Here is a 144,179-nt window from a genome sequence, read left to right as displayed (position 1 = left end):
ACACTCACAGCAGGCAGCGAGGCAGACACACACACAAACTCTCCGCGCACATAATCATATAGTCGGCGCCTCATAAATAGATCGATCTCCGCAACGAAGCGCGCGTCCGAGTGACAGTGCGGTGTGCGCGAGCCACAAGAGAAAACACTGTATCCGCGCCACTGATCGCAGCGGCAACGAGCACTTTGATCACTTGATTTAAAAAACGCATTTCAGCGCTAGATCGCCTCTTATTTAACAAACGAACTAAATGAATGCTCTGCTGGTTTACTGGCGATGTTTTATTATTGGATCATTCGTGCCGCGAGATGTTTTATAGGGGGCGGTAAAAAACGTCAGGCACCGAAATCAGGCACCGAAAGTTTCGTTCTTATTCGGTCTGGTTACTACCGTTTACGTCGGAACCGGTTCCCTATTGGAACCGGGTCTCGGTACCCAACCCTACCCTCAGGCCAGACTGCAAATATTCAAACCCCCATTCTTCTCTACTGGAATGGACTGTTTTGGACCATTTACAGTTAAAATAGGTAGACGATGTGAGAAACGTTGGGGCATCTTGTTTAAATGCCTGACTACCCGTGCTGTCCACATCGACCTTTTAAGCAGCCTTGATACTGACTCATTCCTGATGGCTCTAAGACGCTTTACATCACGCCGAGGAAAACCTTCAGAATTGCTATCAGATCAAGGCACAAACTTTAAAGGTGGTGAAAGAGAGCTCCAAGAGTCATTCAAATCATTGGGTCCTACCCTGCAGACAGAGTTGGCCAAACAGCAAATACAATTCAGATTTAATCCTCCCAGTAGTCCCCATTTTGGAGGAGTTTGGGAACGTGAGATAAGATCAATTAAGTCTGCACTGTATGCCACTTTACAAGGGCAAAGTACGACTGAGGAGGTCCTGAACACGGTTGTCACTGAAATAGAAGGAATTCTGAATTCTAAACCTCTGGGTTACATTTCCACAGATATTGCTGACCCCAACCCGGTGACTCCAAACCTTCTTCTCATGGGGCGGCTGGATCCATCACTCCCACAGACCGTTTATCATGAAACAGAACTCTTAAGCCGCCGTAGATGGAGACACTCTCAAGTACTTGCCGATCAGTTCTGGACACACTTCACTAAGTACTACCTGCCCAACCTACAAACCCGTGCTAAATGGCAGAGGGACAAAGATCAGTTGCAGTTGGACATGATTGTTATGATTGTGGATCCACAGTTACCCAGAGCACTCTGGCCTGTAGGAAGAATCACTAATGTTTTCCCCGGGACTGATGGACGAATCAGAACAGCTGAGGTGAAAATTAAAGACAGAACATATATCAGACCTGTAGCGCGCCTCATCAAACTACCGGCACTCCCAGACACAGATGTAGTTTCAAGCCCTTCTAAATAAGCAAATTTGACCATGCAAATTTGGGGGCGGCTGTTACAAAGGGTTTGTATTTAGCGCTTCAGGTAATAGATTTATATTAGTAGGGTTTTCATATTGAGAGTTGACAGATTCAATGACTATGGACTGTGAACGCCCCCTTGTGGAATAACGGAGTAATTGTAATATGCTGGAAAGGAAGTGCGTTAGTTGTTGTTATGAATCCGTAGAGTGTAGACTGCCGAGCTCACGAGAGATTGCCTCATATCAGAAAGTTGTGTTATTAATCGTGTGCGTGCATCTAAAAGTAAGTTTCTATGTTTATAGATCGTATTTCATTTGTGGTTTATAAGTTATCAACATAGTTCTGTTTGTTAGGTTAAATAGGCCTAATTAAAGTAGTTTGTACGGCCGATCGATCTGCATATTATTGCATGTTAATAATTGTTTATACAGTACGTTCTTGTTGTTTATATCAAGCATTATTGTAATAGCCTTTCATTTGGGTATATTTATATTATTTGTTAATATTGCCGAATATGCTAGGAAAAGTGCTTCGTCATTCTGTTTTGCACGCGCTGTCGATGTGACGTCATTAACGCAACGGCCAGGGGTTCGATCCCCAGTCTGACCAAAGTCAGATAAGATAACAAAAGTGAATAATATGACTTCTGGATATGTTCGAATGCTTTCTAACGATTGAAATGTCTTTGTTATTGATTAACAATTATTTATGAATGTTAAGTATTGATATATTGGTTTCTATTTGTCTTATAGAACCACACACATACAAGTACACCCAATAAATCCTCAACGAAACCTAAGTGCATCTTCATTGCGTCCTGACCAGACGTACCACAGTGATTCATTTAACCCGAGCCACATCGGTTACATCATAACAAAAGGAAAGAGTCAGTTGCCTGCTTCTGAAGTTGATTCATCCAGACAGCTGTCTTGTGTGAGAATACATGTAGAGAGAGTTATAAGAAGACGGAAGAGTTTCAAAATTTTGCATTCTGTTATTCCAATTTCCCAAGTTAGCCTCTTGGATGACATGGATTGTGTGTGGTACTCTTATTTATGTTAATCTGTGGTGCCCAGAAAAGAAAGAGTATGTCATGTATGAAATAAAGTCTATGTAAAACAATGAAATGACAATTTATATGACAATTTATATTTCATATATTTTTCACTCTGCTCACTTTGAGAATTTAATGTTTTTTTCTAAACTATTTTGATTAATTGTGAATCATCTGTGATTGTAAATACATTGTTGTAATTGGTTGTGACAAGAACCTGGTAAGAAAGAAAAAAATCAAAGACAAAATTTTAAGAAAAAATCATCATTTACAGAAGTCAGGTGTATTTATCTACATAAACTACCGTGCCAATTCTGTAGCCTCCTCTTAACTTATTACTTAACAACTACTATGAAAGAAGTATTTTCACACTATACACTCAATCATTTTTCCAAACTTTGGCTTTTCACATGTGTTGCAAAGTACTGGTAGTTGAAGAGTAGGATCGTGGCTGCGGGTTATAAGATACAAAACATTGCTTTGCTTTAGGTAATTCCTTCTGCAAGAACTCTTTGTCTCTTGGGATACCATTTACAACCAGCTCCTGAGTTGTCCACGCCACAAAATCACAGTACTGGACATTGCAGACAAACACGTGGAGATAAACCTGTGTCTTCTTTAGTTGGAATGTTTGGTCAAGGCAGAAATCCTCAGTGACTGTGACACCTTGTAGGCCTTTTCTGTATTTATATGGGCATTTGATTTCAAGGACTCCTTCCCCGCTGTCCCTCTGTTGACAGTTTTGTGGACTTTCTCGAGAATAATTTGCAACAGAAGCAGTAAACCGCATCATTTTTCTTTGAATAAATTAGCCAGCTTCACTTAATATTTTCCCCATTAACTAATTGTCTCTATGTATAGTGGTAGTGAAAGCTTCGTCCATCTGATTTCTTGGGGAAGGTGAAGGCGTCACTTATTGGCACTGGCCCTCTTCTTTCCAGATCAGTCCTTTCTAAGTCTGACAGGAATGCTGACCATTCAACTGGGTCAATTAGGGGAGCTGTTGATCTATCTTGATAGCTGGAGCTTGAGGGAGTGGATGGGAAATCTATAGCAGTGGGTGCAGATGTAGAAGGACCTGTAGGGACATTAGATAAAAAAAATAGAATTATAACATAACACAGGATATTTTACAGTAAAGGCAACACAAAACAAAAACTGTTAGATTAACTGACCTGTCATGCCGGCTGAGGTTGAAACCGATGAACCTGCAATTATAAAACAAACAAACAAACAAATAAATAAATAAAAAGCTATGTTAAACGTGTCATGTCATATTAACAGGCTATGTAACCATTTGCCATCAAGAAAAACCTCACCTGCTGTATCATCTGCTTTGGAGGCTCTGACACTCGATGAAAGATCAGGGACAGGTAGAGTTGGTTGTGCTCCAAAGTACTTCAACAGAGTTCCTGAAAAAAAAGCATTGCATAAGTGCATAGTTGATCGAGCAGAATGAGTTTTTTTTGCCATACTTACACAACAAGCAATTCCACACCACACCTAACAATTCCTATTCTATTGGCAAATGAGGCATAATTGCAGTATGGTGAAAACTTAACATGGTGATCTACTGCAGCCTATAAATATGAGGATAGCACCGCTACATCACTCGCCACCATATTAATACAATTTAAGTCTATTTTCATCACAGAAGTCTCCCCACCCAACATGGTATTGGTATATTTTCTCATAAAGACCAATACCATCTCTCACCAAAGATCTTTGAGCAGAGAGCGCACGTGCTCCATCTTTGCCTATGAAGCTGGAACGTTACCGACGCTGGAACGTTCACTTCAACATGTACAGCAATGCTAGGCTGGCATCCCTTTCACCTAGAAGGTTAAGTTCCCCTTCGGCTGTTTTCTCCAACTTAAACCGATATCTATCGATACGTAAAATACACCTAGATAAATGTACAGTATATTAATAATGGGAGACATTTCTCTGATGATGGAGGGGATTTAGCTCTAGTGATGGCTTATATAAGATCATGAGTCATGACTAGCTGCTACCTCAAGTGACATGAGCACAATTTGTGCTGCTGCTGAACAAAACACTGTAAATCATGCAAACATACCTTTATCTTGCTCTTTTTTCTCCTCCTCTGTCCTTTTCTTCTTTCTTTTTTCGGCACCAGAGGGATACATCCTTTTTTGTGACATGGCTTATCATTTATTACCATGACTCGCACTTGCGCGCCCGCGTGAATTGTCAATGCACGCGAGGTGTCTATTATGCGCATGACTCAAATGCTAGCAGACACAGCAGCAGTTGTAGGCAAATCAGAATTTTCCTGTCTTGAATTATTCATTCTCTCATTCATTCAGATTCATTCATTCATTCATTCATTCATTTATATCACTTGTTTAAGTTATTAATGAAAAAAAAAAAAAAAAAAACGATTGGGGGCCCCTGGTGGCCCCAAGCAGCCGCTTAGTTTGCTTATGCCTCGGGCCGGCCCTGGCGGTAATACTTCTCACTTTTTAGTGCATATCGTGTTTTTTTTTGTTTTGTTTCTGAAACATGTCAAGTATTGTAGGCTGACATGTGGATGTTGCCCCCTGCTCAGATTCAGGTTTGTTTGTTTGTGCAGATTTATACAAGTCATTGTGATGAATCCTAAGATGGGACCACGGGTTTGAAGTATTGGCACTTTTTCCCATTGTACCACCCATACTGCCAACTTCTTTACATGTATTGAACACTGCTTGCCCTGGTGATGGTTGAGTGTAGTACTCCCACACTGCACTTCTAAATTTTGTCTTCCTCCGTGTATCAATCTACAGTGAGGGTAAGATAAAGAGAGAGTTAAAAGTGGGGCCACTGTATGTTTCATGATTAAGCCTATGGATACTGTACTACAGCTAAATAGCTTGGGGAAAGGGAAGTATTGGCTTCAATAATTTACATATTAGAAATGTAGGCTATGTGTAATAGCTTAACCTCTCATAATTATTTTCTGATAACAAAACATAGCCTAAAATAATAGAGGTGCCTTCAATTAATCATCTAATGCACATCAATGAATAATAATAATAATAATAATAATAAGTTTTATTTATATAGCGCCTTTCCAGGGCTCAAGGACGCTTTACAATAAACAAACAACAATAAAGGCAATTGACAAAGACAGCACACAAAACAACAGTAGGTACTGTAGGTGAGAATGGTGAGAATGTAAGTATAGTAAATGAAAAATGGGTAGATGGGGCGGCAACCAGCAGAATACAAACAGATATAACTTACAGAGTTATAGAGATGGGGGGAGTCAAGCCGTGCAGAGACTTAAAAGTGAGAAGGAGAATTTTTTATTTGATACGGTAAGCCACAGGAAGCCAGTGAAGATCATGCAGAATTGGGGTAATATGTGCAGAGCGCTTGGTGTGGGTGAGTATTCTGGCAGCAGAGTTTTGAATGTATTGTAATTTGGAAATGGAGCTAGCAGAAAGGCCAATGAAAAGTGCATTGCAGTAATCAAGACGTGATGTGACAAATGCATGGATGACAGTTTCAGCGTCTGAGATACTGATAAAGGGACGGAGCTGAGCGATACAACGTAGATGAAAGAATGCTGATTTAGTGATAGAATTAATGTGAGAGTGGAAAGATAGAGAGGAGTCAAAAATTACACCAAGATTTTTAACAGTACTAGATGGTTTGATATGAGAGCCAGCGATCTCACAGGTGAAGTTGGTAGGAATTTTATTAGTGAGTGACGGAGGTCCAGTGAAAATAATCTCAGTTTTGTCCATGTTAAGTTTTAGAAAATTTGAATGAAGCCAATCTTTTATTTCATGTACACAAGCAGAGATTTTGTCAGTTGTGATAGATAAAATCGATGTACTGGTAGTATATAATTGAATGTCGTCAGCGTAGAAATAATAATTAAAAAAAAAACATGACGGCGGAGGATCTGACCAAGAGGTATTATATAGATTATAAATAATAATGGCCCAAGAACGGATCCCTGAGGGACACCTTGCTTCAGGGGGACAGTAGGTGAGTGAAAATCCTGAAGTGAAATGTAGAACAGTCTGTCAGAGAGATAGGAAGAAAACCAGGAAAGAGCGGCACCAGAAATACCCACATCCGAAAGGCGAGAAATGAGTAGTTGATGGGAGACCGTATCGAAGGCAGAGCTGAGGTTGAGCAGCAGGAGCATAGACAGAGAACCAGAGTCACCAGAGAGAAGCAGATAATTCAGTACCTTAACTAGTGCAGTTTCAGTACTATGTGTGGCGAAGAGCAGTAGGTTTGATGACAGAAAGAACTTAGAAAAGATGGAGACAAAGCAAGAAAGAGAGAAAGAGCAAAGAAGGAAAAGAGTCGACTACGCCACCCTGGTCACTAAGCCAGGGAAGTATCCCAATGAGGACACACAGGTTCGGTTTTTCCCTTACACAGAGACTCTGAGGCGTGGATATGAAAAAGTACAAAAATATTCTTTATTGGACAAAGATAAAATACTGAAGGGCAAGGCAGTAGTCAATCATAGTCACCACACAATGATAATAAAGGATTACCAGGACTCGTGATGGCCAGAAGCAGGACGAGCTAGTGCCAGACTTCACCAACGTCAGCGATGGTCAAGGAGCACCCACATGTGCACTACACGGCACACACACACTCACGTCAACCAAGATCAATCACTATGGGTTGTAGACCACACACACTGTGCATCATCAGGACCCACCACCAAATAGAGCAACTAGCCCTCCTGCTCCGGACTCACAGTGAATAGACCAGTGTCACCAACCGGTCCAAACTTTACAGGCCGGTTACCACTCACAACCCTTCTTTCTTTTGACAGGTCGAGTGTCACTCGCAGTGCCAATTAGTACAAAAGAAAATATTATTCACAACACAAAATAAATACAAGGACAGCACCCAAAAAAATAAAGAAATCAAAAACAAGCAAAATACAGGAAAATAAAGAATTAAATAATCACACAATAATAAAGCAAAATAACTCAAACAAATAAGCAAACAAATACAAATTTTGAAGCGTGCTCACATGTGAGCAACTGCACTCCAGCATGTGGATGAAACAAAACAATAGAAAACAAAAACAATTTAGAATAATAGGAACAAAACAGCAGCGAAGTCCCAATCTGAGCAGCAGTCTTCAAGTGCCCTTTACAGGCAAATTAATTTACCTGCAAAAAAAATACATAGCATTAACTCAAATCTTTGTTATACACTAAAATCGCACATACCAAACATGCGGAGATCGCGTCATTCGTCCGGCAGCAACAGATGAACAAAGTTCACAAAGGCGAGCTAGAATACACGCATAAACCCCATCACTATACATTACTTAAATACGGCTACAAAAGATGAAAAGAGACCTACCAGGAAGCCAAGCAGCAATACACCAGCGACGCTTAGTGCAACATATAACATGCGTTGGTATCCGACAAATGGCGCATATTGCCACTGGCTGCAAACACTCAGCACAACACGTGCTTATCCACACACAGCCCAGCACCTGAGAAGAGTAACACTTAACCATTTAAAGCCCGGTAGGTTTGAGCAACAATCACAGACGGCCGTCACACTCACCTCCAGCCAGAACACCAGACCGACAGCAAAATAATGACACGCTAGAGGGGCGGTCGCGCATTGACGCCATGTCTGGTGGCAAAACAGCCACCTTAATATACTCGTGGGAATGAGACGCTGATTACCTGCGGGCCTCTAGGGTGGAGTCAACACACGCAGAGAAGACGCAACCCAAACAGCGGCACTTCACTACATATGTAAAGAGCGAAAACCAGATTGAAAAGGATCAAAAAGATTATTTTCGACTAGAAAAGACTGAAGCTGGGAGGCAACAGTACTTTCTAGTAATTTAGCTATGAAGGGTAGATTTGAAATAGGACGATAATTAGATAAAACTGAGGGATCAGGGTTTGGTTTCTTGAGAACAGGGGTAACAGTAGCAGTTTTGAGTGACAGAGGGAATGAAGCAGAGGTAAGAGATGCATTGATGAAGTGAGAGATAGGTGCAGAAATAACTGAATGGCAAAGTTTCAGAAGAGTAGTAGGAGCAGGGTCAAGATGACAAGATGAAGAGTTGGATTTCAAGATCAACTCAGAGACAGAAGAAGGAGTAGTCAGAGAAAAGAGAGGCAGGAATTGACCAGGTTGATTCGGCAGATATCTAATATTAGTAGCATCATTAAAGAGGCACTGGTTTACGGCATCTGTCTTTTCTAGCAAGTAAGTCAAGAGTGAAGTGCAAAGTTCATCAGAAGCTAGAGCGACATGAGATGGAGGTTTGGTAAGTTTATTTATTGTGTTAAATAATGCTTTTGGCCTGTTACTTGATTTATTAATTGTAGCAGATACAAAACTGGAACGAGACAGGTTTAGGGCCGATTTGTACTTTTTGACATGTTCAGTAAAAGCCAAATGGTGAACAGTCAGGCCAGTTTTCCTATAGTAACGCTCAAGCCGTCTACCAGTGGCCTTTAAGATACGGAGCTCAGGAGTGTACCAAGGAGACGAATTTGTGGAAGGGACAATTCTAGTCTTAACAGGAGCATGCTTATCTATGATATCTGAGATTATGGAGTGATAGTTAGATAATATCAGGAAGAGAGAAGAGATATCAAAGACATCAGAGAGATTAGAAGAGGAAATGGAGGTACAAAATAATGCAGTATCAACAGCTTTGAGATTGCGGTAAGATATAACAGTTGTTGAACATTTCTTACGCATAGGCAGGCTGAAACTAAAATCAAGAAATTTATGATCAGAAATACCAGTGTCGGTAGAAGTGATGGAAGAGATATTGGCCCTCGATGTACAGATCAAATCAAAGGTATGACCACGTGTATGAGTAGGAAAATTAACATGCTGAGTCAGATTAAAACATTCAAAGATAGAAAGTAACTGGATGGTGTTAGAGCAAACAGCATCAACATGATTTTTAAAGTCACCGAGCAGTAGAATGGGAAATGACAATGAGCAGGCAAGGGTCAACAGTTCACTGAGTTCAGAAAAGTAGTTGGACAGGACCTTAGGAGGTTGATAGAGCAAAATAATTATGAGAGAGTCAGCCTTCAAAACCATGTACTCAAATGTATTGGTGTCATGAAAGTCAAGTTGCTTGATTCGGAGGTTATCACGATAGATGATGGCGAGACCACCCCCTTTACCATGTTTACCGGTTTAGACAGATACTTATATCCATCAGGTGTAAGTAGATTTAACTGTAGAAAATCTTCAGGAATTTGCCAAGTTTCAGTGAGAAGAAAAATGTCAAGTTTATTGTCAGTGATCATTTCGTTGAGATAAGGGGCTTTGTCCGAAATTGATCGACAGTTCAGAAGTGCAAAGTGATGATGCAAGAGATTCAAATTAGATGTATGTTGCTGATCACTATCAGTGAGATAGATCAGAGAGCGCTGAATGGTGGGACCGGTAGGCAGTTGTCTAGGCATGGACGATAGTCCATTGTTGGTCCAGATGCATGGAGGAGCATCAGGCTTTGAACAAAAGAAACTCATGAGTGTGCGCCGCAAGCGCTGACGGCCTCGTCGAGAAGCACGGATAAGGAAATGTTTGCGTGTGAATAAGACCTCCTTCGAGCCGGAGTTCAACCAGCGACCTAAGGATTGCCAACTTGCCACCTACAGTCCTCCGCTCTACCAGCTGAGCTATCGAAGGCACGCTGGTCAGGGACAAAACCTCAACCCATCAGGTTGCTGAAGCTCCGCAGCTGGCTAAAAGTGCTACTGGCACAGACAGACGTGCTGGCTGTCTCGATAAGTGAAGCAAAGACAACCCTAAGCAGGTTTTAGCAATGCCTCCAGAAGGTTACAACTTAAAGCAGGTGCGTGCTGTCAAACATAGTCGGCAGGATTCGAACCTGCGCGGGGAGACCCCAATGGATTTCTAGCCCATCGCCTTAACCACTCGGCCACGACTACAAGCTGGCCTAAGTGGGCCTGTTTTGCTTGGTGCCTTGCGAAAACTCGACAGCAAAACGTAGCGCTCCACAAAAAAAGAGGCTTGATCGCCCGAACAGGGACTTGAAACCTGGACCCTCAGATTAAAAGTCTGATGCTCTACCGACTGAGCTATCCGGGCTCTTACTCGCGATGCGTGCGTGTTGCATGGGGACGTGCAGCAAAATGAATCGTATCGGCTGAAAAAAACAGACGTTTCTCCCATGCATCGCGTTCCCTTCTTCGACGATTAAGAACCGCCGTCCAAACGTCTGCTATGTCAAAATATATTTGTGAATTAGTGGGAATGCAGCCTATTAGACAGATAATAATAATCAACAGACAATAATGCTAGGAAAAAGAACAAAAACTCAAAGCTTCTTGTCTGGAAAGCATCTTTACACGCTTTAATGCTGTGGACTTGCCGCGCTCTTATCGTTATTGTAAACTTGCTTCAAAGGCGCAGTTGTTTGGACAAAATAGCAAGTCCACTGCACTCTAGGTAACAGCCAGCGAGTGTACTGACACCTAGCGATTAGAAAATATACCAGCACCATATTCTCTCTGAAGCAAGATTCTTCCAAACTAAACGGGAGCGTTGTGTTTTAGTCTTTTCTGAAAGGGTTCAAACTTGAGAGCTCGTGCTCTCAAAGAAGGTCCCAGTGGCAATTCACTCAAACATCAAGAGCACATCAAGGGTGCACCGTGCAAAAAAAGAAAAAGAAAAAGAAAAAGAAAGTGGTCTGAAGGACGGGGTAAGGAGAGGTGGTAACATGGAGTCAACAGACCTTCCCTGGTGGTCTAGTGGTTAGGATTCGGCGCTCTCACCGCCGTGGCCCGGGTTTGATTCCCGGTCAGGAAATGAGCTTTTGCCCTCCAGCGGCGGTCGTGACTGCAAAATGCCGCACTACAAACTCAAGCGCTGACGGCCTCGTCGAGAAGCACGGCCAAGGAAATGTTTGCGTGTGAAAAAGACCTCCTTCGAGCCGGAGTTGAACCAGCGACCTAAGGATTGCCAACTTGCCACTCACAGTTCTCCGCTCTACCAGCTGAGCTATCGAAGGCACGCTGGTCGGGGACAGAACCTCAACCCATCAGGTTGCTGAAGCTCCGCAGCTGGCTAAAAGTGCTACTGGCACAGACAGACGTGCTGGCTGTCTCGATAAGTGAAGCAAAGACAACCCTAAGCAGGTTTTAGCAAGGCCTCCAGAAGGTTACAACTTAAAGCAGGCGCATGCTGTCAAACGTAGTCGGCAGGATTTGAACCTGGGGATTAACTAAAAGCAATATATATATATATATATATGATGACACATGATGATTGTAGTCATACAATGACTAAAGACTAATAATGATGTTGAAATGTTATATTTAGCATTTTCAATCGCTACACCTGCTTAGCATGTATTTTGTGAACATTATTCATATGAATATACCCCAAATTCCATGAAAATCACACACAAACCATTTTGTAATTGTATGTTTATTCTCTTTATTTTTGATGTGTAGAAACATTTGTTTTACTGTTTATCACGGAGATAAAAACTAGGAAGTGTACAGGACAGCGTCATCCAGAAACGTGCCATGTGAGATGATTGACAGCCATTCATCGAATGAGAGAGCGTGGAGATCATAACTGACGCAAATCAGGAGTAGGGGAGACAGAGCTCGCGCTAAACGCTCTTTCAGCTCTTCAGATTGCATAATTCAATGAGAAATTAATATAAATGGTTTTCTGTATGACAAAATATTTTGAAATCATGTAAAAAATAAAACAAAATTTCTCCAAACATGCGCAATTTTTGACTAAGAGCCCTAACGGACGCTGTTCAGTGAAGCTATGTGAACACAAAAACCGCAGCAGACGTGAGTGAATTCATTCGTGTTGATAATCTATTCACAATATAACGTTAAGATGGCCGAATGGTAAGAAGCTAAAATAGGTTTTAGTTCCCTATCGTCCGGTCACTACGACGTACGTCGTCTGGTGAAGGACAAATAGGAATCTCGCTAGAGAGGCCAATCTAGTTTGAGTGAAACTAAAACAAGCCAATACACATTGGCGTGCAATCATTTGCATCAGCTGTGCAGCCTCACAGCGCGGGTATTTAACAAGCAGCTGGTGCAATTGCACTTCAGCTTTTTACTTCGGAGCCAAGCACTTCGATGCTTCTCTACAGAGAGTGTGACTTACAAAACGAGCTTTTCTGGACCTCTCCTTCCTGGTGTGGGTGTTACAGCACAGCAGCGCATCTTTTTTTCTCTCTTCTCTTTTCTCAGTCTCTTTTGTTTTGGGTTTTGAGCAAACAAAAAACCTGTTATAACAGCTGGTAAGGTGCGCCATCAGATTGTTCAAAAGCTGGTCTTACAGCTGGTAAGACCTGCCAGTGAGCGAGAGAGACAGTGCACAGACAGGTGCACATTCCTGTCTGTGTTCGCAGTGACTGTTCCCCTGTGTGTTTCAGCAACAGTGAGAGCAGTCCCTAAAAGAGCTTACACAGATAGAACACGTATTTTTAAAGATGACTTTCTATCTGTGTGTTTCTGGATGCGGTCGTTACCTGGGCTCACAGGATGGTCACGATCGCTGCCTCATGTGTCTGTGCATTAAACACGCTGAGGCAGCTTTTGTGGATGAGTCATGTACCCATTGTGGGAAGATGACCATCGCAGAGCTGCGGTCGAGACTCTTGTTCCTGCAAAGGGGTGGAGTCCCCGTGTCTCTGCCTCGATCCAATCCTCCTCAGAGGGTTGCTTCGGGCAGTGACATGGGAGACTTGAGGATTACGGTGAGCGCGTCTCCTTCAGGGAACCAACCCCCTAGGAGCCCACACCCCTCTCACGATCCGCAGCCAGTTGAGCCACCATTGGAAAAAGCTGGACCATCCTCGCGGTGTGTACCAGTTGTCTCCTTTGGGGCTCCCGTGAAGATCAGATGTTGATCGCTGCATCGGAGGGTGGGTCAGACTTCTCCGCGGATGACGACTCGGCACCGCTACCTCCTTCGGGTGTGTCAGCGGTGCCTGAGACGGACCCGGAGATGATGGCCATGCTTTCCAGGGCCGCCAACGTGGTCGGGCCCGTGTGTAATCCTCCACCGTGTCCCGAACCCTCGAGGTTGGACGATTGGTATCTCGGGGTGGCGCGCACTGGTTCTCAGCCACCCACCCCAGTGCCTTTCTTCCCGGAAGTGCATGAGGAGCTTACGGGGATGTGGACGGCACCTTTAACTGCCAGAAAACGTTCCGGTGGCTCCTCCTCCCTCACCACCCATGATCCCCAAGTTCTCCAGGAATTTCGCATCGCGTCGGACCTCGCGCTTCATGCGACGAAGGTGACCGCGCGGTCGGTGGGTCATGTGATGTCCACCTTGGTGGTCCAGGAACGCCATCTCTGGCTGTGTCTGGCCGACATGAGGGAGACCGACAAGCTCCGGTTCCTTAACTCCCCCGAGAATGGCGACTCCACTCCCAGGCGGTTCAGCTGATCTGGAGAGAGTTCGGGGAGGCTCAGGTAGACCTCTTTGCCTCCTCAGAGACCTCCCACTGAATCTTCTGACTATGGCACCCGCGTCCGGGCCTCTGAAAACTCCATGTCTGGTCCCTGGACGGGACGTGGAGGTTCTAGGTGACTTACCCCCAGATGTACTTAACACCATCACTTCTGCGCGAGCACCGTCTACGAGACGTGCGTACGCCTTGAAGTGGAACCTGTTCATCGAGTGGTGTTCCTCTCGCAAAGAGGACCCCCGAAGATGTTCGATAGATTCAGTGCTTTCCTTCTTGCAGCAAGGGTTGGAGTGAAGGCTGTCTCCCTCCACCCTCAAAGTACATGCTGCTGCTATTTCAGCATATCATGATCACATAGATGACAAAACAGTAGGAAAGCACAACCTAGTTGTCAGGTTCTTTAGGGGGGCGAGATGATTAAATCCTCCTCGCCCCCCCCTCCATACCCTCTTGGGACCTTTCCCTGGTGAGCCTTTGCAGTCAGCAGACTTAAAGCTTCTCTCCTTGAAGACTTTGCTGCTGATTGCACTGGCCTCGATCAAGAGGGTAGGGGACCTGCAAGCATTTTTGGTCGACGAATCGTGCCTAGAGTTCGGGCCGGGTGACAACCATGTTGTACTGAGAGCCTGGCCTGGCTATGTGCCCAAGGTTCCTACCACTCCCTTTAGAGTTCAGGTAGTGAACCTGCAAGCGCTGCCACTGGAGGAGGCAGACCCAGCCCTGGCTTTGCTCTGTCCTGTTCGCGCTCTGCGTATGTACGCGGACAGAACTCAAGGCGTTAGGTCCTCAAACCAGCTCTTTGTCTGTTACGGAGACCAGCAGAAGGGAAAGGCTGTCTCCAAGCAGAGTTAGGATAGTGGATGCCATCGCCTTGGCTTACCAAGCTCAAGGTGTGTCCTGCCCGCTCAGGTTGCATGCACACTCCACGAGAGGCGTTGCATCCTCCTGCGCGCTGGCACATGGCTCCTCGCTAACAGATATCTGTAGAGCTGCGGGCTGGGCGACACCTAACACGTTCGCTAGATACTATAGCCTATGTGTAGAGCCTGTGTCCTCCCGTGTTCTCACCCTAAACGGGTAGAAGCACTAAGAGTACCGGCTCTGTCAGCTTCCTGCACCCTACTGTGCATCCTTATTGCTCCAGAGTCAAACCTGTTGAGTCCTCTAACACCCTCGGCCCAGACATGGCGGAGTGTCCGGTGCTAGGCCTTTATCCGCTGAATCCTTGAGAACCGGGTCTAAGCTGGGTCCCACATGGTTGATATCCCATGCGTGTATATTTTCCACGGCTGCTCCTAACGGAAGCCTGTGTCTTTCCCTTGGGCTAAGTCACCCACTATTCATATGCAGTACAACCCTTGTCCATATGTCTATTCCCACATAACTCTCCTTAAGAATGTGGCTCCCGCAGCGTTCCCCTCCCTCAGATCGGGCACGCTTTCCCAGTGTTATCCAATGATCTCACTGTACGGGTTATCACGGAACAACAGTGATGGATACTCTCGGTGTAAGCCCTCTCCTATCGTCCGTCCAGGCAAGAAGGTGTGGAGGCTTACACAGGGCGCTGGATGGGGTGCAGCAGCTGTGGCCCTTTGGTAGGGATTCCTATTAGGGATTCACACCAGCTGCTCGTTAAATACCTGCGCTGCGAGGCTGCACAGCTGATGCAAATGATTGCACGCCAATGTGTATTGGCTTGTTTTAGTTTCACTTGAAGTAGATTGGCCTCTCTAGCGAGATTCCTATTAGTCCGTTACCAGACGACGTACGTCTCCATTCCCTCCCTCAGGGAACGAGGGTTACCATATGTAACCGAGACGTTACACTAGCTATGCACATAACAAATGTGAGGCTCTGTTAACCCCCTGAGGTCGGCTGTCGCGCCGGCGCGATAGGCTCGTTTTTTTCCGTATGAGTGCAAAAAATAAATAAAAAAATAATAATAATTTTTATCTTATATGCTTGTGTTATACATCAATCGATCCTGTTTAGTGTGTATTTTTTTTGTGTATGCTCATAATAAAAACAAAGTGTTGTGCTTTTTGCCAAATAAAGAAAAATAAACATGATGCGAGTTCTGCCTACTCTCCGTCAGTGAAGTCAATTCTGAAACGCGTCCGAAAATGAACTGTAACTCAGCGAATACTCAGTCAAACAGGCATACAGTCACACAGGCATGAAGCTTGAATTTTCTTCTTTTAAATGAAGTAATTTTTATGAAAAACAAATATTCACAGTTTATGTAATATGTATGCAAAGAGAGAGATGTCAGTCGTTCTCATCTCAGCTAATTAAGTTTTAATGTGCTCCGCCCACGGAGAGCGCGCGCTATTCAAACGCAAATGTGAGGCGATCCAAACAAACCTGTGAAACGCCCACATCAGCTGGATAACACACGAGTGTTACCACCGCGAGTTCACTTTCAGACTTATGTACTTTACGATGCTGTGAGGAATAATACTATCTTGATAATAATCCTGCAAAAATTTAGCTCAGAAGTTCTGGAAGTATCATTTCGAGGAGCAGACGGATCCCGCTGAGGAATTAGGTCAGTTCTGTTTGCTTTGTTCTAATCTGAATGAATGAACGCACAGATGCGTGCTGTTGTGGAGCTACAGCTGGCAAAAATACTGTTTAAATATGAATTGCGTTTCTGTGTATGAATGAATGAACGAACATACGCACAGATGCGTGCTGTTGTGGAGCTACTACAGCTGGCAAAAATACTGTTTAAATAATATGAATCGCGTTTGAATGAATGAACGCACAGATGCGCGCTGTTGTGGAGTTACTACAGTTGGCAAAAATACTGTTTAAATAATATGAATCGCGTTTGAATGAATGAACGCAGAGATGCGTGCTGTTGTGGAGCTACTACAGCTGGCAAAAATACTGTTTAAATATGAATTGCGTTTCTGTGTATGAATGAATGAACGAACGAATGCACAGATGCGCGCTGTTGTGGAGCTACTACAGCTGGCAAAAATACTGTTTTAATATGAATCGCGAATACAAAGAAAGATTACACTGGAAATATTGTTACAATTTTAAATGTTGTTGTAATTGTATAACCTTAATTGTATATAAAAAAAAAAATATATATATATATATATAAGGATAGATGTAAACAAAATCTTAAAAGGTCATTATAAGCCTTCTCTTTAAATAATTTTATTATGCTTTATTAGTGACACATTTGGGAAGAGAATATATTCCAAATCTGAAAATACAGTATGAGAACAATTAACTGCACAATTACTAGAAATGTTTACCTTGGATATTGTACAATTTGCAAGCAAAATTTGTGGAAAAAAACAACAAACCAGTTATATATTGTCCTTGCAATTTTGTGGCTCATTCACACACCTGAATGAAAGGCTCATTACGTATGCAGCCTCATTATGCGGGCCCCATTGACTCCACAGGTGTGAATCACGCCCACCCGCATATGGCCTTTCCAAACAAAAAGTGTTTTACAAGATTTAAATCAATGTATTGTGTTATGTGAATGATTAGGCAGGATGATTTTCACATAATTTTGAAGAAAAAATTCTAGGCAACGTCATCCATTTGTCAAAAGTCTTATTTACATATATTTAGAATGTGTTTTATGGCCTTATTTCAGAAACTTTAGTTTTTTGTTTTTGAAAAAACCATGCATAAACATTATTCTATCAAAAATACAAACATGTACATGCAAGTTGTTCATATATTATGGTAGCCCTGTTTGTGCTAAATAGAGTGAATTTACACCTTTGCCATTAATATGTTTATAAGCAACTGAAAAAAGCACAAATGTCAGGGCATGTCAGAACATCTCAAGGACCCCAAAAACCCCTCAGACCCCAGAGGGTTAAAGCCTATCACTGCAATGACGGACATTGACCAGGAATTCCCAGTACAGGCCTAACTGGGAATGGGGGTGCTTGTCATCATAAATAGATTATATTGAGGTGTTTTGCAACTTCAGTGAAGTGATTTAATGCAACTTTAGGAACGTCTACTGCTGCCTTACATTTGAGAGACAACTGATGCGTGATGATCACTGAAGCAGCTCCTGTAAGCAAGTGCTTTCGGTGTGAGAGCGCAACATTGGCCGGACTCGTGACTCCCAACAAATGGGCGATGGTCAGGCATTAGTCTAGGCCACAGAGCGGTGCGCTCTGACAGAGGGGGCTGGATCAGAGCCAGATCACGCATTTCAAAATTAAATTATTTTATCGGCAAATTGGTTTTGAAAATGGCCGATACCGATAACCATAAAAATGCTTAATCGGCGCCAATAATCGGCCACGCCAATAATCGGTCGACCCCTAGTCCTGATAAAGGTTCTGCATAATGCTGCACTCCCTCACAGTTTAAATGTATGTGTGCATATTATATCATTATGTTATAATATATTTTATTGCTTTCTTTGTTGTTCCATATCTGGTCATTTTGTTGTTTGTAAAATGTGTTGAGACTCAACTAATGCACTTTGAATTTTTACTAGACACTTGACTTAAGAGTGAACCAACACCTAGCAGCATAACTCTGATCTGGTCTCGAAGTAATTACATCTTAATTCTTAACTCTATCTTAAATCACTTTGTTTCTCTTGACAAAACAACAAAGCCTGGTCTATTCTGGTACATGCCTCTAGCACTGCTACTGAACCTCCATATTTTGGCTGGAACTGCTTCTGTCAACTGTCTTTTAGGCCTCTGGAAGTTGATCTCCCTAACTCTAGCTGGTTTGACCCCCCTTCGTCTGTTTCCAGAAGCATTCTCCTGATATGCTTGCTGGCTGCTCAGTCCTCCCCATCCTAACATACAGCTCCACCTTAAATAGTACTGAAGTTGCCTGGCTACAACAATACCCTAGACTGTGATGACAGATGGAAAATCAAACTTGTGATAACTTGTTGCTCATCTTATAACACAGCTAACACAACAACATAGCTAACATAACAACTGTTAACAAAATAAGTGTTATATTAAATAAGTCGTGTTTGAAATATGCTGTTTGGAAGTAAAGCATGCAAAGAAAAGACATTCCAAATTCCTCTGATTCCTTTCTTGGATAATGAGTACTGTGTGACTGAGATTAAAATAGTCTATTTCACTTGAGTGTTTCTGTTGTATTTTTTTTCAACCTATGGCTGAAAAAAAGTTGGTCAGGTATACAGCTTCCTGTGTACCCAGAGCAAAGTATAAGACTGATGTGTAAGTAAGTTAATAAATAAAACTAAATTAAATGTAAACATAAATAAAAGTATAAAGAATTGTTATGCACAGACCAAAGGTATAATCACTATTGTCTGGTTCATCTCTCAGTCCTGCAATAACATATACAACAGAAACACTTAAATGAAATAGACTGTTTTAATTCTCAGTCACACAGTACTCATTATCCCAGAAAGGAATCAGAGGAATTTGGAATGTCTTTTCTTTGACCAACATTTGTAACCTTAAGCATGCAAAGTCCAGGCTGCTTACAATATTACAACAATGCAACCATTGTACATATATTACTGCCTCATACTTAAATGTTAATTTACAGAATTACAGTATAAACCACTGGCCAAAATTTAATTATTAAGTTCAGCCAGAGTTAAATTTTGTTGTTTTGAGTGTACCAAGATGAAATACAATTGGTCTAATGCTTTTAAGTTGTTACTAAATTCTAGAGTTGAGATTTTATTACTCTTACAGTAGATTGTGTTTTGTCTGTCACAAATGAAAGCTAAATGGTGTAATTTTGCTTGCAGGGAAGAGCGGATTTAAAAAGTGATTTTTTTTTCTTTTTTTCCCCCAGTGCTTTTCACAATACACATTGTTTCAAAGCAGATTTACAGAAATTCATGGTGTTAATATTAGTAATAGCTTAATGCCTAATTACCCACAATGTGCCACAGTTCATTGATGCACAGAAATAATGGGGTTTAAGATTATGGTTTTATCGCTGTTACTGTATTTAGTGAACAGATTCAGAAGTTGATCAATTGAAAGTCCCTCACCAGTTGCTTGGCACAGGTTGCAATTTGTAGATATGAGCCGGACTGGACAGACTCTACAACGTTCAGGATAAGAGGGTAGGAAGGAATGCAAAAAGATTGAGGGATTTTAAGTAGGTGTGTGCTTCACTTAAAAAAACAAACAAATCTGAGTCCTGAGCAACGCTGGGAAGACTATTCAATGGTTTAGGAGCCAAACAGGAAAAATATCTGTATCCTTTTTGTATTTTCTAGGAATTACCAACAGGTTAACATTTTGAGACCATAGTGAATGTGATTGATAATAGCACAATATAAGGTCACGCAAGTGAGGGGCTAGACAATTTATTATGTCCTTAGTAAGAAGGAATGAAAGGCTTCTCAAATAAGAACTTATTTAATGAACAATAGGAATAGCAAATAGAACAGCATAGATAGCAGCTGATGCAACACTTCAGACTCTCTTATTCTTCTGTTCTCAATATCACATATTACAAACCTCTACCGCCACCTACTGGCCAATATGCACAGAAGAACACAACATATTCCCCCATCACTTAAAGCAAACTGTCTACCCAGATTTTTAAGAACAAAAGGAACACAATAACAAAGTTACAAAATTACCAAAGCATTCACTTGGTTATGTAACATAACTACTTATCTCAATCAGACTAAAGAACAAAATAAGTTTCACGATAATCACAAGAATGTAGTATTCATATAAAAATAAACAACAAGGTTACTTAATGAATTACTCATCCTTTATATTCTCGCAATGCAAGTGACTAATTAACACAGTCTTCCAGCCAACGAGGAGGTCGTCTCACACGGGTAGAACCCCTTTGAAGAGCTTCAGCAGCTTGAGGCGCCGGAGGAGGAGGAGGACAAAACTGAAATGACAAGTCCACAGCATCCATATCAGTAGTCTCCGAAACAGGTGCAACAGAACGAGCCAGGTGAGAAGCATGCCAGTTCTTCCCGTCTGATAACAGGTAAGTACACGCACCCAGTTTACGCACAATTTGACGTGGGTTGGTAAATCTTGGATGCGCTTTCGGAACGTGAGTTGGAATGCGCACACGCACCCAATCTCCCACTTTGAAATCAGGAGTGCGAGCCACACGTCTGGAGTCAGCGTATGCTTTCATTTTCTGTTGTTTCAAAGAAACTCGCTGAAGAAGCGCAGGAGCATCCTGACGTGTGGTGAGAAGAGGAAGAACATTAAGACGCGTTCGCATCCTTCTGCCATGAAGCAACTCAAACGGGGATAGTCCTGTGGCAGAATGCGGTGTAGCACGATAGACTTGGAGAAATTCCGTGACTGTAGATTTCCTTGGCTTCGTTCCCAGAACAGCAGACTGAATGCAGCCTTTCAGCACGCGATGAAAGCGTTCCACAGCTCCATTCGCGGAAGGGTGGTAAACAGAAGTACGTATGTGTTGAATGTTTCTCTCTTTTAGGAATGTAGCAAATTCCACTGACGTGAATTTGGTTCCATTATCAGACACGATAGAACATGGATTGCCGTATCTACTAAACAGATGACAAGAAGGCGATAACATTTTGAGTAGTGATGGAAGCGGTGAAAGCGACTTCAGGCCACTTACTGTGATAATCAACTAATGTCAGCGCATAACGACAGTCCCACACAGCGGTTTCAAATGGACCCACCACATCTACAGCTACCTTGTCCCACGGTACAGACGGAAAAGGCACTGGCTGCAGCGGCGCAGCAGAGGTGTTGGCAGTTTTGTCAGAGGACAGACACATTTGACAGGTCTGTATGTGCTCTTTAACCAGACAATCTATGCCTGGCCACCAGTACAGTTCACGAAGGCGTTGTTTTGTGCGCACAATTCCCTGGTGGCTTTCATGAGCTAACTTCACCATCGTGTGCCTTAGCGCAACAGGCACAACCAGACATGATCCTCTGAACACATAATCGTGCTGCACACTCAATTCGTCACGTAGTTTGAAGCATGGACGTAGAATATTATCCACAGAAGTTGAAGAGGAAGGCCAACCGCGAGCTATTTGTGTGCGTAATGCACTCAGTTCAGAGCACGTCGCGGAGGCAGAAGCAAACTCTGCAGGTGACAGAGCTGACATTGCAGGAGACATAAACGCCACAAACTCAGGTTCAGCGTCCATGCAGTCTTCATCCGAAGCAGGCAAAGGCAGACGAGAAAGACAGTCGGCAGTGCAATTTTGAGGCCCAGGCCGGTAAATCGCATAATAGTTAAAGCACAGTAACCGTGCTGCCCAGCGCGCAATGCGCATTCCGGCGCGATCAGTACCTTTGGATGAGAGGAGCACAGTTAATGCCTGGTGGTCCGTCCGCAGGAGGAATTTACGACCCCACAAGTAGGTTCGCCACTTTTCAACTGCCCAGACACACGCAAGTGCTTCCTTTTCAATGGTTGAGTACTTGCGTTCAGCAGGTGACAATGTCGGGATGCAAAAGCGACGACGCGCTCAGTCTTATTCTCATGAACTTGAGCGAGAACAGCGCCCAGACCGTAGTCAGAGGCATCTGTAGATACCACCGTAGGCAAATCGGGGTCGAACAATGAAAGTGCAGGACTGTCAATGAGCAACTTTTTTACAGCATCAAAGCATTGCTGAGCTTCCTCCGACGAGACGAAATCTGAGCCCTGCCTGATGCACGCACGCAGAGGTTCAACTACCGTGGCAAAGTTGGGAATAAACTTATTGTACCACGATAGTAGCCCGATGAAAGAGCGGAGTTGAGGTGCATCTTTTGGAGCGGGTGCATGAAGAATGGCAGAAAGGTGATCCTCATCAGGTTGAATTCCTTGCGCATTCACCAGATGGCCCAGGAAGCGCAGACTGGTTTTGTTGAACTGACATTTCGATTGATTCAGCTTCAGTCCAGCATCCTGTAAGCACTGAACAACGGCTTTGAGCGTGTGATCATGTTCAGTTTGCGTACGTCCCCAGAGAATGATATCATCAAGGTAATTGGCAACATTCGGAAGTCCCTGCAAAACTGTTACCAACATTCTCTGAAAAGCAGAAGGTGCTGAAGCAAGTCCGTACGGTACGCGGCAAAATCTGAAAAGTCCTTTGTGAGTAATGAAGGCGGTCAGATCGCGGCTCTCCTCATGTAAGGGCAACTGAAAATAAGCACTCTCCAAATCGATAGTGGAAAATACAGTCGCTCCCCTTAACAAAGACAAAAGTTCCTCAATATGTGGTAGTGGGTAGTTATCCGTAACTACAGCCTTGTTGGGTTCTCGCAGATCCACGCACATTCGAATGGCACCCGACTTTTTCTGTACTACTACTATTGGGGAGACCCACGGCGAAGCGTCCACTCTCTATAATGTCAGACTCGAGAAGGCGATGAATTTCCTCACTGACTGCAGCTCTAACAGACAACGGTAAGCGGCGGAGTTTCTGGCGCACAGGAGCAACTGCTGGAGTTGTCTTTACTCTGTGCACAAAGCCTTTTGCACATCCCAAAGCAGCTGAAGGCATCAACGCAGACAATCGCAGCACAGGTGTTGATGACTGCGCTGGCAAAATTGAATTGCCTTCAAAACGAAGATGTAAGCCATTAATAAGATCCATCCCAAGCAGAGCTGTGCCAGATTCCACCACAAAGAATGACGTGGAGCAGGTGATGTCATCCATAGAGACAGTGGCAGGTAAGCAGCCAAGTACAGGAATCGGAGCACGAGAATACGTCACCAGTTTCAATGAAGGAGGCAGCAGAGCATCTTTCTGGAAGTGTGTATCATACACAATTTTAGGCAATATAGAAACAGATGACCCAGAATCCACGGTAAGCTTGATAGGCACAGACGTAGTTGCGGTCGCAATGAGAGCAGTGCACCGAATTTTATCAGTAAGTGAGTCATGCATATAAAGGATCTGAACTTCAGGCAAGTCAATTTCACGCACTGAACAAGCTTGCCCTGAACGACACACCCGTGAATAATGTCCCATCTTTTGACAGTTATTACACTGTGCCGATGCAGCAGGACAACTACGATCATTCGCGAGGTGTTTCTTAGATCCACAACAATAGCATTCACGAGAGGACGAAGCAGGTGCAGTAGTTGACGAAGGCTTTGAAGAACGCATTTTAAAGGTGGTCTACGACGGAAACGTCCAGCTGCAGGTGGAGGCTTTGCATGTATCACTTGCACAGGAACTGAACGAGTATTCGATAATAATTTGGCTTGTTCACCAGCAGCTTCTGTTTGGGTGGCTATAGTAATGGCTTTTTCCAGAGTCAATTCAGATTCCAAAAGCAGTCTCTCACGAATCCGATGACTGGACACATTCTCCACGAGCTGATCACGCAACATGTCGTCCAAAGTAGCTGCAAAGTCACAAGTAACTGCTAAATCCCGTAGAGCAGCTACGTACTGAATTATAGTTTCTCCTGGTGCCTAAATACGTTTCCTGAAAGCATGGCGCTCAGCCACTATGTTCCGTCAAGGGGTAAAATGCGCTTTCAAGGCCGCAATCGCATCTTCCATCGTATCACCTTGATTCGGCAAGGAATAGAATAATCTTTGTCCTTCAGTCCCCAGACAATGTAGCAGTAGTGCTCGTTTGCGCTCAACTGGCCATGCATCTCCAGAAGCACCATCAACAAGCAAATAATTCTGGAACATCCGTAGCCACGTGTCGAAAGGAATAGTTGGTTCACCAGGACATGGCAAAAATGGTGTGGAAAAAGTAGAAACAGCTGCCATCTCCAAAAAAAAGTACCTCGTCGCCAATTTATTATGTCCTTAGTAAGAAGGAATGAAAGGCTTCTCAAATAAGAACTTATTTAAAGGTCCCGTTATATGCCCCTTTTCACAAGATGTAAAATAAGTCTCTGATGTCCCCAGAGTGGGTATGTGAAGTTTGAGCTCAAAATACCCAACAGATCATTTTTTACAGCATGTTTAAATTGACATTTTTTGGGGCTCAGAAAAACAAGCTGTTTCAGTATGTGCCCTTTAAATGCAAATAAGCTGCTGCTGGACGACACAGGGGGCGGAGCTTCATGAGCTCGCGCTCAGTCTCTCAGGACAGTTTCATCTCACGGAATGATGATAATATCAGAAACTCTCAGTAACGGTGTTCATTTCGAGTCGGACAATAATGCCTACAGAGTCAGAGTGCTGTATAGAGATGAAACAGGTATGGTTTAGCAGTTTAATTACGGTTATTATAACGTATTTGTCATCTGCTTGTATGTATCCATTATTTATTAACAGCCTACAAGTCTGCTGTTTCGGACCAGGTCCGAATGATGATCAAACATGTACTGATGATACAGAAAATCACGTAAGAGCTGAGTAAACACAGTAGCCTAAGTTATAAGAAGTGCGCAAGTAGCCAGTAGAGTTGAGGGAGCATTCCTGTGGGCGGAGGTTAGTCTAAACACGGTTCTGGTGATGTCACTAATGAAGGAAGTAGAGGGGTGTAGTCCAATCGAGCCGTTTTATGTAGTCAACTTCTGTTAAATAAAATATCTCGCTTGGCATTGAACTTTGAGCTTTATAATTTTACAGATATTATTTATACTCTAACAACAACATTACACACTAACTAAAGTTTGAAACATGGGATCACGTAGAACGGGACCTTTAATGAACAATAGGAATAGCAAATAGAACAGCATAGATAGCAGCTGATGCAACACTTCAGACTCTCTTATTCTTCTGTTCTCAATATCACATATTACAAACCTCTACCGCCACCTACTGGCCAATATGCACAGAAGAACACAACACAATTCAAAGCATTGAAATGGCTTAAAGTGAGGAAAATGCCTGTTGATGTGAATGGACATCCATTAACTGGCTCATCTTAACATGTTGTGGCAAATTCAAAGTCCTCAAATCGTTTCTCAAAGAAATCTCTCAAGAGTCGAAGTTCCAGGTCTCAGAAGAATTAACTTTATTGACAAGTGTTGGAAACTTTTATTCCTTCATCGAAGCAAGACCAGGAGACTTGAGATGGATCTTATAAGCAGAAGAGATTTATTCTTCTGAGTCTGTAGTTCATCAAGTCTAATCTAAATACAGTATTCATGGTAGTTATACACATTCAAAGAGGGGAGGGATTACATAGAGGCGGAGACTCTGAATAAAGCATGTTTAGAAAATACACCCTAGACTGAGGGTGTGGCCAATCGGCTCCAGTTCCAAGAGCCATCCAAGACAAAAGGGTGAGAGTCTCACCTACCGAGAGGTGGAGACACTCTAAACAAAGCGTGTAAATTAGGTATGCAAGTTTAGACTGCCTGCTCCAGACTGAGAGAATCAACATAACAGTCATTGCTAATCCAATCAGCCTAACCATACAACGTCTGGGTCAGGGGCTCCGAGAGCCATTAAAGACTTACAATAGAGAAAAACAGGACTGGCAGAAACTGTTGATACCATTATCCTACCCTAACCTTAAAATGCTAACTTCAATGTACTCAACTTTTACTGTTGCAACCTAAATTAAACATTTAATAAATTTGTAATACAACACAAGCAACAAAGTGAGATGCCAGCTGGCCATCTGTCTTGCAATAGTCGAACTTAAGGTCTTATACCTTTTCTTATCACTAGGTAGCCAATCAGCTATCTTTTTCTTTTTTGCTCCGCCTTGATCTCGTTACCGTTAGAATCACCTTTCCCGGAGACATCTTTTTATTGGTGGAAAAATCTTTGGCCACACACACCCATTTTTTTTTTAAATATCTCAGTTAACATGACTCTGCAGTGTCCAGTGCCATCCATCATCCTAATTTACATGTTTTTAGTACCATCTTGTATCAACCACCTATACACATCTTCTCTCTGAGCTTGTACTTATCCATCCTCACAGACCCTTTGACCTGATTTAACCTGGTTTTTGTCTGAGACACAGCAATACAGACTTTTACATGAGGCAAAGGAAAATCTCCAACACATCCACCCTTTGGGACTTATTCTAGTCCCACCTTCATGTTTGTCCCAGAATGTATCTTCATGCGCAAGCCTCCTTCTGTTATCTATGAATCATGGCCAAAAATAGACCATCCATCTTTCTTATCAATAGGCTTTTGTCACAAAGGTACACTCTGGAGGAATAGTGAGACCAAGCATCTCCACCCCCCTTGACTGGAATGGAGTAAAATATCTCACCTTCCATTTCTATTATCATTCTTAAGGGAGAGATAAACATCTGTTATCCAGTTTTAATCAACATTTCTCAATGTACAGACTTGAGGGTAGAGTTGTCCCACGGTGCCAGAGGAACTGCACAGGCGCTTCCGGTGGCCTGGAGTGCTATCTGGGTTGCTCCATCGTTGCCAGAGGTGCCCTGGTCCTGCCTAGGGCGCTATCTGGTGTTGGAGCAGACAGCGGGTTTTTTAACCACCAGTTGAGTCTGCCCTTGCTGGTCCAGCAATCGGTGACCGGGCTTGCAATTCATTTCTCTTTTGCCCCGTGAAAATATTTTCCAGTAGTCTACTGCATGTACTTAACATTTATTTCATAGAAAACTTTCCAATATTAAAAATAACTCTTTTATAGCGAGTAAAGTGATTAAAAAGTGACAAAGAGTAATAAAAACATTCTTATCTTTTCCCTTTATACTTGGTTGCATTACCTCGTACCAAGGGCAATGACCTGCTTCAAACCTTGTATCGTCCCCTCTCATTCACATAATCATATTTTGTGAACAGTTAGTGTGATTATATAAAATATACTCAGTAGGATTATATGTAAGAATATATGTAAGAATATACTCTGGAAGGAGCCCTTGTAAAAATCAAAAAATCAAAATAACCCCTCTAACTACTCCCTACTATCTAATTTTACCCCAAAAATAAAAAACACAGTGTGACTATCTCCCTTTCTATTCAAAAACAGTGTCAAAATTGTTAATTGTTAAAAATAAAAATAACAAGACATTACTCCTTCACCAGGACTTCTTACAGGAAGTCATCCAACTCGCCCAGACCTGGCCCAATAGGGTACACTCCTGAGTTTGTGCACCCCATGTCAACTCCCGAACGTTTGACTGACACATTAATCATCTGTTTGGCGGCCGCAGTGGCTAGCATAGATCTGAGAAAAGGCACAAAACAACAGAACAGCAACAGAAAAATAACAACTACTGTGGTTGTTATTATTCCCATTTTAGTAAGTCATTTACGCTATGATCCAAATATATAACTAGTCCCCAATATGCTTATCTCCTATTTTCAGTGACTTCAGTGACCCTTATTATTCAATGCCTCGGTGAATGATTAATCAGGAGCTGTATTATTTGGAACATAAGTAAAACAGTCAGCTTTAAATATTATACAACACATTCTTTCTCGGTGAATAACCTATATAATGTTGGTCTGTTTTGCCATGTCATGTCACTTATGAGTTCCAAACTGTTCTCCCAAGGCTCTCAATGTGCCTTCAGTGTGTTAATGAACTTCTGTTGATTGCAATACATGTAATTCATCCATTCTTCATTTTATCAAGTTATGCATAAAATATACTCAAAGGCTGATTTACTTCATGCTTAAAGCTATGCTTAAACTCAATTGGTATTCCCCATGGTTGATCAATCAAATCTATACACACCTTTTCTGACATTATTTTGAACACAAATATTGCATTTGGCTATCTATCAATCTTCTATCAAAATTATCTATCATCAAATTTGTGCAATGGTCAAAACCACACACATCTGAATTAAAATAGTAAAAAGGGTTGCTAGTGTAATTATTTGTCCTTTAATACCTCATTTGTCCAATAGTCTGAAGTTGAGGGTTTTGCTTATGCTTTCTTGACTTATCGGTATAGACTTCATTTTATATTCAATTATCTATCCTAAATTTACAGCCAATTGTAAATTGGTAACACAACTCTGATGACAAAAGCTACTGAATGTAGGCAATGTGGCATTCCCCATGTGACAGTGTCTAAATGTTTTGAATAACACAGCTGCCCAATATCAGTTGCCATTTGATTGTGTTAAACACCTCTGTCATAAACCCCAATTTTTTTCAATATCTAATAGATCAAATTATCTGGTAGGTCTGGACTAGGGCTGTCACTTTTGTGAAAAAATCCTGTTCGATTTTTTAAACATAAGTGTTCATTGAATCGATTGTAAAATCGATTTTCCATGTCTAAAGACGTTTCCATTTTAAACGCCAAATATGGGCAAATCAACGGACAACTAACGGGCATTAGGACGAACGTAAAGACGGCGCTTGAGACGCGCACAAGTCAGCAATATTCCTGATGATTTATTGGCGTGAAGTTTCGTGCACAATGACAAACAGGAGTGCAACATTCTCGAAAAACAATAAGTAGAGTGGACTGCCATAACATCAATGAAAAACATTACTGCAGTCTTCAACATGCCTGTGTTTACGGTTAGAAATGTCAAACAAATTTCGCCTATGTAAGCGATTGTAGACCGTAGCCCGAATCTGTATCTGCATGCATGAGACTGTCTGAATACTGGCAGAATTCAGTTTTGTTGTAAAAAGAGACACATTATGAAGAAGAAGGATTTGCTGTTTTGTGTGTTTGTCAGAGCCTGCAGTTGCTGTGAGAGGCGCCGTTCGCTGCGCGCGTATCGTCACGAGCTGGACGCGCTCTGAGAAAAAAGACCGTTGTAATCGATTCTCTGTTTTCGTTTTCGAAACTTGCGTTGGTTGGTCTGATCGATTGTGCAATCGATTTTCGAACGAAAAGTGACAGCCCTAGTCTGGACATGCTGTCATTTAAAAGAACCATTATCAATTTCTCTAATCTGATTTGTCATTCATCTGTTAATTTATCATCATAATCTTTTTTTCTGTTGCCTATGAGCTGCGTTTTTAAATGACTGGAGATCTCATCATAATCTTGAATTCATGACCAACAATATTAACATCGTGTAATCCCTGCTAATGACAGCATTTGTGACATCACGTGTTTGTAGTTTGTGTAGTTACTATTTTATTTCTAAACCTAAAAAAAAAAAAAAAAAAACTATTGACCAAGATGGAGTGACCAGCACCACAGCTTTATCATCTACATTTTTGTTGTTGAAAACATTATGTCCTTTTTTTTTTCTTAATAGAGAGCTCAGTATCACTCAAGTTTATATCAGCTCTGTCTTGAAAGCAGAGCCCAAAAGCTCTCTGTTCAGTGGACAACATCATCAATTATCTAATTATGCATTTACCCCTAGATGGTTAATGCAATAGTCCCTCACTCTGCTGAGTCCAGCCTCAGTTTTAGTTAATTATTGAGTCATGCAAACTCTCAACTTGCTCAACTTCCCTCCTCTTTTCTTTCTTTTTTTAATATATATTTTTTTAAATGCTTACAACTGGACTGATGTCTATTGAAAGAAAGCAAATAGCGTGTTAGCTTAACAGAATAGAGAACTGCTGCTGGACCAGTGAATAAGCAAAATAAAATTAATATGGCCAATCAATGAAATTTGAAGCGGTCTCTTGTAGTGATCATTGAAAACGTATCACCTGTGCCCACTCAGTAAAGGATGCAGTCCTTCTGCTTGGACCAGCGATCAGTTGTTCAGTGTTTCCCTCCTCATCTGATGCATTTAATCTGTCAGTCTTTGTTGGCACTCAAGGGTCTGGTGTCATGTTGGGACATCGTGGTTTGACTCTGGATGCTGTTGTCTCTCTGCCTCCCCTTAGTCTGGCTTTTGGCCAAGCCACGGAGGAGGCAATTTTGCATGATGGCAGGATGTTTTTCTTAGTTGTGTCTGCATCAACACAGTCTTTGTACATACCAGCCCTCTCCGAAGTTTCAGCTTCCTCTTCCAGGGGGGATGAAGGCCCACCAACTGAACGCCTCTTCTTTTCTCTGCAGCCGTGTCCTTATGTTTCTTGCTCTCACTTGTTGCACAGTCCAGTTGCTGTTGTTTATGTCGAGGCAGCCGTCCCAAAAGCTGTCTGGTGTCATCTGGAAATTGAACACTCAGAGATCCGCATGAATCAACTTCATCCTTTATAAATTCTGCAACCATCTCTTTCAATTGTCCCTTAATTTCAGAAGTCTCATCTGATTGATAACAGCAGTTTCTCCATGCAATTTTAATAAAGCAAGTTCTTCTTTGCAGAAAAGAGCAAGCATCTTTCTTCTTTGCAGAATGCAGAAAATAGCAGCCTTTCAGTCTGTCTGAGTTGTCACATATTAGGGCTTGCATATACTAGTCGAGTAGTCGATCGATCGACTACTTCAACCACTAGTCGACGCTGTCGGAAACAATCGAGTACTCGAGCGTCCATTAACCATAAATGAATTAAAAATGGCGAACGTCACCAACAGACACCACACGTCAGATGTGTGGAAGTATTTCATCAAGGATGACAAAAATATTGTAATTGGCCAACTCTGCAAGAGGCCGTTCACATATTGCGTCTAAAAACGTGTGGAAAGCGCGCGCGGCCGTGCCGCTGTCTCCTACAAGCGCTCGCGCTCCCGTGGCGTCTGTCGTTGCTATGCAAACAAACTGCGCTCTCCATGATGACAACGAAGAAGTATCATTCAGCAAAGGATTAATTTATTTCTAGCCCTTGCATTAGCTTTACTACTAGATATATTTCTGGAGATGAGAAGGAAAAACCCGCATGGAAAAACTAGCGCACCATGTTGCTTTCATTATGAGCGCGCTCGCCTACATTTGAAATAACGACCTTGAGCGCGGAAAAGACGCGATATGTGAACGGCCCCTAGAAGCTAGACGTCTGAAATGAAAGGCAAGAACGGCCATTTATTTGGCTTTTGACTGTTACATGAAAATTTAAAAATGAAATGTCATAATTATAATGTTTTGAGAGTTTACTTATGTAATTGTTGCATTAGGCTATGAATAAATAAATGTTTATTGATAAGATCTAGCTATTTCATGTCTTTTCATTTACAGTAGCATGAACGACGAGTAGTCGAGTAACTCGAGTATTGTTTTGATAAGAAATCGACTAGCAGAAATCAGTAGTCGTGCAACCCCTATCACATATACAGTATTTTTATCACTCGTTATATCGATCCCTACTCTCTCAAGCATTTCAGGATTAAATCAATGAGTCTCATTACTGTAAAATGTGTATAATACAGTATGGTTGTTAAAAATGTCTGTTAAGCTTGGTCACCCAATCCTGCTCATTCAACACAATGCACAAGTTATTTTAAGTTAGACAATCCAAAAATCTCAAAATTTCTGCAATGGATAAAATTTCAAACTGTCTCAGGGAAAACAAGATGCAAACATCATAGGCTACGTCTTTATATAACAGATCAGTCATACCCACATCTAGCATGTCTCTCTCTATATACATATTTTTATCTCTAAATGTCAGATATTTCTATAATCCTTTTTGTCAATTATTTTAATTTCCTCTGGGAACTGCACAAACCACTTATACTAAGGAGAAAACTGATGGCCACCAGTTAGCACAATCCTCCATATCAGTCCCTGTTAGGCTTGCTTATTAATTTAATTCCCCTATAGACCGGTCAACTAACATTTAAGCAATTTTATTATTTTCTTTCAGATTATTTTCTTATCAATTATTTTTTATTGGCGTTTTCTTGGTATTTGTGAAATTAGCCTACTTTTAATTCTGACTGGATTAGCAGATTTCACCGATCTTACTTGATCTCTTAGTAAACCGGTTATGAATACCTTTTTAAAAAAAAATTTTTTTTACGAATGATTCTGTGTCTCTACACATAGCCACATCTAATGTTCCCTCAGCTGGTCATTTTGTTTTTAGGCTTCTTTCCCCATTTTTGGAGGGTTGTCCTATAGTATCTCTGCAAAATGAATATTTTGATCTTGGTATCTCTACAGGTGTTGATGCCATTATAATCTTAATTATTATCAGTGTGTTTCACACCTTTTTAGTATACCTTACTAACCCCAGCTTGCATCTATTCTTAACTAGTTTTCAGACATTGGTGGTCAGACATTTATTAAGATATTTGATTAGTCTTTCTCAGGTATTTTAATATGCAGTTCCTCTATTACAGGTCCACTGGTGGGGATGACAGTTACAAATCAAATCTCTCAAAGTGTATGTTGGAAATGGTTACTCACTTTCTGGTTTATAAGCTGGTCAGAACTAGAAAAGGTGAACTCTTTCTCTCTGTCTCCTTTCTTTCCTTTCACACACACACACTCGTGCGCACACACACACGCGCGCCATCTCACTTTCTTCTTGCAGCCCCCCCTTTCTGCCTCTCTTTCTCATATCACAGTCACGGTTTACTTTTGCTATATGAGAGAGAGAAACAAGTGTTCTTTCATAATTCTAGTTTCTCCTTATAAATGAATATCGTTCTTTTTCAAACAGTCCTAATCTGTGCATTTGACACGCACACACACTCTCTCTCTCTCACACACACACACACACACACACACACACACACACACACACACACACACATACACACACACACACACACACACACACACACACACACACACACACACACACACACATACTTTTACTTGTTATTTTTTCTTGTATCAATGAATCAGATGAATGAGAGACAAAGCTGATTTATTGTTCAGGATAGGCTGTTTTTCTCCGGCCGGATCACAGCTCTTGCAATCAGAAGAATGGCCAAATAGATGATAAAGCCAATTTTTTGGAATATTCCTCTTTTTTTTATGCATATAATTTTCCATTTTCTTTTCATACATTTTTTTTTCACTGTCCATTGAATTTCTCGTCTTTCCATTTTTACAGGTCTCGCAGAATATTCTCAAACACTTTCCCTGTCTCAGCTTCTCTCAATCAGTCTTATCTCAAGAATTCACTCCCAATTAAGGCAGTTCAAAGCAGTGCGGTTAGTGATCAGGCAAAATACACAGCTCAACCAGAAGAAACTTTATCTCTGCATCCTAACCTTTTATAAATTTTTCTTTAATACAACTGTATGCTCTATTTCGGGAATAAATCAAGCACTTCTTGCTTATTTTTCATCTAACTGACGCACTTCTTGGTTTTAAGCACTTCTTGCTTTATTTTAGTTACGCATGCGCTCCTTCTTGAGACCTGGAAATTACCCTCTTTTTGATTCCTTATCAATTTTAGGTTCTTTTTGGTGGGGTCTTTTATTTAAGGCTTACTTTTTGGTTAGCTTACCAGGAGCCACACAAAACAAATATAAGCAATAAGCTGCTTACATTATTTTATGGCACGCCTTTGTTTTGTGAGGCCTCTGCCAGCGAGCCGTCCCCGGTCACTCCTCGACACCTTGTCCATCCCTGGCTTCGCTCGCCAATTATGTTGTAGCAAATTCAAAGTCCTCAAATCGGGTCTCAAAGAAATCTCTCAGGAGTCGAAGTTCCAGGTCTCAGAAGAATTAACTTTATTGACAAGCAACAAAGTGTGATGCCAGCTGGCCATCTGACTTGCAATAGTCGAACTTCAGGTCTTATACCTTTTCTTATCACTAGGTAGCCAATCAGCTATCTTTTCTTTTTTGCTCCGCCTCGAGATCTCGTTACCGTTAGAATCATCTTTTTTTGGAAAAATCTTTGGCCACACCCATTTTAAAAAAATATCTCAGGCAACATGACTCTGCAGTGTCCGGTGCCATCCATCGTCTTAATTAACATGTTTTAGTACCATCTTGTTTCAACCACCTATACACATCTTCTCTCTGAGCTTGTACTTATCCATCCTCACAGACCCTTTGACCTGATTTAACCTGGTTTCTGTCTGAGACACAGCAATACAGACTTTTACATGAGGCAAAGGAAAATCTCCAACAAACACTATGTGCTTTATGACAGATTTCATGAAAACAAAATTAAGGAATTTTGCGATAAACTTCGCAAAATACAGCTTGTTCCTGAGTTGGCTGGAAGAGTTCATTCTCAATGTGCTGAGCAGTTGTTTTTTCAAACGAGAAAAAACAACTACTTTGTAAATGCTATGAAGCCAACAAACATGCGTTTTTCGCAGTATGAACTCCATGCAAAACCTGCTGCACCACTACAATGTTGCAATAAACAGTAGGTTTTCTGAACAACTTACCAAGCATGTTGGTTGCACTCAGGTTGTCCTGGACAAGCATGGCCAAAAGCACTTTCAGGTAAACATGTTTTGGCATAATGTTTGCATTTTGCACAATTTAATGTCATTAGCACATTTATCGACTTTTCCCAAAACTGTATTTGACACTGGTATGGGATGCTGACATGCTTTAATGCTAGGAATTGCATGAGAAAGCGCAATTAAAAATGACGATGAGCCAAGTACACAAAAGGTGGCTGTGAAAACTCTGAAACTTATAAGCTGTGAAGAATGAATAGTCACTATGCAGAAACATAGTTAGGACTACACTACCACTACTATGTGGTTGATATTGCTGCTTGTTGTTTTAGTTAGCTCTTGCTGTTTCAAAGCATCATATGACTGAAATTGTTTGTAGGCAATATACTAAGAACATTTGTTTGTGAGATGCTATGACGCATAAATTGCGTAATTCAGATTTGTTTATAAGTATTTTCTCTCATTCCATGATTTTACTAACTGGCCTGTCTTTTTTCTAAAACATAAGTTACTAAGTATTAATGTGTTTATACAAATCAAACGTAGCTAGATAAGAATTCAGAGAACCAGGAAATTCATCAGACAGTTTACTGCATATCAAACCAAACCTGTCAAAATGTCAAGCAGTCAGTGGCAATTGCAAAAGATTTAGAGAAATAATAATGGTACAATATATAGTACAATAATAAATTAAATAATAAAACAATATTAGTGTAATGTTAAGAAGATTTATCAACAAAAATATTACTGTCATGCTAATGTGTTGAACAACTTCATTAGTAACATACATAGTAAAGGGATAACAATGGATACATATCATCAACACTCTTCATTTATGATTGACATTTACATATAATATAGTCCAGTGTTTCTTTAAACCAGATTTGGTCATAATAGGAATGCCTGTACCATAATGGATTAATACAATCAAAAGTGTGCCCTTTTTAAGACAAAAAGTGGTGCACTGTAAACAACAGAAAAAAAAATGAAATAAATAAAACCAAAATATATAACCTAGTTCAACCAAAACTGATGCATAAATCACTGTTGCATTATACATTAATCTTATAGATTTTGCTTAAGCCATGTTACATAGTTGTCCACCATCCTGTGTCCAATATCAAAGTCTGTGGGCCACATAGTGAACATTAGTGCACCATGAAATCCACCGGGGTAATGTTCATGTGTGACATCAACTCCAGCATTACGCAGACGTGTGACATACATCAAACCATCATCCCGCAATACATCATACTCGCAGGTCAACACATAGGCCTTAGGCAGGAAACGCAACATTGTGTCCGGCACCAGCAATGGCGATGCTCGTGGATCTGCAAGCGAATGATGGAGACTGATAGAGTGCACTGGACTTTTTCTAGTGGCCACAGGTGGAGCACTGTAATTGTATGTCTGGCGATAAGAATCAGGCAAATACGAACTCCAATTGACAAATTTAAGCAAAGCAGCCGATTCATGGTTATTGTGTCTGTTTGCCATCATGGCTCTGAAAAATGACTTATCGCTGGTGAAGTACTCGCTCCAAAACCTCACCATCAGTGTGCGAGGCAGTATAGGCATGTATTGGTTCTGCTGGTAGGAGGGAGTGTTAAGATCCAAGGCTTGCAGGACAGGGTAGATTAGAGCCTGGGCCTTTAGCTGGACATGCTGTTGTGGGTCCTTCTGCAACTGATTATACATACATAAATATTAAACATATCAAGATTATACATTATTCTATAAAAATTAAACTCACTTTTTTTAAAATAAACTTTGTTTTAGATTTTACCTGCTGAGCCACTGCAGCTGCAAGGTTGCCTCCTGCACTGTCTCCAGACACAGCAATCCGTTCTGGATTGATATGGTAGCCCTTCAGGACCTCAACATGAAGAAAGTACTTCACCACACGATACACATCCTCAAATTGGGCAGGAAAATGATAAGCTGGGGCCAGACGATACCTGCACAGAGCAAATCATGCTGGTATTGTTCCTCTTAAGTCTATTTTTCTGTCAGGATAAATCAATTCTTCAAATATTGATTAACCTAAGCAATATCACACAAGTAGAAGTGATGTTGTGGATAGCATGGCTGTTCATAGTCAGCACAAACTACATATGTTGCAGTTTTAACATATTTTAATAAATTAATAGAAAGGACAAACAAGTAGCATCCCATCTGTACTAGTGGCTGAGCTTCCCCCACTGGTAACTGAGGTCACTAAGCTTGTTCTGTATTTGTTGTTGGTTTGCAAGCTCCAGCAGACTTCTCCCTTCTTGCTAAACAAAGCTTAGGAAATGTCTCTATTACTTATGGAATCTTTGTAACCCAAATAGGGAACGAGATGCTGCATCAGTTGCTGGCGCAATGGAAACATCCCTAGGTCCAACAATTGACTAAAGCCCATGTAGAAACTCTTCCGTATGCCGGAAGCTAGTTATTTTAGTTGATTAAGTTATACATATGCATATTTTTCTTACACTTCAGAAGGCCTTTATTAACCCCATGGAGCCGAATGGACTACTTTTATCATGGATGGATGCACTTTTTTGGGCTTCAAAATATCATCCTTCATTCACTGCCAATATAAAGCTTGGAAGAGCCAAGACATTTTTTTATACAACTCCAATTGTATTCGTCTGAAAGAAGAAAATTATAAACATCTAGGAAGGCTTGAGGGTGAGTAAATCATGAGGTCATTTTCCTTTTTGGGTGAACTATCCCTTTAAGATCCACAGACCAATAGATGAATGAAGACCCGGAGTCAAGGGTTACAATCAATATACGAAAATTTACTTAAAAGAAAGGTGTTTGCAATATCAATAGCAGGAGTCAACAAGAGTTTTTAGTCCGCTTCTGCTGTTTGCAATGAACAAATCAAACAAAAGTAATTGAAATAGCTCTACACAACAAATATTTCAAGTGGTTTCCGCAAAATCAACTAAAGAATGCAAATTTTAATGACTTCTGCAGTCTCAAAATTATTCAACCCCCTGTATTGAATCCCTCACAACAGCACAAATCTGCAAAACAGGTGTTGTCTCAAGCCACCTGATGCAACTAATCAAAGTCTTCATTAGTTGCACCAGGTGTGCTTGAGCTAGAACACATGAAATATCTGAACTGGCTAGGTTTGTTGAGAGACATATTTCTAACATGCAGTTAAATGTGACAAAGTCAAAAGAATGGTCCAAAAAGTTAAGAGAAGATATCATCAACCTTCACAAATGAGGAGACACCACTGGAGACATAAGCTGCGTTTCCACCGAAAATACCCGGAACAATTTGTCCCAGGAACTTTTTTACCAGGAACTTTTTTTCCCCCCAGACCTGTTGCAAGCCACATTTCTACCACGGCCTAAAGTACCATAAAGATGAGGGAAATAGTCCGGTGACGTAAAGCCTAAGCGCGACTTTAAAGTTCCCACTGGATTTCATCCTCTGAATTTAAGCTTAACCTGTTAACCGTTGCCAGTGCGCGGGCGCACTGAAGCGTTTTTTTTTTATATATAGTTCAAAGTTACTATCAGATTTAATGTTATACCTTGACAAACTATACATCATTAAAAAGATATAAGACTCAAGTTTCAGTATTTGACCACTATTGTATTCTGAGAAACTTATAGCGACAGTTATTTAAAAATTTGTGTCAGGAGTTATGAAATGAAAAAATGAGTCGATACCTTTGATATGAATTATGCGCGTCAGCCGCTTTCATTCATAAAAAAACTCCCGTGCTGTCGTCATGACAGCAATACACAAAACAATGTCCCACAGGGCTTTTAGCTCAAAAATCTGCAGATTTGGAGAAATATTGATATATTCTCATAGGTTTACATCAGATTTCTATAGACAGGAATAATATTTATTGAATTTATACCCAAATGCGTCGATGTGATCATTATGAGCGCTTGGATACTCTGTGTTTTCAATTCATACCAATAGCCTGAGGGCGCCCTCGCCGCCCTGTGCACAGTATTAGTCCATATATAGAACATGAAGAAGAGCCATGATCATGTGACATTCCAGGACCTCACTGATACACACAAAGCTAACAAGAGATCGCGCTGTAACATGCAGATACAGACGTTTTGAAGACAATAAACATGTTTGCAATGATATTTGACTTACCTGTGTTTTTCAAGCCATGCCAGGCATTTCCATAATAATAGATTATATTTATAATGTAATGCTAATCTATATAGAATCATTGTGCAGAATACTATACCAATAGTATATTTTCTGTCTGATTTTTTTATCTGAAGCCAAATTAGATCACAGAAGATTATTTAAAATACTCGACTTGCGTTATAAAGTAAGTTTGGAGCACAAACATGGTTTTAATCTCATAAATTGTCGTGTATTGATGGTGTGCTAAGCTAACATGCTAGCTAGCCCTAGGTGCACCTGCCACCTAGAAGTTATACTTTTATGTTTTTTTGAATGCTTACTGAAATGTTTCTTTATTCAAGAAATGCATTTGATACAGTTTAAAATGTGAGGTGAACTTTGAGAAAAGAAATTAGGGACTGAAACCCTATGAATAGCATGTGAATAGCCAGTCGTTAGTAGCTATAATGCAGACAAAAGAAATGCATATTTCGAGCCATAACCAGGCTGGAGAGGTGTGAATGTGTGCAGGGGGAGACTGAGACTGAATGGGGATCATTTGCACCACAAAACAATAGAGACAATATACTGGATAGATGCTTAGAAGATGACAATAAACATCAGTTGCATTTTAGAGTCAAATCAAAATAAAGTAATTTGACATGGTCTTGAAAAACATTTAACTAAATACAGCGTTTTGGACTTATTATTTTCAGAATTTAAACATAAAATGTTTAGACATGTGGCTTTAGCTGTAGTGCATTTCTAGATTGCTACAGTGCCAACTTCAATTTTATTTTCATGAGGATGTTTCATAAAAATTAATTTCTAATAACTTTACAAAACTTTGAAGCTATTTATAACATTTTTTTTCATTATGACAATAATTAATTCTACATTTACAATAAACTGCCAGGTGTCAGCTTTCAAATGACATCATACTTGTGCTTTTAGTACAAAGGGTTCATGAACTATCTTTTTCAGTTTGGGTATGTCATTTCTGGGGATTTTTCAAAAGTGGGGTTGCAGCTTAACAGGTTAATAAAGCCTGAACCTCGTCGTCAGTCCATCGGTCGCATTTTTTAAACTCCATTGTTAATTCGAATAGCAGACGACTTTTACTGCACACACCTCAACAGATGGTGGTTAAATAAAATGCTGCGTGGAGTCAACCAAACAAAATCCGGCATGAACTCAACCAATCAGCATGTTCAGCGCCCAAGTCCCACTCCTGAAAGTTCCTGAACTTTGAAAAAGTACTACCTCGCTAACAGGAACTTTCGGAGGGGGAAATATTTACCCGGAACTTCATTTAGATCCTGGTTCCTGCGGTGTAAACACACCGAGTACCACCCCTAAGTTCCTAGTTCCTGGGGTGGAAACGCGGCTATAGTTCGCAAGTTCAAAGGAACAGTGGTTACACTACCTGGACAGGGCAGAAAAAGGAAGCTATCAAAGGCTGCAACCAGATGTCTGAGAAACCAGGTTCAGAAATTCCTTGAGTGACTGCAAAAGACCTGCAGCAAGACTTGGTGGCAACAGGAAACAGGTTTCAGCTGCACAGTAAGGCACGTACTAAACGCATGCGTACACCACTACTGACCCAAAAGCACTATGGATCAGTGGTATGTCTAGAGGAAGAAGAATGAAGCATATGTTGAAAAAAACACTCTGTCTGCAGTTAAGCATGGTGATGCTCTGGGGCTGCTTTGCATCTTCTGGCAATGGAAACCTGCTGCGTGTGGAAGGCAAGATGGATTCATTGAAGTATTAGGAAATCTATGGAGAAAACGTGATGGTGTCTCTGAGGAAGCTAAAGCTTGGGCGTCATTGGACCTTCCAACAGGACAATGATCCCAAGCATACCTCAAATTCCACCAAGGCTTGGTTGCAGAAGAAGTCCTGGAAGATTCTACAGTGGCCATCACAGACACCTGACTTGAACCCCATAGAAAATCTCTGGTCGGATTTGAAGAAGGGAGTTGCAGCACACAAACCCAAGAATAATCCTGAACTAGAGGCCATTGCTCATAAGGAATGGGCTAAGATTCCTCAGAAACGCTGCCAGAAGCTGGTGTCGGTTATACATCCCGTTTGCAGCAGGTCATAACAGCAAAAGGGTGTTATACAAAGTATTAAAGATGCTTGCCATTAAGGCGCTGAATAATTTTGAGACTGCAGAATTCATTCAAAGTTGCATTTTCAGTTGAATTTGGGAAAACGTACTTGGTTACTTACGTAACCTCGGTTCCCTTAGAGATAAGGGAACGAGTACTGCGTTGAAAACGCTGTGGGAAAACTCCTTTTCTCGAGAATATTGAAGCCTTTATTTTAAAACGCATTGCTGCAGCACATGCGAGAGCTAGAAGCTCGCGTGAGCGTGCTGATTGGCTTGTGCAAAGCAACTGCACGAACCAATGGCGGAACAGCAGAGGAGCGCGAGCCAATCGGGCCGCTTGGCACTCTGCCAGAGTCAAGCGCGCGAAACTGCACGTGACAGAAGAGTATAAATACACAGAGAATCCGCCATTTGACAGGTTTAAATCGACTGAAGCGAAAAGACACCTGCCATAATAGACAATAGCACGGCAAGGCAACGCAGTACTCGTTCCCTTATCTCTAAGGGAACCGAGGTTACGTAAGTAACCAAGTACGTTCCCTTACGAGAACGTTCTCTCGTACTGCGTTGAAAACGCTGTGGGAACACTATTTAAAACGCCGTGCTTGTTGTCTTTGGCCAATCTGACTCACCGAGAGCTCCAGGAAGTACAGAATAGCCTAGGATAAAGAGACCGAATCTTCGGGCCCTTAGATATCCAAACAGATAAAGCTGGGCCAAGGGCCAGTCTTAAGAATCCCACAACACGAGATGACAACCAGTGTCTGAGTCAAAAAACTATTCTGGGTCCACAGAGCCAGCGTTAGATAGAGACTACTCATGCCTATAAGGCAGGTACCATAGAGGTCTAAGATGTGGACGGAACGGACCAGCCGGCCGCCGCATAACGCCCTGCATAGACATTTTCATAACTAGTCTGGATCCATAGAGCCAGGGCCTAGCTAGAGAGAATTCGTACCTGCGGAGCAGGGACTTTTGGGTTGTAAAGTTTCACAAGTGTGGACGAAACAGACTAGCCGGTCGTCGCACAAGTGTGACAGAAAGAATGTCAAAACCAGCCTGGATCCGCAGAGCCAGAGCTTAGATAGAGAGAACTCGTGCCTGCAGAGCAGGAACTTCCAGGTTGTAAAATCTCACAAATGTGGACGGGACGGACCATCCGGCCGCCGCACAGATGTCTTCGATAGGAACACCACTTGACCAGGCCCACGACGAGGCGACGCCTCTCGTGGAGTGAGCTCTAACACCTATGGGACATGTAAGGCCCAGTGAGGTGTAGGCCAGAGCGATGGCATCCACTATCCACCTGGACAGCGTGAGCTTCATGACAGGAAGACCTTTGGTTCGGCCCCCGAAGCAAACAAAAAGCTGTTCAGACTGTCTGAAAGAGGCTGAACGCTCTAAATAAATTCTCAAAGCTCTGACAGGGCAGAGTGTGAGAACATCACTGAACTCTTCTGATGTGGGAAGAGCTGACAGAGAAATAACCTGGGCTCTGAACGGAGTTGAGAGCACCTTAGGAATATATCCATGTCTTGGCCTAAGGATGACCTTAGAGTCATTGGGGCCAAAATCCAGGCAGGACGCGCTAGTAGAGAGCGCCTGTAAGTCACTTACTCTCTTGACTGACGCCAGTGCCAACAGCAGGGCATTTTCAGGGAGAGAGGTTTTAGGTCGGCTGACCGAAGTGGTTCAAAGGGAGGTCCCTTAAGAGCCCGCAGAACCAAAGAAAGGTCCCATGCTGGGACAGATGGCGGCCGAGGCGGGTTAAGCCTTCTGGCGCCCTTAAGGAAGCGAACTATAAGGTCGCATTTTCCTAAGGAGGCTCCTGCTTCCAAAACATGCTGTGTAGCAATGGCTGCTACGTATACCTTGAGAGTGGAGGGGGATCGACCCGCATCCAGCATCTCTTGGAGAAAAGATAGCACTCTTGAAATTTCACAAGTGTGTGGGTCGAGGTTTCGAGCTAAACACCAGCTGGAAAACACTGACCATTTATGGTGGTAGAGGCGTCTGGTAGACGGAGCTCTAGCTTCCCTGATCGTGTTCAGGACGCCCTCTGGGAGGTCCTGGCGTACCCGTTGAGTGGCCAAGCGTGTAGGGCCCACAAATCGGGACGGGGATGCCATATAGGTTTGCTGGCCTGAGCCAGAAGGTCGCACCTCACTGGGATTGGCCAAGGGTCTGTCACAGACAGCCGTATCAGCTCCGGAAACCAAGACTGGGTTCGCCATAGAGGAGCTATCAGGAGCACTGGGCATTTCGTGACTCTGATCCGTTCGATGACCTGAGGGAGCATCGAGACCGGAGGAAAAGCATAGAGGGGAAGGCTGGGCCAGTCGTGGGCCAACGCATCCCTGCTCTTTGAAAAGAAGATTGGGCAGTGACGATTGTCTTCTGAGGCGAAGAGATCTACTTCTGCCTTCCCGAAGACCTCCCAAAGCAGGAGAATCGTCTGAGGGTGGAGAGACCATTCCTCTGGGGGAACCCTGCCCCGAGAGAGCATGTCTGCTCCCGTGTTCAACGTGCCCGGCACGTGAGCTGCCCTGAGCGAGCGCAGATTGGTGTGAGCCCATAACAGTAGCTGGGTGGCTATGGCAAGCAGGTTGCGGGACCTGAGGCCGCCCTGGCGATTTATGTAAGATACCACTGACATGTTGTCCGTCCGGACCAATACGTGGTGTCCAGCCAGGTATGGGAGGAAGGTTTTCAGGGCCAGAAAAACTGCCCTCATTTCGAGGCAGTTGATGTGTAGGCGTTTCTCCGAGCTCGACCAGAGGCCGGAGGCAGGCCTGCCCTCGTACAGGGCTCCCCAACCTAAGTTGGAAGCGTCTGTTGAGATCATCCTCCTCTTGGAGACCACCCCCATACTCACGCCCTGCTGAAACCAGCTGGCGTTCGTCCAAGGGGCCAGGGCTTGAACACAGCGCTGATCCACCTTGATAGTCAATCGGCCTGAGTGCCAGGCGTGGGGTGGCACCCGAGGTGCTAGCCACAGCTGAAGAGGACGCATGCGCAGTAGGCCTAGTTGGAGTACTGATGATGCTGAGGCCATAAGGCCAAGGATCCTCTGAAACGTTCTGAGGGGTGCATGAGAGCCCTTCGTGAACGATGCGGCGAGCCGCTGAATCGATAGAGCACGGGCCGGGGAGGGCCATGCTCTCATAAGAACGGAGTCGAATACTGTCCCCAGGAACATGATACGTTGGCTGGGTGACAGAATACTCTTTGAAAAATTCACCCTGAGCCCTAGACATTCTAGATGGCTGAGGAGCCAGGCTTTGTGAGTATGTGACTCCGCCTCTGACTGAGTCAGAATGAGCCAGTCGTCGAGGTACTTTAGAATGCGCATTCCCCGCTGTCTCAGGGGGGAGAGAGCTGCATCCATGCACTTCGTGAATGTACGAGGTGCCAGAGCCAGTCCAAACGGTAGAACCGTGTACTGGTATGTCTGCCCCTCGAAGGCGAATCTCAAGAATGGCCTGTGGTGGGGATTCACTTGAATGTGAAAGTAAGCGTCTTTCAGATCTACTGAGAAAAACCAGTCGCCTGGGCGAATCTGCGCCAGTATATGTCTGGTCGTGAGCATCCTGAACGGCCGTGACATGAGAGCCTTGTTCAGACGCCTGAGATCTAAAATGGGCCTCAGGCCGCCGTCTTTCTTTGGAACGAGAAAGTAACGGCTGTAAAAGCCTGACTCGCTTAGAGAGGGGGGAACCCTCTCGATAGCCCCTTTTGCTAGCAAACTTAATACTTCGGTGCGGAGGACATGACGTAATGTGCTGCTGACCGAGGTTTGAACCACAGCGCGAAAGCGCGGGGGTCTGCGTGCAAACTGAAGCGAGTAGCCGCGCTTTATGATGTTTATCACCCATTCTGAAACTCCTGGGATAGCCTGCCAAGCTAGAGCCCGAAGAGCCAGAGGCATCATTATATCTGGAACGCCCGGAGACGGGGGCTCGAACTGATATGAGGCCAGGGGAGAAATTTTGCTCGTTTTGTGCTCTGTGTGGGTCGCTGTTAAAACAGCGTTTGGGTGCAGGGGTGCGTAACACGTGACGGGCCCATTGTCTGCATACACAACTGCTCCAGCCGCCTGAACTGAAGAGGGGGCTGTGAGAAGCACTCGAGCGATCTTCGGGGCTGGTCCGGCCGCGGCGGGACATAGACCCCTTTTCCTGCCGGTTAGGACGGCTTCTTGGGCTCGTGGTCGAGCGTCAGCTTCGGTCGAGGGCCCTGGCGCCTGGGAAACGGGAATCGTTTTGCAGGCTTCAGGCGTCGAGTGGTGTCAGCCGCGGGGAGGGGCTGGGGAACCTGAGACGCGGGCTTTTCTGGTCGCGGCGTGCTCTTGGGGCGCCGTTGGACCGAGCTAGAGCGTTTGGGCAGGAAGTGTCTCATAGCACTTGAAGCTTTCTGAGCCTCCGTGAAGCGATCAGCGAAGCCATTAACAGAAGGGCCGAAGAGACCGGATGGAGAGACTGGAGAGTCGAGGAAGGCGGTTTTGTCAGCGTCCCTGATCTCCGTTAACGTGAGCCACAAGTGGCGCTCTAAGACAACCAGGCTAGACATGTTGCGGCCCAGTGCTTGCGCGGTGGTCTTTGTGGCCCTCAGCGCCAAATCTGTAGCACTCCTGAGGTCTTTTAAGGTGTCTGGGTCCGGGCCAGACTCGTCCATAGTGCGGAGGAGCTTAGCTTGAAACACCTGCAGGGTCGCCATAGCGTGGAGTGCAGAGGCGGCTTGGCCGGCGGCAGCATAAGCGCAGCTGGCGAGAGCCGAAGTGGTCCTGCACGGCTTAGAGGGGTGCACTGTTTTAGCCCTCCAACTCCCAGCAGTGGGAGGGCATAAGTGTGCAGCGACCGCTTCCTCTAAAGGAGGTAGGGAAACATACCCTTTCTCTTCAGCGCCGTCGACAGAGGAGAGCGTTGAAGAAGCTGAAGAGCGCGTTCGCACTGAAAAGGGCGCGCGCCAGCTTTTAGTGAGCTCATCATGAACTTCGGGCATGAAGGGGGCGGCACGTTGACGAGGGGCCTGTTGGCGCCCCGGCAGGTACCATTCGTCGAGGCGGCTTTTGGTAGGCTCAGCTGGGGAAAGCCAGTCTAGTCCCAGTTCTTCGACAGCGCGAGACATGACACGGAAGAGTTCGGCGTCGATGCTCGCTCGAGTGTCAACAGGATCCAGCTGAGAGAGGGGGGCGGGGTCCGCGGAGCCCGACCATTCCTCACTTTCAGATGCCGCCATAGAAACAGCGTCGTCCAGTTCTTCGGACAAACCGAAAGAGACGAGACCTGCCGCTTCAGAAGAGGGGCGTTGGTCGCTCTGTGAGAACAGGACTGGAGATGAAGGCGCGGGCGAAGCGTGCGGGGAGAGACCCGGCGTGCATTCATCCAGATGAGCGCGTTCAGGAGGCCTCTGATCGCGCCGCTTCTTCCTACGGGGCTCACGGGGCGCCGAGGATGGAAGGTGGGCGGGAACACTCAGCGAGGCGGCGGAAGATCTGGCACGGAGCGTGGCAACAGGCATTCCGTCACAGTGAAGGCAGCCGCCTTTAGTGAGCGCTGCCTCGGCGTGCTCAGGGCCGAGGCAGGCAACACACAGAGAGTGTGTGTCAGAGGCGTGCAGGGAGACCCCGCATGAGTCACACACGGTGAGCGGCATTTGCAACAACGCCGCGCGCTGTGAAAACAGCAATTTGCTCTCTTAGAATGCTCTTTTTGAGTTAGAAAAAGGATACTCGTCGGATGCCACAGGGAAACGCTCAGCTTGGCAGACGCCGGGATGCGAAGCAGTTCCGCTGGAAGGCTGTTCGACGACGAGCGGCTGGGTCGAAAGCTGAAGGAGATAAAATCTGTCAAATGGCGGATTCTCTGTGTATTTATACTCTTCTGTCACGTGCAGTTTCGCGCGCTTGACTCTGGCAGAGTGCCAAGCGCCCCGATTGGCTCGCGCTCCTCTGCTGTTCCGCCATTGGTTCGTGCAGTTGCTTTGCACAAGCCAATCAGCACGCTCACGCGAGCTTCTAGCTCTCGCATGTGCTGCAGCAATGCGTTTTAAAATAAAGGCTTCAATATTCTCGAGAAAAGGAGTTTTCCCACAGCGTTTTCAACGCAGTACGAGAGAACGTTCTCGTAAGGGAACCACAATTGTTGTGTAGAGCTATTTAAATTACATTTGTTAATTGCAAACAGCTGAAAAGTCTGTAAATGTTGCCAATAAACCTGATTTGCAATAGGGATTGAATCCTTTTGATTATAACTGTATGTTAAGTGTCCAAGAATACTTGGTTCTGATTGTTTAACACATAGATTAAACATAGGAACTCTCCAACATGTCCTTCATGTCAGCACATCAATTATCAATTATCAAATTGCAAGAAAGTCAGGAACAAAGGCCCAGGAATGTCACATAACAGCATATTTATATATAATTCTTCTAAAATCATTTGGACTCCTCCATAGTTTTTTTTAGGACAGGGAAAGATGGAGACAGGAAACACAAGCCAAGGTGACGTTTCTCCAGAGAGCAGCTGTTATCTATCTTTTTACCAAAACATTAGAGACAGTTAGAAGTTTGAATGATATTCTTTATTCTGATTCATAATTCATACTAAAATATGAATTTAAACATGAGAGAGACTAAAGAAGACCTCCTTGACCTACGTAATGGATCACCTAACAGTACGACAGTTTTTGTGTACATGCAGAAAGGGACATATATGTTAGACAGGAACATGGGAGCCAAAACAACTTAAATCAAAGACAATTACTGTTAAATATTGATTACTGATTAACAAGCAGATGGTGGGAAAATAATTAAGCACCCTCCCCGTCCCCTTCCAAACATTTTAGCCAGGACTAATAGATACAAATTTCATTGCTCAACTATGTAATCAGGACCTCGATATATACTATATATTATCCGTATCAAGAACAAATCCATATCAAGAGCCTTGACCGTATCAATGTTCAAAGTATTTGTCTGGAAAACTGAGTTGGGTTCAAGTTAGTTCATTATCTGCATTCCTAGATATCTCCTTGTAATTTCAGTCACTATTTTTTCCAACATTAATTGGCCAAATAATGTTGAAGAACAAAAAAATGTTTTGTGTGTCCTGTTTTGTGTGTCCTGTAGTCCAGGGGTTTTCAAAGTCTAAGACAGTGGGCCTCCCTTTTGACACAACTTACCCAATGCCCCAATGCATACATTTGGATATTTCGAGATCGGTTTCAGGCCTCATTCATATGTGGAAATAAATCAGATATAAATCAGATATGTTCCAATGCGACTGTCATGTAAACAGGAAGATCGGATAGGCATTAGGCAACGTCTCCGTGGTTTAATGACGAGAGAAACCCGACGCGCATCTGCAAAGGGACGGATGGCCCGACGAAACGTTTCGTTGTAGGAGAGGAATGTGGACAAACGTTGACAAAACATATCAAAGGTTGGCTTGCTCATCCTAAAATTTCAGACCCACTGCTCCTCGTTAAAGCCAGTGTTTAAACAGAATAGGCCCCCACCAGTCCTGAGATCTCTCTCGCACACAATAACTGAAGCATATGCACAGGCTGCAATAATGACACTTTTCGTCCTCCTCCGCCTCAAAATCATGGTGAGGTTTGGCAAAATTTGCATAGGCCTATATCGCAGAGCCAGATTCAAGCATATTTTGCGTTCGTCCATCTGTGCAAGAGAATTTAACCCTTTAAGCATGCGCAAAATTTCAGATAGTATGGCAAGTGTAAACACATGAATAGGATACAGTTGAAAGAACGTGTAAACGGACAGTAAATTGGGCACCAAGACCTGCAGTGTAAACGAGGCCTTATTTTCAGAATAATAACAATTTAACTTTTTTAATTTATTAAACTAATTATTTGGCTATAATTTTTACCACTCTCCGCGCCCCCCCTGGCATGCTCTGGCGCCCCCCTGGGGTGGCGCGCCCCACACTTTAAAAACCCCTGCTGTAGTCCACTATATATTCCACTATAGTTTCTGACAGTTGGACAATGGGCAAGCAGTCGAATTGTTTACAGTTTCACAGAAGCAGGCAGTTTGGCAGCAGAAAGCCAGACAGCCAAGTCTACGTGTATATGTAAGAGAAGATAAAAAAGAATGCTTCAGACTTTTGGTCTGAAGGTTATCAAACATTTTATTGTTACTTCACGAAGTTTGTTTTGGCTTTTATGTTTCAACTTTAACTCTTTCCTACGATCCATTGTTTTTTGCTGCAGTCCATAATACAGGGATTCTGATTTAGAATGCTGAAGCACTGTCATGTGCAGATAGGGCTTACTCTCACTGCAGATTCATTGTTCATGGTTATCAGATCACAGCTGAGTCAACAGCACATTCATTTCTACCATTCCTGCAGTGCTTGACTAAAAGTTAATATGTGAACAGCAAGAACAGCCTAGAGTCTCTGTTTGATAAGAACAAGGCATCGACGTATTGATGTCCTTTTGTTAAAAATGCTCCAACAGAGTTATGGCTTAGTTTCTATCATGGTAAGATCTCTTTTTACAGTATGCCTGTATTGAATGCCTATATCTGATACAGCAGTTAGCTGATATGTTTTCCTCCTCCTGACACATCTCTGATCAATCTTTTATTGACTCTTTCCGCTTCAGTTTTTGTATTGTTTATTTATTAAGCACTACTATAAACAGATTTCCATCGAACAAAATGCTGTACAATTTTACGAATCATATACAGAGACAATCATAAAAGACAACAATAAAAAACAAAAATAACAAAACAAATAAAGAAAACCCAGCAGGTGACCCATAACCCTAGCTGTAACGTTGATATCCACAGAAGACGAAGATGAAGAGAAATCCACAGTTTATTAAACAAGTACTAACAAAAGAGCCAAGGCAAGACAGTGTGCTAAACACAAACAATACCGGACAAAGAAGTGAACACAAGGAGGAACTTAAATACACAGTGATGATGACGTGCAGATGACGTGCAATAAGCCATCACCTGATCACCTGAGGTGATGGCTTATTGAGTGCAGGTGGGAATCATTAGGAATGCTGGGAAATGTAGTGCCGTTGAGGTGTGTGACACTAGCTCATGTGCTAAAGCAGGAAATATTATTTTAACTTGCGCTTAAACACTTGGCGTGGGATCATTCCAAAGTTTAGGAACTTCCACCGCAAATGCTCGATCTCCACCTGTTTTCCACGAGGACCCAATCGTTAAGGCCAGCTGGTCATTTCGGCTCATATTTCTTAATTCCACCAAATACGGAGGAGCCAAATTGTGTTGCGATTTATAAACTAAAATCAGTTCTATTCTATTCTATTCTATTCTATTCTATTCTATTCTATTCTATTCAGCCAATGTAAGGAACCCAAAACATTGCAGCAGCATTTTGTGTCAGCGGTTAACTCCCTGGGGTTGGCAGAGGGAGTTTTTTTTCTTTGTGTACACACTCACAAAAACAAAATATTGTGCTTTTTATAAAATATAGAAAACAAACAGGATGCACGTTCTGCCATCTCTCTCTCAGTGAAGTCCATTCTGAAATGTGTCAGAAAATGAAATGTAACCTAGCGAATACTTGCCACACATACATGAGATATATGTCTTTAGAAAGCTTGAAGTTTAAATGAAGCAACTCATATCAAAACATATTCTCGGTTTATGTAATTCTTATGAAACCAACAGTACAGTCCCTATTGCAACACCACACCCACACAAGCAATTTACATGCTAATCGTCTATGCGTGAGCCACGCTAACCTATAAACACCCCCATCACCTCGATAAACAAACCATCAAGCCTCATCCTTCCTCTGCTTTTCATTTCATTTTCATGCGTTTGGAAGACACGCTTTGAGTTTACCTTGGATTTACCTCAGTAGAAGAACAAAGTGATTTATCCAGCAGGGATAAGGAATTTATTCTCACTTATATCACTTATATATTTTCAACATGTCTCACTTTCTATCAATATGATCGGTTCAGTTCATGGTGATGTTTGGCAAACTTTGCATAGGCCTATATCGCAGAGCCAGAATCAAGCATATTTTGCGTTCGTCCATCTGTGCAAGAGAATTTAACCCTTTAAGCATGCGCAAAATTTCAGATAGTATGGCAAGTGTAAACACATGAATAGGATACAGTTGAAAGAACGTGTAAACGGACAGTAAATTGGGCACCAAGACCTGCAGTGTAAACGAGGCCTTATTTTCAGAATAATAACAATTTAACTTTTTTTCGACGCAATGTGAATACTGGTCATGTGACGATGACTGTAATTAAATGTATAATGCCATATTGTTGATGAATAAAAATGAGACTAAATGTGGTTTACAAAAAAAAAAAACTATGCTAAAATGTCTCTTCATTTTCGTTGACCAAAACGAGACAAGACGAAATGTTATATCGTTATTTCGTCTCATTTAGTCGCGTTATTATTTTGCAGTATTTCTGTTTCCCGTGTCTCACTTCAGGGGCTGCATCAGGTCTCACTGCACAGACGCAGGCGACGTCACTTCCTCAAGCCCCACTCGCGGCATTATTTAGAAGATGCAGCTGCGGTGAATTAGTGTAAACGACAACAAACAAAGTTAAAGGAGAACTCCGGTCAATTTTAACATTGAGCTCATTTTTTTGTACATTTGGAGTGCTGTCAGTACAGAGAACAACGGCAAAAATCGGTGTTGCCTACACCGTGTTATCCTCTTTTTAAAATTTGCACCCTGTTGACTTCAATGGGGCAAGTTTTAAACCTGCTTTTAGCCCCTTAACATCCTTGATGTGTCATTACAAGTGCACAGGTCATGTGAGTGATTCCTTTGGAGTGAACGCGGGTGAATCTGACTGTAGTAGATGTGAAAGATACATCCTGTTTTCGGTCGAAGTCCATAGTAATCGATTGGCAAGTTCATGCGTGTGATCATAGGTACTAAACCTATGCGCATGAACTCAACAAATGACTACTGTGGACTTCGACCGAAAACAGGATGTAAATACAGGTATGTGCGCTGGCTGTAATAACATCATTTTTATTCATATCTTTCACATCTACTGCAGTCAGATTCACCCGCGTTCACTCCGAAGGAATCACTCACATGACCTGTGCACTTGTAATGACGCATCAAGGATGTTAAGAGGCCAAAAGCTGGTTTAAAACTTGCCCCATTGAAGTCAACAGGGTGCAAATTTTAAAAAGAGGAAAACACGGTGTAGGCAACACCGATTTTTGTCGTTGTTCTCTGTACTGACAGCACTCCAAATGTACAAAAAAATGAGCTCAATGTTAAAATTGACCGGAGTTCTCCTTTAAGTCAAGGGGTGACAGTTCATCTGGCGACCAGGGCGGAGACGACAGTCCATCTGGCGGCCAGGGCGGAGACGACAGTCCATCGGGCGACCAGGGTGAAGCAGATGACCCATCGGGCGGCCAGGGGGGAGTAGGACGTGCAAGCGGCCAGGGCTGAAACGACCCTTCAGGCGGCCATGGCACAGGAACAGACACCGGCTCAGGAACTTGAACAGACACCACCGGCTCAGGAACTGGAACAGACACCACCGGCTCAGAAACTGGAACAGACACCACCGGCTCAGGAATTGGAACAGACACCACCGGCTCAGGAACTGGAACAGACACCACCGGCTCAGGAACTGGAACAGACACCACCGGCTCAGGAACTGGAACAGACACCACTGGCTCAGGAACAGGAACAGACACCACCGGCTGAGGAACAGACACCACCGGCTCAGGAACTGGAACAGACACCACCGGCTGAGGAACAGACACCACCGGCTCAGGAACAGAGACCACCGGCTCAGCGGCGGCCATCTTGCCTGAAGACACAGGTTCGGCGGCGGTCATCTTCTCCGAAGACACAGGCTCGGCAGACGTGACGTGAACAGTCTCGGCGGCGGCCATCTTGTCCCAAGACACAGGCTCGGCAGATGTGACGTGAAGAGTCTCTGGATCAGCAGAAGTGATGGATCGCTGGGGTGGTGCAGGCAGTGCGAGCAGCTCGGGCGGGGCCGGCAGAGCAGGACGCCTGGACGGCGCGGGCAGAGCAAGACGCCTGGCAGCGTGGGCAGAACAAGACGCCTGGGCGGTGCGTCAGGGACGGTAGTCACCTCCGGGATGGTCTCCGTGTTATAAGCTACCGGACTCGGGACCACCTGAACTGGGACCACCGGACTCGGGACCACTGGAACTGGGACCACCGGAACTGGGACCACCGGAGGCGGGACTGGAGTATCCCACTGGCTCCGATGCTGAAGGTAGCTGGTAAATCCCCAAAAATCCAGGATCTCCAGCCCCTTTATCTCCCACCCAGGCAATGGGTCATCCAGACAGATATTGAAGAATTCCTTTAATGCTGTGTCGTTGTACCCCAACCCTCTAGAGAGGGTCCAAAACTTTTGGGCCAGACATCCCACCGGCTGGCCCTGCTGGCGTAGGTTTTGGACCCGTCCCCTCCTCTCATTCTCCGTCTTGGGGGTAAGGATACGAAACCCCATACTGCTGGATCTATACTGTGACGGAGTCCTTCTGTCATGATCCACTCACAGGAAAAGAGGAGAAGATCCAATAGCAGTAAGTAATATTTATTGGGGAAATCCATACTCACAAACAGTCCAGGCAGGGGTCAAAACCAAAGAAGCAATCCAAAACATAAAACAATACAAAACAGGCAACAAAGCAGAACTCGGAAGTGGTGTGATAATAGACAAGGACTCCGTGACAAACACTGAAACAAACAGGGTATATATACACACAGAACTAACAATGAAACAGGGAACAGCTGGGAACAATGATGACGGAGAACAGCTGAGTGCAATGAACAGTGATTGGTACAGACAAGGATTGTGGGGAATGCAGTTCATAATGTGACAGACACCGTGGGGAAGGAGGACATCTAGTGGTAACCAGGGAACACAAACCAGACACTGTGACAGGACTAGACTTAATGCTGGATCTGTATTGGCAATGTCTTCTGTTACGTACTGCACAGAGACATGAAGGCTGAGGAACCAAACACAGTAATTATTGAGGGGCAATCCAAAGATGTAAATCAAAAAGTAGTGATGTGACATTTGAAAAGAGGAATCGAAGCTTGTGTCGAAAATAAATGTATATTATTTCATGTTTCAAGTTGAAATGAAATGCTTGCTGTGCCTGAAGGAGCTGACATACTGCAATAAAATACCTCCATGATCAGGCATTATCGATCACTGCATGAGCATGCACAAACTACTGACAATCCACACACTAGTCAAAGTAATAGATAATAAAAAAAAAATCATTATTTAAATAATGTGTAATTGATCCTGCAATACACCAACATTGTATTTTATTATAGATTCCAAAAAAGAAATGGAGAATGAGCCCCTGGTGAACATGGTCATCAAGGACTCCCAACCCTTTTTCATTGTGGAAAATGTTGGGTTTAGGGAGTGCATGTGTTGGATCCCGCTTTTGTTATCCCATCTAGAAAGGTATGTGATTAATAAAGTTGTTCATCATTATATTAGAAGTTAACATTAAGAGTAACTGCATTTATTTTTATCCACAGGCTTTGAAGGTCCTGGTTAATAATAAATACAAGGCCAGAGAGCAGTTGCAGAAAGTTGCGGCTATAAGCCTTATCTCTGACAGGTGAAAATCCCTAAACGTGGATGTCTACCTAGCAGTAACTTGCCATTTTATAGATGACAGTGACAAGCTCTGCACTATTTTACTAGGTGTAGAGCATTTCCCTAAGAGCCATACTGCTGAGAACTTGGATACTGGACATATCAAGCACATGGAGGAGCGGGGCATAAAAGATGAAGTGAAGTGCCTGGTAACTGATGCTGCAGCCAATATGATAGCATGTGTACGATCATTAAATGTTAGGCATGCGATATGCATTGCACATGCACTAAATCTTATTGTGAGGAAGTAATTTGATGACATCAGTAGCTTCAACAAAATTTGATCCAAATGTAGGAAACTTGTTACCTTTTTCCGAATCAGCACTACAGCAAAAGAGAGACTTGCCGAAGTAAGGGAGCAGATGGGGAGACCAGGTCTGAAGAAGTAAATCATTGAAGTGGACACCGACTGGAACGGCTTTATCAGCTGAGAACGCCAATGGGGGCAGCCCTGGCCTCTCTAAGAATCGACGTAACCCCTCCTACAGCCCTGGAGTATAAGGCAGTCCAGGATCCTTTACATTTTCTTGCCTCTTTTCATCAGGCTACAGTAGAGCTTTCTGGGGAGAAAAGGGTGTCTACCTCCAAAGTGATACCTTTGATGAAGATGCTTAATCATGCTGTAACGATTAAGCTAGAAGGCCTCAAGTCCAATTTAACAAGGCAGCTGGGTGACAGCCTGGTCCGGAGGGTCAGGGAAAACGCAGTACATTTAGAATCATTAAGTGTGATGACCATATCCACAGTATTGGATCCCAGATTTAACAAAAAATAGATTCTTAAGTAAAGGGAAACTGCAAGAGGCGATATTGAGATTAAAATCTGAATGCGCTACTGTAATCAGAAGTTCTGGTCTCCATTCCGCTTCCACCAATACAACCACAGCTCAGCTGCCAGCCTCTTCAGAAAGAGGTCAATCTACAATAACAGGAAGTAGTATGTTTCTTTGTTGTGTGATTTTTCACATTAGTGATTAGTACTGTGAACCTTTGTTAATGGATTTTTTTTTCTTTGTACCTCTATTATTAGGTGACCTTTGGCATCTGCTGGATAGCACGATTGATCACAGTAGGAGCTCAAGTGCAACAGCAGATGTTACAGTTGAAGTAGACCGGTATTTATCGAAAAGTGAATCTCTCAAGATCTGAGGATCCACTAGTATACTGGCTCAAAAGAAGCATCAGTATCCTCACTTATACCAACTGGCACTGGTATTTGTATGTTCCCCTGCGTCCTCTGTTCTTTGCAAAATAATCTTTTCCAAATGTGGGGAGGTTTTGTCCAAGAAGAGGAATCATCTAAACCCAACACACTTCAAAAAATCAATTATAATCCTTCCTTCCTCTACCCCAAATTGCTGGGTTGCAGTTTGCAATAATGGCTAAATTAATCCAAGGTCTTGCACATTCCAAGAAATTAGCTTACTTCTGTGTTGAAAAATAAGGTGGATAGGCTACAAGATCTGATTTACTCCAATATTTCTGACAGCAACTGTAGAGTTACATTGTTTCAATTATATCTTACACGCAATTATGATCATTATGAATTATGATCATTGCAACGGAACCAAATCAATTAAAACTAACTTTAGATGGAAATAACTTAACTCTGCTGTAAAGCCGAAACAATCTCTGTTACCTTAAATTATACGCTTATCTCTGTAAAGCTGCTTTGAGACAATCTACATTGTTAAAAGCGCTATATAAATGAAGATGACTTGACTTGACTTGACTTGGCAATTGCCAGGAATTTACAGGATTAAAGAGTATTATTTTACAATAAATTACATTAGTCAGAAATTTACAGTGAAATCAATGCATTACATCACATTAATTTACTGCTCTTGTTTTATTGTGATTTCGCATTATAATGTTGTCTTTAATCATGCCACTGTAATAAATATATTCTTTACCACTGTAATTGTTTTGAAGTCACCATAATGTTGATTAGTGTTCCATTTGCTTGGGACCTCTCTATACATATTCAAACTCTATTTGGGGTTAAGGAAACAACAGTTACCATGGTAAATACACAATACTAACAAGAACTGTTACTGAAACATATAGAAACTGCTCCTGATGAATAGAATAAACATCACTGTACCTGCATGCAAATCCTTCCCAACTATCACACAAAGTACAATGTTGTTGTTTCTTTTACTGCACACTGCGACCCACCAGTTGAGAAACACTGATAGAGACTATAGTGGTGCCACTCTCTAAGCTGATATCTTCCAATAGTAGAAGATACCCAAGCTTCTATGGTCTATAACAAGGGAAGTCCCAGCCTTTACAACCTTCCTCCCTTCCTTGTAAAAACAAAATCTTTAGGAGAAGAAGTCCTCCCTTCCTTGTAAAAACAAAATCTTTAGGGCATGTCTGACATGCTGAGAACTGTCTGCCGAGGGTTTCATAAAGAGGGCAAAATGTATGTTACTGATGTTTTGCTGAAAAGCATAAAGTATAACAAATTATAGGTATTGGAAATATAACAGGTATCCGATCCGAAAGAACCAGCTTGCGGACAAGTATTGGGTTTCCCATCACTGTTGAGAAGAATACATGATGGTTTCAACTGATTTAGCTGAAAATAACCATTTGTTGCCCATCACATTTTTTGCATATTTATGTTTAGTATTAATTCAGATAAAGCTACTAAAAAAAGGACCTGCTTAAAATAAATTTGAAGGGAATTCTATAACAAAATATTACTATTTTATTACAAACCAGGTTACAGGTGATTTTATTGAGTTGACAATTTATTGGCTGTAATAAACAACATTAGATACTTACTCTACAGATACAATAACTGCGTTGAGTTCTGTAACCATGTGCCTGGCTAGGAGATCATATGGGCCCATACCTATGGTGAGAAAGAAAAAAATCTTTTTGACTTTTATTTAATTTAGCCGGTGAAGAAGTACTCAGGGATTAAAGCAAATATATCACATTATTTTAATTATTTACATTATTTAAAATAATGAACATTATCACATTATTTAAAATAATCCATCACATTATTTTAATACTTGAGACCAATAGCATTTTAATAGAAGATGTTTTAGAACAGCTTATCTACAGGTTGTATAGATTTGAAGCGGTTTTTAATCTATGAAATAAAACTGATATTGCAATATTTTACACACTTTCTTAGTTATACAAATAATCAACATTAAGTTTGTTTTTACACATTACAAAAGCAACATTTCACATTGGTTATCTTAGCAGCATGAAAAACAAAAGTCATTCAAACTGGAAATAAATTGTATAATGAAGAGAAAAGAACATTCTCATCACTTAAGCAGTTAATGACTTCAGTTCTGCGCAAGCACACAAACTCCTGATCTAATCCCAGTGTAACATGTCTGGTCTTTCCTGTGTTTTCATTGTGCTTTTAGGGTACGTTTACAAGACAACGATATGCTTAAAAATGCGTACAGACATTGTCAAAACGGTCCCCATTCACACAGATCCACGAAAACAACTAAAAATGCTGTATTCTGCTGCCAGGCCATTAGATGGCGATGAAACACTATAAACGGAAAACGTAATACGCATGTGCATGACGTCATCGTCTTTAGAGTTTCGCGTTTTTGTTGTTTACATGGAGACCGTCTTCAAAAACTTGCGCTTTGAAGCCCGTTTTCAAAGGTTTGCGTTTTCAGGCACCCAAAATGCTATTGTCAAGTAAACGAACGGCCAAAACGCTTAAAAATGTTTTACATATATAGTTGAAAACAGTGTTGTGTAAACAGCCCCCTAGTTCTACCCTAGTTCCCCTGTTGTTAATTTGTTAATTCATCTCTACCTGTGTGCATTAATTATTTCATCAAGCTTCTTTGTTAGCTCCATGTATTTAGTCCCTGTGTTCTCCCTCAGTCTTGTCTGTTCTCGTCAATGTATATAAGGGTTTTCCCCTGCGTTTATCTTGAGTATTTGATATTAAAGCCTGTCTACTTGAAGTATTCCTTGTCGTGAGAGTTTCTATTATTTACATTACGTGACACCCTGAAGCTGTCTACACTGCTAAATGAATCATGTACATCGTACTGGACTTTGTTGATTATAATAATTGAATTTGCGAGAGTGCAGAATTCAGTTAGTGAGCGTGATGAGCATACCTTCTTTGATGCAACATGATCTAAATGTAAATGCTGTAATCAACACTTTTCATATATTTTCGCATCTCGACAGTCATAATTTTTTTGCATCCTGAATTTAGGGGGCATTGTAATTTTTGCCCCAAGCCCCTGTTCATTTATAACCCTGATCTGCGCTGATCTCATTCAAGCCAAAAATCTTTAATTCTTTAATTCCTGAGTACTTAAATGACTTGAATAGAAATACATTGACCTTACTCTTAAGATATGAAAGCCAGAACATTCCGTTATACAGGAGTGTGTGGTTAATAATACTCACGGGAGCTGCCAAGACACCATCCACCTCCATGCAGGTAAATGATGGCTCTTCTCAGCTCTCCAGTTTCTTCTTGCTGGGTAGGCTGATACACAATCACCTCTACACCATCAAAAATCTCATCTGCCACTTGCACCCTCTCATCTGACACAGTTACTACTCGCTCTGCAAAGGTGATGAACATCATAACTCTCCAAAAGTCCAGAAGTCCCACCTGCTCACTAAGTTCTGCCTGTGAAGACAGAAAAAATAAAAATGCATTGAAACGGCAGTGTTATTTATAGCTTGCCACATGATGCATGGCTGTAATTTCCCACAAAGGCTATGTGCAAGTCAGACGCATGGTTGATCAGCTGAGATCATCTCACTAATAGCCAGAACACCCTAAACCTTTGGTTCAATGCACAACAGCCCTTTGTTTAGCCACTTAATGTTAAATGATGTTACTCCAGCATGTTCACAGAAGTCTTTGATGCAGAGTTTGAGTCAAATCTCTTGTCACTAATCCAAGTCAAGTCTTAAAGTCACCATTTTTTTCTGAAATATTGTAGAATTATTATTGTTAATGATGTATCCATGCACATCATTTATTTATTTTTAATTAATTTGTCCTCATAGTCTTTAATCAAAATAACTTCCCTTTTCTTGTGCAGCGGCATCTCTTCTCTTCTCTGATGACGAGGGCGGGGCAACCTGTCACTCACATGAGAGCCACCAATAGCAAACCACAACCATCCAACCAATTCTTTATGGATAAAATCAAGTTCCACCCTAAATTTTTTCTTGTTTCAGAAGCGTTTCACTCAGATATACGTCACAATAGGGAAGAGAAGACTATCGCAACTTCCATTTTATGTCAACTTAAAATCTCTTTAAAGTACTAGCTTTTGATATTTTGCAGGTTAGTATTATAAACCATGTTGGGACTCCAATGGTTGTGGATCACCCTAAGGATACGTTTACATGACAACGATGTGCTAAAAATGGAAAAGCTTTCTCCTCGTACAGATGACGTTATCAAAATGATCCCCACTTACACGGATCTGTGAAAACGACTAATAACACTGTATTATGCAGGCCAGACAAGTTGGTGATGTCACTTCGTAAAGAAAGACTACATGCCCTTTTGCGAAATGACCACCAGGTGGCGCAAAGGGACATTTTGCAAAACAGTTGCAATAGGCCTTATGCCCAGCTCCACTACTTCCTGAACTTCAGCCAGCTCCTTTGTTTCCTGTCTGACATTATTGGACAAACTGATTAATCCAGGTGTGTCTGAGTATTGTTACTGAGGTCAGGCACACCTGGATTAATCAGTTTGTCCAATAATTGCAGACAGGAAACAAAGGAGCTGGCTGAAGTTCAGGAAGTAGTGGAGCTGGGCATAAAGCCTATTGTCGCATTTTGAAACCTAAGTGGGGCTAATGTCAATTAACAGTAAGGATGAAATACTATTTGAAGAATGATATTTATTTGAATAAATAAAAATAACCGCCCTCTGCTTTATTCACAAATCGCACCCTGGTTTTAAGGATCCAAAGATCCAGCCCGACGGCAAGATGAAAAGATGGGTTTGGAGGGGCAGTTCAGTGGCTTTATCGTGTTAACACAATAAGGGCCCGGCGCAGTGCAGCGCCAAGCGTGATGCAAGTGTTTTTTGGTACTGTCATTTCCACATCCTGCGCCATGTTGTTTAAATAGCAAATGCATTTGTGCCCATTTGTGTGCCCATGGGCGTGCTGGTCTGAAAACGAGGAGTGTTCTATAAACCAGGTGTGAAAACACGTTGCTATTTTGAGGCAACAGAAATAGACTGCGCCATTGACCAACTGAAACCTGGTCTAAAGTCAATGGTGCAATATTTGCGTTAGTAATGTACGCCTATAGGCGGGTCCACAACGCGCATACACTCACGCACGTACAGCAGCACACATTTATTTAAGTGGGCGGGCTTAAATAAAGAGAATGGCTGCTGCTGGCAAACAGCGGTCTTTCGAATCCGCTTTGGCCACGACTCTGGAGGACTTGGAGTTAAGCTTTTCTTTGAGAAAAGAACAAAGAATGGCATTGAAATCATTCTTAAAAAAGGAAGATGTGTTCGGAGTTTTGCCGGCAAAAGTTTAATCTCTCTGACTACGTCACCTTCATTCTTCATACATCTACGACTACTAGGCATGTGCCGGTATCAAATTTTCATGCTGCGATTAATTGATTGAGCTTTTATCACGGTATACGGTATTATCACAATATTTTAATTGCTCAAGAGAAATGAATGTATTGGGGGAGAGGATGTAGAAAAAAAAAAAAACTTGCATCACAATAGGTGTAATTGTGATTGTCAAAACATTTGGTAACTAAACAGAATTTTACACAATTTTCATGATTTCAATTCAATTCATGGGATTTGATTTCAATCTTGATTCAATGTTGACTCTTTGGATAAATATTAGGTAGGCTACAGTAGATAAGTCTACATGTTAATTTTTCTCAAGAAAAACTAGGCTATATCTCACATAATGCTGTAAACATACAGAGAGCCCTGGTAGCTGGTATTATTAAAGGTTAAAAATTAACAAATTAAATTAAATATACTTTGGTTTTCATTATAATAACAATTATGACACAAGTAAAAATATAATACAAATGTAATATAGTGCACATATTTAGCAAAATACTCCTCTCTATAGCTATTTTTTCTAGTCACCTAACATGTTGGTCATTAAATGGCTTTCCTGAGGTAAATGTAACGTTCTGTGACATAATTGTTCATCTGCAGTTGTTGTATTGACCTCTTTTCGTGGTTGAAAAACACTGATTGATCGATATTATGTATGAGGTATAAACATCTTTCGGTAAGTTGAACTGTATCTTTAAATAAAAAGTAACAGATGATCGGTTTGCTTGAACCGAGGCGCTACAGCGATCGGTCACGTCACATTTACAAGCGCCAAAATGGTATTTATTGTCTGAATTTCTTAATAAAATGGACAGAACCTGATAGCTGAGAATTTTTTTCATATCAAAACTGCTCTGTCTGTCGGGTGTCAGTGTCCTCTTTGCTCCGTGATTTTTCTCTGCGTGAGAAAATGGATGTGTGGCGCGAGAGCGTGTGAAAAGTGTCAATTGCGTGAGTCTCCTGCTGAATGCGTAGAGTTGGCAGCCCTGCTTTTAGAAGGGGGATAAATCCTTTATTTTACTGTCTATGGATAAATCGTCGGCAGCGTTCCTCCTTCCGCCATGCTTCTTCTCCATGTGAGGATTGTTTACATTAGACTAGAGTGCGCACGGCGCCGCATGCACACAGTGCTGTATGTGAGGATTGTTTACATTAGACTAGAGTGCGCACGGCGCCGCATGCACACAGTGCTGTATGTGAGGATTGTTTACATTAGACTAGAGTGCGCACGGCGCCACATGCACACAGTGCTTCATGTGCGGATTGTTTACATTAGACTAGAGTGCGCACGGCGCCGCATGCACACAGTGCTGTATGTGGGGATTGTTTACATTAGACTAGAGTGCGCACGGCGCCGCATGCACACAGTGCTTCATGTGCGGATTGTTTACATTAGACTAGAGTGCGCACGGCGCCGCATGCACACAGTGCTTCATGTGCGGATTGTTTACATTAGACTAGAGTGCGCACGGCGCCGCATGCACACAGTGCTTCATGTGCGGATTGTTTACATTAGACTAGAGTGCGCACGGCGCCGCATGCACACAGTGCTGTATGTGGGGATTGTTTACATTAGACTAGAGTGCGCACGGCGCCGCATGCACACAGTGCTGTATGTGAGGATTGTTTACATTAGACTAGAGTGCGCACGGCGCCGCATGCACACAGTGCTTCATGTGGGGATTGTTTACATTAGACTAGAGTGCGCACGGCGCCGCATGCACACAGTGCTTCATGTGAGGATTGTTTACATTAGACTAGAGTGCGCACGGCGCCGCATGCACACAGTGCTTCATGTGAGGATTGTTTACATTAGACTAGAGTGCGCACGGCGCCGCATGCACACAGTGCTGTATGTGGGGATTGTTTACATTAGACTAGAGTGCGCCGCATGCACACAGTGCTGTATGTGCGGATTGTTTACATTAGACTAGAGTGCGCACGGCGCCGCATGCACACAGTGCTGTATGTGGGGATTGTTTACATTAGACTAGAGTGCGCACGGCGCCGCATGCACACAGTGCTGTATGTGGGGATTGTTTACATTAGACTAGAGTGCGCACGGCGCCGCATGCACACAGTGCTGTATGTGCGGATTGTTTACATTAGACTAGAGTGCGCACGGCGCCGCATGCACACAGTGCTGTATGTGGGGATTGTTTACATTAGACTAGAGTGCGCACGGCGCCGCATGCACACAGTGCTGTATGTGGGGATTGTTTACATTAGACTAGAGTGTGCACGGCGCCGCATGCACACAGTGCTGTATGTGAGGATTGTTTACATTAGACTAGAGTGCGCACGGCGCCGCATGCACACAGTGCTGTATGTGGGGATTGTTTACATTAGACTAGAGTGCGCACGGCGCCGCATGCACACAGTGCTTCATGTGCGGATTGTTTACATTAGACTAGAGTGCGCACGGCGCCGCATGCACACAGTGCTTCATGTGCGGATTGTTTACATTAGACTAGAGTGCGCACGGTGCCGCATGCACACAGTGCTTCATGTGAGGATTGTTTACATTAGACTAGAGTGCGCATGGCGCCGCATGCACACAGTGCTTCATGTGCGGATTGTTTACATTAGACTAGAGTGCGCACGGCGCCGCATGCACACAGTGCTGTATGTGCGGATTGTTTACATTAGACTAGAGTGCGCATGGCGCCGCATGCACACAGTGCTTCATGTGCGGATTGTTTACATTAGACTAGAGTGCGCACGGCGCCGCATGCACACAGTGCTGTATGTGGGGATTGTTTACATTAGACTAGAGTGCGCACGGCGCCGCATGCACACAGTGCTTCATGTGGGGATTGTTTACATTAGACTAGAGTGCGCACGGCGCCGCATGCACACAGTGCTTCATGTGCGGATTGTTTACATTAGACTAGAGTGCGCATGGCGCCGCATGCACACAGTGCTTCATGTGCGGATTGTTTACATTAGACTAGAGTGCGCATGGCGCCGCATGCACACAGTGCTGTATGTGGGGATTGTTTACATTAGACTAGAGTGCGCATGGCGCCGCATGCACACAGTGCTGTATGTGCGGATTGTTTACATTAGACTAGAGTGCGCATGGCGCCGCATGCACACAGTGCTTCATGTGCGGATTGTTTACATTAGACTAGAGTGCGCACGGCGCCGCATGCACACAGTGCTGTATGTGCGGATTGTTTACATTAGACTAGAGTGCGCACGGCGCCGCATGCACACAGTGCTGTATGTGCGGATTGTTTACATTAGACTAGAGTGCGCACGGCGCCGCATGCACACAGTGCTGTATGTGCGGATTGTTTACATTAGACTAGAGTGCGCACGGTGCCGCATGCACACAGTGCTTCATGTGAGGATTGTTTACATTAGACTAGAGTGCGCACGGTGCCGCATGCACACAGTGCTTCATGTGCGGATTGTTTACATTAGACTAGAGTGCGCACGGCGCCGCATGCACACAGTGCTGTATGTGCGGATTGTTTACATTAGACTAGAGTGCGCATGGCGCCGCATGCACACAGTGCTTCATGTGCGGATTGTTTACATTAGACTAGAGTGCGCACGGCGCCGCATGCACACAGTGCTGTATGTGCGGATTGTTTACATTAGACTAGAGTGCGCACGGCGCCGCATGCACACAGTGCTTCATGTGCGGATTGTTTACATTAGACTAGAGTGTGCATGGCGCCGCATGCACACAGTGCTTCATGTGCGGATTGTTTACATTAGACTAGAGTGCGCATGGCGCCGCATGCACACAGTGCTGTATGTGGGGATTGTTTACATTAGACTAGAGTGCGCACGGCGCCGCATGCACACAGTGCTTCATGTGCGGATTGTTTACATTAGACTAGAGTGCGCATGGCGCCGCATGCACACAGTGCTTCATGTGCGGATTGTTTACATTAGACTAGAGTGCGCATGGCGCCGCATGCACACAGTGCTGTATGTGGGGATTGTTTACATTAGACTAGAGTGCGCACGGCGCCGCATGCACACAGTGCTGTATGTGCGGATTGTTTACATTAGACTAGAGTGCGCATGGCGCCGCATGCACACAGTGCTTCATGTGCGGATTGTTTACATTAGACTAGAGTGCGCACGGCGCCGCATGCACACAGTGCTGTATGTGCGGATTGTTTACATTAGACTAGAGTGCGCATGGCGCCGCATGCACACAGTGCTTCATGTGCGGATTGTTTACATTAGACTAGAGTGCGCACGGCGCCGCATGCACACAGTGCTGTATGTGCGGATTGTTTACATTAGACTAGAGTGCGCACGGCGCCGTGCGCACTCTAGTCTAATGTAAACAATCCGCACATACAGCACTGTGTGCATGCGGCGCCGTGCGCACTCTAGTCTAATGTAAACAATCCCCACATACAGCACTGTGTGCATGCGGCGCCGTGCGCACTCTAGTCTAATGTAAACAATCCGCACATACAGCACTGTGTGCATGCGGCGCCGTGCGCACTCTAGTCTAATGTAAACAATCCGCACATGAAGCACTGTGTGCATGCGGCGCCGTGCGCACTCTAGTCTAATGTAAACAATCCGCACATACAGCACTGTGTGCATGCGGCGCCGTGCGCACTCTAGTCTAATGTAAACAATCCGCACATACAGCACTGTGTGCATGCGGCGCCGTGCGCACTCTAGTCTAATGTAAACAATCCGCACATGAAGCACTGTGTGCATGCGGCGCCATGCGCACTCTAGTCTAATGTATGTGGGGATTGTTTACATTAGACTAGAGTGCGCACGGCGCCGCATGCACACAGTGCTGTATGTGCGGATTGTTTACATTAGACTAGAGTGCGCATGGCGCCGCATGCACACAGTGCTTCATGTGCGGATTGTTTACATTAGACTAGAGTGCGCATGGCGCCGCATGCACACAGTGCTGTATGTGGGGATTGTTTACATTAGACTAGAGTGCGCACGGCGCCGCATGCACACAGTGCTGTATGTGCGGATTGTTTACATTAGACTAGAGTGCGCACGGCGCCACATGCACACAGTGCTGTATGTGCGGATTGTTTACATTAGACTAGAGTGCGCACGGCGCCGCATGCACACAGTGCTTCATGTGCGGATTGTTTACATTAGACTAGAGTGCGCATGGCGCCGCATGCACACAGTGCTTCATGTGCGGATTGTTTACATTAGACTAGAGTGCGCACGGCGCCGCATGCACACAGTGCTGTATGTGCGGATTGTTTACATTAGACTAGAGTGCGCATGGCGCCGCATGCACACAGTGCTTCATGTGCGGATTGTTTACATTAGACTAGAGTGCGCACGGCGCCGCATGCACACAGTGCTGTATGTGCGGATTGTTTACATTAGACTAGAGTGCGCACGGCGCCGCATGCACACAGTGCTGTATGTGCGGATTGTTTACATTAGACTAGAGTGCGCATGGCGCCGCATGCACACAGTGCTTCATGTGCGGATTGTTTACATTAGACTAGAGTGCGCACGGCGCCGCATGCACACAGTGCTGTATGTGCGGATTGTTTACATTAGACTAGAGTGCGCACGGCGCCGCATGCACACAGTGCTGTATGTGCGGATTGTTTACATTAGACTAGAGTGCGCACGGCGCCGCATGCACACAGTGCTTCATGTGCGGATTGTTTACATTAGACTAGAGTGCGCACGGCGCCGCATGCACACAGTGCTGTATGTGCGGATTGTTTACATTAGACTAGAGTGCGCACGGCGCCGCATGCACACAGTGCTGTATGTGGGGATTGTTTACATTAGACTAGAGTGCGCACGGCGCCGCATGCACACAGTGCTGTATGTGCGGATTGTTTACATTAGACTAGAGTGCGCACGGCGCCGCATGCACACAGTGCTGTATGTGCGGATTGTTTACATTAGACTAGAGTGCGCACGGCGCCGCATGCACACAGTGCTGTATGTGCGGATTGTTTACATTAGACTAGAGTGCGCATGGCGCCACATGCACACAGTGCTTCATGTGCGGATTGTTTACATTAGACTAGAGTGCGCACGGCGCCACATGCACACAGTGCTGTATGTGCGGATTGTTTACATCAGAGTGCGCACGTGTTTCGCGCAGCATATACGCAGTGTTTGTTTAAGAGGTTGATGGACAATAAGCTTATGCGCGTTCTATAAATATAAATTATGATCTATTATTTTTCACGGTATTTTGAAGTGCCCGCGATAACAATATCGTGCACATTCATTACCGCGATTTATCGCATTACCGAATACCGGCACATGTCTAACGACTACGTTGCTCTGGTTGGTTGTAGCGCTATCCTATTGCATGCAGAGGGAGTTTGAAAGACAACTGTTTATCCCGCCCCTCGGATTGAGCCGTGCCAATGGTGTGTTCCCAGACCCAACATCTTGATGTAGGTCTGGCTTGTCAAGCTATCCAAATAGGCCCTATCTTAATTAAATTATGTATTTAAAGGTTTTTCATTAAAAACAAATCAATTGAAGTGTTCAATCCAGATGTTTCAACTGGTTTTGTAGAGTTTTAGAATGTTTGAGCACAATCTGGCATTATCTAAACATGAACTGTTGATGAAACTCGTTCATGCCAACTAAACGAATGCGAGTGAGCAGCAGATACAGAGCTTTAATTCGCCATCAACTTCGTTTTATTGTAAGGTGAATTCAACAAGGCATTCTTTTTCTTTGAAGCAACTAAATAATTTGCTAAATACACTTATTTAACCCAGTATTTCCCAAATATACTACCATTAAATGTATTATACTCCTGTCTGACTTTAAAACATTTTGAATTGTAAACTTAACTCCTATATTATTTAATTCCTCTTTCTTACTCAACTCTTTCCTTTCAGCATTATATCTCCTACAGTGCATTAATACATGCTCAACTGTTTCACTAACTTCACATCCCTCACATAAACCTGTTGGATGCTCACTTATTAAATGCAATGTACTATTCAATCTTGTATGCCCCAGTCTTAATCTTGTAATCATATTATCTTCATACCTACTCCTACCTGATATTCTTCCCTTACCCACTGTTGACTGTATTGATGCATATGTCTACCTTTTATTTCATTATCCCAATATTGTTATACAATATTGCAATACTGCCATATTTTCAGAATATTCTTTTTAATAATTGACTTAATTTCTGACCTACTAAATAAAATCTGTATATCTACTATTTCTCCCGACAATGAACTGAAAACAAGCAGGAACTAAAAACACAGAAGATAACGAGACAACAGCTGAAGACAATGACGATGACGATGACGATGATGACTGGCAGGTGCGGGTAATGGTGAAAGACTTGCAGGTGTGGGACAAGGAGGATGCTGGGAACTGTAGTGCAAACGGAGACTAACAGAGGACAGTGACAGTGACGGTGACGATGACATTGATAGTGATCGTAACTGTCAATCGTCTCATTTTCATGAATGATTCACAAAACAATAATTTAGCAGATTAAAGACGAGCTTCATCATCATCATTTTCTGGTGCTTCAACAGCACCTTCATCCGTTTTGTCGTCTGTGCAGCACAACAGAGGCTCTACTGGAATGTAGCAAATTTATGTTGTAATGTGCCATTATTAATTAAACAAAATGCTTGACTTTAATAATCTGTTATCAATTTAAGCATCAAGAACGGTACAACATAAACGTTGTCGGCCAACATCAGTTAACAGCATGTAGGCTTCAATGTTATCGTCTAAACGTCTATTAATAAAAATGACAGACAATGAATAACAAAGCTCCGAAAAGTGTTTTGAATCAATAAATAACATTTCAGATGTTTTTATTTTGACAAATAGCCTATTAAACTAGAAACAAAATGATGAAGATTTGAACTAAGACCGCTTGAAGCACAGCGAAGCTCATGTTGAAGCATTGACCACACAGCTATCGTCTGAGCACTGTTTCATGAGCATGAACTTAAGGTCTTACTCTCATGCAAAGCCTCATTGATGTGACATTTTTCTATTGCAATGTTTATGTTGAAATGTATTCTTTATTAAAGAAAATGATGCTAATCATAACAACCTACTGTACGCCTATTTAATTCTTAATTAATGCTAAAACAAATGCTGCCGACCAACATCAGTTAGCAAGTCCTGACAATGTTTTAATTTTACGATCATTTAGTATAATTTGTTTCACTGTTATGTTTCAGTTCATAAATCTAGGCCTACTAACAAATTAAAATAACACGAAGTATAAGACGCAGAACCTTGACATGCATAGCCTTTCTAAATTATAGAAAAACTGGGCACACAATGTTAATGTTTAGCCTACTTTGCTTAAATTTGATACAATAATAGAAGCCTACATTTGTAATGTCATTTCAGTATTGGGATTATGAATTCGTTCAAATACAATGTTTCAGTTGAATTTATCTGCTGCCAGTTCTAAAATGAGCTACGGCAGATTACGCAATAGAGAGAACAAACTGACACTTTTCAAAGTCTGTGATTGTAGCGCCTCTTAGTGGTAAAAGGCAGCAAATACACACCCCCAATTTTACCACAGCGGGGAACGGTGGCGGTAAAAGTATTATTCTGATTGAACACCAACTGTATGAATTCTTTTATTACAGTATTACTTTGTCTTCTGGGTAATTTTCATTGTCACAAAGCCAGAAACATTCACTATAATCCCAATTTTAGTATTTTACTTTACTTTACTCAAGTGCAATTTAAACTAAACAACTGTAATTTTATTTAATTACATTAACATTTATGCATTTGGCAGACGCTTTTATCCAAAGCGACTTACAAGCATTGCATTTCAAGATACACATTTTTACCAGTTCTTGCTTTCCCTGAGAATCGAACCCATGACCTTGGCGTTGCAAGCACCAACGCTCTACTGTTTGAGCTACAGGAAAGCTGTAGCTTACAGCTTTCCTTTAAAAATTAAATTTTTAAAGAAAAAAAAAGTGCATCAAATTGCATTTTTTTACATTAAAATTAATTGATCAAGAGTAACTGTCAACTAAATTTCAAATAACAATAAAATGATTTTTTTTCTTATGCGAGAATTGATACAAAAATGTATAATTTAATGGCCACAATTAATTTTTTTTATTAAATGTTATAAACCTCAAAAACAATTAACATTACATTAATGTTAAATTCTTCATAAATATTTATTCACTGTCAGGAGTATAATCCAAATGAAGAGAGATGCGTGACGCAGAATGAATGACGATAACACTTTTAATGAACACTTTAACACAAGACAATAAACTGAGGAAGACTGAAGGCTTAAATACACAGAGGATGAAAGAGACGCAAATTTACTCTGCCCTCAGAGTTTATCTGAAGCGTTCTGCCTCATTCAAACATCTCTTTGTATGCTTTGGCGGCCGCACCAAGGGGCTCGCCGCCACAAAGCAGAGATTATCACGCTGGATAGTGGACGCTGTCACGGACTGGCTTCTATTAGGATTCATAACTTTACTCTTCTATGGGCCTCAGGTATCTTGCCTTGGGCTACAGTATGGAGCGAAGTTTTAAGCACGCACAGCGTTTTGAAGGGGGTTCCCATAGCGTAAGCTAGCCGGCTTATGCAATACGAGAGACCTCTCGAAAGGGAACGTCTCGGTTACTAACGTAATACTCTTTCCCTCATCTCAGGGAGCCTATTTTACGTTAGTAACCGAGATGTTTTCGGACAGTTTTTTTTTTTTCCTGTTGCGCTGATTGTCATGACAACAGCAAAGTTTATGACAGCCGAGCTTAAGGGCAGAACATATCCATTGCTGCAAATGAGCACAGCTGGATTCCACTGAAGCATTCAGTCTTATTTTCTTTTTAAAATATAAATTGCATGTTGAACTGAAAGAAAAAGAGTTCTGTGTACTATACTGATTAGGCTTTCAAAGATCTCACATGTTCAAGCTCTACAACTACCAACACCCATGATGCATTTAATTTCTCCTGGGAAGTTTATTACTAGTTGGGAAGTCGAAATCATGACATCATTGGGGTCAAATAACTTTGGTCAGAACAAGATGGCGAAAAAAATAGCAAGGATTTTCTCTACTTCTGCAAAATTATGAATTATCAGGTGTGTTTTTGCTTTATGATTTATTCAATATATGGTGTTGTAAACTAAATGTATATAATACAAATCTATCATAACTGTACAATACTATTGTATTTTATAAATGAATCTGTAAAATTTACCATCAACCACAGATGCTGGATTTGTTAATTATATCAAGCATGTTTTCTCACTAGGGTTGCCAGGGACAATCGTGTTTTTTTTTTTTTTTTATAGGAAAATAAGGGACATAATAAGGAACACTTAAAATATTTGTTCTGTACCACATAGTGCATGTCATTGCAGTGTCTGTAGTTGAGTATGTATAAAAGATGTATAAAAGGTTCTCTTACGAGAGGTTCTCTCGTATTGCGTAAGTAGCTTACGCTGCGGGAAAGTCTTCTTTCTCGAGATACTGAAGCCAAAAAATGATCCTTAATTTTTAATAATCTTGTCAACGCAGTGCGGCAGCATGCAGACCTAGGGCAGGCTTACTAGCGTGCCCATTGGCTGCCCTGCGGCAACTGCAGCAGCCTATCGCTGAGCCCTTGGCGTGACGTCACGACCAATGAGCGCGCGTCACAGCCCGCCAAAAGGGGTGTGGCTTAGCGTATATAAGCAGGGCTCAGAGGCTGCTTCACTGGTTTCTGTCTCTTCAGCGAAGCTCTCCGCATCGCTGGACTCTGAGGAAGCCGCCGTCGAATCAAGTGACCAGCACGCCGAGGATCTCAGACTGAGGAAGCCGGCCGCCTTCGCCACCTTCAGCTTTCCCTGCCTGCTTCGCTATCCGGCGAATATATCCTTTATCTGCTCTGTGTGTGTGTGTGTTTGTGTGTTCGCCCCGCGACACACTTTGCGTCTAAAAGAGCGCGAGGCGTTGTTTCAAATGCCTCGCTCATCCTGTGGCTCGTGCAGAGCCACGCTCAGTGACGGAGACCGCCATGTGATCTGCACTCTCTGCCTGGGCTTCGACCACGCAGCCCACGCCCTTTCTGCGAGCCGCCCTCTCTCCTTCTCCCCCGCCCTTCACCGACGCGCAGCGGCCGGCCATTGCCCGCACTGCCGTCGCCTCAGGGGATGAAGCAGATGACGCCGCTGATAGCTGCTCTCTGCTGGCTTCAGACAGCGAGGAGTGGTCGGGCTCTCACCGCTCCGCCTCCTCGACTCAAGAGTCTAGCAGGTCCCGCGCCAGTGTCGACGCGGAGCTTCTCCGCCTCCTCACCAAAGCGGTCGACCGACTGGGACTGGACTGGTCCCCATCGAAGGAGCCTGCACCTAATTGACTCGACGGGTGTTTTCTGCCTAGCCGCCGCCAAGCGTCAGCCTCTAGATCAGCACCCTTCCTGCCTGAGCTCCACGCGGAGCTATCAAAGTCATGGAATGCGCCCTTCTCCGCTAGACTCCGCTCTTCAGTCTCCTCGGCTCTCTCCCAGGTGGACGGGGCCGCCGAGAAGGGGTATGCTGGCATCCCCTCCGTGGAGGAAGCTGTGGCAACGCACCTTTGCCCGCCGTCTGCTAGATGGCGCTCAAAGTCTGCCCTGCCGTCCAAAGCCTGCAGGACCACCTCAGCTCTCGCCAGCCGCGCTTTCGCCGCCTCCGGCCAAGCTGCTTCTGCCCTGCACTCGATGGCTGTGCTTCAGATCCTACAAGCCGACCTCCTCCGTGAACTGGATGAGAAGGGCCCGGATCACACAGCCTTAACAGCTCTGCGCAGCGCGACGGACCTTTCGCTCCGTGCCACTAAGACCGCTGTACAAGCCATCGGCAGATCTATGGCCGCGCTCACCGTCATCGACAGACATCTATGGTTGACGCTGGCGGATATGAGTGAGAGCGCGCTGTGTTCCTCAATGCCCCGCTCTCGCCCACTGGCCTCTTCGGCCCTGCGGTCAGCGGGATTGTGGATCGCTTCTCCGAAGTGCAGAAGGCGTCGCAGGCGATGAACCTCTTCCTGCCCCGCCGCTCGAGCCCAGCCGCAGGCCGCTCTCAAGCTCAGCCTCCTGCTCGCAGCTCCACACAGCGCTCGTCTCGGCCACCTACTGCTTCGCAGCGACGTCAGGGCGGCCGCCCTAGGTCGCGCTCGACCAGCCGTCACAGACCGCCGCCCCCCCGGGGACCGGTGCTCGAACACGGGGGCTGGTAAACAGTGCTGGCCGGCTGTACAGCGTACGGTGGCTCGGTCCCTAAGGATGGATCGCGTTTTGCTGTCAAACACCCCTGGCGTGAGAGCGGCGTGGGGGTTATCGTGTCTGAAAGTGAGTGCGCGTGCTCGTGAGCGGGCGGAGAGTTTGCACTTATAGCACGGCCAGTGTTTACCAGCCCCTGTGTTCGAGCACCGGCGGCGCGCGCGCCGCCCCATCCTCTCTGATACAGGTTCCCCATCCCGCGCAGCGTGGCGATCTGAACCCAGAGACCATTCGACCCCTAGCTATGCGTGCAAAAGCATGGGAAGCTATTCAGGGTGCGTCAGAATGGGTGCTGAATACTATAAATCACGGCTATTCGCTTCAATTCGCTCGTCGCCCCCCCGCGCTTTCTAGCGCAGACGGAGACGAAAGTGAGTTTAGAAGCAGCGCACCTGCTTCAAGCAGAAATAGTGAAGCTGCTGCGCAAAGGGGCTATAGAACAGGTGCATCCTTCTCTGAGCGAGTCAGGCTTTTACAGCCGTTACTTCTTCGTACCCAAGAAGGACGGAGCGTTAAGACCTATTTTAGATCTGAGACATCTGAACAAAGCCCTCATGAGACGGCCGTTCAAAATGATTACAACCAGACAAATCCTCGCGCAGATTCTCCCAGGAGACTGGTTTATCTCTCTCGATCTAAAGGACACGTACTTTCAGATCCAGATAACTCCCCGTCACAGGCCATTCTTGAGATTCACCTTCGACGGTCAAGTATATCAATACACAGTCCTGCCGTTCGGCCTGTCTTTAGCACCCCGTACATTTACGAAATGCATGGACACGGCTCTCGCTCCCCTGAGAAGACAGGGAATGCGGATACTGAACTATCTGGACGATTGGCTTATTCTAGCGCAGTCAGAGATGGAACTTGTGTCTCACAGAACAGCGCTTCTCAGCCATCTGGAAGGTCTGGGTCTCTCGGTCAACTGGACCAAGAGCTCGTTATCGCCCCGTCAGTCAATTTCCTTTCTTGGAATAGAACTAGACTCGGTGGCTATGACGGCCAGATTGTCGGAGCAGCGCGTGCGCCGCAACCGTCACCTCGCCGCATCCTTCCAAATAGGCAGCCAGGTTCCGCTGAGGACATTCCAGCGTATCCTGGGGCATATGGCCTCAGCTGCAGCAGTGCTCCAGCTGGGCTTATTGCGCATGCGCCCGCTTCAACGCTGGCTGAAAGCGCGTGTGCCCCACCGAGCCTGGGCGGCCGGCAGCTCGCGAGTCAGAGTGAATCAGGGCTGCATTTCAGCCCTGCAGCCCTGGCTGGCAGCCGAATGGTATCACACAGAAGTGACTATGGGGGTGATCTCACACTGGAAAGTTGTCTCGACAGACGCTTCCAAGCTAGGTTGGGGAGCGCTCTTCGAAGGCAGACCGGTCTATGGCCGCTGGTCAGACCAGGAGAATCTCCTACACATAAACTGTCTAGAGATGCTCGCGGTCGAGAAAGCGCTCAAACACTTCCTCCCATTCCTCCTAGGTCACCATGTTCTAGTCCGCACGGACAATACATCGATAGTGGCCTATGTGAATCGCCAGGGCGGTGTCAGATCAAAGACGCTCTGCACCCTGGCGGAACGCCTCCTCGTGTGGGCTCAGCACTCTCTGCGCTCGCTGAGAGCCGCGCATGTGCCTGGCCACCTGAACGAGGGCCCCGACAGACTGTCCAGGGACAACGTTCCCCCTGGGGAGTGGTCTCTACACCCCCAAACAGTCCAGTCACTGTGGCGCCGTTTCGGCAAAGTGAAAGTCGACCTTTTTGCGTCAAAAGACAACGCTCACTGCCCAGAGTTCTTTACGAAGAACGAGGACGCGCTGGCCCAGACCTGGCCCAGCGGCCCGCTATATGCTTTTCCCCCGGTCTCTCTGCTGCCTCAGGTCATCAGGAGAGTCAGGGAAGCGCGCCACACAGTGCTCCTCATAGCCCCATACTGGGAGAACCAAGCTTGGTTCCCGGAACTAATACAGCTGGCAGACACAGTCCCCTGGCCGATACCGGTGAGGAGAGACCTTCTCTCTCAAGCCCGCGGCTCGATCTGGCATCCCCATCCAGAGCGCTGGTCTCTGCATGCATGGAGCCTCTACGGTTTCCCGTTGATCTGCCAAGAGGGGTTATGAACACGATCATACAATCTAGAGCCCCCTCTACGAGGCGGCTCTACACGTCAAAATGGTCTGTGTTTAGCAAATGGTGCACTGCCAAGGGGCTCGATCCACAGACATGTGGGGTATCGCAAGTATTGTGTTTCCTTCAAGAGCTGCTGGACGCGGGCAGGTCCCCTTCCACGCTCAAAGTTTATGTTGCGGCCATTTCAGCTTTCACTGTCTCAGAGCTGGGCCGTGCATTAGGAAGGAACGAGTTTGTCACCCGCTTCCTTAGAGGAGCCAGGAGGATGAACCCCCCATGACCCCCCTCGGTTCCTATGTGGGATCTTTCACTGGTCTTGGAGGCCCTGAAAGCGGATCCCTTTGAACCCTTGGAAACTGTGGGTATGAAATACCTCACGCTCAAAACCGTTTTTCTGATAGCTCTGTCTTCAGTCAAACGGGTGGGAGACCTTCATGCGTTATCTATTATATATTAATTAATCGCGTGCCTCGAGTTCGGACCTAATGACTCTAAAGTTATTCTCAGACCGAGACATGGTTACGTTCCCAAAATATTGGGCACTCCCTTCAGAGCGCAGGTCATTTCCCTCTCAGCCCTGCCAACCCCCGGCAGCGAGGCCGATAGTAATCTCCTCTGCCCGGTCAGGGCACTGAGAAACTATCGGCACCGCCGCTTTCAGGCGCTTGGAGCAGCTTTTTGTTTAGTTTGGAGGGCGCACCAAGGGTCTCGCCGCCTCGAAACACAGCCAGTCCAGATGGATAGTGGACGCTATCGCAACTGCTTATGCGTCTAAAGACCTGCAGTGCCCACTGGGCATTCAAGCTCACTCCACCAGAGGCATGGCCTCATCGTGGGCGTGGTCCAGCGGGATTTCCACTCATGACATTTGTGCAACGGCAGGCTGGGCCTCCCCTTCTACATTTGTTAGGTTTTACAACCTGGAAGTTCCCGCCTTGCAGGCGAAAGTTTTATCAGTCTAAGTCTCGCGTAGACCGGCCCACTATTAGTGCGCGGGCTACGTTGGTTGATTTAGCTCTACTGGTTGAGCTGCACTGTGCAGGGAATTGTCAGTTCGGACCGGCTGTGCCTCTCCGTGCTCCCTAATATGTGCTTGTGTACTGCACTAGCCTTCGTTTGGCCGCCCGGCTCCCTGTTATCACGTTCCCCGGGCTCTCCCTGGGACTCATTCAGTGGATGCTGGGCGCGCACGGCGTTGACAATGGAGTTCCCGCAGCGTAAGCTACTTAAGCAATACGAGAGAACCTCTCGTAAGAGAACGTATCGGTTACTAAACGTAACCTCTGTTCTCTCTAGAAGAGGGAACGAGTATTGCGTAACCCGCCGTGCTCGCGCCACGAGCTCACTCGCTTCAGCGACAGAAACCAGTGAAGCAGCCTCTGAGCCCTGCTTATATACGCTAAGCCACACCCCTTTTGGCAGGCTGTGACGCATGAAGCGCTCATTGGTCGTGACGTCACGCCAAGGGCTCAGCGATAGGCTGCTGCAGTTGCCGCAGGGCAGCCAATGGGCACGCTAGTAAGCCTGCCCTAGGTCTGCATGCTGCCGCACTGCGTTGACAAGATTATTAAAAATTAAGGATAATTTTTTGGCTTAAGTATCTCGAGAAAGAAGACTTTCCCGCAGCGTAAGCTACTTACGCAATACTCGTTCCCTCTTCTAGAGAGAACAGAGGTTACGTTTAGTAACCGATACGTTCTCAGACATAAACACATTTGAGTCATTTAGTGTAAAAATCAACCAAATTTCAGACACTTTCCCGGATCAATTATTATTAAAAAAAAATTAATTCTGAAGAAAAACAAACATCAATGAAGCAGAAAGCCATTATATTAAATGTGGTGGATGTATATTAACTGAGTAATTTATTCTTTTGTAAAGGGGGGTCAAAATGACAATTTTCATTGTCTTCAATGTTTTTTTGACCAAAGTTTGTAGGCTTTTGTGGCTATGCCTGTAACTCATATCTTAAAAGTATATTAGCATCATGCTTTTTATCTATTTTTATAATACAACTTTTAACACACTTTAAAATAATAGTACTTTAGTATATTTTCTAAAAATATATTTAAAAGCAAGCATACTTTTAACATATTTCTAACAAGTGCACTATAAGTACATTGGTAATAAATATATGCTTAATTACACTTTTAAGAAATATGCTAAAAACAAGCATACTTTTAACATATTTCTAACAAGTGCACTATAAGTACATTGGTAATAAATATATGCTTAATTACACTTTTAAGAAATATGCTAAAAACAAGCATACTTTTAACATATTTCTAACAAGTGCACTATAAGTACATTGGTAATAAATATATGCTTAATTACATTTTTAAGAAATATGCTAAAATCAAGCATACTTTCAATATATTTCTAACAAGTGCACTATAAGTACATTGGTAATAAATATATGCTTAATTACACTTTTAAGAAATATGCTAAAAACAAGCACACTTTTAACATATTTCTAAAAAGTACACTACAAGTCCTTTTAAGTCTTTGTGTATTTAAAGAAAACATACTTTTGTTGATATACTTAAAATAGATTTGAGTATGCAGTGTACAAATGGCTACTTTTGTAATTGTGATTTAAGGATTTTTAATTTAAGTTTATACAATGTTAAAGATAGGCACAATGTACAATAAACACAAATCCATTACAAATTTTACATCAACAATCACACCATTGGAACACACAAGAAAATGTGTTTTCTACTGTACAGAAAGTGGCAGCTACTGGATTGTGATGTCACAAGTGGCCGTTTAACATGCAGCCAAGTAAACACTGGCTATATTGCATGGCCAAAAATGGAAGTTCACTCACTAGGGTAGGTAATCCTGTTCAGAAACACTTTTTTTTATACTGGGTGAAATGGTCCTTCCATCCTGAGAGTAGTCAATACATTATATGTTCAGAAAAAGGAATGAAAAAAAATCAGACCTCTGTAGCAGCTGCAGGACAGTAAAAACTCTGACCAATCACTGCCACTCGGTCTGAGTGTAAAGAACCAATCAGATGCCTTCATGTCTCGTGCCCGATCCCCACTGCGTGCGCTGCCCTGCGTGCACTCATCACATGTCACCGTTCCGGAAACATTCAGCTCACTACATCGAGTAAGCAGGAGTTTGCGGCATAATGGAAGAGAAAATGCATCAAAAACTACCAATGCCAGCTTTGCTGGTAACTGCTCGACCTGATAAAAAGCCTAAAAAAAAGAAAATCGGATGCAGAAAAGGCTGCAACGAAACAGGCACTGGATAAAGCCAGAGGACAAACTTGCGTCAACATTGCAGCATTTGAATGGTGGAGACAACTGAGGGAGCAAAAGTGATGAAAAGCGATGCCGAGGTTGCGTTCTTTCTGCTGAACAGGTAATTATTTGTTTTGCTTCGGGGGGATTTGTTATTTCCATGATATATGTTACGTTAGGCCACGTAGCTACTTTTGTAGCTAGTGCTAACTAGCAATGCTAACATTAGCTTCTCTGTCGGTGTAAGCCAGTTGCGTTACAGGTCTGCTTATCTGACTTTTAGGACATGCCATTTTGAACATATTGCACAGCCATAGTCGCAAGTGTCTGCATTATAATTGTGATAAAATGACGTTAATATTGCTTATAAACGGGACAACTGTGGTGATGTGGCATATGTGTTTTGTTAGCTACGAGAAGAAATGTTTGTTACTGTGTGAAATGGAAACAAAGTTTTGTTGTCATTCTTTGTGTGTCTTTGAGATGCAGTAATTATTGTCAGATGTGTAATTGTGATATTCTTCCTAAAGGTAAATCACTGCCAAAGGAGTAGATCACCACAGCAGACGACGCCTCATGCAAAGCCTGACCTGTCAGCCATCCCTGGACACTCCTTTTCTTATATATATTTATTTCTTATTTATTATATGTAAATACAGATTGTTTATGACAATCAAAAGCAGCGAAAGTACAGATACTTGTGTAAAAAAGTATTTCTCTTAGGTCTCTCTTGTTCGTTTTTTAAAAAAATAAAACAAAAAGTGTTATACCACATTCATTGTCATTATTCATTTAGCATGTAAGGAGGTAAGAAAAGTAATAGCTTGTTTATGCTGAAATGGTAAAGAAAAAGGCATTTATCGTTTCAAAATATTTATTCCAACATGACAAAAATACTCTGCTTTCCTGTGACCTGCAGCTGACTCCGACTGTGGATGCGCGTTCATGTTTGTGGGGGCGTAGCTTTGGACGGAGTACTGACGGGAGGGGGTGGAGCTTAGAAGAGGTGCCGCTTTCAAATCTTGCTAGCTCTCCAACATTACCTACTATAGCTTTAAAGTATATTGTACAAAGTATAGCTAAGTAATATTTGTTTATTAATGTGCATTTGTTATTGAAGACAAAGTGTGCTATTTGTAGTATTTGGATTAAGCCAAAGGTATTACGGAGAATATCATTTTTACTCAAAAATAATAGACTTGTATATTGCTCGTAATGATTTTGTAATGTACTTGTAACACAGATAAAGTACACTTTATTATCACTTATCAAGTATGTAAATAGTCCCTACACAGGCATATACTTAAAGTATACTAAGTATACTTGAAGTTGTTCCAATTTAGCACACAAAAGTACACTAAATAGACTTAAAGTTATGCTTTACTACAATTTAAATACAACTAAAATATACTTAGTACAAAATTAGTTGTTTCAAAATAGCACACTTAAAGTTAACTAATCCTTAACACACTTGAAGTATACTTATAATTAGTGTGGCTGCAAGTATACTTAGTATATATTTTTAATAAATTTACGGTATATTTCTTGTATGTTTCGAAGACACTTGTAATTAATTTGTAATGTACTTGTAACACAAATAAAGTACACTTTAATACACTAATCAAGTATGTAACTAGTCCCTACACAGGCATATACTTAAAATATACTAAATATACTTAAAGTTGTTCCAATTTAGTACACAAAAGTACACTAAATACATTTAAAGTTATGCTTTACTACAACTTAATTACTACTAAAATATACTTAGTACAAAATTAGTTGTTTCAAAATAGCACACTTTAAGTTAACTAATCATTAACACACTTGAAGTATACTAATAATTAGTCTGGCTTCAAGTATACTTAACATATTTTTTTTTTCACCAGGGATGGTGTGTTCAAGTCATCTCGTAAAGATCATATTTACGAGTTGAACGCACATGAACGCCATCACAATGCCGTAAATACGAGTGGGAAGCTGAGGATTTTCTTTAAGCCCCGATCTTAATGAGTTGGGGGTGTGTCAGTGAGAAACAAGGTGGAATACCACAATACTTAAAGGTATACTAGCTGTGTCCCAATTCAGGGGCTGCATCCTTTGAAGTGCACGGCCGACGCGGCCTTTGGAGGACGCACCGAGACTCGTTTAAAGGGGAAAGTATAGCCGATTGCGTCATCGCGGCGCAGCAAAGGCTGTCCCAATAAGAAGTTACATCGAAGGCTCCTTCAAAATGCGTCCTGCAAATGCGTCCTCCTTTTCCCGTGAATGCAGGATACATCAGAAGGATCCTTCGCAGCCTTGCCTACCCCAGAATTCACTGTGCGCCAGAGACAAAATTGCCTGATTACAGTTTTAAATGTAAGTATTGGGTTTCAATTTAATCGAATAATCGAATGATTAAAATGAAAACTAAAAATAATAATAAATACAATAAAGATTCAAATGTTGACTTTTATGTTAAAAGTATGTAATTTTATATAGGCTAGTTTATGCACTTTAGACTTTATTATAGACATAAATTGACCCGTGAGCATTCTAAGATTTGTTTTTAGCCAGTTATAACTTATATAAAGTCCAGTGCATGTGGTAGCTTACTGCCGCTCAACACAGTTGCTAGGCGACATAACCAGACCGTCCCATTGCATTGAACAACTTCCGGGACACAGCTAGCAACAATGTGTTAATGTGACAATACATTTTTTGTTGTTTCATTTTCCAAATAACCATTTGTAGAACGGCATACATTTACTCTGGATTAAAGTATACATTTGAAGTACTTTAGACTGTTATTCAACTCCTCTTCATCTCAGAGGCAAATATTGTACTTTTTATGAAAAACTGACTTTTTACACATGGATATTAGATTTTGATATTAGATATTGTTTAAAAAAAATATGAAAAGAATATAATAGAAACACTAAAAACTAATGTCGGCCCTGGAGTGCCGCTGTCCTGAGTTTAGCTCATACAACGGTTTTTCATGTCAAAATATTTTATGGTTTGATTTTTGAGTATGTGAGTTAATTGAACTTATTCTCCCCTCTTTCTGAGGACATCTTAGTAACTGGCAGTGGAAATATGCACTGATCCCAGATGATGTCCCACTGGCAGAGGCCTTACCAGCGTCTCTATTGTGCAGATTATCCAGGATCTCCTGCTCAGCTCAGTCTTTTTATTGAAAAATGTTTTCTTCTTATCTGTTTTATGTATACTGTTAATTTAAACATGTATTTTGTTTTTCTTATCTTTAACGTAACTTATCTTGTAAATACTTGTAAAAAGTACTGTAAGTAAAAATGGAGCCTATAGAACAATTTATTTTGTTTCATTTACAAATTAATTGACATGACAAAAATAAATGTACAGAATAATTTCATTACATTTACAAGTTATAACTTGCATTACAAAAATAAAACAATGCACAGAAATTTTTTTGTTTCATTTACAAATATAACTTGCATAAAAGTAATGTATATGATTGTTTCATTCTCAAATTTTAATTAACATTAGTCAAAAAAAGTTCATTTCTTTTTAAACCAAAAGTTTATTTCTCTACCATTCTGTCAAGAAGAGAAAACAATCTGTTCATGCTCTCCTGTGATCTCCTCTCTGTATCACTCTCTGAAACGTCATGTCCTCATGTCAAACATCAAATATCTCGATCAGCTCCTCCCGGCCTCGTTTTCTCGGTCTGTGCTGTTCCTCGTTCTATCCTTCGCGGCCCGGGGAAAAAAGAACGGTAGGGGACCGTTCGGTATTTATGGAATGGACCACCGGAGGGTCATGTCTTTTTATTCTTTGTTGAGGGGAGGGTCATACAACTTTTTTTAGTCTAGGGGGCTAGAACTTTCATGAAAACAGCAAAAGTTCAAAGTGGCTTGTTTAGTGCATATTTTTCCATGTATCTCTCTCAGTCTCGCCCCCCATCGCTAGCAGATGGGTCTGTCCAGTTTGGCGCTGTTTGACAGTGCGCGCGCGCGCTTCGGGCGTACGCGCTCAGAAAAAGTGCATCATGTCAGAACAGAACGCCAATGAAATGTTTACCCAGCAAAGCTTTAAAGCACAAGCAAATAATGAACTTTTGTGATTGTGCAGAGTCCTGTGAGTGTAACTCTACCGCTGCGTTAACATGTGATGTGAATGTACGTCGAGTTTTACAGTATTCGGACTGAGGCGCCAGAACTGCAGCTGATAGAATGTGCGCTGTACGATGCTACTATCTTTCTTCAAAAGCAGATCATGGAGACATTCAACCATCCACGATCAAAAATCGTGATATCGCATAAGCACAAGTATAAAACGACTGTTATAATGTCTGAAAACAAACACAAGTAATAGAGTTTACAAAACTGTATCGCACGCGTACTATGTGTGGTGTGTAAGTGTAACGTGCTGGAGAAAGCAGGCGAAGGCGAGGATCTATCTGCAGGGTTTTAATGAAATAACACATAGAACAAATAATAAAGAACTCCAGGGATAAAGAAACAAAACCATGAGAATGACCGAACTAGAAGCAACTATACATGTACAACAACTGACAAAGTAACAAGTGAAACACAAGGGCTATAAATACACAGGGGCAAACAAGCTTAACTAGGAAATGAGGAAACAAGATACACCTGGGGAGACTAATCAACATGAAAAACTACTTAGCAAAAGACAGCACAAGGAAATGACAAAAGTACACACAAAACAAGTGGAACAAAAGACAGGAATCATGACAGTAAGATGAGAAAGCAGAGGTTAAGTCGTTTGTCACGGTTGTAAAAAAACAATGGCTATCTGAACATCTTTGCCAAGCACAAACCAGTACAGAAGTAATTATCAGGGAGGGTCATGCCTTTTTTCACAATCATTTTGGAGGGTCATAGAAAAATGTATTGCTGGCAAAGGGAGGGTTCAAGTCTATTTTGACTATAGATCTCAAAACTCCTCCGGTAGCGCCTTAGTTAGGATTAGTTCACTTTCAAAGATTTTTTTGCTGATAATTTACACACCCCGATGTCATCCAAGATATCCATGTCTTTCTTTCTTCAGTCGAAAAGAAATTAAGGTTTTTGAGGAAAACATTCCAGGATTTTTCTACACAGAATGGACTTCAATTGCAACCAACTATACCAATGTTCAAAGAAGGTTCAAATGTCCGTCTCAATGCAGCTTCAAAGTCTCGACACGATCCCAGACACGGTCAGATCTAGCGAAACGATATATATACTTTTAAGTATAAAGTATAAAGTATAAATAAACTTATAAAGTATATATATATATACTTTTTAACCACAAATGCTCGTCGTGTACCATCTCTGAGATGCGCCACGCATTGCGTCATCACGTTGGAAAGGTCACGCGTCACATCATCTATCTAAGTTATTTGTCTGTGTTCTCCGGTTCAGAAAGGAGGGAAGGGTGAAAAATGTCATCTCATTTTCTCCTCCAACTTCAAAATCGTCCGACATCTTTGTTTTAATTTATTATTATTATTTTTTTTATTTTTATTTTTTTCATGACCTTTCCAACGCGATGACGTAATACGTGGCACATCTCAGATATTGTACAAGATGGTAATTTTTGGTTAAAAAGTATATATTTTTTTTTAGAAAATGGCGAATCGTTTTGCTAGATAAGACTCTTATTTCTTGACTGGGATTGTGTCGAGACTTTGAAGCTGCATTGAACATTGGTATAGTTGGTTGCAATTGAAGTCCATTCTGTGTAGGAAAATCCTGGAATGTTTTCCTCAAAAACCTTAATTTCTTTTCGACTGAAGAAAGAAAGACATGGATATCTTGGATGACATCGGGGTGAGTAAATTATCAACAAACATTTTTTTGAAAGTGAACTAATCCTTTAAATAAAATCCGAACAGTCGCTAGGAGGGTTGCCAGTTCTTTGCAACAAAAGAAGAACTGCCTGCAAAGAATATGATGGCATTATAACAATATAATATGCAACGATAAAGTTTGCAGTAGCTTCATTAATTAAAAACTTTAGAAAGCAATGCACACCTGATGTCTTTGTTCTTCATTTTCTTGCTGTATTTTTGTGTAATTAATTAAGAGTAAGTACTCCGCCATCTTTCTCCGACGAAAGTGACTTGAACGCACCTGCTGTCGTAAACACGACTTCCCACCTAGTAAATACGAACTTCACAGGAGGACTTGAACGCACATTTATCACAACTTCAGAAGTGGGAAGTAGGAATTTTCCAATAGCACATGAAGGAAGCATATGTGGACGTTAACTGTGACAAGATGATTGACAGGCCAGTTTACAACGACAGGATCAACACAAATATGCCAAGAAAAAAATAATCAATTATGACGTGGTATAATGTTCCAAAATATGCCTAGTCTTCTGTTACACTAAAAAATATGTACTTCTTCTTCAGAAAAAGAGTAGCCTACATATTTTTTGGGGTGTAGTACAAGTAGGCAAATTGGGATGCAGCATAAAAAGACATTGTGGCATGTTTCTTAGCCATGTTTTTATGTGTTTGTACAGTGTTCATTGTTTTCAAACTTGTTTACAATTTAAATGTTTCCTATTTGCTAAATGGAAATGTTTAAAGCTACAATATGTCATTTATTTTTCGCCACTAGGGGTCGCTAACCTCTCGCAATAACAAAGGTGTAGAATGATAATGCGGTGAATAAGACAAATCATCGAACTTGTCGTCATGCCGATGGATCTAATAATGTTTATGGGAAATAATGTTTATGGATGAGTGAATACATTAAAGGGACACTAAGTGGGAATTTCTCCCATCTAGTGGTGAAACTGTATTTTGCATTCAAACGAATAATGCTCTCCAGCGCCTCACTTTTCCAAATGCGCGTTGCATCTACGGTAGCCGTTATGTTCCAAAAAGCTATGACAGGATGTCTTATAATAGCACTTCGAGTTTTCCTTCGGGTGAACAGGTTTGTTATTTAAAACAAACTGAAACTTGAAACAACGAAAAAAAGAATGTTACAGTATAAATTACTGACTGTGAAAAACATTAACTATGGTAGTTAGTAGTAATGCCGCCTTTATTCGTTATATTTTTGAAGTACGTGCATTGTTATCATCATCATCCGTGCCTTCTCTAACGTTACTTTACTCAATAGCTGCTATTCATCAAAGAGCCTGTTTAACTTACTATGAATAGAATAGATAAATAGAACTATAAATGTTCTACTGTCTATATAATAAAGTTCACAACAAAGCAATGAAAAAAAGCTTGTAATTAAGACCGTAACATTGACTTACCTGTCGAGAAGAAAGCAGGCAACTTCAGGGTCTCTTTTGAAAGCTTTCTCCTGCATTAGCTATCCCGACATTAACCTGTTAAGCTGCAACGCCACTTTTGAAAAATCCCCAGAAATGACATACCCAAACTTAAACAGATACAGTTCATGAACCCTTTGCACTAAAAGCACAAGTATGATCTCATTTGAAAGCTGACACCTGGCAGTTTATTGTAAATGTAGAATTAATTATTGTCATAATGAAAAAAAATTGTTATAAATAGCTTCAAAGTTTTGTAAAGTTATTAGAAATTATTTTTTATGAAACATCCTCATGAAAATAAAATTGAAGTTGGCACTGGAGCAATCTAGAAATGCACTACAGCTAAAGCCACATGTCTAAACATTTTATGTTTAAAATCTGAAGATAATAAGTCCAAAACTCTGTATTTAGTGAAATGTTTTTCAAGACCATGTCAGTTGACTTTATTTTGATTTGACGTTAAAGATGCTTCTGATGTTTATTGCCATCTTCTAACCATCTATCCAGTATATTGTCTCTATTGTTTTGTGGTGCAAACGAGCCCCATTCAGTCTCAATCTCCCCCTGCACACATTCACACCTCTCCAGCCTGGTTATGGCTCGAAATATGCATTTCTTTTGTCTGCATTATAGTTACTAACGACTGGCTATTCATAGGGTTTCAATCCCTAATTTCTTTTATCAAAGTTCTTACTTAACATTTAAAAACTGGATCAAATGCCCTGCTTGAATAATGAAACATTTTAGTAAGCATATTTAGAAAAAAATTATAAAAGGATAACTGCAATATGTGGCAGGTGCACCTAGAGCTAGCTAGCATGTTAGCTTAGCACACCATCAATACACGACAATTTATGAGATTAAAACCATTTTTGTGCTTCAAACTTAATTTATAACGCAAGTAGAGTGTTTTAAATAATCTTCTGTGATATAATTTCGCTTCAGATTAAAAAATCAGACAGAAAATATATATTTTTTATTATTCTGCACAATGATAAAGTTTATATCGATTAGCAATACATTATAAATATAATCTATTATTATGGAAATACCTGACATTATTTGAAGAACACAGGTAAACCAAATATCATTTCAATCATGTTTATTGTCTTCAAAAAGTCTTTTTTCTGCATGTAACAACGATCTCTGATAGCTTTGTGTGTGTTCGAGACTTCCTGGATTGTCACATGATCATGGTTCTTCTTCATGTTACATAAATGGACTATTATTGTGAATGTAGCGCCCTCAGGCTGTTGGTATGGATTGAAAACACAATACATCACAGTGTCCAGCGCTCATAATGATTACATCGACGCATTTGGGCATAAATTCAATAAATATTATTCCTGTCTATAGAAATCTGATGAAAACTTATGAAAATATATCAATATTTCTCCAAATCTGCACATTTTTGAGCTAAAGCCCTGAGGGACGTTGTTTTGTGTATCGCTGTCATGACGACAGCACGGGAGTTTTTTATGAATGAAAGCGGCTGACGGTCATAATTCATATTAAAGGTATCGACTCATTTTTTCATTTCATAACTCCTGACACAAATTAAGACATAACTGTCACTATAAGTTTTTCAGAATACAATAGTGGTCAAATACTGAAACTTGAGTCTTATATCTTTTTAATGATGTATAGTTTGTCAATGTATAACATTAAATCTGATAGTAATTTTTTACTAAATAAAAAAAAAACGCTTCAGTGCACCGACGCACTGGTGAAGCTTAACAGGTTAACCCTTGTTTTTGTAATCTCCGGTCACGTTTCCTTTTACGGTCTATTTTGGACTTTTTCGACGACGAGGACTCCTTATCCTGTGACTCAGCATATGTATGAATGAACAAACGGTGTATAAATAACCGTACAGTGCAGCATTTTAAACTTGCCGTGGCAGTGACAAGCATCTCTCTCTGCTCTTCTCCTCCGCTTCTGTTGACTTCAGTCACGTGACGCTGGCTCTGAACGAAACGCGTTGGCCTAGTACTTTTTGTCCCTCTCTGCTATTATAGTTTTTCAAGATGGCGGAACTACATGGAAGCCTCCGTGGACTTACCCGTCCAATGTATATAAAGATAATAAATTCTTAGTTTACGAGTATAAGTCAGATAATTAGCAGAGGTATTTGTACACCATTGAGGGCATATTTATGAATAAAAATATTGATTTTAGATAATAAAATACCTAAAAAGCTACATATTGTCCCTTTAATGTTTTTTAACATGACTGTGATATGAAGCAGGGCGCGATTGCTAATGCGAGACAGATATCAGCGCCACACGCGAGTCCCGCGGATATAAAGGAATGAGGACATTTCAATCTCCCGAACTACCCGCAAGTGCTGAATTAATAATCAAACTGGTCAGTTTATGTAACAAATTAAAATTGTGAGGTAACACAGTGCTCTTTAACTTGGTCTACACTATCACACTAAACAGCATTTGAGTGTGTTTAAAGTTATAATGTTATTATGTGTTAGTTTGTTGGCTATATGTGACTAGCAGACTAGATCAACTTTAGAATAACATACTGATCATATTCTAACATTTCATCATGTTGAACTATATAACATTGATTTATGTTATGTACATTTGCTCACCTGTCTAATAAAGTACATGCAAGAGTGGCGTCTCAGTCAAGTCAAAGTTAGTCGCGGACGCTAGCTCTCGGCATCTCGAAAACGCCACGCCGATATTGATCCTTGTTTTAGTCCTCCTTTTGTCCCAAAGTCTGCTTGCCATGATCCATAATGTTTGAACGAAACAACAACAGCGTGAGCGCGCCGCTAGACGTTATGCACTACGCAGTTGTCCACGTCTGTCGCCATGGTTACTATGGCAGTACTAGCGGAAACCAGGGATAACGCGGATATTACGTCATAGACAGGCGACAAGTGACGGGCACTATTTAAAATGGTGAATTTCTCTGAATTTACAAAGTCTTGGAAACATTTAGGATAATGTAAATACACAATTGAAAGGAATATACAACACTGTGCAAGTGGTTTTTGGATATTTTGATTCAAAATTATTACATATTGTACCTTTAAAATGAAAACTGGAGTCAGGGTGATGGTTTAAAAGAATGGTTTAAAAAAATCATGAATTTTCAGTTAATTTTATAAACAAGATGAGTGTCACTTAAAAATGTAAACTGATGTCCATATTTTTATTAGTGTTCCACTGTCTACAACTCAGCCAGTAGTTGTAACAACAGTGACACATTTTTACAGTTAATCAGATTTACAAGATGTAGATTTCAAAACAAATGTAATTTGTAAGACAAACTGAGACCGGGAAAAAAGCAGCAGCAGCAACACAGAGTTAGACGTTAATGCAAATAGTGTTACAACACTCGCCCCTATTTAAGGTGCGTTTTACACATTAAGGTATTTATTTAAATGGCATTTCCTGCTATAATTTCCTTCTATTATTAACCACAAAGCTTACTTTAATGGTCGGATTAAGAATCGACATAATCTGTAAACTGTAAATCTGCCTGACTCTATTGACACACACTCTTGAGCAGTGTCGTGCCAAACACTTGTGAAATCCAAACAAATAATCTAACGCTTGAAACAACAAATTGGTTACAACTGCGATTAGTTGCGTAATCACACTCTTTGATCAACCCAGCCGAAAATAACAATATGGCAGTAATATCGTAATACACATGCGTTTGAACTTCAGAATGATGTCTGTCAGTCTTTAACCCACTTAAAATACAAATGCAAGCAAACTTACCAAGTGGCTTAAAGTTTTGAAGAAAGAGTCAGTGAGCATTAGTTTCCATCTCTCTTCTATGTTATTCGGGATTGGTGAATAAACGTAATAAGCGGTTAACGCGCCCAGTAACACAAGCACAAACACTCCTTTAGACCTCATTTTTAGATCTCGCCTGTACGTGTCTTCCGTTTATTTTATAGTCGGTTTGCTTTAGAAGTCCTCGGCAAGTGAAAGCTCCGTCAGCTGCGTTTATTAGTCATTGAGTGCTCTCTGTGTTAAAGTGTAATCCTGGATTAATTTTGGACTGGAGCCAGCGAGATATGACAACACGTGTTAGAGTCATCTGATCGTGATACTGTACGCGTGCATGTGGAAAGATTTGCGCTTGAGCGCGCTCTGGTCTCCTCAGATCTGCTGCGCATAGGATTTATTAAATCGTAATGAAACGCGGCTGGAGCTCCTCTCAAATTCCTCAGAAAACCCTGTGGGTCATCGCACGGTTTGTGTGCCTCCCTCTCTATACTCACAACACTGTTGCACGGCTCCACTTTTCTTGCTTGCTTTGTGTTGACATTACTACGAGCAGTTTGTCTCGTGTGAAACCAGCTGTTGTCATCGTGTTGATATGCTGCTGCGCAGGATCACATGTGGGGTATAACGGGCTAAAGGCCTTATACAAATGTGCTTTTCACTATTCCCATGGTGTATGATTGCAGAATGATTGTATGATTAATGTTTTTATTGAACAATAATGCAGCAGATAAATAATGAGGTCTTTAACCCCACAGACACACAGGGTAAAACCAGCAGGGGGCAAAGACACACAGTACTGATACAAATACTGCAGCTAAAATAATGTTTGTAATAATGTCTTAGTACTTGATCAAAACAATCACTTTAGCAAAGTTTGCACTATTTTTGATCAATAGAAAATTCATTTTTGTTCAATAAATATACTGTCATTAAAATGTTCATTTTAAAAATGCAGACACAAAATTATTTTAAAAAGTAAATATTCTGCAAGTATTGAAGGAGATCCCATAATAATGCAATAAAGCTTTACAGTTGTAACTATAAATTATATTTTATAATATGATTAATATTATATTTCTACACATGATGGCTTCACCGTAAATATGGTGATTATCGTTAAGGTGGACACCCAACTTGTATGATATTTCCCATCAGAATTTAACCATATCATGCCAACAAATGGAAAATTCAGTCAGGTATAGTTCACTCAAAAATGAAAATTATAGTATATATATTATATTAATTATTAAGTTGGCTTGAGAAAGCCAACTTACTGAAATCCTATTTAAACTTATTAATGGTGCTTGCTGAAAGCAAGGCATCATTAGTGTTCTCTTGCATACTTATTATTAGTGGTGCTTTTTTAAAAGCATCACTATTGTTATTGCTCATACTTATTATTAATGGTGCTTGCTGAAAGCAAGGCATCATTAGTGTTCTCTTGCATACTTATTAGTGGTGCTTTTTTGAAAGCATCACTATTGTTATTGCTCATACTTATTATTCTTTTTATTATTATTCTTCCACACAAAAGTTTGGCGCGTAATGCGCCCCGCACCGTTTGTCACAGACCCCTGAGTGAGGTGTCAAATCGACCGGCTCATTGAGGAGAGGTGTGCTATGACTTTTCTAAGCGATCGGGTGTACGATGTTCGCACAACGGACGAAAAAGCGGCCAAAAAAGTCCCATTGACTTAACATGGGGAGTTCTAAAAACATTTGAATCCCAACTGCCGTTTTCACACACACAGACTCCAAAGGGCCTGACACCCCTGCGTCTCTCCCTCTCTCTCTCCCTCTGAGGATTTATATTATCAAGCAGTTAATAAGTTATGGCCTAAAATCTTCATAGCCACACCCTAGCAACCAGTTTCAGCACCCTAGCAACCACTAAGAGCTCCCTAGCAACCACCCTAAACCAAAAAAAAACATTTTTTTATTTTTTTTATATTTTTTAAAGCAATTTTACTCTCGTGGCCTTGCGATATCGCTCCATGCTTGTGCCTATTCGGCCATAGGCACGAGGCCGCAGGCCTCGTGCCGTACTGAAGGCACTCGTTATTAAAGATTTTAATAACTCTATAAAAACTCCATAGTAACCATATTTGACAACTACCAACCACCTAGTAACACCATAGCAACTAACAAAAACACCTTAGCAACCACCCTGAACACCCTAGCAACGTCTAGAAATGCTCTAGTAACCACAAAAAACTCTAGCAAGCACCCAGAACACCCTAGCAACTGCCTAGCAACCACCTAGAACACCTAGCAACTGCCTAGCAACCACCCAGAACACCTAGCAACCACCCAGAACACCCTAGCAACTGCCTAGCAATGCCCTAGTATCCACCCAGAATACCATAGCAACTGCCTAGCAACACCATAGCAACCACCCAGAACACCCTAGCAACCACCTAGCAACGCCCTAGCAACCACCAAGAATACCCTAGCAACTGCCTAGCAACCACCAAGAATACCCTAGCAACTGCCTAGCAACCACCCAGAACACCTTAGCAACTGCCTAGCAACACCATAGCAACCACCCAGAACACCCTATCAACCACCTGGCAACAGCATCTTGCTAAAAACATAATGGCAACATGCTAATCAAGCTAGCATCATGCTAGCAACATGCTAATCAAGCTAGCATCATGCTAGCAACATGCTAATCATGCTAGCATTATGCTACCAACATGCTAATAAAGCTAGCATCATGCTAACAACATGCTAATCAAGCTAGCATAATGTTAGCATCATGCTAATCAAGCTAGCATCATGCTAGCAACATGCTAATAATGCTAGCATTATGCTAGTAACATGCTAATCAAGCTAGCATAATGCGAATCAAGCTAGCATCATGCTAGCAACATGCTAATCATGCTAGCATTAGGCTACCAACATGCTAATAAAGCTAGCATCATGCTAACAACATGCTAATCAAGCTAGCATAATGCTAGCATCATGCTAACCAAGCTAGCATCATGCTAGCAACATGCTAATCATGCTAGCAACATTTTAATCATGTTAGCATCTAGCTAAAAACATGCTAGCAACATGCTAATCATGCTAGCATCTTGTTAAAAGCATGGTAGCAACATGCTAATCATGCTAGCATCATCCAACCAACATGCTAATCATGCTAACAACATGCTAATCCTGCTAGCATCATTCTAACAACATGTTAATCATAGTAAATCATGCTGGAATGTGTTAAATCGTAATAAATCATCTTAGAAACATGGTAAATCGTGGTAAATAATGCTAAAATGTGGTATATCATGGTATCACAACATGTCAATTGTGTTAGCATCTGCCCAGTGGCGAATTTTGCCACTGCAAGCACCACTTCACATTTTCTTCAGGAAATGTACATTCTAGTTATTATTCTTATTTTTATTCTGGACAAAGTTTGGCGCGAAACTTGCCCCGCACCGTTTGTCTCAGACCCCTGAGTGAGGTGTCAAATCGACCGGCTCATTAAGGAGAGGTGTGCTATGACTTTTCTAAGCGATCGGGTGTACGATGTTCGCACAGCGGGCAAAAAAGCGGCCAAAAAAGTCCCATTGACTTTACATTGGGAGTTCTAAAAATATTTGAATCCCAACCGACGTTTTCACACACACACCACTCCAAAGGGCCTGACACCTCTGCGTCTCTCCCTCTCTCTCTCCCTCAGAGGATTTATATTATCAAGCAGCCAATAAGTAATGGCCTAAAATCTTCATAGCCACACCCTAGCAACCAGTTTCAGCACCCTAGCAACCACTAAGAGCTCCCTAGCAACCACCCTAAACCAAAAAAAATTTGTTTTTAATTTTTTTTGTATTTTTTAACGCAATAATACACTCGTGGCCTTGCGATATTGCTCCATGCTTGTGCCTATTCGGCCATAGGCACGAGGCCGCAGGCCGAGTGCCTTACTGAAGGCACTCTTTATTAAAGATTTTAATAACTCTATAAAAACTCCATAGTAACCATCTTTGACAACTACTAACCACCTAGTAACACCATAGCAACTAAAAAAATACCTTAGCAACCATCCTGAACACCCTAGCAACATCTAGAAACGCTCTAGTAACCACCAAAAATACCGTAGCAACCACCCAGAACACCCTAGCAACTGTCTAGCAACCCCCCAGAACACCTAGCAACTGCCTAGCAACCACACAGAACACCCTAGCAACTGCCTAGCAACGCCCTAGCATCCACCCAAAATACCATAGCAACCACCTAGCAACGCCCTAGCAACCACCAAGAATACCCTAGCAACCACCTAGCAACTGCCTAGCAACCAACCAGAATACCCTAGCAACCGCCTAGCAACCACCCAGAATACCCTAGCAACCGCCTAGCAACACCATAGCAACCACCCAGAACACCCTAGCAACTGCCTAGCAATTCCTTAGCAACCACGCAGAATACCCTAGCAACCACCCAGAATACCCTAGCAACCGCCTAGCAACACCATAGCAACCACCAAGAATACCCTAGCAACCGCCTAGCAACACCATAGCAGCCACCCAGAATACCCTAGCAACTGCCTAGCAATGCCCTAGCAACAACCCAGAACACCCTAGCAACTGCCTAGCAACCCCCCAGAATACCCTAGCAACCGCCTAGCAACACCATAGCAACCACCCAGAATACCCCAGCAACACCCTAACAACCACCCAGAACACCCTAGCAACTGCCTAGCAACCCCCCAGAATACCCTAGCAACCGCCTAGCAACACCATAGCAACCACCCAGAATACCCTAGCAACTGCCTAGCAACACCCTAGCAACCACCAAGAATACCCTAGCAACCGCCTAGCAACACCATAGCAACCACCCAGAATACCCTAGCAACTGCCTAGCAACGCCCTAGCAACCACCCAGAACACCCTAGCAACTGCCTAGCAACCCCCCAGAATACCCTAGCAACCGCCTAGCAACACCATAGCAACCACCCAGAATACCCTAGCAACTGCCTAGCAACGCCCTAGCGACCACCCAGAATACCCTAGCAACCGCCTAGCAACACCATAGCAACCACCCAGAATACCCTAGCAACTGCCTAGCAACGCCCTAGCAACCACCCAGAACACCCTAGCAACCACCTAGTAAAGCCCTAGCAACCACACAGAACACCCTAGCAAAACCCTAGCAACCACCTGAACAACATGAATAAGCCATATCTCAGCACCAGAACATCGTACAGACATGTTTGTTGGCTTGTATGCAATCATGTACCACACTCTAGCAACCGAGTGGCGAGTTTTGCCACTGCAAGCACCACTTCACATTTTCTTCAGGAAATGTACATTCTAGTTCTTATTATTATTATTCTGGACAAAGTTTGGCGCGAAACTCGCCCCGCACCGTTTGTCACAGACCCCTGAGTGAAGTGTCAAATCGACCGCCTCATTGAGGAGAGGTGTGCTATGACTTTTCTAAGCGATCGGGTGTACGATGTTCGCACAGCGGACGAAAAAGCGGCCAAAAAAGTCCCCATTGACTTTACATTGGGCATTCTAAAAATATTTGAATCCCAACCGACGTTTTCACACACACACCACTCCAAAGGGCCTGACAGCCCTGCGTCTCTCCCTCTCTCTCTCCCTCAGAGGATTTATATTATCAAGCAGCCAATAAGTAATTTCCTTAAATCTTCATAGCCACACCCTAGCAACCAGTTTTAGCACCCTAGCAACCACTAAGAGCTCCCTAGCAACCACCCTAAACCAAAAAAAATTTTTTTGTACATTTTTTTGTATTTTTTAGCGCAATATTACACTCGTGGCCTTGCGATATTGCTCCATGCTTGTGCCTATTCAGCAATAGGCACGAGGCCGCAGGCCGAGTGCCGTACTGAAGGCACTCGTTATTAAAGATTTTAATAACTCTATAAAAACTCCATAGTAACCATCTTTGACAACTACCAACCACCTAGTAACAAAATAGCAACTACCAAAAATACCTTAGCAACCATCCTGAACACCCTAGCAACGTCTAGAAACGCTCTAGTAGATCATAGAAACACCAAGGTGGTCTCGTTTCACTCAGGGCATCAAATGGCCAATCATGAATCACCTCAACACTTCCTAGCCCCTCCCTAGCAACCATTGTCGAGCACCTTAGCAACCAAAATCCTAGAGGGATATCTTCTATTCTGAATGTCACAGAGGCATGGAAGTTGGTTTATATCATTCATAGTAACAAAAAGCCTTTGCAGTTTCATCAATGGCAGCTGTCAAGCAACTCCATAGCAACCAAACAGATTACCCTAGCAACCAAAATTCAAAGAGGGATATCTTCCATTCTGAATGTCACAGAGGCATGGGAGTTTGTTTATGTCATTCATACTGAAAAGCAGCCTTTGGAGTTCATCATTAGCAGCTGCCAAGCCACTCCATAGCAACCAAACAGAGTACCCTAGCAACTATTTAGCAAGACCTATATCTCTGTATCAGAGCATCGTATAGAGATGGGGGAAGGTTTATATAATTCAATATTGACAAGAAGCCTTTGGAGTTTCATGATTGGCAGCTGCCAAGCCACTCCCTAGCAACCAATCATAGTACCCTAGCAACCAAAATCCAAAGAGGGATATCTTCCAGTCTGAATGTCACAGAGGCATGGGAGTTGGTTTATATCCTTCATAGTAACAAAAAGCCGTTGCAGTTTCATCAATGGCAGCTGTCAAGCAACTCCATAGCAACCAAACAGATTACCCTAGCAACCAAAATTCAAAGAGGGATATCTTCCATTCTGAATGTCACAGAGGCATGGGAGTTGGTTTATGTCATTCATACTGACAAGAAGCCTTTGGTGTTTCATGATTGGCAGCTGCCAAGCAACTCCATAACAACCAAACAGAGTACCCTAGCAACCAAAATCCAAACAGGGATCTCTTCCATTCTGAATGTCACAGAGGCATGGGAGTTGGTTTATATCATTCATACTGACAAGAAACCTTTGGAATTTCATCATTGGCAGCTGCCAAGTAACTCCATAGCAACCAAACAGAGTACCCTAGTAACCAAAATCCAAAGAGGGATATCTTCCATTCTGAAAGTCACACAGGCATGGGAGTTGGTTTAAATCATTTATACTGACAATCAGCCTTTGGAGTTTCATCATTGGCACCTGCCAAGTCACTCCCTGGCAACCAAACAGAGGACCCTAGCAACCGTTTATCATGACCCATGTCTCTGCATCAGAACATCACATAGAGATGGGGGTTGGCTCTTTTGTTTTGGTTGGGAAACTGTCTGTAACTATCACCATGGTAACTGATTTCACACCCTAGCAACCGTTTAGAGCCACCTAGCAACCATATTGCAACATATAGAAGCCATATTTCAGCTCCACAACATTGTACAGACATGGTTGTTGGCTCGAATGCAATCATGTACAACACCCTAGCAACCAAGTGGAGAGTTTTGCCACTGCAAGCACCACTTCACATTTTCTTCAGGAAATGTACATTCTAGTTATTCTTCTTATTATTCCACACAAAAGTTTGGCGCGTAACTCGCCCCGCACCGTTTGTCACAGACCCCTGAGTGAGGTGTCAAATCGACCGGCTTATTGAGGAGAGGTGTGCTATGACTTTTATAAGCGATCGGGGGTGCGGTGTTTGCCCCAGGGGCGAAAAAGCGGCCGAAAAATCCCATTGACTTAACATTGCGACGAACTTTGAGCACTCGTAGCTCAGAGCGAGGATTTCGCAGAAACGTGCGATTTGCCACATTTGAAGAGGCTGACAGGCTCTGTAAGAACATACCTCACAATGGGGTAAAAGTTGCACCCCTGGGGGGCAGGAGCGTCCCAAAGTTTCCCATTGACTTACAATGGTGTAGGACGGCCCATGAAATGGGCCGTCCTACACATTGCATAGGATTTTGTATTGAACATAGCTCTGGATCACAGTGTCATAGAGACAAGGGGGCGGGCTCATTTTACTCAGACGACCAATCAGTCTCTCAGGATCATTGTGAAGCTATCAAGCGACGCCTTAGCAACCATTTAGAGCACCTTAGCAACAAGTCCCATAGACTTCCATTGAAAGAGATCAAAGGGATATCTCCGGACTGAATTGGCATAGAAACATGGGGGTGGTCTCATTTGACTCAGGGCAGCACACAGCCAATCATGAATCACCTCAACACTTCCTATCCCCTCCCTAGCAACCATTGTCGAGCAGCTTAGCAACCAAAACCATAGAGGGATATCTTCCATTCTGAATGCCACAGAGGCATGGGAGTTGGTTTATATCATTCATACTGACAAGCAGCCTTTGGAGTTTTATGATTGGCAGCTGCCAAGCCACTCCCTAGCAACCAAAAAGAGTACCCTAGCAACCATTTTGCAAGACCTATATCTCTGCATCAGAACATCATAAAGAGATGGGGTTAAGACAAGTTTGACTCAGGGCAGCACACAGCCATTCATGAGACACCACAACACTTGCTAGCCCCGCCATAGCAACCATTGTCGAGCACCTTAGCAACCAAAATCCATAGAGGATATCTTTCATTCTGAATGTCACAGAGGAATGGGAGTTGGTTTATATCATTCACACTGACAAGCAGCCTATGGAGTTTCATGATTGGCACCTGCCAAGCCACTCCCTAGCAACCAAAAAGAGTACCCTAGCAACCATTTTGCAAGACCTATTTCTCTGCATTAGAACATCGTATAGAGATGGGAGTTGGCTCTTTTGACTCATGCTAGCAAAGAGGAATTCCAACATGTTACACATGCTAGCTGTGAATAGCTACATGCTAATAGCGATTAGGTAAGTGCTAAATCATGCCAAGAAAATGCTAAGAACTCCAATAGTAATCATCTGTGACAACTACCAACAACTTAGTAACACCTTAGCAACCGCCCTGAACACCCTAGCAACTGCCTAGCAACCACCCAAAATACCCAACGCCCTAGCATCCACCTAAAATACCATAGCAACCACCTAGCAACACCATAGCAACCACCCAGAACACCCTAGCAACTGCCTAGCAACGCCCTAGCAACCACCCAGAATACCCTAGCAACCGCCTAGCAACACCATAGCAACCACCCAGAACACCCTAGCAACTGCCTAGCAAAGCCCTAGCAACCACCCAGAATACCCTAGCAATGCCCTAGCAACCACCCAGAACACCCTAGCAACCGCCTAGCAACCACCCAGAATACCCTAGCAACCGCCAAACAACCACCCAGAACACCCTAGCAACTGCCTAGCAACGCCCTAGCAACCACCCAGAATACCCTAGCAACCGCCTAGCAACACCATAGCAACCACCCAGAACACCCTAGCAACCGCCTAGCAACACCCTAGCAACCACCCAGAACACCCTAGCAACTGCCTAGCAACCACCGAGAACACCCTAGCAACCGCCTAGCAACTGCCTAGCAACGCCCTAGCAACCACCCAGAACACCCTAGCAACCGCCTAGAAACCACCCAGAACACCCTAGCAACTGCCTAGCAATGCCCTAGCAACCACCCAGAATACCCTAGCAACCGCCTAGCAACACCATAGCAACCACACAGAACACCCTAGCAGCCGCCTAGCAACACCCTAGCAACCACCCAGAACACCCTAGCAACTGCCTAGCAACGCCCTAGCAACCACCCAGAATACCCTAGCAACTGCCTAGCAACACCATAGCAACCACCCAGAACACCCTAGCAACACCCTAGCAACCACCTGAACAACACGAATAAGCCATATCTCAGCAGCAGAACATCGTACAGACATGTTTGTTGGCTCGTATGCAATCATGTACCACACTCTAGCAACCGAGTGGCGAGTTTTGCCACTGCAAGCACCATTTCACATTTTCTTCAGGAAATGTACATTCTAGTTATTATTCTTCTTCTTCTTCTTATTTTTCTGACCGCAAATTTTTAGACACTAACTCCTCCTAGACCGTTCAAGCTACATACTCCAAACTCGGGTCAGACCTTCATACTGTTCTGACTTGGTGTGCTATATCTTTTCAGACTGATTTGAGTTATGGTTTTCTTAAAAATTAATATTAAAAATCATAAAAATCCCATAGACTTTCATTGACCAAAAGTCCATGTCTGTTTGAACTATGTTTAATGTAAACTGCTAGAAGCCATTGATACTCAATTAAGCTTTAAGCTATCTATCTATCTATCTATCTATCTATCTATCTATCTATCTATCTATCTATCTATCTATCTATCTATCTATCTTCAAACCTTTCTATCTATCTATCTATCTATCTATCTATCTATCTATCTATCTATCTATCTATCTTCAAACCTTTCTATCTATCTATCTATCTATCTATCTATCTATCTATCTATCTATCTATCTATCTATCTAACTTCAAACCTTTTCTATCTATCTATCTATCTATCTATCTATCTATCTATCTATCTATCTATCTATCTATCTATCTATCTATCTATCTTCAAACCTTTCTATCTATCTATCTATCTATCTATCTATCTATCTATCTATCTTCAAACCTATCTATCTATCTATCTATCTATCTATCTATCTATCTATCTATCTATCTATCTATCTATCTATCTATCTATCTATCTTCAAACCTTTCTATCTATCTATCTATCTATCTATCTATCTATCTATCTATCTATCTATCTATCTATCTATCTATCTATCTATCTAACTTCAAACCTTTTCTATCTATCTATCTATCTATCTATCTATCTATCTATCTATCTATCTATCTATCTATCTATCTATCTATCTATCTATCTATCTATCTATCTTCAAACCTTTCTATCTATCTATCTATCTATCTATCTATCTATCTATCTATCTATCTATCTATCTATCTATCTATCTATCTATCTTCAAACCTTTCTATCTATCTATCTATCTATCTATCTATCTATCTATCTATCTATCTATCTATCTATCTTCAAACCTTTTCTATCTATCTATCTATCTATCTATCTATCTATCTATCTATCTATCTATCTATCTATCTATCTATCTTCAAACCTTTCTATCTATCTATCTATCTATCTATCTATCTATCTATCTATCTATCTATCTATCTATCTATCTATCTATCTATCTTCAAACCTTTTCTATCTATCTATCTATCTATCTATCTATCTATCTATCTATCTATCTATCTATCTATCTGTCTATCTATCTATCTATCTATCTTCAAACCTTTCTATCTATCTATCTATCTATCTATCTATCTATCTATCTATCTATCTATCTTCAAACCTTTTCTATCTATCTATCTATCTATCTATCTTCAAACCTTTCTATCTATCTATCTATCTATCTATCTATCTATCTATCTATCTTCAAACCTTTCTATCTATCTATCTATCTATCTATCTATCTATCTATCTATCTATCTATCTATCTTCAAACCTTTTCTATCTATCTATCTATCTATCTTCAAACCTTATCTATCTATCTATCTATCTATCTATCTATCTATCTATCTATCTATCTATCTATCTATCTATCTTCAAACCTTATCTATCTATGCTACAATCAGTAAATCATACTTGAACATGGTAAATCATGGTATACTATAGTAAATCATAGTAAACTATATTAAATCGTGGTAAATCATGGTAAACTATGGTAAATCATGGTAAACTATGGTAAATCATGGTAAACTATGATAAATCATGCTAGAATCAGTAAATCATACTTGAACATGGTAAATCATGGTATACTATAGTAAATCATGGTAAACTATGGTAAATCGTGGTAAATAATGGTAAACTATGGTAAATCATGGTAAACTATGGTAAATCATGCTAGAATCAGTAAATCATACTTGAACATGGTAAATCATGGTATACTATAGTAAATCATGGTAAACTATGGTAAATCGTGGTAAATCATGGTAAACTATGGTAAATCATGGTAAACTATGGTAAATCATGGTAAACTATGATAAATCATGCTAGAATCAGTAAATCATACTTGAACATGGTAAATCATGGTATACTATAGTAAATCATGGTAAACTATGGTAAAACGTGGTAAATCATGGTAAACTATGGTAAAATCATGGTAAACTATGATAAATCATGCTAGAATCAGTAAATCATACTTGAACATGGTAAATCGTGGTATACTATAGTAAATCATGGTAAACTATGGTAAATCGTGGTAAATCATGGTAAACTATGGTAAATCATGGTAATCTATGATAAATCATGCTAGAATCAGTAAATCATACTTGAACATGGTAAATCATGGTATACTATAGTAAATCATGGTAAACTATGGTAAATCGTGGTAAATCGTGGTAAATCATGGTAAACTATGGTAAATCATGGTAAACTATGATAAATCATGCTAGAATCAGTAAATCATACTTGAACATGGTAAATCATGGTATACTATAGTAAATCATGGTAAACTATGGTATATCGTAGTAAATCATGGTAAACTATGGTAAATCATGCTAGAATCAGTAAATTATACTTGAACATGGTAAATCATGGTATACTATAGTAAATCATGGTAAACTATGGTAAATCGTGGTAAATCATGGTAAACTATGGTAAATCATGCTAGAATCAATAAATCATACTTGAACATGGTAAATCATGGTATACTATAGTAAATCATGGTAAACTATGGTAAAACGTGGTAAATCATGGTAAACTATGGTAAAATCATGGTAAACTATGATAAATCATGCTAGAATCAGTAAATCATACTTGAACATGGTAAATCGTGGTATACTATAGTAAATCATGGTAAACTATGGTAAATCGTGGTAAATCATGGTAAACTATGGTAAATCATGGTAATCTATGATAAATCATGCTAGAATCAGTAAATCATACTTGAACATGGTAAATCATGGTATACTATAGTAAATCATGGTAAACTATGGTAAATCATGGTAAATCATGGTAAACTATGCTAAATCATGCTAGAATCAGTAAATCATACTTGAACATGGTAAATCGTGGTATACTATGGTAAATCATGGTAAACTATGGTAAAACGTGGTAAATCATGGTAAACTATGGTAAAATCATGGTAAACTATGATAAATCATGCTAGAATCAGTAAATCATACTTGAACATGGTAAATCGTGGTATACTATAGTAAATCATGGTAAACTATGGTAAATCATGGTAAACTATGGTAAATCATGGTAATCTATGATAAATCATGCTAGAATCAGTAAATCATACTTGAACATGGTAAATCATGGTATACTATAGTAAATCATGGTAAACTATGGTAAATCGTGGTAAATCGTGGTAAATCATGGTAAACTATGGTAAATCATGGTAAACTATGATAAATCATGCTAGAATCAGTAAATCATACTTGAACATGGTAAATCATGGTATACTATAGTAAATCATGGTAAACTATGGTAAATCGTGGTACATAATGGCAAACTATGGTAAATCATGGTAAACTATGGTCAATCATGCTAGAATCAGTAAATCATACTTGAACATGGTAAATCATGGTATACTATAGTAAATCATGGTAAACGATGGTATATCGTAGTAAATCATGGTAAACTATGGTAAATCATGCTAGAATCAGTAAATTATACTTGAACATGGTAAATCATGGTATACTATAGTAAATCATGGTAAACTATGGTAAATCGTGGTAAATCATGGTAAACTATGGTAAATCATGCTAGAATCAATAAATCATACTTGAACATGGTAAATCATGGTATACTATAGTAAATCATGGTAAACTATGGTAAATCGTGGTAAATCATGGTAAACTATGCTAAATCATGCTAGAATCAGTAAATCATACTTGAACATGGTAAATCGTGGTATACTATAGTAAATCATGGTAAACTATGGTAAATCGTGGTAAATCATGGTAAACTATGCTAAATCATGCTAGAATCAGTAAATCATACTTGAACATGGTAAATCGCTGTATACTATAGAAAATCATGGTAAATTATGGTAAATCGTGGTAAATCATGGTAAATTATGGTAAATCATGGTAATCTATGACAAATCATGCTAGAATCAGTAAATCATACTTGAACATGGTAAATCATGGTATACTATAGTAAATTATGGTAAACTATGGTAAATCGTGGTAAATCATGGTAAACTATGGTAAATCATGGTAAACTATGGTAAATCATGCTTGAATCAGTAAATCATACTTGAACATGGTAAATCATGGTATACTATAGTAAATCATGGTAAACTATGGTAAATCATGGTAAACTATATTTGGCTAAATCTATATTTTGAACTTATCAATCTATCAATCTATCTATCTATCTATCTATCTATCTATCTATCTATCTATCTATCTATCTAACTTCAAACCTTTTTTATTTGTCTATCTATCTATTTATCTATCTTTTTAACTAACTAATCTATCTTTCTTTTTAACTAAATAATCCATCTTTCTTTCTTTTTAACGAACTAATCCATCTTTCTTTCTAACTAATATATTTTTCTTTCTTTCATTCTAACCAATCTATCTTTCTTTCTTTCTAACTAATCTATCTATCTTTCTTTCTAACTAATCTATCTTTCTTTCTAACTAATCCATCTTTCTTTCTTTTTTTCTTTCTCTTTCTTTCTTTCTTTCTTTCTTTCTTTCTTTCTTTCTTTCTTTCTAACTAACCAATCTTTTTTCTTTCTCTCTCACTAATCTATCTTTCTTTCTAACTAATTAGTCTTTCTTTCTTTCTTTCTTTCTTTCTTTCTTTCTTTCTTTCTTTCTTTCTTTCTATCTAACTAATCCACCATTCATTCATTCTTTCTTTCTAACTAATATTTCTTCTTTCTTTCTAACTAATCAATCTATCTTTCTTTCTAACTAATCTTTCTTTCTTTTTTCTTTCTTTCTTTTTCTAACTAATCTTTCTTTCTAACTTATCTTTCTATCTAATCTTTCTAACTAATCTTTCTTTCCTTTCTAACAAATCTTTTTTTTCTTTCTTTCTAACTAATTTTTCTTTCTTTCTTTCTAGCCAATCTTTCTTCTTTCTTTCTAGCTAATATTTCTTTTTTCTTTTTCTTTCTTTCTAACTAATCTTTCTTTTCTTTCTTGCTTACTTTTCTTTCTTTCTTTCTAACTTATCTTTCTTTCTTTCTACCTAATCTTTATTTCTTTCTTTCTTTCTTTCTTTCTTTTTTCTTTCATTCTTTCTTTCTACCTAATCTTTTTCTTTCTTTCTTTCTTTCTTTCTTTCTTTCTTTCTTTCTTTCTACCTAATCTTTCTTTCTTTCTTTCTTTCTACCTAATCTTTTTCTTTCTTTCTTTCTTTCTTTCTTTCTTTCTTTCTTTCTTTCTTTCTTTCTTTCTTTCTACCTAATCTTTCTTTCTTTCTTCCTAATCTTTTTCTTTCTTTCTTTCTTTCTTTCTTTCTTTCTTTCTTTCTTTCTTTCTTTCTTTCTTTCTTTCTTGTTCTTTCTACCTAATCTTTCTTTCTTTCTGCCTAATCTTTCTTTCTTTCTTTCTACCTAATCTTTCTTTCTTTCTTTCTTTCTTTCTTTCTTTCTACCTAATCTTTCTTTATTTTTTCTTTCTTTCTTTCTTTCTACCTAATCTTTCTTTCTTTCTTTCTTTCTTTCTTTCTTTCTTTCTAACTATTCTTTCTTTCTAACTAATTTATCAATCAAAATTTAAACTACTTTAAACTTCAAACTACTTCAAATTTCTAACTACTTTAAACTTCTAACTACTTTAAACTTCTTCAAACTCTCTGGTCCGGCTTTCTCAAGCCAACTTAAAGTTTGTCTCAACAAACTTTTTTTTCTAGTTATATTTACTCAAGGTGTATATGACTTTCTTACAGACAAATACAATCAGTTATATAAAAAATATCCTGGCTCTTCCAAGCTTTACAATGGTAGTGAATGGAGGACGAGATTTTGAAGCCCAAAACAAATACATCCATCATAAAAAATAATCCATACGGCTCCTGGGGGTTAATAAAGGCCTTCTGAAGCGAAGCCATGCATTTGTGTTAGAAAAATATCCATATTTATGACTTTATTACATTCTCATTGTCTACAACATTTAAAAAAAATAAATAACTTAAAGGTGCATTGTGTAATGTTTAGGAGTATCTGTTGACAGAAATGCAATATCATATACACAACTATGTTTTCAGTGGTGTATAAAGACCTTACATAATGATTCGTTTAGTTTTTATTACCTTAGAACGAGCCATTTCTGTCTACACACACCGTGGGTCCCCTTACATTGAAATAGCTGTTTTGCGCCGACATGTTTCTACGGTGGCCCTAAATGGACAAACGCGTTTCGTCACTGTGTTGTTCTTCGTGCTAAGAATCTAGCTAAAGTCAGCGAATAAAACACTGACACAATGATGAACAAGTAACAATAATATTTGCAACAACATTGTTTTACTGAACAATTAAGTAAACCGAATTTCTTAATTTATCTTTGTAAAGAAACCTCATTGCTTAACCCCCTGGGGTCGACAATCGCACCGGCGCGATAGGCTCGCTTTTTTTCAGTTCAGTTCAGTTCAAAAGAAATTAATTTTGCTCTGTGGACTTTGATATTACAAGCAAGTTTCATACATCAATCGATTCTGTTAAATGTGTATTATTTTTGTGTATACTCACAATAAAAACAAAGTGTTGTGCTTTTTGCCAAATAAAGAAAAATAAACGTGATGCGAGTTCTGCCTTTTCTCTGTCAGTGAAGACCATTCTGAAACGCGTCCGAAAATGAACTGTAACTCAGCGAATACTCAGTCAAACAGGCATACAGACACACAGGCATGAAGCTTGAATTATCTTCTTTTAAATGAGGTAATTTATATAAAAAACAAATATTCTCATCTTGTGAAATCTGTATTAAAAGAGAGCGATTCCAGTCGAGCTAATTAGAGCTCATTCAAAGGTAATATGACTCCACCCACGGAGAGCGCGTGCTATTCAAACGCAAATTACTGAGGCAATCCAAGCAAACCTGTGAACGCCCCCCATATCAGCTCGAGAAAACACAAGTTTATTCATATCATTGTAGCCTACGTGTTTACACCATCTGGCAGCGCTGTGAGGAATAATAATAATGGAAAATCTACCTCAGAGTGCGGGTATTGCAGGAGAGAGGATCCGAATATGTAGTAAGTTTTTTTTCCTTCTCAAGTTAATCGCGTTTCTGTGAATGAATGAACGGCAGCCGCAGAGATGCGCGCTGTTTACCACAGCTCACAAAAAGACGTTTAAATTGCGTCTCTGTGTGAATGAATGATGATGTTTTAGCAAACTGTATTGCTATACTGAGTTGAGTAAAAATCGACAGAAATATGTTGAAATAAATGTAGGCTATTTGTATAAGCAACGTATTAAACTGAAAATTAACATTTATATGCCCTACTATTTCATAAAAACAACGTTACAGTCAGGCGTTTCTGTTTGTGAATGAATGTTTCGGTTTTAGAAAACTGTATTGCTATACTGTGACGCCCACTCCGCATATTGCCTTTCCAAACAGAAAGTGCTTTGCAAAATTCAAATCAATGTATTGTGTTATGTGAATTAGAGTTCTCAACGGGCCTGAAAATTACAACCCGACCCGACCCGGCCCGTGGCTTTTAAAGCCCGGACCCGATGTAACCCGACACATAAACATGAATTATCTGCCCGAACCCGACCCGCGGCCCGACGCCGCGTCAGTTTTTTTTTTCTCTCATACACGTATTATCATGACCAGCAGACGGGAATTCAAATCAACCTTTAATGTTCACGCCTTTTAACAATACAAACAATACAAACAACTGAAACAATACACTTTAAATATATAAATAGGCTGTAGTAGCGACGGTGAATTCACCTGCGGCAAGTTTACTTCTCACCAACTCCATCTTCTTCTCCAGGCTAAAGTCGTGCACGCAGCGGCGTCAGGTCTGCCCCCGCCCCTCTCCATGATGCACGTTACACGCAGCAGCCAGACTTTCTTTACGGTGACCAGCAGCGGTGATTAATAAATGTTTTTTTTTTTTTTTTTTACTGAGCGGAAAAGATTAAGCCCGAGGTCCGACCCGACCCGAGTCATTTGATTATATTTTCGACCCGAACCCGGCCCGAACCTGCGGGTCCCGTCGGGTTTGTCGGGCCGACCCGACCCGTTGAGAACTCTAATGTGAATGATAAGGCAGGGTGATTTTCACATCATTTTGAAGAAAAAACACTAGGTGATGACATCCATTAGACAAAAGTCTTATTTGCACATATTTAGAATGTGTTTTATGGCCTTATTTCAGAAACTTTAGTTTTTAGTTTTTTCAATAACCATGCATAAACATTATTCTCTCAAAAATGCAGACATGTACATTCTTGTTGCTCACATATTATTGTAGCCCTGTGTGTGCTAAATAGTGTGTAATTTTTTTTTTGCCATTAATATGTTTATAAGCAACTGAAAAAAGCACAAATGTCAGGGCATGTCAGAACATCTCAAGGACCCCAAAAACAGCCCAGACCCCAGAGGGTTAACTGGCTACTCTCTGCTGTCTCAGACGACGACATCACTTCCTGTCGGCCACCGTACCTTCTGTTGGTTGCAATTCGCAACCTCACCACTAGATGCCACTAAAAGTTACACAGTACACCTTTAAATATTAGATCAAATTAGTGCAGAATCAACCTTGCCTTGCTAGCCTGGCTCCGCCCTCCTACATACTTCCGCTCAATTTCATTTTACTTCAGTACTACGTCTGGGACTGCTGTATATTCTTAGGTTTCCAGAAACCAATTTTTTGTAGGACCAATCAGCGAACAGAGGGAGTGGCTGAGAACGATGACGTTGATGTAGTGCGTCAGTTTGAGTTGGAGTAATGGCAGCGGAGAAAGATGTGAGAAAAGCTATTCGGTCCGTTGTTGCAAAACTGCCGAATATACAGAAGTTAAAGCCGGAGCAAAAAAACAATGTTTGCTGAGTTTTGTTGGTGGCCATGATGTTGTGGCCCTCCTCCCCACGGGGTTTGGGAAAAGTTTGATTTCCAGCTCACTCCGCTAGCACTAGAAGTGCCAGAATTCCATAACTACTAGAACTGCCGCAAGCGGTCATTTTGATCGCTATTCAAAACTCTATATCTTTAATGATAAATCCCCAATTGAGAGATTAATGCATTTATTGTATTAGGATGTCTTTTAAAAACAAAACACCAAACTGTACATTTAAACAAGTTTATTTATAATTTATAAATAAATAATATTCGTAGATGCCCTGAATAAAATAGTAGCCTATGTTTTCATGTTTCCACTGTTTGATCGCGCCCGCCGACACACACACACACACACACACACACACACACACACACCATATTCCAGCATTGCAGCCTGTTCATTATAGCCATAATAAAATATAACAATAAAATAGTCAACCTAACATCTAAAAATTCCACTGCTCTGTTTCTCAGTACTAGTAGGCTACAATTCGTACCATTTTATGCGTGTGAAGAGGATGATTTTTTCTGTCGATATTGGAACGTGAGTGAAGTTCAAAGCCTATGATAAAGAATAGTTTAGCATCCAAATACATCGCAAATGTTGAAACATTTTGATTCTAATTAGAGAGTTACGTGAGCCTAACGCCGCTTACTTTCACTTTCGCTTATAAAGCATTTCATTTTGGCTTTAGTTATTTTTTCATTCTTGTTCTGTTCTGAATATCATTACATTTAAATTATTTGTTGTTGAATATGTTTAGTGTATTTTTTACTAGGGGTGGGAATCACCAGAGGCACCACGATACGATATTATCCCGATACTTAGGTCACGATACGATATTATTGCGATTTTAAACATATTGCGATATTCTGCAATATATTGCAATTTATTACCTTTTTCCAACTTCAAATTATGTCCGCAAAGGAAAACTGTCAACATCTGTTTGTTCATGTCGCATCAATTTTAATAATCTCCGTTAATAATCTGCGTTAATAATCTGCACAGAACTTTATTATATTAAATATTATCAAAAACGATTCACACCTTCACAAAATCCAAACATTCAGTGTAAGAGTAAAACAATGACATAACATTATTTATAGTAAGTTTATTTGATTCACATCTTATTTAGAGTTTTGACCTCGACAACCCAACTGCATTTACCGCAAACAGTCTAAACTAAAAGATTGTTTTGGTTGAATCGGTTCAAAGGAGTCATTAGTTCGCGAATCGGACGTGTCATTAGCGGACTTGTACAACGCGTGTGATTATCCCGGCAGTCAGGACATCGCACAAGATTTGTCAACACATTTCATCATTGGATTTTGTTTTGTTTATTGAAAGTGTTTTTCATGTCAGCTGAATGTGCGGAACGCTTTTCAGAGAAGATAAGGCAACGTAAAAGTTTTTCTTCTTTTTTTTTGCACAACACCCAGCAGTTATTCAGGGAAAAAATACCCGAATGCTGCACGTGAAAGTTCGGTCTTCCGATCTTTTACCATCGTGTCAATTCTCAATTGATTTTGATTAATATGCGCGAGGGAGCGAGAGAGAGCAAGACAGTTTGAAGACGGCGAGGGTGCGCGCGCGCGACCGGGCCTTTCTCTCTCTGCTCGTTCTTTCAGTAATATGCGCATTATCGCAAGCGCAGCAGTCATGTACATCACTCACCGATCAAATAAGGCTTTGGCGAGACAAAAAATTGCTTGTGAGAGAGACGCGTGAGTGACAGAGAGACGGAGGGAGAGCAGGGAAAGGAAATGCAGCTGAATGAATATGCTGCGTGTTTTAAATTGCGTAAAAAAATTTTTTATAACGAAACGCAATATGTGGCCGGTGTTGATTCTGTGGCGCACCGCCACGAATTAGTCTATGTGTAGGAAACACTGCACTGAGTGCATTTCTGATTTCTTTCTCTGATGCTGCCATGTTTATTTTTTCTACGTCCTCCTGCACGCTGACAGTCAACCCGACAGTCACCCCGCTGACCTCACCAGAAAACAAACAGCACCATCTAGTGGACTGAATGAGCAATTGATTTTTAGCATTCTACTACCAAAGTTAAATTCTCATGTGTAATTTAAATAATAAAAGATCGATACTTGGCGCCCGTGTATCGATACAGTATTGCCACAAAAAATATTGCGATACTATGCAGTATCGATTTTTTCCCCCACCCCTATTTTTTACCACATTTTATTGTTGCGTATATTGGTATAATAATACCGCGAAATTCAGTGCGGTCAATATGACCGTTTATGGCCGAAATAGGTAAATATGTTCATTTGGTTTTTTTGCCTTATGTGTAATTTATATGAAAAACATTTTAAATGAAAATACAGACACTTTTAGGAAAAGTTAGGTACCATTGCAGATATAAATTCAAAACGGTCAAAATGACTGCCATGGCAGTTCTAGTGGTGAATGAGTTAGCTAAGGCGAACGATAGGGATGCAAAGCCGATAGTTGTTGTCGTCTCCCCTCTTGTTGCACTAATGGAGGACCAAGTGAAGGAGGCAGAAAAGTTGTTTCCGCATCGCGCAGTAGCCTGGTGATCACTGTACAGCATTTGCGGCAGATCCGAAACGACCGCAGCGGCGTATTGTTAATGATTAGACCCAGCTTCGACAGTTGACTGAATACATCACTGTCCTTAGTGTCAAATATACATTTAGAATTTGTAAATGTTTGCGGCCGGTTTCGGCGCATGACATACGTCACGACCACACGTTAGCGATTGGCTATGGCAGATCCTGAGTGACTCTGGGCAGATCCAATAGTTTTGAACTTTAACAGAGAACCCGCCTACAAGGAAGTAAACGTTTCTCAATGGAGAGAGGCCAGACTCTCTGTACAAATGAAATGTTCGAGAGTCTGGTAGAACCAGGCTATTGCCTTGCTGTCCGCTATCGCAAATCAGGCAAATTTCCACATTTATCATCAAAAGCGGCTGTTTAGAAAAGTGCTGAGCTGAATTTGTGCCATCTAGTGGTTTAAAATAGAATAAAGTCAAACGCCCCTGCTACTAACTGCTCTGAGACACAAAGGCTGAGATCCAAATGCAGCTTTTAGTAATGGGGCAATCCAGACACATAATCCAATGTACAGGCAACAGGTCAAAACACAGGTAGGCAGTCCAAACAAACAAAACACACAAGGTTGGGAGCAAGGCAAACGGGTAATCCAAAGGCAGGCAGAGAGTCCAAAAACCCAAATACATGGAACCAGAGAAATGCTGTGTAACACTAAACAAGACTTCGCAGGGAATGACAGAAAGAACCAGGCTTATAGGGTGAGCAAACAAGAAGATGAGACACAGGTGAAAAAAATGAGTGCTGATGAGTCCAGGTAGAGAATTATGGGAGATGTAGTTTGTGAGGGAATGACAATAGTCTGTTGTGGAGTGCCCTCTGGTGGCTCTCTAGGGAACTCCAGTTGGTGACCGTTACAACCATAGACAAAATAAATACATAGACGCCCCATTGGCTGCTGGATCGTACGTCAATGGCGCCGCCATATTGCGGAGGGCAACTTTCCCATACCTCTCATAATGGGAATTGAGAAAAATGCCTGCTTCGTGTGCTGCTTGGGGCTAAACAAATCACCACACAATTGAAAACAGGTCTCGGGGAATTACCTTTCACAAGCAAGACGGAACATTTGTTTCTGGTTGTATTTGGTCATGAAATAATTAGTAATAGTAACATTAGTTGGCCACCGAAGTCAGTCAGACTTAAATAGCTAGCGATGTCGCTAGTTGTACCCCGCCTCATGTAGCACTCATGTACCCCGCCTGGAACAGCCTTTCCTCGGCTAGTGCTTCTGACGTTTGCCGCTGGCTCTGATGTCTAGAGTTGTGATGTTTGCGAACGAACCGATTCTTTTGAACGGCTCATAAACATGAACGATGGGAGCCGAGTCGCGGCTGGAGGGGAACCGTTCTTTCTGTCATTCTTTTTATCCTATGCGTGTTTCACACAGATGCACACAAATAAGCTCCTCCGCGAGACAGAACAGTAATAGGGGGAGGGGCGCACCCAGCGCAGGGGTGCTAGGGGCTGATGTCCTATTTGCAAAGTTTACAGTAGTAATAGTAGTAATAGTGGACTGTATGTAGACATTTCCATTTTATTTATTCTAATTTTATCTACAGTATATATTTAAAACTTTAAATATTTTTTGTTTTCTATCAAAATGTTCTTGTGTGATAACAACGTTCTTGTGTGGAAGTGTTTGTAGTAAAAGCTGTTTTGCACAGAAATTCATTGCAGCCGGCTTTGTTTTTGATGTTTATTTGTGAGTAGGTATTGTATGAATAACATAAGTCAACGTAGCTTTACACATACACACACTTTGTACTAAAGGTAAATCCAAAATAGTGATGCCACTGTCTAAGCAGAGGGATGTTGTGCAACCCTATGGAATATAGTCCACACATGACAAATGAGGTAATAATCAATATATCAGAATAATTCAAACTCAGATATTGGTGTGTGATATCTGAGTTTTAATTATTTGACTACAAATCTTCTTTTGAACGGCTCTTTGAAAGGAACGGATCGTCAAGATCCGGATCCCCTCAAAGAGCCATAAATCCCATCACTACTGATGTCTCTAGTCTAGTGGTTAAACATGCAATATAATTCGTCTTGTGTATATCTAACAGGCGATCTTTGGTCTCATTAATCTATAATTTGTTCCCTGGCAAATCGTTTTGGCTGAGGGCAAAGTAAAGTTTCATAACTTCATATATTTAGGCTATTTAACTTTAACGTTGTAGCCTGCTGTGTTTTTGACTGAATGTTTGACTGAGTCGTTTGCTTTATTTCTTGACTTGTATAGCTTCTTATACCTTTTATGCTATTTTACTGTTAATGGCTATTATTGATCAATAAAACTGAAATTTAACAAAAAGAGACAGGGTTGTGTCATTTTATTTTATATAACGTTAGCCTATGTAAGAATATTTTAAAATATATAAATTATTTTATATATACATTCTTTTCACTGTATGTAGGCCTACATAAAATAAAATGACACAAATCTCTTTTTGTTAAATGTCAGTTTAATAATCAATATTATAATGTTTCATTTCTTTTCATATTGTCTATATTATTCTGCAAATGATAATACATTGTATTTGCTGTTCTTCATATTATTGTTATTATAATATTATACCGCTTGCGATCAATCTATTATAGTTATGCTGTTAAATTATTGTACTATTCATAGTCACTATTTAACTTATTATTTTTTTATTGTCTATATTCTGTAATTGATCTGTCATATTCTAGTTTTTATTATAGTATTATACATAAACTATATGCTATTATCAATATATTATTATTATTATATTATTATTGTACTTATGATATTATACAATTATACTATTCATTACAATTTTATTTGCTGTATACTGTTTGTTTATTTTATTGACTACTGTAGTAGTAGTTTGTATTTCAGGAATACATGGCCTCTCGGCCCATAGTTCTAAAGTTACAATAGCATGACAGATGCTCTTTTTTTCATTCCATGATATATGAACAGTGCTAATCTCCATGCATGCTTTGACTCACAAACCTGTGACACATCAACACAAAACATCACCAACAAGTGTGAGATCACTCAGATATTTCTTACGCAGATCCATATACAAAGGACAGTCATCTTCAATCGCAGAGATATTTGTTAGTTTACAATAACTACAGATTCTTTCTGTCATTGGTGTATTACTCCATCTACCCTTTTCTATAGATAAACAGTGTCCTGAGCACTTTTATTGACTAAACTATTTACTATTACTTCTCACTTTATCTTATATTTACTATTTGCATTGCACTCTAGTTGTACCATATCAAATGTATTACCATAAAGGATCCATCAGTTATCTTTGTTATTGCTAAAATCGGGTCAATGACAGAAAATGCTTTTTCCACAATAAGAAAATTTTATTTCATTTAATGTGAAAATTCAATTATATCTCAGTATGGTGGTCTTTACAATTCTTATCCAAGAATAAAAAGCAAAATACATGACAAGCCTGAGCTTTGACAATTCCTTATTAATAAGTCTAATAAGTCTAACTATCGAGATTTTTAATAACTAGAGATGGAACTTTTTGTACACCACATACAACCAATGAAATCGGTTGATAAATGTAATTTTTTTGTTGTTATTATCCAGAAAAAATAAAAATACCAATTGCCTACATTTAAACCAAAGGTATTGTAAGAATGTTATTGTGAGAGAAAGACTGTGTACTCAAGATGTTGAACTGCTGTCAGTATCATTACGGCCTCCATATCACCCGAGAGCAAATGCGGAAAGAGCCTCAGAGAGTATACTACACTAACCCAGAGATTGCTACTTATTTCTCCCGATGCACCAATGTTAATAATAGGTGATTTTAACCACTGTTTGCTGAATAAGACTTTGAGAGACTTTTATCAATGTGTCACATGTCCAACCAGCCATAATAAGACTCTAGATTTGTGTTATGGTTCTATAAAGGGTGCATATACAGTAAATCTCTCCCTCTTCCCCCGTTAGGTGGGGCTGACTATAACTGTATACATCTTATCCCAGTGTATCGTACAGCCCTAAGGAGGGGAAAAACTTTATTCAGACAGTCTAAGAACTGGACTGAAGATTCCATTTCGACTGTACCAGGGGAAATGTACTGACTGGGAAATGTTTAAAGAGTCATGTGCTGACATAGATGAACTTACTAATGTTGTTAGCTGTTATGTGTCCTATTGTGTTGATAACACAATTCCTTAAAGGTCTGTAAAGGTACATCCAAATAACAAGCCATGGAGAACTAAATCACTCAAGGTGCTGTTAAAAGAAAGACAGCGTGCATTTATGGTTCCTTATAGGGGTTCTTGCTCCATAATTAGTGGCATACAGAGCTTAAGCATTAACTCCCCATAGAACCATCAGCTTGAGTGATATACAGATGATTACAGGACTTTAGTAATGTCTTTAAAGCAGAACAGTGTTAATGTGTAGAGGTGGCAGTAAATCCCGGGACGTCTATACTGTAGCTTGGCTATGAGGAGTGTTTCTCAACAATGATGTCCATGACAGCTAGGACTTGAAAGCCTTGGTAATCTGAAATCAGATGTGTGGGACTTCCTAGATGTACGTTATAAAGGGAAGTGAAACTGGAGATAAGGCAAAGCTGCGTTATAAAGAAATGATAGAATGGGAGTTAAAGGAGAACTTGGTAACTTTTTTAACTTAATAAAACTGTCTAGAAATCATTTGGATGGTTAAACAACCTGTTCTGGTGATATTGATGACTTTCCCCGCTCCCCCCAGCGTTCCCAGGCGGAAAACCAACCTGGCAACTTGGGGACTACCGTCCCGGCAAGATAGAAATTGGAAGTCTCGTGAGAAGCGAGAATGAGAACGAGGGTGAAAAGGCAATTCGGCAATTCGACATAAACACACACGCATGTATGATGTATTACCAGATTACCCACCCCGGTAGACATAGCTCCACACGATACAGTTGGCTTGCTCCGATCAAAACAAACGTACATGAGCAGCGGTAGAGAGGGGGAAGAGGCCGCCGCAAGTGAGTTTTTTACGACCGTGTTGTGAAATATACGCCCCCCCACAGCTGTAGGGGGAGCTCGTGGGGAAAACATGCGACAACAAAAGGGAAAATCAGCGAAGAAGTGACTAGAGTTCGCTAGAGCTGCCGAGTTCTCCTTTAAAAAACAGTAATTTGGGCTCAGCCTGGGATAATATGAAAATCCAAAAAAAGATTCTAAGGTGGTATTTGAAGGGAATAGAGATTATTTTCAGTTTGCAGAAGCATTTAATGAATTTTATGTAAGGTTTACTTATATTTTATGTAATACTTAGGAATATACTTTTTTTCAGCTGAACAGGATGCAATTAAGGTGTTTAAGTATTCAAAAGCCAGGAAAAGCCCGGGCCTTGATAATATTGAGGGTCGGCTGCTTATCGTGCAGATGTTACAAGACAGAGGGAACAGACACGTATGCAGGTAATATGAGTTTATTTGAACAACCAGATGAGTGAACGGCAGTGCAGGTGAAGGTAAGTAGGTGAGTATAATTCCAGCTCGTGTAGACTTGAATGACTCAGTTCGTTTTCTTTGTAGATGGAGATCGGATGAAAACACACAGGAATGGAGCAGACTCTGGAGGACACACTGGAGACGAGCAACAACGAAGAAGACTTGGAGAGATCACAGGGGAACAGGTAAACAGCTTTGGGTCCTAAAGGTAAGCACAGCATTAGCGTCTTGATGCAAACGATACCGGACAATGACTGAGAGTGAGAGTGGGGTTTAAGTGCTGGAGGTAATTGCTGAATTGATGACGTGCAGGTGCGTGTGATATCAGTACTCAGGAGAGGGAGTGCGCTGTGATTGAGTGAGGGTGGAGTCTGGCGTGATTGTAACATTACCCCCCCCCTCCACGGCCCGCTCCTGAGTGGTGAAGTGGTCCTGAGTGGTCCACCGTCATGGTGGTCGGCCTCTACCCCGGGGTGCGGGTCTTTCCGGATGAGTGGCATGGAACTGATCGAGCAGGTTAGGATCAAGTATATCATCTCTGGGTACCCATGAGCGTTCCTCGGGACCGTAGCCCTCCCAGTCCACGAGGAAGACCACCACGAAGACCACTCTAGAAGACCACCACGACGCCGGGAGTCAGTGTTGCCAGATGTACGATAATTATCGTATTTGTACGATAATTTTGACCTCTGTACGATGTACGATCAATAATGGAAAAAATCTTATAATGTACGATAATTTCAGAACTGTGTGACACTTCAAATGATGGTCGTTGTAATCATGGGGCTTCTCATTGATCTAGCTGTGGATTCTATGTCTACCGGCCGGAAGAACGTGTAGAGAGAGGGAGCGAGCGAGAGACCTTGCGTGTGTGTGTGTGCTAGTGTGCCTCACGAAGCGCATACAAGGACCCAACCAATCAATTGTAAGTGCGGGAGGGCTTTTATCTATACTCCCGAACGGAATTAATCAGAACCCCCCCATCCCATCCCTGTTGGAGATTTCTTGACTGTATTCTGTACAGGTTTGACTCGTGTACAATAATTTTCTTCCAAATACGATAATTTTGAGCTTCTGGTACGATACTTGGACATTTCCAATCTGGCAACACTGCCGGGAGTCCAAGATCTCATGAACCTGGTAGGTGGCACCGTCTTCTAGGATGAGTGGAAGGGGAGGTTCAGCCGCTGCGCCAGGGTTTGTGGGAACAGAAACAGAGGGATGATGAGGTTTCAACAAGGCGACGTGGAAGGTAGGATGAATCCTGTACTGTGGTGGCAATTGGAGTTGATAAGTGACAGGGTTGATCTGCTTCACGATGGTGAAGGGGCCAATGAACCTGGGACTCAACTTTCGGCAAGGCAGACGTAACTTGATGTCCCTAGTGGACAGCCAGACCTTCTGACCTGGCTGGTACGAAGGGGCGTCAGAGCGGCGAAGGTCGGCTGTCATCCTACGTCTGCACAATGCCCGTTGCAGATGGTGGTGAGCTGAGTCCCAAACCCTCTCGCTCTCTCGGAACCAGTAGTCGACTGCAGGAACATCCGATGGCTCCCCAGACCAGGGGAACAATGGGGGGTTGGTAACCGAGCACGCACTGGAAGGGAGTGAGTCCAGTGGAAGGTTGCCGCAGAGAGTTCAACCCAGCGTACTCGGCCCAACCCAGGAACTGGTTCCAAGAGTTCTGGTGGCCGTGACAAAAGGTACGGAGGAAACATCCGATCTCTTGAATCTTCCGTTCCGTCTGCCCGTTCGACTGCGGATGGTAACCAGAGGAGAGACTTTGCTGCCTCGCTGCCTGCTGTGAGTGTGTTTGTTTGCTTCGGTGCTGTAAGCTCCGTCTTAGCCTTATATTTCTTTGTTTTGAACCATCATTTTACTACCATTTCTAGTTGTCTATACTACTACATTTTACCCAACATATCAGATTAACCTGATATCGCTAGCTTTTGTTATTAGTACTACTAGCACAAAACACTAGTAATTCGCTAGCCTGCTAACGCGCCACCCGTGCGCTCAGCTATTTTTATTTATTTATTTTTCTCTCGCGCGTCCGCGCCTTTGATTTCATAAAAAGCTCAGGTGAGTAAGAATCAGTCAACAAACAGGGTGAGTAATGTCTTGTCCTGTTATTGTCACCTGCACTTCATGTCACATGTTTAGCATAGCCTTCTCTGTCGACAATATAGGATTTATATGTGATAAATGTAAGGAGACAGTTAGGTTGACAGAGAAGATTTCAGAATTAGAAACACGCATCCAAACTTTAATTGAGGATAGTAAGAGTGCTAGAGCTTCAGATGTTTTGGATGCGCATAGCATAGTGAACACTTTACATGAGTCGGTTCTGGCTGAAGTAGAGCCTTTGCAGCCGGGCAAATGGGTGACAGTGAGGGATCGCTCTAGTCGCGGATCTAAAAACCACTCTTCCGTTCCGATTACCATAACAAATCGATTTGCCCCGCTCAGTGAAACACCCACTGAGAATGATTGTGCCCTAGTTATTGGCAATTCTATTACACGGAACGTGAAAATAGAGACACCAACCACCATAGTCACATGTTTGCCGGGAGCCAGAGCGCCTGACATCAAAGCAAATTTAAAAGTGCTGGCTAATGCTAATCGTAAATTCTCTAAGATCATTATTCATGTCGGCACTAATGATGTTCGACTCCGCCAGTCGACTCGGAGATCACCAAAATTAATATTAAAGAGGTGTGTGAACTTGCAAGTACGATGTCAAGGACTGTAATCTGCTCTGGCCCCCTTCCTGTTCGCAGGAGTGATGAGATAGTCAGTAGATTGTGTTCGCTTAACGGTTGGCTGTCGAAGTGGTGTCCGCTTAATAATATAGAATTTATAGACAATTGGAAAAGTTTTTGGGGCAAACCTGACCTGTTGAAAAGAGATGGTATTCATCCCTCCTGGGATGGTGCTGCTCTTCTCTCTAGTAATATGGCTCATAGTCTTAGAGCTCAAACATGACAATCTGGGGCTCAGGTCAGGAAGCAGGCAGACTGGCTTAACCGACTGTCTGCTAGCGGCCTCGCGTCACCCAGGTCAGATAAATCCCATCACATAGAGCCTCTTTCACCTAGCTATCATCATAGAGACTGTGTCTGTTCCCCGAATTTGGAAATCCAAAAAACGTTTTAACCCATCTAAGGTTAAAAATTTAATTGATGTTCAACAAATAAAAAACAGCTATAATACAGATGAGCAAATGCTAAAGCTTGGGTTGCTGAATATTCGATCGCTTACTTCAAAAGCACTCATTGTTAATGATATGATTTCAGATAATAACCTAGATGTGCTTTGTTTGACAGAAACCTGGCTAAAACCAAACGATTACATTACTTTAAATGAGTCCACCCCGCAAGATTACTGTTATAAACATGAGCCTCGTCTTATACGCAAAGGGGGTGGTGTTGCTGTAATTTATAGTAATAGTTTCAAAACCACTAAGAAATCAAGTTTTAAATATAATTCTTTTGAAGCATTGGTGCTTAATGTAAAATATAGTGTAAACGATAAATCACGTTTGAGATTTGTGCTGGCTACTGTATACAGGCCACCAGGGCACCATACAGACTTTATCAAAGAATTTGCGGACTTTCTATCAGAGTTAGTATTGACTGCAGATAAAGTACTAATTGTTGGTGATTTTAATATACACATCGATAATGAAAATATCGCATTTATATATCGCAATGGCATTTAAAGACATTGTAAATTCAATTGGAGTTAGACAACACGTGTCAGGACCTACTCATCGTCGTAATCATACTCTAGATCTAATATTATCACACGGAATAAATGTTGATGCCGTTGAAATTCTGCAGCAGAGCGATGACATCTCAGATCATTATCTAGTCTTGTGTAATTTGCATTTAGCCAAGGCTGCAAAGCCGACTCCGTGTTACAAATATGTGAGACCTATCACTTCTGCTACTAAAGATTGCTTTATTAATAATCTTCCTGATCAGTTTCATCATCTCAGCATCCCAGATAGCTTAGAAGAACTCGATATTACAACAAAACGTTTAACTCTCTCTTTTCCAGCACTTTAGACACAGTTGCTCCTTTGCGCTTAAAGAAGATTAAAGAAAATAGTCCAACGCCGTGGTACAACGAGCACACTCGGGCCCTTAAGAGAGCAGCCAGAAAAATGGAGCGCAACTGGAAGAAAACAAAACTAGAGGTATTTCGCATTTCATGGAAGGAGAGCTCAATTACTTACAGAGAGGCTTTAAAAGCTGCTAGATCTGCTTATTTTTCAACCCTATTAGAAGAAAATAAACATAATCCTAGGTATTTATTTGAAACAGTGGCTAAACTAACGAAAAATAAAGCTTCAAGCCCAGAATTTTCCAAGCAACACAGCAGTAATGATTTTATGAACTTCTTCACTTATAAGATTGATAATATCAGGGACAAAATTATAACTATGCAACCGTCTACTACAGTATCGCATCAGGCAGTGCATTGTAGTCTCCCTGAGGAAAAATTTGATTCATTCGTTGTTATAGAAGAGGAAGAATTTACTAAACTTGTTAAATCATCTAAATCTACAACATGTATGTTAGACCCTATACCGACTAAGCTACTGAAAGAGATGCTTCCAGAGGTCATAGATCCTCTTCTTAATATCATTAATTCGTCTTTGTCTCTAGGATACGTACCAAAAAACTTTAAGCTGGCTATGATTAAACCGCTTGTTAAAAAAACGCAACTTGATCCTTCAGAATTAGTCAATTACAGGCCGATCTCGAATCTACCTTTTATGTCAAAGATATTAGAAAAGGCAGTATCTTCACAACTGTGTTCCTTTCTGGAAAGAAATGATATCTGCGAGGATTTCCAGTCCGGATTTAGACCGTACCATAGTACCGAGACAGCTCTCGTTAGAGTCACAAATGATTTGCTCTTATCATCCGATCGTGGTTGTATCTCGCTATTAGTGTTACTCGATCTTAGTGCTGCATTTGACACCATTGACCACAACGTTCTTTTAAATAGATTAGAACATTATGTTGGCATTACGGGAAATGCACTAGCATGGTTTAAATCATACTTATCTGACCGTTATCAGTTTGTAGCAGTAAATGATGAGATGTCTCATCGATCACAAGTTCAGTATGGCGTACCACAAGGCTCAGTACTAGGACCACTGCTGTTCACTCTGTACATGCTACCATTAGGAGATATCATTAGGAAACATGGAATTAGCTTTCACTGTTATGCCGACGATACTCAGCTCTATATTTCTTCAAAACCTAACGAAACTGATCAATTCACTAAATTAACGTAATGCATAGCAGATATAAAAAATTGGATGACTCGTAATTTCCTACTTCTAAATTCTGAAAAAACAGAGTTTCTAATTATTGGACAAAAAACTTCCTCACGTAATAACCTAGAATACTGTCTAACACTCGATGGCTGCTCTGTTAAGTCTTCGTCGTCGGTTAGGAACCTGGGTGTGCTCTTTGATACCAATCTTTCATTTGAAAGTCACGTGTCTAGTATCTGTAAAACTGCATTTTTCCATCTTAAAAATATATATAAATTACGCCATATGCTCTCATTGACAAATGCGGAACAATTAGTTCATGCGTTCATGACCTCAAGGCTAGATTATTGTAATGCTCTACTGGGTGGTTGCCCTGCACGCTTAATAAACAAACTACAGCTGGTCCAAAACGCAGCAGCTCGAGTTCTTACCAGAACCAGGAAGTATGACCATATTAGCCCAGTTCTGTCAAAACTGCACTGGCTCCCTATTAAACATTGCATAAATTTTTAAATATTGCTGATTACTTTCAAAGCACTAAATGGTTTAGCTCCGCAGTACTTGAGCAAGCTCTTAACGCATTATAGTCCGTCACGTCTATTGCGATCTCAAAATTCCGGCCAGTTACTAATACCTAGAATATCAAAATCGACTGCTGGCGGTAGATCTTTTTCCTATTTAGCACCAAAACTCTGGAACAGTCTTCCTATCATTGTCCGGGAAGCAGACACACTCTGTCAGTTCAAAGCCAGATTAAAGACACATCTCTTTGACCTAGCATTCACATAATACATTATAGACTTCTATAATTCAGTGTTAGGCTGCATAGATTAGGTCAGCCAGAACCAGGAACACTTCCCATAAATCCTGATGTACTCGTTACATCATGAGAAGAATGGCATCTACGCTAATTTTAGTGTCTGTGTTTATCCCGAGGTTTTCCTGCAGCCTGCTGGATCCAGGCCGTATCCAGATCTGACGAAGGACCTTCGCCTGGACCGATGACAACGCAGTGCTGAAGTGCCAACTAGTCTCTCCCTATGGAGGATCCCACTACCACTATACAGATAAGGCGTTGTCGGGAAAATTTCGTTTTGCGTTCCTACCCCAAATCAACAAAATAAAATAAAATTATTTATCAAAATTTATAAGGAAAGACAAGTACTTGTTTAGGCTTGGCTTGTAGGGAATTCCAAACCTGCGTATTTTCAAATGCACATAACTATAGAACCCATTCTAAATGCGCATGTGAACGCCATCAGCGTTTCTCACAGGTTCGCGTTTAAAGTCTGTGTAAAGGGAATGGTGTCGTCTTAGCGGCCCCTAATTTAATAACAAATTATCGTTGCGACGGAAGCAAATCAATCAAAACTAACTTTAGATGGAAAATAACTTAACTCTGCTATAAAGCCAAAACAATATCTGTTACTTTAAATTATACGCTTATCTCTGTGAAGCTGCTTTGAAACAATCTATGTTGTTAAAAGCGCTATATAAATGAAGATGACTTGACTTGACTTGACTTGAGAGGCTAACGGTCACACCTAGGAGCGAGAAGAACGCCTTCCATACCCTGGAGATGAATTGAGGCCCCCTATCAGACACAATGTCCTCTGGAATTCCGTAAACTCTGAAAATGTGGTTGAACATCGGCAGTCTGTATGGCAGTGGGAAGTCCCTTTTAAGGGAATTAGACGGCATGACTTCATCTGTCGATGATTACTAGAATGCAGGTACAGTCATCTGAAGCAGGTAAGTCCGTTATGAAATCAACTCCTAGGTGTGACCAGGGTCTGTTGGGAACGGGCAGAGGATGGAGTTTGCCAGAGGGAAGATGACGAGGGCTCTTCGAGATGGCGCAATCCTTGCAACCTCTCACGTACCTTCTGACGTCCGCTGCCATGTTAGGCCACAAGAAGCGTTCTTTTAGCAGCGAGAGGGTCTCATTGACCCCTGGGTGGCCAGTGCCCAGTGACGTGTGAGAAGTGTGGATGAGAGGAGTGCGCCGTGTCCGGGTGATGTAGGTCAATCCTGGTGGGCAACCCGGCGGAGTGTTGGTGGAGACATTGAAGGAGGGCAGGGTCTCCTCAGCCTAGGTGATTGGACTTACAAACAGTTTCTTAGGCAGGATATGTTCAGACTCTTCTGTACTCTCTTCAGGACTATGGAGACGGGATAAAGCGTCCGTTTTGATATTCTTGGAACCAGGGATGTAGGAGATGGTAAAGTTGAAACGGGTAAAGAACAATGCCCATCTTGCTTGTCGTGGATTTAATCTCTTGGCGTCTTTGAGATACTGTAGATTCTTATGATCCGTCAACACCACGAATGGATGTTGTGCGTCTCCACTCCTCAAGAGCCAGCTTGACGGCTAACAGCTCCCTGTTGCCAATGTCGTAATTGACCTCCGCCGGGTTGAGTTTGCGGGAGAAGGCGGCGCATGGATGAAGTCTACTTGGGTTCCCCTGCTGCTGAGACAAAACCGCTCCCACTCCTGTGGTTGAGGCATCGATTTCCACGACGAAGGGCTTTTCTGGATCTGGATGAATCAGGAGGGGAGCGGAGGTGAAGGCTTCCTTGAGGGACTCGAAGGCTTGAGTGGCAGTAGGTGTCCAGGACAGAGACTTGGGCTTGTTGTGTAAGAGGTGAGTTAGTGGACTAGGCAAGGCAAGGCAAGGCAAGTTTATTTATATAGCACATTTTATACACAATGGCAATTCAAAGTGCTTTACATAGAAGAAATAAAAATAATAAAAATAAATAAGAATAATTAAAACAGTTTAGAAAAATAAAAAATAAAATACAGTACAGTACAGTCGGACGAACATTGGCACAGTGCTCATTCATTAAATGCATAGCTAAACAGATGTGTTTTGAGTCTGGATTTGAAAGTGACTATTGTAGGAGCACGTCTGATCTCCTCTGGAAGCTGGTTCCAGCTGCGGCTGGCATAATAGCTAAAAGCGGACTCGCCATGCTTTGAGTGAACCCTTGGTATTTCTAGCTGATTTGATCCTAGTGATCTGAGTGATCTGTTGGGTTTATATTCAGTGAGCATATCTGCAATGTATTGAGGTCCTAGGCCATTGAATGATTTATATACCAGTAATAATACTTTAAAATCAATCCTAAATCTAACTGGGAGCCTGAAAGACCTGAGGACTGGTGTGATATGTTCATATTTTCTGGTTCTGCTCAGAATCCTGGCGGCAGCGTTCTGTATGAGCTGCAACTGTCTTATGGTCTTTTTGGGAAGGCCAGTGAGGAGTCCATTACAATAATCCACCCTGCTGGTGATGAAAGCATGCACAAGTTTCTCTAAGCCTTGTCTGGAAACAAAGCATCTAATTCTTGCAATATTTTTCAGATGATAGTATGCTGATTTAGTTATTGCTTTGACATGACTACTGAAACTAAGGTCTGACTCTAGTGTCACACCAAGATTCCTGACTTGATTTTTAGTTGTTTGACCCCTAGAGTAAAGGTATGCATTCACCTTGAGAACTTCATCTTTGTTTACAAATGCAATGACTTTAGTTTTGTCTTTGTTTAACTGAAGAAAGTTTTGACACATCCAACTGTTGACTTCATTGATGCATTGGCACAGGGAGTCAATGGGGCTGTAATCGTTAGGCGATAGGGCTTAGTAAATCTGTGTGTCGTCTGCATAGCTGTGGTAAGCAATTTGGTTCTTTCTCATTATTTGGCTCATTGGGAGCATATACAGGTTTAACAGGAGTGGCACAAGAATTGAGCCTTGAGGGACTCCGCATGTCATGGATGTCCACTCAGACTTATGATCTCCTATACTCACATAATAACCTCTCCCATCAAAGTATGACCTGAACCATTTTAGGACTATCCCAGAAAGCCCCACCCAATTTTCCAGCCTGTCAAGAAGTATGTTATGATCGACAGTATCAAATGCAGCACTGCGGTCGAGTAGTACCAGCACTGATAATTTGCCTGAATCAGTATTTAAGCGAATATCATTTATTATCTTTATGAGCGCTGTCTCTGTGCTGTGGTGCGGTCGGAAACCAGATTGAAAATTGTCAAAGTATCCATTCGAGCATAAGAATTTGTTCAGCTGATTGAAGACAACTTTTTCAATGATCTTGCCTATGAAAGGAAGATTTGAGATCGGCCTATAGTTGCTTAATATGGTCTTATCCAGATTGTTCTTTTTCAGGAGGGGCTTGACAACTGCAGTTTTCAGGGAGTTTGGAAAACTCCCAGAGAGAAGTGAAGCATTTACCACTTCTACAAGATCTGCTTCTAAACTGTTTAACACACTTTTGAAAAATGATGTGGGAAGTGTGTCAAGAGCGCATGTTGATGTTTTAAGGTGCTGTACGGTTTCTTCCAAAATTTTGCCATCAATTTCTTTGAAGTCAGTTTTCTGCATTGTCTTTTCATATTTTGCACTGCTGTTGAGTTTCTCCAAGGTGCTTTTTGTCTGCCACTCTTCTTCCTGACTTTAACAGGAGCAATATCATCAAATACACTTTTAACATTTGAGTTAAAAGAATCAAGGAGAAAATCAACAGAGTCTGCAGATATGCTTGGTGTTAAGGATATACCCTTCATAAATAGTACACTAGTGTTCTCATTTACGCATCTCTTCTTGACAGACACAGATCTAGCTTCAGTGGCAGGAGAGATCAATATATCAAAGAAAATACAGAAATGATCAGACAGCGCTACATCCTTAATAACAATCAATGAAATGTTTAGACCCTTTCTGATAAGTAAATCTAGAGTGTGTCCACGATTGTGTGTGGGTCCATGTATATGCTGAGTCAGATCAAAAGTGTTTAAAACACTTTTGATTTCTTTTGCCATATTGTTTTCTGCACTATCTATGTGGATGTTAAAATCTCCAGCAATGGCAAAACAGTCAAACTCTGAGGTAATTGTTGATAACAGTTCTGTAAAATCCTCAGCAAATGCTGGAGAGTATTTTGGAGGCCTGTAAATAATGATAAGTAAAATGCTTGGAGCACCTTTTAACACAATACCCAGATATTCGAAAGACAAGTAATTCCCAAATGATATTTGCTTACATTGATAGATATCTTTAAAAAGAGCAGCTAGAACCCCACCTCTCTTAACAGCTCTGCAGACACTCAGAAAAGTAAAGTTAGGAGGGGCTGCTTTATTGAGGACTGTTGCACTGCAGCTGTCTTCTAGCCAGGTTTCATTTAGAAGCATAAAATCCAGATTGTTTGTGGTTAAGTCGTTGACTAGAAGTGATTTATTTTTAAGTGAGCGGATGTTAAAGAGTGCTAACTTAACAGACTTACTTTTCCCCACAGCAATCTTAGTTTGACGTGTAATAGGCACCAGATTAGTTAGGTTTGCTGTACGACTATTGAAGGCCTTTTACTTTCTATCTTGTAATAGAACAGCAATAGAGAAAGATACAGGCACACTGGGTTCCCGCTTGTTCTGTAAACATTTGAGAAAGATACTGTTATCACAACGGGGACCCGACACATATCACTGAGAGCTGGTATCAGTTGTTTTTGGTTCACCTCGAGCAGATGGTGTGAGGGTGTGGGCCCTGGCGTTGTGGCAGAGACCGAAGAGCTCTCACAGGAGGGGGAGGGCGAGCTGGGCCCGCAGGCTTTGGTGCGGGCTTTGGTGCGGGTGATTGAGGTGCCTGTCTTTTTTTGGTTGGTATCTGGGGGCTTGAAGCAAAAGAGTGGGATAGTCTGGTTCCAGCATACACCAGTTCTTCCATTTTCTGTGAGAAGCACAGAAGTGGCGATGCTGGGGAGAGGGAAAAAGTGTCTGGTGAAAGGGGCTGTTGCTCTGGTGTTATCGGAGGATGTAATATGCTGTCTTGGCTTCCCTGGCTGTTTTTCAGGAAGTCGTCCTTGGGTGCTGAATCTTCAAGCAGTTCTGATATGTCTGTCTGTGATGAGCTCTGTGGGCAGGGCTCAGCTGAGATTGTGTCCGTGAGCAGAGGTTGTTGTGGCGGAGTGGTATTACCATGTCCATTTTGCTGCTGAAGTGAAGTCCCGTGGTCATTCATACTGTGTCCAGGTGTGTGTGTGCCGTTCAGATTGAGTGGATTGGCACAAACTGCAGAAGGATGATTGAGGGAGAAGTAGATATTGTCCTTTAACACTCTTGAACCAAGTTTGTTTGGGTGATGGCCATCCCGATGAAACAGTTGTCTCTGACTCCAGAAAAGATTGAAATTGTCAATGAAGTTCACTCCTTTTATATTGCAGATTTTTTGCAGCCATGTATTAAGCCCAAGCAACCGTGAAAATCTGTTTGTTGCTCTTGCTGGGAGTGGTCCACTGATGAATGTTTGAACTTTCAGTCTTTTAAGTGTTTCAAAAAGTTCATGGAAATCCTTCTTAAGGAGTTCTGACTGCTCTTTGTGAATATCATTCTTCCCCACATTAATGATGAGTCGATTTGCAGTCTTATGTTTCATCAGAATGTTCTGAAGTTCCCTGTTTACATCAGAAGTTGTTGCTTGTGGAAGGCAGCACGTAGTTGTATCCCTGCTGCTAATGTTTCTGATTATGGAGTCCCCCACTATCAGAGTCCTGGGCTCGGCTGTGCTCTGAGCTGAGTGCTGCTGTCTGCTCGACCTTGAGCGCCAGTTAGCATCAGTGTTAGCTACTGGCCCATTCAGTCTGTGTTCGATCACATTCATCACGTTTGGGGATTCCTCATTTACATTCCTTAGTACTTCAAATCTGTTCTCAAGATGTATAGGCGGTGGTAGGAGACCAGTGTTTGCAATCCTTGTCAGAGCTGTATCTGGGGTAGAAGATGCTACTGCGGCAATATGTGATGCTCGTGACAATCTGATGTCTCGAGTGCCTTTGGGTCTCGCTCCCTGTTTGTGCCATTGATTAGTAAGTCAATCGGCTTGTTTCTCTACCTGTCGAGGAGCACTAGTTTCATGGGACTCACCGGTATTCTGAGGGTGTCCATGACGAAGCTCTGTTGTGTGCTCCGTCTGGTTTGGTGGTCCCGTAAGTAACTTTGTTTCAAGAACTGCAATCCTTTGTAAAAGTCTGTGGCAGTTAGTGCAGCAAGTAGATTCCAGAAGAGGCATTTTCTCTCTTATCCTTGAGGCAGTTGTGTTTTCCTTTCCCGGAATGTAAGCTGGTCGGGTAAAAGAATTCTTAGTTTTTGTAGTAATCCAAATGTTGTCGTATGAGCACTGTGCTGATTTGCTGAAGTAAAAATTAGGTGATAAAAGGAAATAAAATAAAGGAAATAAAATATAAAAAAAATTGGAGATAAAATGTAAAAGCGATAGAGCAAAGCGCGGAGCAGTAAGCAAGAGCGTCCGAACAGTAGCTGAGCAGGAAGTGGTACCTAGAGATGGGACTAGAGATGGTGCTGTAGTTCCGGATGAAACGGCGGTAGAAATTGGAGAATCCGAGGAATCGTTGGAGTTCTTTGGTGGTGGTAGGTATGGGGCAGTTGTGGATGGCTTCCACCTTCCCCTCGTCCATCCGGATGCCACTGCTATCGATGTTATACCCAAGGAACTGCACTGAGGGTTGGTGGAAAGAGCACTTTTCTGCCTTCAAAAACAACTGGAAATCCCTCAGGCGTTTCAGGACCTCCGCAACGTGGTGGTGATGTTCGGCCATACTCCGGGAGTAAATCAGGATATCATCTATGTAGACCAAAACTGACTTGTGGAGGAACTCCCGGAGTACTTCATGGATGAAGTCCTGGAATACGGAGGGGGCGTTGGCCAATCCATAAGGCATGACGAGGTACTTATAGTGTCCAGTAGGGGTCACAAAGGCCGTCTTCCATTCGTCCCCCTCACGTATCCGAATGAGATTGTATGCGCTGCGGAGTTCCAACTTGGAGAAAACAGTGGCACCTCGGAGATGTTCTAGTGCAGCGGGGACGAGAGGAAGGGGATAACGGAATTTGACGGTGATCCGGTTAAGTGCACGGTAATCTATACAGGGCCGCAAGCCTCCATCCTTCTTTGCCACGAAAAAGAAACTGGAAGCAGCAGGGGACGTAGACGGATGGATGTAACCTTGTTCCAGAGCTTCTTTGATGTATTCCTCCATGGCCTTCTCCTCCGGATGTGACAGAGGGTAAATCTTACCACGGGGCACTGGCTCACCCTGAAGCAGATCGATGGCACAGTCCCATGGCCGATGTGGAGGCAGCTTGGAGGCTCGCTGAGGACAGAAGACATCACTGAAGTGGGCATAACAAGGAGGAATATCCACGGAACGTTTCTCCACTGGGCTTTCGATGGAAGTAGAGCAAAGGGGCAGCTCCTTGGAACGAGGAAGTTGGAACCGGAAGTGCAGGAAAACAGTTCGGGAAACAGCTATTGCCCCACTTCAGGATTTCACCGGTCCTCCAGGAGATGATGGGAATGTGGGATTGCTCCAACCATGGCCGCCCCAGAATCACATCAGCGGTGGATTCCTCCAGAACCAGTAAAAGTTGTTGTTCCACATGTAGGGCTCCAACTTGAAGCTGAATAGGTCCAGCACTGAAACTCACCCGTTTCCGACTGAGAGGTCTGCCAGTTATCGAGTTGACTTGGTAGATGGATTTCGTGGCAGTAGATTTGAGCTTGAGCTGACGGCAGAGTGCGCCGGAGATGAAATTGCCTGCAGAGCCCGAGTCAAATAGGGCGAAGACTGGAATAGCAACATCGGCAGTAATTAATTTCACAAAAGTAGTGAGTTCTATCGAAGGAACTATAGCACTCACCATAGGACGAGGAGGACGAATGGGACATCTTGAGATGAAGTGTTCGGAGGAACCACAATATAGGCAAAGATTCAGTGTTATCCGTCTCTGACGTTCAGCGCGAGACAACCGTGTGCTATCCAGCTGCATGGGTTCGTGGACTGGTTCTGAAGGGCTGATGGACTCAGGTCGGCGGAGGGATGGAAGAGTGAGTGGCTGGTCTTGGTGCTCTTCGAGACACGACTGCATACGAGTGGCGAAGCGTGTGGAGAGTTGGATGAAGCGTTCAAGCCCGATGGAATCCTCGTATGCAGCGAGATGCAACCGCACTCGAGGATTTAAACCTTGATGATAAGTGGTGATCAGGGCTTGTTCATTCCACCCACTAGCAGCAGCTAATGTACGAAATTGTAGGGCATATTCACTCACAGACATGGTATTTTGCTTCAACTGATACAGTCGTTCTCCAATCGATGAATCCCAGGTGAGCGTTCCGAAAACTTCCTTGAAGTGAGTAAAGAAACTGGAGATCGTCTGGACAATGTCACTTTTCTGTGACCAGAGTGATTCGGCCCAACGTAGCGCCTTACCGTTCAACTGTGATATCACGAACGCTACCTTTGAGAGGTCGTTCGGATACAAGTGCGGTTGCATCTCCAAGACCAGCGAACATTGCAAGATGAACCCGTTGCAATCCTCCGCCGATCCTGACAAGGGCGCCGGTCAGGCCATGGGACTGGCTATTACCGGTGGTGAAGAAGTGACGATGTTTACGGAAGTGGATGCAAGAGGGGTGCTGGTGGAACTGGGGGAAGTGCCTGACGGAGATCATCCGCGATGTCATCGAAAGAATCCGGGGTGCTCATGCTGGTGTGCGATGGTGGGGTCCGGTATTCTGTTATAAAAAAGAGGGAACAGACACACGTATGCAGGTAATATGAGTTTATTTGAACAACCAGATGAGTGAACGGCAGTGCAGGTGAAGGTAAGTAGGTGAGTATAATTCCAGCTCGTGTAGACTTGAATGACTCAGTTCATTTTCTTTGTAGATGGAGATCGGATGAAGACACACAGGAATGGATCAGACTCTGGAGGACACACTGGAGACAAGGAACAACGAAGAAGACTTGGAGAGATCACAGGGGAACAGGTAAACAGCTTTGGGTCCTAAAGGTAAGCACAGCATTAGCGTCTTGATGCAAACGATACCGGACAATGACTGAGAGTGAGAGTGGGGTTTAAGTGCTGGAGGTAATTGCTGAATTGATGATGTGCAGGTGCGTGTGATCAGTACTCAGGAGAGGGAGTGCGCTGTGATTGAGTGAGGGTGGAGTCTGGCGTGATTGTAACAGCAGAGCAATTAAGACTATTAATTGAGCTATTTTTTATTATATTTTTCATATAATACCTCAAAGGTCAAGACCTCTACAGTCATTCCAGTAGCTAAAAACAATGATCCAGTAGCACTAAATGATCAGTTGCTCTGATTTCCTTAGTAATGAAGAGTTTTGAAAGATTGCTGAAAAAAGGAGCCTTTTTTAGAAAGGTACAAAATTCCCTTGACCCTCTTCAGTTTGCTTTTAGGGCCAGATGTGGAGTAGAGGATGCTATGGCCACTCTGTTGAATTTGGTACTTAAGCATTTAGAAGGAAGTAAGACTCAAGCTAGAATTTTATTTGTTGATGTCTCATCTGCTTTTAATACGATAAATCCTCACATTTTAGTCAAGAAGCTTTTGAGCTTTGGTTTTGATTTTAGTATCATTGGTTGGATCCTTGACTTTTTAACTGACCGATTCCAGAGAGTAAGGGTGAATGAGTGTTTGTCAGAGGCTTTGTCTTCATCCACAGGGTCCCCTCAGGGTTGTGTCCTTTCTCCACTCCTGTATATTGATGATTGCAGGAATGACAATACACTTATTGTAAAATTGTCAGACAATTCAGCTATTGTCAGCCTCCTCCGTGCTGAAGAAAATGACCATGGCCCTGTAGTAGATAGGTAGTCTCAGCCTCAGACTTCACGCCCACGGAACGTTGGCTAAATGTCTGATGCATATGGTACACTTAACTGGAAACACTTCAGGAATGTCGAAGTCGTCATCTGATTGGTTGAATTTTATCGGATTTCCGGGGGGCGCGAGTGTCGCGTTTATTTTCGGTCAGCCGGGAAACAAAGCGCAGACGTGTGATTGCGGAAGAAAAACTGTTGTGTTTACATGAGTGACAATGAGCATTTATCAAGATCAGCTAAACGTAGGATTCTCAAAAGTATGCGAGGTTCACGGCATAGACTCTTTAAGAGATGTCCAGGAGTTTTGTTTGAGGCACTTAGTGGAGACAAAAAGAGATATTTTAGCCTGTTTGCCGACGGGATTTGGGAAGAGTATTATTTTCCAAGCCTGGCCGACCCTTTGTCAGCATTTAGAAGGATTCCCAGCAGATCCAATTTTACTAGATGTGTGTCCCCTCCTATCTATTATGGAAGATCAAGTGAAGTACCTAACTGAGAAGGGGATATCAGCCGCGTTTGCGGGCAAACATGGAACAACAGACGCTGACATCGCAGCTGGCCAATTCAGTATTGTGTTCGGTTCTCCAGAATTGCTTGTGGGTGTTAAAAAGTGGAGAGATATGCTTCAAACAGATGTTTACCGCGAGCGTCTCATCGGTATGGCTGTTGATGAAGTGCACACCATTGTTCTATGGTAAGTAATGGTATTCTTTATTTAAATCCTATTTGGTTGTAGTGGAAATGTGTGCATACTTAAACAAAACCCTTCTTGATTACTGTTGTCATTACATTTGTAGCTACTTGTAAACTTTGTCAGTTATTTATTGTGGGTATCCATTCAACTACAGCTGTATTACATTTTTTTTTTCTCTTTGGCTCTCAACGAAGGCGGTCGCATTTTTCTTACCCTCCTCTCCCTTATCTCCCCTGCTTTGCTCCTCTCGTTTCGTTTAGTCTATTGTACTCTGAAGAGACTCTCTCCGCACTGCTCTCCAAACTTAGAAATTATGGATTTGATCAACTGGTCTCTCAACGCAATTGACACCATCTTCTCGAAGAGAAGCTTGGGTTCGGGGGAACCTGACTGCCCTGACGGAACGTTCGCAGCTGGCTACACGATGGACGCGTGGGAGAGGTGGCGGGTCGTGTGTCTGGCGCCTCTTTCCGTGGAGGACATTGAAGATATCTACCTATTCGGAACCATGATAACAGGTTTTCTGCTGTTTGGATTAGGCATTGCCCTGGTTTATCGAGGAATTAAGAAGACGGAGACAGCTGTCCAAAACCCCACAAGGCTGCCCGTCATGATTGAAGCAGTGGGCAGAGCTGTCAGCACTCAGACTGTGACTTTGGTGACTATGAACCAAAATATGGATAACATCATGGAGAAGCTCACAGCTTTGCAAAGGAAAATGGATCGTTTCGGAGACTAAGAGGGACCAGGAGCTGTGTAAATTGGAATGCGGCCACTCGTCCCGAGACCAAACAACCCCAATCTTATCTGCTTTTCGGCCCCCCTTAACCAGCACTGGCCTTGGCAGAGGCTGCTGCTGGAACAACGACTCCCCCGGATGAGCACTGCAGCGAGACGCTCTTGCGTTCCTTCCCCCACTCCCCACTGACACCTGCTGATTGTTGACTCTGTCTGGGACCTGATCAAGGTTGACTCCATGGCAACTGCTGTGTATCGCTATGACATCCTGCGGACTGAGGCACCTAGATTAGGATGCCAGGCGTAGCGACTCACCAGGCCTACACATACACAAACTCTTACATATATACAGATATGCAGTCACCCACCCCACCCCCCATCCCACGCCTTCAACGCTTTGTACCACCAGTCTGACAGGCGGGTCTGTGACCAGCGCCGAAATGGCTGCAGGACCGGATGGCTGCTTGCCTGTGCTGGGTTACCTCCACCCCCCACTCCCCTACCCTGTTGCAAGTCTTGTGTGTTCATGTTGTGTACTGATTATGTGCTAATGTTGCTGAGGTTTTTTACTGTTCCCAAACTGTACTCCTTACAGGAGCACAGTCTGGGGGTTGCCTTTTTTTCTCCTCACCTCTCCTCATGTTATACTGTATTTCTTTCCTCAATAACATTTCGCTGGTACTTGTGACTAGTGACAATAAAGGCTACTCTACATAGAATGTCCTTTTTATTAATTATATTATATTATATTATATTATGAAATGTCAGTGGTTATGTCATTATTTTATAAAAAATTTACATGACAGATAAATTATAAAAGGAAAACTGCATTGAATAAATACATGTTGATAATGAAATACATTATACTCACAACAACAAATATAATAACAAATGTTCTGTGTGTCTGTGTTGCAGGGGGGAACGCCATGGCAGTGATGCTCCATTCAGAAAGTGGTGTGGTTTGGTTGGTGAGCTCAGATCACTCCTGCCTATCTCCTTACCAGTGCTGGCCCTAACTGCTACAGCATCTTTGACAACACGCAAGAAAATAATGAAGCACTTAGGACTACAGAAGTGCTTAGAAGTTGTCAGAAGCCCTGATCGGAGCAACATCAGACTTGCAGTTAAAAAAGTGTCTTCTGATGTAACTAATACATTTTCTTGGCTTATCAATGAACTCATGGTAAAGGGCCCACAGACTGCACGTACTGTCATTTACTGCAAATCTATATCTGACTGTTCAATGCTGTTCCATGATGTGTTCCTTGCCTCCCTTGGACAAAGATCAGTTCACCCACCTGGCACTAGCAATGTGTCATCTAACAGAGTTGTTGACATGTTTCATTCAATGACATCAGACAATGTCAAAAACAACATAATTCAGACTCTCAGAGACCCTCAGTCTGTCCTCAGAGTGGTGATAGCAACGTCAGCTTTGGGCATGGGAGTTGATTTGAAAAATGTACAACACGTAGTTCAGTATGGGCCACCACAAGACATCGAATCATACATGCAAGCATTTGGGAGAGCAGGGAGAGATGGCTCTATGTCCCATTCCCTCATTCTTTACCATGGAAAGCAGCTTATAGGTATTTCAGAGAAAATGCGTGAGTATGTCAGTAATGTCGCTTCTTGCAGAAGAACACAACTAATGAACTTGTTTGATGGGGAGGTTGTACAGCCACTTGCAGTAAAGCATGCTTGTTGTGACAATTGTGCGAAAATGTGTCAGTGCAAGGAAAGTTGTGATGGTAATGCCAGTGACCTGGAACTTCTTGCTGCAAAGCCAATTGCACACAAAGTGAGAACTGTCAGCAATCATCAAAGGGAATCTCTCCGTCAGATGTTGATGGACAGGCTTGAGGGAGACGTGGATCATGGACTATGTGGAAAGATTTCAGTGTACCACACATTGCAGGAACGCTACTCAACAAAAGACCCAATGATTAATGAGACACTACAGTCATGTGAGACACTGTTTTGCATTGATGACATAATTGGCCAAGTTCATGTGTACGATTTCAATCATGCCAAGATCATTCTTGAAACTGTGATTTAGACTGAGGTTTTTGGAGACTGTGAATCAGACATGGACAGTAACAGTTTTGATGACAGTGTCAATGTCTTTGAATTTGATGCGATGTCATTACATGACTGAATTAAGTCTCAGTTATATGGCACATGTAAGAGACATTTGATTTCTTTAATGTTTATGTAAATATGAACTGCTTTATTTCATAACTGAATGTGTTGTGCTACTTGTAATTGTCAACATGCTATTTTTTGGTCAAAGTACAAACAATAAATATTCTTTGAATTACTGCATGTGTTGTTGAGAAAATGTCTTCAAGCATGAAACTGCACTACATTAATAGTTCAATATAAAAGTAAAGCTTAAAACATCAGTGTATATAAACATCTTTAATAAAATTCTGGACACGTTATATATTTGTGTATAAGTATTTATTACTTGTAAACATATCAATCAGAATTGCAATTGACATGTATTTGTATCATAAGTTAAGATTCAGCAACTTAAAAAAACAAACAAAAACTATTTACAGTTTTTACAATACAGTTGCTTTTTGTTTACAGTTCTTTTTTCTTTTTTTTTTATTATATTTACTGTAAATGTACAGCATGCTGCTCTTTACTCTTAAAGTAGCCAGAAGCTAAACTGCCCACTCAAAGAAATTAAAATGCAAAAACACAAACCAAAACAATTCTATGTGACCAGATCCAAAGTCTAGGTAACCTTTAATTGCTCTTAACATGATGTCTACATGTTCTAGGTCAGGATGTTTTTTTTTTGACCAATTGAAAGCGATGACATTTTCAAGCGATGACATGATGGGAATGCAGCATAACATCTACCAGGTGTGATTTTGTAGATTTCTTGTTGTTTTAGTACAGCGACCATTGCATCGATGTCTTCTTCCTTGGATGCCATTGTGTGTTTCCCAGACTCTGGACTTAGTTGAACATCATCATCAAAGTTATCCATTAACTGTCTCTGCCTTTGAAGTGTTCTACTGATTTGCTGCGCAGTTTGAAAATTCACATTTGCACCCAAATGTGAGATGGCATCCTTTGTGTAACGAACATAATGCTCGCAATTCAGATCCAATGCCACATTTTTGCCAGCACCCCCAGTACCATTTACAGTTCTGTTCCACATCATTCTGTGGGCCACTCGTGGACTCTGCATTGCTTGAATGTCAAATTGTAATTTCAGTGCCTCCAAGCTGTACTTGTGTCTCTGGGCGTCTTTAAAATGAAGCATTTTAAATTTACAAAGGCGGCAGGTCCTTTTTACATCACCCTCTCTCACAGAGTCTAGGAAGTCACACTCCAAAAGCCCCATCTTTAGGGACTGTTCGTTTTTTTTTTTTAAGGGGCCACCGGAGGAGTTTTGAGATCCGTTGTCAAAAAAGACATGACCCTCCCTTCGCCAGCAATAAATTTTTCTATGACCCTCCAAAATGATTGTGAAAAAAGGCATGACCCTCCCCGATAATTTATTGATTAGCCTACTTCTGTACTGGTTTGCGCTTGGCAAAGATGTTCAGATAGCGATTGTTTTTTTAAACCATAACGTTAAACTCTTGCTTTTTCTTACTAGGGCTGTAACGATAGACCAAACCTACGATTCAGTTCGTATCACGATTTTTGATTTTAGATTTGAAAAAAATCATGTTTTCGGTGCTGATGCGGTGTGACTCGTTCAACATGTGGGTGGCGCTGCCAATAAAGCATCTAAAAGCTGTCACAAAGAACCGGCAAAAGTAATGATTATTAATATGTCAAATATAGCAAGGAGACATTTAAATTGTTTATTAATAAACAAGTGTTTTCTGTGTCGACTGCAAATATGAAGTTGACGATGCGTCGCGATCTTCTCAGAATGCGCCAGAGAGAAATTCACATTTCATAATCAGAAAGCAGTCTGTTTTCCTTCGTTTTGAATTGTTCTGTTTAAAAGTAGACATTTCAAGCTTTCTATATATTTCTCAGGTCTGTGAGGCAAGTAGCATAGCCTACCTTACGCTGAGTTTCGGTTCATTTATGAGACAAGAGTCCAGTTCACTCGCCCGCGCCTCCGTGTCATGATTATCTATTTTCTACTAAATTCTTATTTATTAAATCCAGATGAAACATTGATTAAAATTAAGATACAATTAATAAAAAAACGAAATTCACTTTAAAGAAAGGCTTTGTGCTTTCTGTTTGAGGTCTCTGTGAAATTTTTAAAGTCGCTTTCAGAGCAGTCATGTCCGTAATGGAGAACTGTCACACCCGTTATATATATATATTTTTTTTCACATAAATGCGAACACGAAAAATAAAATAAAAATAATATAATATTTTATGTTCTGTGGAGGCCGATCTTTATTAATCCGGTGGGTATATATCTTTTGGTTTGCACAGTGTAATTTATAGAATTACTAAAAAATATTTTGCCACAAAAGTTAAAGATTTTTTGTGTCACGTCACATGTGTATTTCCCTCATATTAAATATAAAATGCATGTGTAGACTGATATTTTTCTAATGTCTTGACTCCTTTCAGACGTTTCAAAATATTGGTATTAAATGCATTTTCTGAGAATTAATATTTCAAGTTTTGACTGCAAATGTCACGTCCATAACACTGGAATCGCCCAATTTTAACGAATTTATCCTCAACTAGTTTTTGTGGTGTAGGTCTACGTATTTTATTATGTTAACTTAAATAATACTAATAGTAATTTAAAGATGTGGCCCTACATCTTACACATCGTGGAAACAAAATAAGAATGTAAACTAAAATATGGTAGTATCGTGCTACAGCGCACATTCTATCAGCTGCAGTTCTGGCGCCTCAGTCCCAATACTGTAAAACTCGACGTACATTCACATCACACATGTTAACGCAGCGGTAGAGTTACACTCACAGGACACTGTGCACTTATTCGCAATCACAAAAGTTCATTATTTGCTCGTGCTTTAAAGCTTTGCCGGGTAAACATTTCATTGGCGTTCTGTTCTGACATGATGCACTTTTTCTAAGCGCGAACTGAAGTGAGCGCGCACTGTCAAACAGCGCCAAACTGGATTTTTGTTGGGTCAGACCCATCTGATATCGAAGGGGGGCTGATAACGCGAGATCAACATGGAGCTAAATGGAAAAAAATAGCACCAAACAAGCCACTTTGAAATGTTGCTGTTTTCATGAATATAAAAGTTGGGTGACCCTCCCCCTAGACTAAAAAAAGTTGGATGACCCTCCCCTCAACAAAGAATAAAAAGACATGACCCTCCCCTATTTTCCTCCGGTGGCCCCTTCCATAAATACCGAACGGTCCCTTAGAAAGGCACTGTGATAATTGAAAACACAATCTTCTTCTTGGTGCTGTTCTACAGCACTGGCACCATTTTTGTCTTTGTGATCACACACTGAAATGCAATGGTCCTTCTTGAAATGTTCTGTTAGATCATGTTGTCTTTTAAAAGGTGGATGGCTGCACCGTGGCATCTGACACACAATTGGTTGAGGTACAACTGTACTCTGTGGAGGACTCTGGAGATTTCCTTTCAACATGTTATGAAATTCTGGAGATTCATTGAGAATGTATGTGTCAACAATGTTTAGGATTTGTTCATCAAACCAATCTTGCTTATCCTCATTTGACAGAAAAGAGGTCGGCATGGATACTGGCATGTCATCCTGTGTGTGTAAAGAGAAATGATGGAGAGCAACGGCAATGATCGATGCGTCTAGCACATCTTGAATGAAAGTGTTGTATGGCCTATAGTTGTCCCCCAAGGCTGATTTATTCACATTGGTCCTGTGGACAACATTTCTCAGGTGGAAAAAAGAACCAAAATCACACTGTGAACTGGGACTGTAGAATCTTTTAAAAATCACATCATTGAAGTTCATGGAACAATAAAAATCTGCAATAACTGGAACAAGTCCTTCCAGTCTTTCAAATGATGAGTCTTCATTTGCTTTAGCTCTGATGGCTGCATCAGCATTCTGCTTGGTCAGTTGATCACCAGCCAAAATCACATGTACTACAGGCTTTGAGATGTTGTTTCCATTTTCTAGATCAGAAGTGTAAGGAACATATCGCTGATTGATGTACTGCACTGCTTTCACCATATCTGCAGAAACCTTCTCATCCACCTCAAGAAGTCCCAGGGGAGTGATTTCAGTTTTTTGGGCCATAACGTCACTGTACATATGAGGAATGTGCCACAGTAAAACGTTTGAAAACTGCTTGAATGCGGTGAAACGCTGAACCACTACACGACCCACCAGTTCTTTAAATTCAGAGCGAAGCATCTGTCTGTCCTCCAAGTTTGGTAAAAGTTCCGACAGTGGCACATCCATTATAGACACAAATCTCTCTCTGGGTAAGAACTCAGCAGTCACTCGTTCATGGTTCCCCACCATTAGCAATCAATGGTAGTCCAGACGTTGGTGGCTGATGGTCATTGTATGTGGTGTTACTGTGAGATCCAAATGATCAATTGTGATCTGCACTGGTGCTCTTGGTGTGTGTTCCTGTGAGAGAAAGTGAAAACAGATTAAAGTTAGAATGCAAAAATGTTCCTTTAATTGTTACATTAATTTGGATATACATTTTTAAAATATAATTTCATGGTCTACTAAACAGCATTAAATTAAGATTACAACATAAACTTAACTTTAACTTAACACAGGTGAGACAAAACACTATGTCAACCTTCATTATATGGTTTCAATTACATAATGCCATTTAAAAAAAAATATATGACTTCAGTGTTTTGGGCCAGTGATGTGACTGTTTATCCCAGACTAGATGCATTTATTGTCTATTCATTGTGTACAGACATTCGGTGCAAAATACAATCTCTCACCTGACACTCCAGCGGAACAGCAGTTGGTGACGACCCATTTGTGTGGCCTGATTCAGTTCTTCTAGAAGCGGTTGTGTCATGATCTGTGTGGTCCTATGAAGTGCAAAACAGAGATAAGTTAACATAACCACAGTTAATGGCTATTGTAGATTTCTATAAATGACATGTCATGACATTTAATAAGGTGAAAAAAATAGCTCTTTGATATTACAATTAAATAACATAAATAAATATTTTTTATGTCGTACTGACTTAATTGTTATTTCTTCCTATGGTGGAGAAGGGCTTACTAATCAATATATAAAATATTACAACAAATATTACAAACCTCTTCACTTTCACTGCTGGTGACAATGAAGACTTCTTCCACTTCATTCTCTTCACGGTGGTATGTATGATCAGACAGGAACCAAGAGCTACAACCTGGTCTTCAAGGCTTGGGCTGTCACACACTATTTTTTTCCATTCTAAAATTCCGGCATCCCATGTCTCTGCAATCTCCTTGATCTTCTTTAGAGTTGCTGAGTGATTCACACAAACTCCAATCCTATTGAATCTATCGATGCATCTTTTCTTTGCACCACCATGTTTCAATACCATGGAATTTCGGAACACAGGAGATGCCATGAATCTTGACCTTTCTTTAAGAAGTATCAGGCCAGCCATGGTCACCTCTGGCTTCTTTCTGGTCCACGGTCTTCTTTTATGAACACTTGCAGCTTTTGTGTTACGCTTTGTTACACTGTTTGCTGCACTTGCACATTTTAGGAACTGGAGAAATGTAGGTGCTGCAGTCCTCCATTCATCCAACACTTTCTCACACCTAAACTCAGCAAGATGTGCACTGTGTTGTATTACAGAATATAACTTGTTGCTTGTTAAATGTCGGCATTCTTTCTCAACTTGCTTGAGGACTACATCAATGACCAACTTGGACTGGCCAGGAATTTTTATTAAATTCTTGGCCAAAGCATTGTAGCGTCCCCTTGTAATATTATTAACAAGTGTCCTCATAGGTCTCTTTACATCCCTCTTCAGCATTTTCTGTGACGACTTAAACATAAGGACAGTTTGACTACCAACAGTATCCTGTACAGATGTTGACGCATTGTTTACCTCTGGTGACGGTAGATCGAACAATTCACGTCTCGCAGGGCTGCATTCAGAAATTGCAAGTCTCTTCTGCAGTTGTGTTGGCGTTGATGGTGCGCATCGTTTCTGTCTTGTCTTACTGCACATGTCATTTATATGCAATTTCAGTCGTACAACTTCTTTGGAAACACTATTGTACCTCATTAGTACACTTCGGCAAGATGTGCAGATCGCCAAACTTGTGTCATGAAGAACGCCAACAAACTCCTCCAGCACAATAGTAAATTCAGCTTTGTCTTTAGAGTCGTGTCCACGAAATAATCTGTGTTTGTTAGTTTTAGATGCTTTGAAGGTCTCTGAACAAAGTCTGCATACGTTTCCTACTGATTTACTCTGTGTTTTGATCAGATGTGGTAATGCAGACGCCATTGTTGTTATACGTGCACGAACAGATCAATGACTTACTGCTTGTTTTCTTCTCCTTCTTTGATTTTCTATGCTGACTGACTTGTTGCACGCCGGTCTGTTGTTGTGGGGACATTTCCACGCCCGAAACGTGACGCTGAACGAAACGAACTGTAATTGGTTGTTTGACATGTCGGTCAAACGGCCTTATGGGCGGGCCTTGGCCAAAGAAAGCTGCTATGAATTCCAGACCTTCAGCCGTCAGTCTGAAGGTCTGGCTACGCGAGACTAGTAGATAGGCTAATTTTGTTCAGTGGTGTGACAAAGCATTCCAGCAAATAAATGTGGCTAAAACGAAAGACATGCTCATTGATTTTTGGCGTAATCAAATTGATTTAAAGAGAACAACTATTAAAGAGCAGGAGTTTGAGGTTGTTGAATCATATAAGTATTTGTCATGTGTGATTGATAACAAGCTGAATTTTATTGTCAATGTGGAGACGATTTGTAAAACGGGCCAGCAATGTCTATGCTGTCTAACGGAGACTGTCCGAGTTTAATGTTGATCGGTCCTTGATGACTTTGTTTTACAAATCTTATATTGAATCAGTTTTAACTTTCGCTATGTTGTGCTGGTATGGCAGTCTTAGTGTGAAGGCAGAGACTGCTTTGGCAAAAATAGTAAATACTAGTAGTACGAATTTAGGAATTCAGCAGAGTCACCATCCTGTTTAATCACCAGGTAGTTAGAAAAGCCCAATCCATCTTTATTTTGAGTTTCATTTTTTACCCTCAGGATCTCAGTTAGATTTCCCTCTGTTAGGAGTAACAGATACAAACATTCATTTATTCCTACTTCTATTTCTCTGTTAAATGCGGGCATGGGGGGAGTAGGTGGAAGTATGTAGTTGTTTGGGTCTGTCGTTGTCTTGTGTAGTTTATTATGCAATTTTTCAATGTGTTGTAAATTGTCTTTTTTTATGCTGGTCTTGCTGTAAAATCAATTGCCCTTCGGGGACACAAAGAAAGAAAGAATTCTTGATATAAGAGTAAGACGGGGTTGACAGTAGTTGGTAGAAATGCATAGCTTCAGTTTTCAGTCTTCTCTTCAGTCAAGAGCAGAGATTGTTCTATAAAGATAAAACACGAAGATGTTTTAGGTTGGCGGTGCTGTTTTTTGTTTTGTTTTTTTTTTGGGGGGGGGGGTGATCTATGTCACCACTTTTGAATGAAAAACAATATCAAGACTATAAAACTCATCAAAACTAAGCAAATTACAACAAGC

The 144,179-nt window shown here is 41.8% G+C and overlaps 2 protein-coding genes across 2 annotated transcripts; one reads left to right on the top strand and one right to left on the bottom strand.

The window, feature by feature from the left end:
- Positions 1–35,513: 35,513 nt before the first annotated feature.
- Positions 35,514–90,630, bottom strand: aadac (arylacetamide deacetylase). The gene is made up of 5 exons (XM_081370621.1): positions 90,065–90,630; positions 59,256–59,484; positions 57,630–57,699; positions 36,725–36,896; positions 35,514–36,624 (listed from the first exon to the last, which is right to left on the bottom strand). Exons 1-5 carry the CDS (start codon positions 90,203–90,205, stop codon positions 36,004–36,006), a joined length of 1,233 nt encoding a protein of 410 aa, XP_081226747.1. The 5' UTR covers positions 90,206–90,630; the 3' UTR covers positions 35,514–36,003.
- Positions 90,414–136,834, top strand: LOC308693607 (ATP-dependent helicase wrn-1-like). The gene is made up of 2 exons (XM_081370625.1): positions 90,414–90,530; positions 135,429–136,834. Exons 1-2 carry the CDS (start codon positions 90,487–90,489, stop codon positions 136,570–136,572), a joined length of 1,188 nt encoding a protein of 395 aa, XP_081226751.1. The 5' UTR covers positions 90,414–90,486; the 3' UTR covers positions 136,573–136,834.
- The last annotated feature ends 7,345 nt before the right edge of the window (positions 136,835–144,179 follow it).

This window comes from Scardinius erythrophthalmus, assembly GCF_964197995.2.
Source record: "Scardinius erythrophthalmus genome assembly, chromosome: 7".
Classification (NCBI taxonomy): Eukaryota; Metazoa; Chordata; class Actinopteri; order Cypriniformes; family Leuciscidae; genus Scardinius; species Scardinius erythrophthalmus.
This window is presented reverse-complemented; position numbering and strand designations above follow the sequence as displayed.

Bases quoted from the DNA above. Each gene is read 5' to 3' on its own strand.
- aadac (XM_081370621.1), bottom strand. From the start codon at position 90,205: ATGAGGTCTAAAGGAGTGTTTGTGCTTGTGTTACTGGGCGCGTTAACC. The intron at 57,700-59,255 runs GTGAGTATTATT...TTCTCACCATAG, and splicing joins ATGGTGTCTTGGCAGCTCCC to GTATGGGCCCATATGATCTC. The intron at 36,897-57,629 runs GTAAGTATCTAA...TGCTCTGTGCAG, and splicing joins GCAGTTATTGTATCTGTAGA to GTATCGTCTGGCCCCAGCTT.
- LOC308693607 (XM_081370625.1), top strand. From the start codon at position 90,487: ATGAAACGCGGCTGGAGCTCCTCTCAAATTCCTCAGAAAACCCT. The intron at 90,531-135,428 runs GTGGGTCATCGC...TCTGTGTTGCAG, and splicing joins CAAATTCCTCAGAAAACCCT to GGGGGAACGCCATGGCAGTG.